At 41.0% G+C, this 109,796-nt stretch overlaps 1 protein-coding gene and 1 pseudogene across 7 annotated transcripts; both read right to left on the reverse strand.

Moving 5' to 3' along the window:
* Positions 1-11,963: 11,963 nt before the first annotated feature.
* On the reverse strand, positions 11,964-63,630 carry SAMD13 (sterile alpha motif domain containing 13). 6 transcript variants are annotated; one of them, XM_082410720.1, is made up of 4 exons: positions 63,557-63,630; positions 58,708-58,792; positions 33,014-33,125; positions 11,964-16,839 (listed from the first exon to the last, which is right to left on the reverse strand). In XM_082410720.1, exons 1-4 carry the CDS (start codon positions 63,564-63,566, stop codon positions 16,696-16,698), a joined length of 351 nt encoding a protein of 116 aa, XP_082266846.1. In that variant the 5' UTR covers positions 63,567-63,630; the 3' UTR covers positions 11,964-16,695. The 6 variants fall into 6 exon arrangements, with proteins under 6 accessions (XP_082266846.1, XP_082266848.1, XP_082266849.1 ...); XM_082410722.1 differs by lacking the exon at positions 63,557-63,630 and adding an exon at positions 60,204-63,546; XM_082410723.1 differs by lacking the exon at positions 63,557-63,630 and adding an exon at positions 59,299-60,197.
* An 18,000-nt stretch (positions 63,631-81,630) lies between these two features.
* LOC309636939 (large ribosomal subunit protein uL6 pseudogene) lies at positions 81,631-96,709 on the reverse strand (annotated as a pseudogene). Its single transcript has one exon. The product of its transcript is annotated as a large ribosomal subunit protein uL6 pseudogene (transcript).
* Positions 96,710-109,796: the final 13,087 nt, after the last annotated feature.

Below are 109,796 nucleotides of genomic sequence, written 5' to 3' on the forward strand. Positions count from 1 at the left end.
GAGGAATTTAGAATCTAACATGATTTTTCCTAACAAAAAAACAAAAAAACTTAATTAGGCCCTTTTTATTCGATATTTTTAGGTCATATAAATTTTAGAAACACTGTATTTGTTTCAGAGAAGAAGAGCAGAATTCTTAGAAATTGTGGCTTATTTTATACATATATGCATTTTGCTTCTCCTGAGTTCTTAAAACGTTTATTGTAATGAGTTGCAAATGAGCTATTGGAAATTATATCCTAGGTGTGTGGCAGGAAAGCCTGTAGTCTGTGAAAATTTCAAGGACCAGGTTACTGTTTTGTGAAGGATGTTGTATGGTCAGGCCACTCAAGATGGCTGTTCTCTTGCTCTCTGTGCATCCCCTGCTCTACCAGTCCCTGCTTCACTCACATGACTATCCAATCCTCTGAATCATAGGGCTTAATCAGTAACTGCCTATGTGCTTGCCCCCTGCCCCAGCTGCTGGTTTCCCTGGTAACTGATGAGCCAACCTGACGTCAATTCCCCCTATAAATGGTAGCCTTCTCCTCCCCCAAGTAGTGAGGATTGCTGCCATGTTCTGTCTGCCATCTGCCAGACACGGTAGGGTGCTGCTCCAGGACCCTTTGTTTTGGACGTGTAAGATCTCCTGTCCAATAAGCCATTGATGTCTCTGTCTCTGTCGCTGGGCTCTTTCTTTGGTCTCAAGCCTGGGCAACTACAAGGCTTGCAGTCCTGCTGGTGCAGCCCAACAATTGGCGAGTCAGCCAAGAGGCCAAGGACACTCCTGTGAGCACCAAGATGTCAGGAACTAAGGACTGGGAATGGAAAGTTGAGGGGGTAACCCGGAGGTGGCCGTCCACTAGCATGTGGGGTCCTGTGGCAGCTGAGCACCATGTCTTTCTCTCCGATTATATTGATGATATTCCATTAACCTTAGAGTCTTTTTCCAGTTTAAAAGTAGCAGCCCTGTGTCTGTGGCTCATCTGACTGCATGGGGGTGGCTGGTGAATACAGACAAAACACAAGCACCTGGATTATCTGTCAAATACTTGGGTGTTATCTGGTCGGGTAAGACAAACATAGCCCCAGCCCACCACCCCGAAATAATAAGCCATTGACACAGGCTTTAGGGTTATTAACTCAGGGACAGGCTTGTGAAATGGACGTGGCCAGTTACCTGGAAGGGTTTGGTTGGGGCTTGTGGCAATGGCAAAATAATAGGTGCCCTTGGACTTCTGGCCCCAGCTCTGGAAGGGGGCAGAGCCAGGATACAGTGTGATGGAACAGCAGCCATGTGCGGCTTACAGTGCCTTACAACAGGTGGGAGACATTACAAAAGGCCTACCCGAGTCATCAACAAGGAAAACCACATCTTGTGGTCTAGAACAGCTATGCACGCTATGCAGGATGCCCATGGACATTGAGAGTGACCAAGGAACCCACTTTACTGGCCATGAAGTTCAGAAATGGGCTGATAAAAACACCATACACTGGCGTTTCCACCTGCCTTAAGACCCCACCGCTGCCGGGCTGATCAAAAGGAGGAATGGGCGACTTTAACAACAATTGAGGCTCCCAACACATGGACACACCCCAGGAGCAATCGTCCCAGTGCCTACACCACGTCAACCCGGAGGCAACTAGCCCACATCGTCCAAGTTCAACTGTTGACCATGGAAGGACCACCGGCAGCTATTGGTCTGGACAGCAACTCGCTTCTGCCCTGGCCACAGGATCTATGCCCAGGGGAACCCACTACGGAAAGACCCTGGCACTGGCAGGTAAGCCCCCGGTGGTTTGAGTTTGCTGCCCTGTGGGCAACAGGATTAGGAAGGGACTTGCAGGTTTCACCTGTCTTCTGCCTGGCCCCAGCCAAGACTACTGAGGTGTCTAATCCAGGCCCTACTGAGAAAGGCACCACTGTGTTAACCCTGTGGTCTGTTGTTACGCCGCCTCTCCCGGCCTCGGCACCGGCTGTGGGCGCTGAGGGCGGACAGGCGGGATGGTGCTGCCGGCCAGGACAAGACCACAGGCAGGGGTGGTGTTATCTAGAAAGCTGTTACTCCTTGTAGTTCGCTGAACGGCCATGATCTTCCCGGTATTGTGCCTGTTAAACATCTCACATTTCGTCCCTAGTCTGAGCGGAGGGGGGGATCTGTTCCTACTGGGCAGCAGTGGTGGCCTCACTGAAAACGAGTCTGACTGCTGGGTCGACAGTGAGATGCTGTCGTCGTCCCCCTCTGGACTTCATGGACACCCGACATAAGCGCCGGGCTTCCTGCGGATACTCCTTAGCTGCTGGTGTGTGTGCTGCATTTGCGGCATCGGGTTGCAGTGCCCCTCTACACACCTGGCCCCAGGGGCACTGCGGAAGAGGGGCAGACCCAGATGGTTAGGGCCGTGCAGGGTGCGTGGGGATGGCGTGTGGTCAGCCCCTCCAGATGGCTCTTCTCTTGCTCTCTGTGCGTCCCCTGCTCAGCCAGTCGCTGCATCACTCCCGTGACCATCCAATCCTATGAATCATAGGGCTTGATCAGTAACTGCCTACATGCTTGCCCCCTGCCCCAGCTGTTGGTTTCCCAGGTAACTGATGAGCCAACCTGAAGTCAATTCCCCCTATAAATGGTAGCCTCCTTCTCCCCCAAGAAGCGAAGATTGCTGCCATGTCCTGCCTGCCGTCTGCCGGACGCGGTGGACCCTTTGTTTTGGACGTGTAAGACCCCCTATCCAATAAGCCACTGACGCCTCTGTCACTGTCTCCGGGCTCTTTCCTCAGTCTCAAGGCCCGGCAATTACAAGGCTTGCAGGCCTGCAGGGTGCAGCCCGATAGATGTCTTCTTGTGGTTAGAATTGTACATTATATGCAGAAAACCAGGCTTCCTGTTTCACCTCCTCTCAGCACTGGGAGGGGAGCAGGCTGTCCTGAACTGCAAACACCTGGGAGGTAATTTGTATCAAAACACTTTGTAATTTCGTGATGGAAGGTCACATGGCTGCTATTCCAATTTTCTGGGAATCAGAGCTGCTCTCACAGCACTTTTCCCTCTCATCTCCCCATGTTTAGCCCAACACCTCAAGTCCTTTCATAGAGGAATAAAGCAGGCGATTCTAGCCCATTCACTACCTGGGAGGCAGTCTGCACAGTACACGGTGGAGCAGCTGTCACATGGGGCTTGGGGTTTTGGCAGCCAAGATTCTGGCTAAGACTTATTCCAAATCCTCTAAATCTCATCTCACAGGTTTTCATAGAGACAGGCTCAGAAAATGTCCCTTCCCTTCCTTTTTACAGTTAGACTTAAGTTCATACCATTCTTTACTCTTAGTAACCTGCTTTTTCTCCCTTTTCCCCCCCAATATAATAGAAATAACTCTTGAGACAACACTTTACTTTGTCATTGAAACGGAATATACCCTTTTCAATCACCTGCTAGATTCAACTACAGAAATCTGAATTTCTCTAACCTCCTAACCCTCTATTCAGAGAAAGCACTCTCTTTCCTTTGGACTTGGGGCTGTCTGGACTTCTCGTTTTGTAGTCTCCTTTATAAAACCTTTGTAACTCCTGCTTCCTCACCTGCATGTATGAGGAAACCAAAGCTTAATTCTAAAGACATGGATTTCCAGTCTTCCAACCAGACACACTGGGTTATTCCTGCTTCCAAATACTGGAATCTTCATCTTTTATTTTTTATAGTCTTTGTTCTTGCTTCTCCCAGAGCTCAGGTGCCTCTCATTCTTCCATTTGCCCAACTCTTTCTCAGAAATTCTTAACGTTCCTTGGATCCTATGGAGACCCTATTGTAAATATAATGGCTATGGACCTTCTTCTCAGCAAAACATTCATTCACATCTCTACAGATGCTCAACATCTGCTAAGGAAAAAGTTTACACTCTGTCTTTAAAGTATAAAGGATTCCATTGGAAATTTACCACATAAGGAATATATTCAACCAAATGTAGAAGAAAGGCATACTGATTACCTTTATATGAGAAAGGATATAAGTGTGTTTAGAATAAAAGAATGGTTGCAGATGTATTAATTTACTGAGGCTACTGTAACAAAGTAACACAAACTTGGTGGTGTGCATAACAATAGAAATTTATTCCCTTATTGTTCAGGAGGCCTGAAGTCCAAAATCAAGGTGTTGGCAGGGTTGTGCTATCTAAAGGTGCTAAGAGGAGATGGTCCTTACCCTTTTAGCTTTGGGTACCTTTAGGGATTCCTTGGTTGAGGCTGCATCACTGCAAGCTCTGCCTTCATAATCACATCACCTCTTCTGTCAGTCTCCACTGTTTGACCTTTATAAGGACACTTGTCATTGGATTTAGGGCCCACACAGACAACCCAACGTGTTCTCATCATCTCAAGATCCTTAACTTAAAGACCACTACAAAGACCTTTTTTCCACATAGGATCACACTTATAGGTTCCGGCAATTAGGATGTAGACATAGGATTTTGGAGCCACCACTCAGGGAACAGTAAGCTTCCTGAGGGCAGCTCTTCTGGTAAATATTGAATCTTTAGCTACACACAGGCTACTGTTCCTTTCAGATCTGGGGATGTCACATCCCCTTCCCAGTTTGATCACATAGATGTTTTTAAAATGCAAAAGAGCATGGACTTTGGATTTAGATAGTGTGACGTTTTAGACTAGGCTCCACCAATTTCTAAGCTGTATGACCTTGGAGAAGTTACCCTAACTTTAATTCTCTAATTTTGAAATGGGAGTAATAATACCTACTTCAGAATAACTGAGGATTATCTGAGATAATGCATGCACAGGTTAGAATGTTTTTGGTTGCCAGCAACTGAATACCTTACAGTGTCTTAAACAGAAAGGCCTTCTTATTAAGTTTAGAGATAAGCTATCCAGGATTGATTTGGCAACTCGGGCTCATGCCATCTTTTGCTCTGCTGTCTCCAGTGTGTGGTAATGGTTCCCCCATGGACACAAAATGGTTGATAAAGCTCCTATTAAAGATGCTGTGGTATATTACCCACCGAGGTCTCCCTTGGGACAAAAGCACTCAGATGGCAGAAGTGTTGGTCTCTGATGGCCTATAGTTGGCTCCCTCTGCAGGAATTGCCCTTGGCTGAAGGAGGTTGTCTCACCCAAGTTTACAGCCACTCCCCGGGAGCAGCTCATATCCAGTGCTGGTCAATGTGGGAGATACAAAATCTTGATCCTCTTCACTCAATTGGGACAACCCATCAGGGGCATTCCAGCTCCATAGCTCCTGATTGGCTGAGGCTTCAGCAACTGCATCATAGTTCAAATTCTCCCTCTACCCAATCCTGCTTCCCTGTCTGCTCACAGGCATTGTTCTGGAGAGCACTCCTCACTAAACATCCTGCATGAAAATCTCAGGGTCTCACTATGTGTTTCATGGGCAAGACTATCTGTGATACCAGGGTATAGGAAGGGGTCTGTAAAATGGAATTTTAGGAGCTGGGCCACCCATTGGCCAGCTGGCAATGAGCCCCTGGAATGTTGTAGTCATGCCATTGTTACAACTTTTACCAGAGTTGAACTGGGATGTGATACTAGAGGCCAGGAATATACTGACAGGGGCAATATCTCAGATGTTGCTGATACAGCCAGATGGAAGAAAAAGGTAGGATTGGGCCCAGGACTTAACTAAGAAAAGCAGAGCTCCAAGAAAGATTGAGTTTTCAACCCTGACAGGTCTGCCACCCCAAGGTTAGGGTCCTGACTGATGCATCTGAAATCTTGAATCCTTAGATCTCCCTCAACTCTCTGGACCTGCAGAAGTGACCTAATCCTCCCTGTTAAAAGCTAGCACTGCACTCCTTGCCTGAAGACAATGCAGAAGCTTCTGCCTGGCAAGGAAACACGTGCCCCCTTGAGATGTATCCCCACCTCCCCTCCTGGCTACCAGACCTATAAATAGGATCAATTCACATCATACACTACCCAGAGACATGCTGGGCCTGCTACAGGAGGAAAGGGACTATAGGCCAAAAGAGTGGCAAAGACTCAATCAGTATATACAGGAGCTGGAGGATTATACATGGGACTTGATACTGAGGGTGCTGATGGGATAAAACCTATGAGACTCAATCAAGGACGAAAAGAAGTGGTTTCCATTTGCATGGGATGGATCATTGTATACATTTATGGCTTTGCCCTAGGACTACGTGAACTCTCTTGCTATTTGTATATGTGACCTGGACCATCTGGACATTCCTCAGAACATCACATTGGTCCATTGTATCCATAATATCATGTTAATTGGACTGGAAGAGCAAAAGTGACATTTGTTCTCTGGAGAATGGTAGAGAAACCCATCACAGGCCTACCATATTAGTGAAGTTTTTAGGAGTCCAGTGGTCTAGGGCAAATCTGTCCCACTACCTATTTTTGTAAGTTTTAACTGGAACACAGTCATGCCCATTTGCTTATATATTGTCGTGGTGGCTTTTGTGCTACAATGGCAGAGTTGGGTAGTTATAACAGGCTGTTTGGCCCACAAAGTCTGAAATATTTACTCTGGCCCTATATAGAAAATGTTTTTGATCCCTAGTCTTGGGCATTCCAGAACATCCCTTCCAAAATAAAGGACACATTACTGCATTTCAAATTTTCTACCACGAAGAAGAAAACACTGTGCTTAGTAGTCTCTTCAGGTTTCAGAGGCATCATGTTCCACTGGGATATCCCAATGGGAATATTCATCCAACCCATTTACTGAGTGACAAAGAGGGCTTCCAGTTTTGTGTGGGCCCAGAGCAGTAACATGCTCTGCAGCAGGTCCAGGCTGGGTACAAATATTCCTGCTACTTGGGCCATATGAATCAGCAGAGCCTATGCTGTTAAAGGTGTCTCTGATTGTGGAAGATATGGGATTTATGGTAAGTCCCAGCAGGAAAATTACAAGATACACTCCTAGGATTCTAGAGGAAGTCTATATTGTCTGTAGCAGAGAATTATTGACCATTTGAAAAATAGCTCCCAGTGTGTTATTGGGTCTTGGTAAAGACAAATGTCTGACTAAGGGAAAGCAAGGGATTCTGTGGTGGAGCTGGTTTCTATCAAACCTATCAAGTATTACAGTCTGGCGGCCTAGCAGCAATCCATTGTAAGAATGAGGTGATAGATCCAGGATTAGGCACAAGTAGGGCTACAGGACACAAGAAAGGCATATGGCCCCAACCTCCATGTCATACACCACTGCTTCAGCACTTCTCATGGCTGTAAGACCCACACTCTTCTTATGACAGTGGTGATGGGAAATCCTTCTAACGAATAAAGCTTCAGGAAATGCCCCAAAGGTTCATCTACTTTGGGGGGAAAAAGTGGTTTTAGATAATATATATAAACTCATGGGCAGTGGCAAATGCCCTGATTGGTTGGTAAGGATTCTGAAATGAGAAAGACTGGAAGACTGGGGAGAAAAAAAGAGGCTTGTGAATGGATCTGTGTATATTAATCATGTTTTTAATTTTCTGTATTTTTTTTTTTTTTTTTTTGGCTGTGTTGGGTCTTCGTTTCTGTGCGAGGGCTTTCTCTAGCTGCGGCGAGCAGGGGCCACTCTTCAGCGCGGTGCGCAGGCCTCTCACTGTCGCGGCCTCTCTTGTTGCAGAGCACAGGCTCCAGACGCGCAGGCTCAGTGGTTGTGGCTCATGGGCTTAGTCGCTCCGCGGCATGTGGGATCCTCCCAGACCAGGGCTCAAACCCGTGTCACCTGCATTGGCAGGCAGATTCTTAACCACTGTGCCACCAGGGGAGCCCAATTTTCTGTATTTTATGTTTTGACATCTTGGGGGCCTTAAAGACCCAGGGAGAGATTGCTCCTCCCACAGATAGCTAGTACCTAAAGAGAGAAAACAACTTACTTGACAGCATGCCTCTCATATGCAAGTCAACCACCTCCTTATTGAACAATCAAACACCAAACCAATACTTCCCTTGCCCTATGCCAACCCAAGGCCAGGAACCAGAGAGCTAGAGATAGCCCCTATGCCCCCAAAGCCTGCTGCAATTATTCAAACCATCCAACCTTAAACTATTTACTCTGCCCTGCCTTGTCTTTCCAGCGGTTACCCCAACAAAACCTAGGCTTTCCCCTAGCTTCTGCTTCTGCCTCCTAACCAAAACCTGATGTTTCCATTGTGGCCCTGCATGGCATGGCATGACCCCTTTTCTCAGGAAATGTAGGTAATAAATTCTCTTTTAAGTTAAAACCTGGGCACAAGTCTCTGTGGGAGTGGTCATTAAATGTGAATATTTTTGTATTACATAATATCTACCAAAGGGCATCAACCATGGAAGAGGCACTGGCCAATCAAGTAGACAGAATGACTTGGCCAGTTGATGTCAGTCGGCCTCTGTCATTGGCAATCCCAGTGCTGGCACAATGAGCTCATGAATAGAGTAGTCATGGTGGCAGGGACGGGGGCTATGCATGGACCCAAAAGCATGGAATCCTGCTTTCCATTACTGATCATAACTGTTGCTAACAAATATCCAACTTTCTAGTGGTAGAGACCAATATCAAGTGAGATCTTTATGGCACAAATCCTTGAGAAGACTAATCAGCTACTTGGCAGCAAATTGAATACATAGATTCTTTTCACTCTGAAAGGAGCAGTGACTCATCTTAACTAGAATTGATATATATTTTGGATATAAGTTTCCCTTTCCTGCCAATGGGGACTCAGCCAGCAGCACTGTCCAAGGGCTTACACATTAATCTTGCATAACATTACTCAGACTAAGGGACCAAAATGCCTATTTTAAAGGAGATGTGGCAGTTTTTAAATGACAATATGATCCACTTGTCCTAGCACATACTGCACCATCCAGAAGCTGCTGGCCTGATAGTGATGGAGTGGTTTTTTAAAGGCATAACTGGGGCTCCAGGTTGGGGATGATACTATGTGATGATGGGGTATCATCCCCCAGGATGTAGTACATTCCCTAAACACTTGATTCTTATATGGTGCTATGCCTCCCAAAAGTAGAACACGTGGATCTTGTAAACAAAGTGTAAAAATAGAAATGGCCCCACTTACCATCATCCTAGTGACCCACTTGGGAAGTTTGTGCTTTCCCATCCCCTCAACTCTAGACTCTGTTTGTGTAGAGGTCCTATTCATAGAGAGGAGATACTTCCAGCATGGGTTTAAAGTGAGAGTAGTTTAAACTGAAAGCTATGGGGTTGTACAATAAGCAAATTTGACAATTCTCAAGAAAGGCAGCTGTTTCCAGCCCACTACACAGCCAAGAGAGAATCATAATCAGACTGAAACCATAGGACATTTACAAAGGGGAAATGACATTGTAAAACGTGACAATGCTGTGAGTTTTAATTGAATGATGGAAGAAAAGCAGTGACACATATAAGTCAAATAATTGGATTCTTAGAAAATCAAAGACATTGAGTGCTGAAATAAACTTCTAGTTGAACCTTTTATTTTACTTGGGAGGCAGTTGAAGCAAGAGAGGTTAAGAGGCTTGTACAAGGTCTTATATAGATAAGTCGGCAGTGGATCCAGGACTAGAACACAGGTCTCCTGACCCCTAGTCCAGTGTTCCCTTCCTCTTCTGTGGATTCAAAGCTCCAGTTTTCCCTTTTAACTACGTGTGGATTAGGCCAATGTTAACTTACTCTGCATTGTACATGCACACCATACAGAAGGCTGATGAATAGCCTACAGACAATCTGGTGGCTGGGAGAAGTCACGTTAGCATTAAAAATTCATTATAAAATCAGCCCAAATAGACAATTAGACAAACTGATGTCAACCTAATTGGCTCAAATTAATGCAGATCTACTGAGATTTTTTTAAATTTTATTAAAAAAATTTTTTTGCTGTTTATTATTGACCCACATGCCTTCATTAAAATCACAAAGGTATCAGAGGTCTCGCTTTCCTTTGTCTCACAAAACCATTTTGAATGTCATCGAATGTTCATTTTGGATTAGGAAGAGGATGTATTTAGAATGCATCAAATGCCTCAAACTAACTTCTCTACATCTTTGGGGACCAATAAAAGCTTATATACATTTTGCTGAGCACATTTCCCTTAACTCAGCATAACAATTTTTCATGGAGCTTAAATTATACAAGTTTTTTCCTTTTATGTGCCTTTATGAAGATAAAGCATCTAGAACCACCCAATATCCAAGGACCTAAGAAAGTAATTATTTTATATTTCAGTAACATTAGGGTGCATCAGATGAACAGTATTGGAGTTTAGCATGTGTTTGTTAATTCTGGGACTGGGCTGGGTTTAAAATATAGTGAGATCATAGTAATAAAACTACACTTTAAAGCACTTGTCATGTAATACTAATGACTGTACAATGTACTCTCAATCAGTCCTCCATCAACCTTATGAGAATCTGGTACTATGGAAGGATTGCTAGCTTCCCCCTAGTATCCATCCTCCTGTCCTTGTTTAGCTGAATACTTGGCTGCCTGAAAGAAAGACTAGATTTCCCAGCCTTCCTGGCAGCTAGGTATGGCCAAATGACTAAGTTCTGGTTAAAGAGATGCAAGTGGAAATGCTGTATGCAACTTCTCATAACAGATATCTTTCTCTCCTCCTCCTCCTCCTTCTTGGCTAGGATACAATTGTGATACTGAAGCTTAAGCAGCCATCATGGACCACATAGGAAGCTATGTGTTGAGGATGGTAGAGCAAAATTCTAGAAGACTGGGACCCAACGATTATGGAGTAGCCATACCAACACTTATCTGCTTACCTTGAGACCTCATATATACTGTAGAGAAATTCTGTCTTGTCTAAGTCACTGTTATTTGGGTTGTCAACTGAAACTAATCCTAACTGATACACTGGAGCTGTCTGTCCTGAAATGTACTGTAATTATAAAATACACAGTGGATTTTGAAGACCTGAAGAAACGATTGTAAGGTACATCATTAATAATTTTTATATTGATTACATATGGAAAATGGTAATATTTTGGATATACTGGGTTAAATATATTCTCCTGTTTCCTTTCACTTTTTAAAATGTGACTACTAGGAAATTTAAAATTGCATATGTGGCTCATGTTTATATTTTTATTGGACAGTGCCAGGCTAGTGCTGCTTTGTTCTCTGTATCTGCACTAGAGAATAGATGAGGTACCTGAGGCTAAGAGGAGCCGTACAACTTACCCAAGTTCCCATGTCAAGTCAATGATGGGGCTGGATTCATGCTCAGAATTATCTGGAGCAGCCCCAGTGCTTCCACCATTGTACCACAGTGCTTTTCAATTGGTGTCGCTGGGTTCTGGCACAGCAGAGAGGATACTGGCCCAAACATTCATTTTTTAAAAAAATAAATTTATTTATTTTTGGCTGTGTTGGGTTTTCATTGCTGCATGCGGGGTTTCTCTAGTTGCTGCGAGTGCGGGCTACTCTTCATTGCAGTGTGCGGGCTTCTCATTGCGGTGGCTTCTCTTGTTGCGGAGCACGGGCTCTAGGCACGCGGGCTCAGTAGTTGTGGCTTGCGGGCTCTACAGCACAGGCTCAGTAGTTGTAGTGCACGGGGCTTAGTTGCTCCGCGGCATGTGGGAATCTTCCCAGACCAGGGATCGAACCCGTGTCCCCTGCATTGGCAGGCGGATTCTCAACCACTGCAGCACCAAACATTCTGAAGCCCCAAACATTCATTCTTTTTTTTTCTGTGTTTTGTTTTTTCTTTTTAATTTAATTTATTTATTTATTTATTTTTGGCTGTGTTGGGTCTTCGTTTCTGTGCGAGGGCTTTCCCCAGCCGCGGCAAGCGGGGGCCACTCTTCATCGCAGTGCGCGGGCCTCTCACTATCGCGGCCTCTCTTAGTTGCGGAGCACAGGCTCCAGACACGCAGGCTCAGTAGCTGTGGCTCACGGGCCCAGTCGCTCCGCGGCATGTGGGATCCTCCCAGACCAGGGCTCGAACCCGTGTCCCCTGCATTAGCAGGCAGATTCCCAACCACTGCGCCACCAGGGAAGCCCCCCAAACATTCATTCTTAAAGGCAGGAACTGCTGGTTGCTTGAAGAGTTTTACTGCGCTTTCCTCAAAATACATTTATAGTGTGATAAATTTTATAGTCTTATTTTCAAATTGTCTATTTCCCAGTATATAAAAATAGAGTATAATCCACTTTACTTATTCTGTGGAAGAAGGACATATTTTTTATTTGGAGATTGCCTGGCATCCCCAGCTTTTGTGATTTCTCCCTAAAGACAACTGTAAACAGGAACACCCGGTCCAACTAAGGTAAAGAGACATCAACCCAGCTACCTATTGTGGGTAGCCAAAAACTGCTCTTGCTTTACTCACAGGGTCCTCCATTATTCTGCCCCTGTGTTAGACTAGACACTATTTTCTTGAGGTTCACAAAGACACGGCAGCCACAGTCACCAAATGAGCCTGGATGTGATCATTTTAATCTCTTTCTCTCTGTATAGAACTGCCTGTACTGGCCAGAAATGGTACACAAAATACTTAATTGCCTACAGAGCTACAGCATGAAGCTAACAAGCTGCTCATTAATGCACCCATGGCACGCTCTCTCCTTCCTGTAGATTCTGTTCCTGGTTTAGAAGCAGAATTAACAAGTTTTTTTCTAAGAGGCATATCAGTCCTATAGCAGTCAGGTATTTGAACATTTAACTTCATCTTGCAAATCATTACAGAAAACACTTAATGGCTCTGTGCCCAGACCTGACCCCTGCAGATCCCATTTGTAATGACCGTCAAAGACAGATGGATCACCATCAGCAAGGACTTTTTGCATTCGGCTTCTAAATATGGGAGCGGTTGGGCAACTCTAAGGTCATTAGACTTTTTCAAATTAAATTCCTTCAAAGATATATTTCACTAATGCAATAGAAGGACATTGTGTGCCTCTGACAGTGGATGCTAAGCTCAGAGGGACAAACTCCTGCTCACATAAGATATTTGTCGAGGACAAAATGAAGAGACTGCTACCAACTGGTCTCTTTTTCATTGTCATCCTGTCCAATAGGTATCAAAAAATGATGCTTAAGCCTGCTGCACATTCCAACGCAATATGCCGGCATGTTTTCTTTTCAGCTAAATCTACATGCAATTTCTAGTTCCTGAATTAACTTACTCTAAGGAGGCTCTTTGTGTGTGTTCTTTGTTTTAGATCAGAGTCCAGTTAGTGTAAAAGGGCGCAGCTGCTGGTTGCAAGATATTAGGGAAGTAAAGAGACTGTAATAAATTGGAGCTTTAGGCCTCACCTAGAAGAACACAGATGTAGTTGTAAAAACATACACATACTGCACTGGCCAAAGGAAAACACGTCAGCTTAGATTCTACTGAAAAGCAACCAGTTTGTGACCTTGCCTATAAATCAATTCATTAAATGTCCCTTGTAGAGTCTGGATCTGAGGTTCAAATGTGGGGAGGGGAGGTGGAGTGGCAATTACTTTTTAAAATCCCTCGTGATTCCGATATCCTGTCTGCCCCTCTGGTTGAGAATAATCAAATTCATCATTAAACAGTTTTCACATAAAATATATTGGCATCAAGGCAAGCTCATTCCCACTTATACTCATGAATTGCTTCCTTATGTAGCATGCGTTTTTGCTGTTTGTTGCAGACCCAGATCACATTAATAGAAATCCAGTGTGATCTGAAAAGAAATCAGACATCTCTGGTTTTACAGCTGTCTGGAGACAAAGGCTGACTACCTGCTGAATTTCAAGTACTTCCAGCCTCTCTCTATGGCCTATTTTGATCACACTGCTTTTCCCTGGATGGGGTGGGGGAAGGAGGGAGGGAGGAAAGCACCTTCAGATATTGCCAAGGCACTCAGGCCTGCCTGTCAGAGGCCTTTATTCTCGGTATAAGAAAGGCAGACTATCTTTAATTTGCTAATTTTGCCTGAAAGCTGTCAACAGAGACTGAGGAATGATTTGATTTTTTTTCAGTTTGCTTTTCAATTAAGATAAATTCCTCTCCTTTTTTTTTTTTTCTGACAAGCATTTATAGAGTAGTCCAGGTCTAAAGCTTAGTTGAGTTAGGTTGGGGGTAGTGAACAAGGCTTCTAACAGCTGTGAAAGGTGACTGTGATAAAAAATATCCAGAGACTGAAGGGAATGTGAGCCCAAGTTCAAATCTAGAGAAAAATACAATACATAGAGAAGATACATAGAGAAAAATACACACTTTCAGTGTCATTTTCTCCAAGTGTTCAACAGCCAGCTGACAGTGGTAACAGGAAGTTGTCCCCTAATACCCCTTTTTCTTTGTCTACAGAATAATGGGACTTCTGAATTTTAGTTGGGCCCATCGGTTCTAAGAAACAAGCCTCCCTTGCAGCTTAGATATGGGAATGTGACTGAATTTTGGATAGCAAAAGATAAGAGGAAGTAATACTACTTCTTACTACAATTCCTTGGAAGTGTTCTTAAAGGAAGGAGGTATGTTCCTTTTCTCTTTTCTTCTCCCCACTAGTTGGAATTCAAGTGGTGATGGTGAGAGCTGAAGCAGCCATCTTGGGCTGTGAAATGATTCTCGGAATGAATAGCTGCATGATGGAGCAAAAAGATAGGAGGAACTTATTTCCCTAACATCATGGAGGGCCTTACCATCCTTAGCCCCTCTACCTGGACATTTACATAAAGAAAAGCAAGCTTCTGTTTTGTTTACATTACCTGGTGGGGTAGTGAGGGAGGCAATTTTTTTTTTATCATTCACAGCCAAATCTTTTCCAAACGAATACAGAAGGAATCAGGGAGATGCACAGAAGCAGGGCTTGGACATCCCTCATGCTATCCTTTTGAAGTAGCGAGGGCTCAAACATTGTCACTATTTCACTTGTGGAAAACTCCTTCAGAGAGCTTAAGTTCTTCCTTCCATCTTCTTTCTGTATGATCTTCTGTCCCTTCTTTCCAACCCAGGTCTCCAGCAGGTGTAGTCCTCATGTTTTACCACTATCACACCTCGCAGTACTTTACTATATTCTGCCTTTTGGTCTTATGTGTTGTGTAGACTGTGAAAACTTGGGGATGGAGAATGTCTCTTTTGTAAATCCTTCTCCCACTTATGCAAAACAAAGCATTACTTAAGTTTCAGGGAATTCCCTGGCAGTCCAATGGTTAGGACGCCGCACTTTCACTGCCGGGATCAATCCCTAGTTGGGGAAAAATGTGAATTAATTTGGAATACGTTTCTGAACCCCGCTCACTACACCATTTCCTCTGTTTCTTTTCACTCTCATCTTTTTAGACTTTCTTTTCTTTAGAGAAAATATCTCCACAGGGGACTAAATTATAACACTCTCTAAAATAAGGACTATTAACTTGAGGAGGGGAAAGAGGGAACTCTGGGGAGTCCATCAACTCTGCAAAGTTTTGTATGTGGGAATATGAGCTTTCATCTGGAGGGAGGGTCCAAAGCTTTCATCAGAATTTCAAAAAAACTCCACAACACCCCTTCCCCCACTGGGCTACAGCAAAAAAAAAAAAACAACTTTGGTTAAAATTACACCTAAACTTTGTTGTTGGATGGGGGTAAGGAATAAGGCCTAATAGACAATTCAGTTCATAAAGAAGATAAATCTACATATAGATCTATATGTTTTCGATATCTAACGTTTATTTTTTAAAGAAGGCTTAACTTTCTCTCCATGGTTTCAAGGAGTTACCTTAATCCTTAAGCCCAACAGAAGAAGCAACCAAACTGAAAAGATCAAAAATAAATACACTGGGAATAAACTGAAGCAATGCTTTATTGTGACCACAAAGCACCAATTCAACAAGGCATTGACACACAGAGATTGAACAAATGTCTCTTTGAACAGAGATGTAGCAAGCCCACTTTTTCAAGTTCTTAAAAAGAAGTACTCAAATTGGAAATCAAACAAAGCATCAGAGCAATTAAAAAAATATTACACCATCATGAAGGAATATATATATAAAAATATTCTGTACTAGTAACAAGGCTTTTCAATCTATAACTCTTGGCAAATTTCTTCAGAAACAAATTATTATAAATACAAACCATAAAGTGAAAAAAAAAATGCTTTCTTCAGAAACAAAGAACCAATTTAAAAGCAGATCTATGCAGAAAATACCATTACCCCCATGAAAGCTAGCTGAAGATGGATGGATGTCCCCAAAATACAACAGAGTTTTCTCTTTTCAGAGCTACAGTCTGCTCCTGAAGGGGCCATGATGCATGTCCGTTTCAAACATCGCAGCATATCCCAGTGAAACCTTAATAAGGTCAAGTGGAGGACCCTCTACAAAAAAGGGTGTCGGCAATTCCATCCAAACAACACAAGCTCTAAGGAGCAGAGGAATTCAAGGGAGGCACAATCCCTTTCTCTTTTCTCCCCCTCCCCAAGTTCTTGCTTTTGACCTCCCCACATCTGTAACTGAAAGATGCTCATACCATTCAATTCTTTTTTCAGGAATTTGGGAAAGCAAACTATGAAGAAAATCCTCTTTGTGGGGAGGGCTGTCTAATCTCATCAAAAATCATTCTATTTGACAAACTCCATAAGGTAAACCATCCTGTCAACATGTCCTTGCTCCTCCTGGCTGAGTTCAGGTCAGCCGATGGATTGCCTAGTCTATCCAATAGGATAACGTTTCATTTGATTGAAATTCTTTACATATACACATGTATGTATTCTGTTTACAAAGTTTCATCACATGAAACTAAATTATGTCATTATGTATTTTTTGAGGTCCAAGACCCCAATTTGACTATACTATGAAGAGTTGTTCTTTAAATGCTTTGTCTGCAGAGGCTTTACATGATACTCATAGATTTTCAGAGCAGGCCCCAATTTTAACTGAAGTCCTGTCAACACATCATCTCTTGTCATCAGTAGCAGGGATTTTCCATCAATTTCCTATAATGGAAGCAGAGGGTAAAGCTCAAGGATAATGAAGAAAAAAAGGAAGGTCAAAGGAAGAAGTCATATTGCTTGTCTCCACGGTAAAAACATTATTTTTTAAATAGTGCCAAAAATGGAATCTTCTACTTTTATCTTCCATCTTTTACATTTATTTTGGAGTTAAATATAATCTATAGCTGATCTTGTTTTCAAGATCACATCACAAATGTCGCATCTTAAGAAACTGACAGCAAGCTTGGAGTATGTACCCTGAAGGATCAAAGATGTTCCTTCTGAAAGGAATAATGACACTTTCCACTTGTAAAATCTATTGAAGTTTATGCAGAATTTTTGTCTAATTCCAAAACAAACCCTATAAATTAGGACAGACAGGGACTGCCATCTTAATTTTATAGGCAAACCAAGGATCAAGGCAAGAAGTTAGCCTGCCCAAGAATTTAGGAAAGGGTGGCACAGAATTTGAACTCCCATCTGCCTACAGCCAAAGCCGATGTTCTTTTCATAACTCACTTCTGTTTCTCTTGACACTTAGAAGTAAATATGTGCTGTCTAGATGCACCAATGGGGACCAGAGCCTTGGGTTTTCTGAAACCTTTTCAATCATAACAATGGGCACTGGAAAAATGACTTACTCTCTGTGAACTTCTTTCCTGTCCTTTAAAAGGAGAACCATCCTGCCTCAACCTGAATATCAACTTTCATGCTACCCCACTTCCTCTCGGTGGAGCCTCAAGATTCCAAAGAAGGTAGCGAGGGGCACAGCTGTGCCCACCACAAATTTCCCCCCCCTCATTCTCCTCTCAGTCCACTCCCCACTCCTCTCAAGTACCCAACCAGGTAGACTTCACTCCAGGTACCCTGGAGACTACAAACCTTTGGAATGAAATAAAAATGGGCTTCTCGTGAAAGAGATGAGGACCCCAAATATAGAAAGTCTATAGTTTGAAAACCTTTGGAAAGGATGCACTGAGAAGAGTGCCAAATACCACCTTCTTTTTGTTATTGTTTGCTGTGGGGAAAATCTGAGCTGGTTCTTAGGAAACCTGGGTTCAAGTGATGGGCCAGCTGAGCATGCTCAGTAAGCCTCGACACAGCTGTTCATGATTTTACCCACCTCCCCCATTGATGGACAGACAAGGAGACACTGTGTGCAACTGCAGCTACATAAAACTGTGACTCCCTCCTACACTGTCCCCAAGAGGGCCATTCCTCCAAAGTCTCTCATGTATTTTGCCAGGCTGTGAGGAAGATGTGCTCTGAATGTCTGAGTATGTGGGAGATACAGCGCCGGGCTAGGGGCTGAAGAAACACCCACTTTGTGACCTTAGGCAAGTCCCCTCCTCCTCTGTCTCCTTGGTTTATAATATGGGATATTGGGTTATGACAGGATTTCATGAGATACCACCCTTGCAAGTGCTCCCTGACCTTTGTGTTACGCAATCACACGTCAGTATTCCTGGACAGACCGCAGCCCTCATTTTACAATTATTTAAGGACAAAGGAATTGACTTTTCAATCCTAAAGTATCTTTTTCTATGTAGGCAGCTAGTAATCCCAAAGACTGTCCATCAGTAAAACCTGCAAGTATGAGAGTTGGAGAGGAGCCCTGACACCTGGAAACCACCGCAGCAGCTCTGAAGGCATCGTGAGGTCACAGGAATCTGAATCGCAGGTTACATCAAAGCTCATGCTCTATCTTACACGCTGAGATGAATAGTGATTCACTCAGGCTGCTTCAAAAAACAGCAAAGCCCTTCCTGCTCTCCATCTTTCCTTTGCTGTTGTTTGCTCATATTTAACTTACCACATATTTTAAACGGGGACCAGGAGGAGATGCCACTGCTTTCATTTCTGTACAAGAAAACTTCCTTGACTAACTGCAAATGAATTTTTTTTACATCTTTGTTGGCAAAAAGTCCTTCTACAACTCAGCATTTCTGTCAAAAGCCAAGTACGTCTGCGAAAAATGCTGAAATTTGGATTTTATTTAAGACAAAATGGAAAATCATGTTTCATGCTCCAATTTGATTTTCCTTTGTTTGGTAGCTACACTGCCGTTCACCTCAGATGAGGGTTGGTAAAAGAAAGCTCCATCTGGAATTCCTCATTTAAAAATTTTTGAAATGAATATAATTCATATATACAACAAAACTTTCCTCTTAAACCATGACTATGGCAGCTCAGATGAATGGGAGTGGAGATGGCATAATGGAAATGGGAGCTTCCAGGTCAAACAAACTGCAGTCTGAACCCTGTCTCCACAACTTATTGTGTGGCTCTGGGTAAGGGACTTAACTTCCCTGAGCCTCAGTTTCCAAACTTGTATAATGGAAATAACCCCCTGAAGAATTTTGGAGGTTAAAAATGATTAATTCATATCAGGCACCTAGCACCGTGTCTGACATATAGAACGTTCTCAATGACTACTAAGTGGAAATGTGTAGGCTTTGAAAGAACTGGGATGTGTTCCAATTCCAAATCCATCTTCTGTTTCTTTTCTGGAAGTATGTCCCCTGCCTGAAAGCTACCCTTTGCCAGAGGGATGCAGGAATATTCTTGTTCAAGTTCAGAAAATTCACTGAGATTAAAAAAAGTTCAAAGACTACATAAAAATGTGTTTCATAAAAATCGCAAACATAGGAAAGTTCCTTGATTAAGAAAGCTAATCATTTGTTATGTAATTTCTAGAAAAGCTTGCAAGGCAAATGAAATCCAACTTTTGCCAGTCAGCATGGTATACTAGGATGCGTGTGAGACTGGAAATTGGAAGACAGAGGTTTTAATGCAGACTCCATCAGTAACTTTCCACAAGGAACCACTCCTCTGGAGCCTAGTCTGTGTATAAATGAAGGAGTTGGAGTGTGACCAGATCCAGTTAAACAAACAAACGAAAAAATCCCATGATTTTTCATTAACAATCCAAAATTCAAAACAAAAATATAATTCACATCTTGGGATTTTGTTTACATTTCTGTGTTAAGGGATAATTGTTTGTTAGTTTCAGTGAAACTTTTTACATTGCTTCTGTCTTCTGTCTTCATGTTAGAATAACCAAGTGCCTGCTGGGCAATAATACTCAAAATGCTTGCCTACTTAAGTTCCCGAAAGTACTCATGCATGGAAGTAAGGTTTAGAGATGACAGGTGTAAATTTCCAAAGAGGCCAAGACCCTAGATCTAAAAATAAATGAGTAGAATCCATAGATGTTATAGCTCAGTAGATAAGCATGTGTTTCAGAGTAAGACACTATCTTATTGCTTATTAGGTGGGGCCTGGGGCTAGTTACTTAATCTCTCTAAGCCTCATTTCCTTATCTATATGGGGGGGGGGGCGGGAAGTAGCTACTGTATCTCACTGCTGAAAAGATCATTGAGATAACACATGAAGTAGAATTCCTGACTTCTACTGAGCGGTCGATAAATCCTAGCTATTTTTTAAAGTATATTTAAAAAATTTTAACCCATTTACTTTTCACTCTTTCTCTGACAACTTTACATAGGTGTAAAGTTGTCACAATACATAGGTGACTCTTTCAATTAAGCTTAATTATGATATGGTCCATTGGAAATGGGGAGAAAGAAGAGGTGGGAAGAGAAGAAGCAAAGAGAAAGAGGCTAGGAAGAGAAAAAGAGGGCCATCAAGAAAGAGGCAATGGATAATAACAAGGTAGGGCAGGAAAAAGAAGTCAGGAAGAGGAGTCAGTGGGATTTATAATGGTAGGGCCCTGCAAATGTCTCAGAAGGCCATATCTGTGGTGGCCTCTACTGTCCCAAATAGAGTACAGGAGAAAAGAAGGCTCAATTTAGAATCAGAAGACTTGGGCTGGAAGCCAAACTCTGCTGCTTCCTAGTTCCTGTGGAGCATCCGGCCCACTATTCCCTCCCTCTGTGAAATGAGAAATTTGTACTAAGCTGACCCCTGTCCATTCCAGTTCAACACACTCTCAGATTCCAGTTCTGTCTTTGATAAGCATCAGACTCACCAGCCTCACAGCAAAGTCTCCCCGTGGAAGAACACGGCAGCAACTCCTTACCAGTGGCGTGGAGGAATCCGATGAAACAGGCGTTCTTTTCCCACTTCAGTCTTCTGCCTCACATTTTCTAGAACTTTCTTTATAACAACTTCCTTGCCATTCACTGTCTGGCTACAAGTGGTGACCAGGTTGAAGTTTCCCATTCCACTGCTTACAAAAGGTACAAATGTCGCAGAGGAAGGGGAATTTGGTCCAGAGCCCAGGGATACAAAAGTGGAAAATCCTGTGTCCAGTATGGGGGTCACATAAAAGAAGGAGGAGTGGAACCTCCTGGCCCTACCCACACGGCCACTGGGAAAAGAGTCTCCTGAGAAGGGCTCTTTATCTTCAAAGACATTTTGAAAGCCACAGTGTGGCCTCTTGAACCACAGTTCCCCCTTCAAGTAGTCCTTGTTCCCACCATCTCCTCTGTTTTCCCTTTTGATGCAATTCCTTCTGGACTTGTCATAGTTGTGTTTCTCGGCACCAGACAAGACTGCATAGGCCTCTGCTACTTGATTGAACTTCTCCTCAGCTGCCTCCCGGTTTTCTGGGTTCTTGTCTGGGTGGACCCGAAGAGCTAACTGGTGATAAGCCTTCTTAATATCAGAGGAGGAAGCATTTTGTGGCATCCCCAGTACTTTGTAGTAATTCACCATGTTTCTTTAAAGGACTTTTCCTCACCGAGACACAGAGTTTAGTTTCCGAAGAATTTCCATGTAACTTCGGAAAGGAAGATGTTGGACTACTCAAGTCTACAGCAAGACCTTTTGAATCGTATCACATGATTCTTGGGACAAAGGCTCTTCTGGGGGAGAAATTCCTATTTGGGTCTGGTATCCTCTACAATGCCCCCACCCCTTCCCTGACCTCTGCAGCTCGTTGTGGGTGGAGTGACTATGAGCTCAACACTATCAGCCAATGACTATCAGCTGATGCTGTGCTTGCCTTGCAATCCTATTGGTGGAAAATTTGGGGTGGATAATATACATCTTGGAGGGATTTCACCTAGTTTAAAAACCAACACTGAGCAGCTTGTTAACAGAAACTATCTGTGTGGCTCAAAAAGTCTTTACCTCATTTGTTAAAGTAACAATCGGAAGCAACATGGGTCTTGCATTTATATCAGACACAAAATCCATTTCGGCTTATTATGCGGGCTCATGCCTTCAGTAATGTAATGGGTATCTCCCTGTGGATATCTGCTGAGGGCACGAAATGGGTGATAAAGGGGCTCTATTCCAACAAAATCACGTACACATTTCTGATGAAGGAAAGAGATTGAAACTCATGTCATCAAATGAGGAAACTAGGTTACAGAGAATTCTGCCTAGATAAGAAAGAAAGAATAGATTGAAGAAACAGAATTAGAAGTGAAGGCTTCCCATGTATGGTCAGATAAGGCTTCTTCACTTCAGTTGATCTCTTAAAGTTAGTCTTTTTAAAATTTATCTCTGGACTTAAAGATAGAACTAAGTAGCAGTGTCGCATCAGCCAATGCTTTAAAGAATGGCTTTAAAGCTCAAGTGTAGCAAGAGCTGCTCTTTATCCAGGACACACAACTACACATTTCCCAGACTTCCTTGCAATTCAGTGTGGCCGTGTGACCACATTCTGGCCAACGACATGAGAAGGGATGACGTGCACCTCTCTCCAGCCTGGCCCATAAAACCACCCACGTGTGCTCCTTCTTGTGCTTTATCCTTACACCAACTGGATGTCAGTGCCCAAGTGATCTTTGAAAGCATCCAGCTGAAGATGACAGAGCTCCCATCAGACTGGGACCTTGAATTACAGTGAAGCAGAACACCTCCACCAACCACCTTGGACTATTTATATTGAGAAACTTCTACTATAGTTAAGCCATTATATCTATTTTCATCTACTTGTGACAGCAGTTGATGTCTACTCTGATACACCAACCATTTCTACAACTTCACCTTCCCTATTAGAACCTAATCTTATAATGTCATCAACCAGAAGAGTCCCACCACTGCCACACTGAAAGTCCAATATCCTAGTCTATCTCTCACTCCTCCCTCCCATTATACCCACTTTTCCATTTCAACTCCTCTTTCTCCAGGGTAATGAGTCCCCTGCAGACTCCTCTTTTGTATCAAATCTGCACCCCCTGGTTGGCCCTTGGAACCATTCTTTTACATGCCCTCTTGAATCACCCTCTTAGGCTATTAGCCCTCCACTGTGCCCGTGCCATAAACACTCCATCCAGGAGCAGTCTAGCAATCAATCCAACTTCTCTGATTCCTACACCTGGTGCAGTGGGGGAAAAAAATCAAGAAACCAAGAAGATGAACACTAAACATGTGCAGTGTACCAGTCTCGACTGGGTCAGGAGAATACATCAACAGTTCTTTTATTTACCGTTGCTCAGCTCTCCCTCCCATTCCCCTAGGTGGCCATTCTTAACCTTCACTGCTCTCCTCTAGTTCCTTATTAAACTTCTACTCATCCTGTCCACTCCAAGCAGAGGAGCTTGCCTCTTGGTTAGCAAAGAAAATAGAAACTGTCAGGAACTCCCTGAATGTCCCTTAGGACAAGGGCCATCTCAGCTGTATCTGCACACACCCTTACCTATGCTCCCAGAGCACAGGAAGGACAGAGGAAGATGTCCCTGTCTTGCTCAGAATTAATCCCCAATATATTTTTTTATATTGACCAAATTGAATCTTCATGTATATTACCTGACATTACATTCTATTGCAGTAAAATATATATAACATAAAATAGGCCATTATAACTATTTGTGAGTGTGCAATTCAGTGGCATTAGTGATATTCACAATGTTGTACAATTATTGCCACTGTTTTTTAAACTCTTCCATCACCAAACAGAAACCCCATGAAGCCATAACTCCCTCCTCTCCACTAGCCCTTGATAACCTCTAATCTGCTTTGTGTCTCTATGAATTTGCCTATTTTAGATATCTCATATAAAAGGAATCATATACTATTTGACTGGCTTATTTCACTGAGCATAATCTTTTCAAGGTTCATCTATCTTATAGCTTGTATCAGAACTTCATTCCTTCTTATGGCTGAATAACATTCCATTGCATGTTAGGTACCACATTTTATTTATCCATTCATCTGTTCATGGATACTTGGGTTGTTTCCACCTTTCTGTTATTGTGAATAATGCTACAATTAACACTTGTGTACAAGTATCTGTTTGAGTCCCTCTTTTCAATTCTTTTGTGTGGAATTGCTGGGTCATATGGTCATTTTATGCTTAACCTTTTGAAGAACTGCCAAACAGTTTTCTGTACCGGCCACACCATTTTATATCCCTACCAGCAGCGTATGAGGGTTCAAATTTCTCCATATCCTTGCCCCTCCACACTCTTTTGATCTCATCCCTTTCCTTGTCCTCAGGGATTTTGCTTCACTGAACTGTTCTCAATTTCATTCACTTTTAACTTGTCCAATTCTTCTGGCTACTTTCCTGCATGTAAACAAGTTTGAGCATCTCCTCTCTTAGGAAAGAGCTCTCACGTCTTCACGACCCTCCTGCTGCTGGTGCCCCCTCCGCTTGCCTCCCACTCACTCCTCAACTTGGAGGAAAGACTCCTCCACTTTCCAGTCCTCCGCCCTGCCCCAGCTCCCGTGAAACTCCACTGTCATTGCCAGACCCCACTGGGCTTCACCTTTTTGAGGTATTTGACCTTGTTAATCATTTCACTTTTTTTGAAACTCTTCCCCTCATTGGTTTCTAGACAACCTTTCGCACTGAGTATTTCTCAGATGCTTTTGCCAGTTCCCTTTCTTCTCCTAACAATTGAAACCTGGGTGCTCCCTAGGGTGCTGTCCTTGGCCTTTTTCTTTTCCCCTTTTAAATGCCTCTCTCATCCCCACCCCTTCCTATGACCGCTGATGACTCTCATGTCTCTCTTTCTAGGCCTCGCCCTTCCCCTGAGCTGTCTTCTAGATATATCCACTAGATGCCTACATGCTCTCAAACTGAACGTGCCCCAAACTGTACTCATTCCATCTGTCTTAAAACTGACCTCTCACTAAAGTCCTGGTTAATGACACTTCTTTGCAACTAACAAATCCAGACATCTAGCAGTCGTCACCCAAGCCTCCTCCCTCTCCCACCCTGAGCAGTGAGCTCAGTCCTGGGGCTAATGCAGAGAACTGAGACAGGACAAATCTTCACCCTCCATTGCCAATGATCCACTAAATTCTCTTGACCATCTTCCCCAGACTTTCTAATCCATCTCTTCCTTTCCATCCCCAATGGGATGATTATATCAGCTTTCCTGCCTTCTGTCTCCTTGTCTTCCAAACCACTCTCCACATTGTCACCAGACTGATCTTTCAGAAACACAAATCTCGTCCTGGCACTCCCCACTCAATATCCTTCAGTGGTTTCCTAGTCTCTCTCACCCAAACAGACTATCTGTTATCTGGACCCCTGTTTATCTTTCAGTCTTATCCTTAGGCATTCCCTGCTCCACACCTCTTACGCCAAGGTACTGGGAGTTCTCAAGATAAATCATGTTTTTTCATGCCCCCATGCCTTTGTATCTAATCTCCCTTCTGCCCAGAATCTTCCGTGCTTCCTTCAATTCTCATACCTACAATAGTTTCAGGTGGCCTTATTAAAGTAAAATAATACTTGTAATAATGACCATTATTTTACTTTAATAGTTTTATTTATTTATTTTATTTTTGGCTGCATTGGGTCTTTGTTGCTGCACACGGACTTTTCTCTAGTTGCGGCCAGCAGGGGTTACTCTTCGTTGCGGTGCACGGGTTTCTCACTGCAGTGGCTTCTCTTATTGCAGAGCACAGCCTCTAGGCGCGCAGGCTCAGTAGTTGTGGCGCACGGGCTTAGTTGCTCCACCGCATGTGGGATCTTTCCGGACCAGGGCCCGAACCCATGTCCCCTGCATTGGCAAGTGGACTCCTAACCACTGTGCCACCAGGGAAGCCCCAACTTTAATAGTTTTATATTTATTTTCATAAGTGTTAGAAAAAGCTGTAACAGCTATGGAAACAATTGAACAAGTGAATAAGCCAAAGAAGCACCACATACCTGGCTATCTTATAATGTCTTATAACTTCTCATTTCAAATGAATGATTTAAACAACAATTTGGGGGTTTGGTCTGTAGAAATCTATCTATTTCAATCAAAAAATTCAAAAGCTTCTTTCCTTATCAGTTTTGCTTCCATTCTCTTCGCTGTTTTCTTATTGCTAGCATTACCCATTTGTTTTTTAACTCTTTTCTAAATTTTTGTGGGCTGAAAGGACACATCAGCAGAGTCTGAGTTGCCACTTCCCCTGTTCATTATGCCACAAAATATTTTAAGCATTTCAGAAGCCTTCGACTGTTAAGAAATATCAGGTGTCAAAGCACCTCGTATATTTCCAGTACTTGGTATTATAATATGCTGAAAAGGTAATAAAAGTTATGGTCAATTTGTGGGATTTTAACTGGTCTAATTCAGAGCTGGGTTTATTTATTTATTTGTTTGTTTGTCCTTTATTTATTTATTTTTGGCTGCATTGGGTCTTCGTTGCTGTGCGTGGGCTTTCTCTAGTTGCGGCGAGCAGGCTTCTCATTGTGGTGGCTTCTCTTGTTGCGGAGCACGGGCTCTAGGTGCGCAGGCTTCAGTAGTTGTAGCTGTGGCACGTGAGCTCAGTAGTTGTGCCTCGCGGGCTCTAGAGCACAGGCTCAGTAGTTGTGGCTCATGGGCTTAGTTGCTCCACGGCACTTGGGATCTTCCCAGACCAGGGCTCGAACCTGTGTCCCCTGTATTGGCAGGCGGATTCTTAACCACTGCGCCACCAAGGAAGTCCCAGAGCTGGATTTACCATGAAGTTAATGAAGCTTAATTTTTGCCTTAGCAATTCTGTATCATGATTTTGTACTTTTATTCCAAAGGAAGGCTCTTAGAATTGTATGATTTTAATCTCCCTCTCTCCCCCAACCTCTGCAAACCTGGATTTGTCCCGGGTCTAATTAGAACTATCCATCTAGAATCACTACAGTTGAAGTCCATCCAACCACAACTTAGGATACATGCTCATGGTTGCTCTGACCGGCCTTCCCACTTTACTACTCCATTTGAGGAGGTTAGTGTTACTTGGCAATTTGTAACAATAAAATATTTTATTTATAGTTATTAAGTCAGTGGCCTCAGAAACATATCAAAAGTTAGCAATAAGCCATCTGAAAAGAAATGTCAGTCTTGGAATTTCAGGCAAACAGCTTAAACAACCAGCTGGACATTTCAGAGTACAATACTTTTCTTATTCATGTGGTTTAGGGGAAGTGAGGCGATATGGAGTAAAATTTATTTGTCACCATGAGTTGCATATTATTTTGTCATGATACTCTGAGAAAAAAGTTCTCAGTGATTCATATTGTTCTAGAAACAGATGCACTGATGTCACTCACTTGTGAGTTTGAGGATCTGAACAATATGAATTATGTGACCTTGATTGAATGGCCCCTCTCCATGTCCATCTTCTTCACATACATTCTGAGTGAATGAGTCAGATAGTGAAGAAATGAAGTGACTACCCTACAACGGGCACACTGTCTTTGCGACCTGCAGTTAGGGTCCAGTTGGAGTGGTGAAGTTGCCGTGATGGACTTAACTGGCAACTAAAAGCCTTGTCAATAGAGATGGCTTTTCAGTTAACCTTCAGAGTTTAACAAAATAAACCTTATCCTAAATGTTCTGTTCGAGGAAGGTGGAGATGCTTTTGACGAGTTAGTCAAAAGGTTCTTTCTTAAAAACTAAACTCTTAGGAAAGTAAAATCCTGAGGTACCTTTGACTCTTGAAAACCTGGCGACCCACATCATCCCTGGGCAAGTGCCAATTTTTTATCATCTAGTTGTGAAAATTCAACAGTGTATATACAGCATCTCAAGGGGTTTTGTGCCCTCTGTTGTGCATTGAAAGCTAACTTCATGAGGGCCAGTTGCAAGGTAACACTTGACTCTTAAAGCAGGAACTTGAGCAATATTCTGCTTGTTTAACTCAACATTCATCATAGAAATCTGAGTCCTAGAAAGGCAAACTCTGCAGGGTCATCTAATGACCATGAGTCAATCAGGAGAAATGAAACCAGGAGTCATGATTCTCACTCATGCCCTTCACTGAAGCCTAAGAGGTCTGTCTGCTGGAAGATACTTGGGAAAATAGCCACCATGGTGTCTGTGGGAGAGAGAGATAGTACTGACAATGCTGGAATCACTGCCTTCTCTAGGAAGAGATCCCACTGCCTCCTGCTCTTATGGGCCAGTGAGTCCTCTGGGGCACTATGTTAATGAGGCCAGTGGGCCAAGGGACAGCGTCGCCACTAGCCACGACAGAATGGCCAGAGCAGGAATACAACCCCAGACACACACATTGTTGACACTGGATCATTGGTGCAGGGGTGGGGAGGGAGCTGGGCAGGGGCCTAGGTCTTCCCTCTTTTTTATACATTTTTTAATTTTATTTATTTATTTTTGGCTGAGTTGGGTGTTTGTTGCTGCACGCGGGCTTTCTCTAGTTGTGGTGAGTGGGGGCTACTCTTCATTGTGGTTCATGGACTTCTCATTGAAGTGGCTTCTCTTGTTGAGAAGCATGGGCTCTGGGTGCGTGGGCTTCAGTACTTGTGGCGTGTGGGCTCAGTAGTTGTGGCACCCGGGCTCTAGAGCGCAGGCTCAGTACCTGTGGCTTATGGGCTTAGTTGTTCTGTGGCATGTGGGATCTTCCTGGACCAGGGCTCGAACCCATGTCCCCTGCATTGGCAGGTGGATTCTTGACCACTGCACCACCAGGGAAGCCCCTGGGCCTTCCCTCTTGATAAGTCTTTTGGTTTGTACCTGTGGGTCACACAGAGGCTCAAAAGAGGTTGGTCAGAAGAAAACCTGATGGAGATAATTGCACTAGTGGGAAACTTAATGGAGATAATTGTTAGGTGTCAGTGTGCCTGCATAGAGAAAAGGAGGTTATACAAAGATCACCCAGTTAATTCAGTTGCCCCTCCACACCACAGGAACATGGGACACTCCTGCACTTTGGACAAACCTCGCTCAGTGGCCTGACATCTTCCAAGGGAACGCGTTGCTAGAAATCCACCTCTGAGTCTGGTTGCTACGACAAGAGAATATCCAGTAATGTACTGTGAGACCATACCAAGAAGACAGACACTCTCCTGAAAGTTGGCACATGGGATGGTTGACACGTCCGGCGTCAGTGTTAGTGTCTCAGTCAGCTTAGGCTGCTATAACAAGACACCATGGAATAGGTGGCTTAAACAACAGAAATTTATTACTCACAGTCTGGAGGCTGGAAGTCCAAGATCACAGTGCCAACATGTGGCTCTTGGTAGGGCCCTCTTCCTACCATGTAGATGGCTGCCCTTGTGCTATATCCTCACATGGCACAGAGGGAAAGAGAAGCTCTCTGGTCACTTCTTTTCAGGGCACTAATCCCATCGTGAGGGTTCCAGCCTCATGACATCATCTATCCCCCAAAGGCCCCAAACACCATCACATTGGGAGTTCGGGCTTTAACTTTAACGTGAATTTTGGGGGGACACAAACATTCCATCCATAACAGCCAAGAAATTAAGCTCTCACATCAACTGAGACATGTTACCCTTGGCAACGCTTTCTGAACCTGCCCTTTTCTAAGGTGGTTTAGGGGATGTTCACATCCCTGCCCTGCTTCCATCAGATGGCAAGGCAAAGCCTCCCCTAAGGAGATTTCAGGATGTGACCATTCTTATTGTTTCTCAGCTGCTGTGACCCAGAAGATGTGCCTAAAAGGGTCATGTGTTTGGCCTGGGGGTGGCCTGCAGTCTTCCCAGCTGGGATGATTGGTGAGTGACAGCTGACTGCTTGAGGTTCATTGCCGGAAAGATACTTGGAGGTGAAACACTGAAGGCCTCTGAATCATAAAATGGAAGAGGGAGGTTAACATAATAGAGGATCCTGATCCTCAGTCCTCATGAAAATCACAGCAGCTGCTTGTCATATCAGCCTGAGCCTGGCCAGTGGTCCCCTCCTTGCCCTCTACCTCCTTTAATGAGAAGAGGAAAGACAATGAGAATTTCAAAGCAGGAGGAAGATTTGAATCACTTCCAGAGAATAATTCAAGGCGAACTCTTTTCCCCACCCAATTACCTTTCCACAAGAATGAATAACTTGAGCTTGTAGACGATGCTTGCAAAATTCCAGTCCCCTGGGAATTCATTTCTCAGGCTCCAGAGTTGGAGAAGCAAGATGGTGCTCCTTTCCTCCCTTGAAGGACTTCTGAATGAGACGCTTTGGGAAACTGTGTTCCCTTTTGCCTCCCACTGTCACTGGTGCCAGAGTGATGTCATCATTGGGAGAAAGGGCCTGCTCCTGGGCCGAGCTCAGAGCTGGCTGGTTCCATTCCAGAAATCAGGAAGGCCCAAAGAACATCCCCAACCCCAATCTGGGACATCTGCCCCAGAGGAGTCTGAGCAAAAGCTCATTCTGAAAAATGCTTTGGACAGCAGGGAATCTGGCCAAGAGACCTTTTAGCTAAGTCCCTTTTTTGTTAACCTTTCACAATATTCTTTAAATTTAATTTTAGAAGTGAGTTAACTCAACTACAATGACACAAATGGACACTATATCATTAAACCAAAATAAAATACGTTCCAGCTGATCAGCCTTCCACTTTCCAACCTGAGCTACTTCCCCCAACAATGTTATTACAAAAATTTTCAAACATAAAGTCGTAAGAATATTGTAGAGAACACCCATACTCCCACCACCTAGATTCTACAATGAACATTTTCCATACTTACTTTATCATATGTCTGTCCAACTACTCATCCCTTTAGCCAACTATCAATCCATATTTTGATGCATTTCCAAGTAAGTTGCAAAATCAGTATACTTCTCCCCTGAGTACTTCAGTTTGCATATCATTAATTGTTTTATTTTTTTACAGTTCTTTTCTTTTTGAAGAAAAATTTATTGCCTATGTAATACACAAATCTGAATCGTTTGCATATACCTGTGCATATGTGGTGACCAATGCATATACCCATAACACAAACCCTTATCAAGACACAAAACGCTACCATCACTCAGAATGTTCCCTCATGCTCCTTCCCGGTCATTCCCCTCTCCCACCTATCCAGAGGCAACCACTGTCTGATTTTTTTCTACCATTAGTGCATTTTCCTGTTCTCATCCTTTATCTAAATGGAACTGCTATGGTCTATTTGTGTCCCCCCAAAATTCGTATGTTGAAACCTAACCCCCAATGGGTCTTAGGGATATTAGTAATGGTATTAAGAGGTGGGCCCTTTGGGAGGCAATTAGGTCATGAGGGCAGAGGCCTCATGAATATTTGTGCCTTTATAAAAGCAGTCCCAGAGACCTCTCTCATCCCTTCCTCCATGTGAGGACACAGTGAAATGACAGCTGTCTCGGAAGCGGGCCCTCACCAGATACCCAATCTGATAGTGCCTTGATCTTAGATTCCCTACCTGCAAAATCATGAGAAATAAATGTTTGTTGTTTATAAGCCACACAGTTTATGGTATTTTTGTTATAGCAGCCAGCATGGACTAAGACAGAAACCATTCAGAATGAGCTCTTTTATGTAAGGCTTTTTTCACTTAGCATAATGTTTTGAGACTCATCCAAACTGTTGTATATATCAGTACTTCATTTTTCTTTATTCCATTGTATGACTAGACCAGAGTTTGTATATTCACTCTCCTATTGATGGACACTTAGGCTTCCGGTTTTGGACTATTACAAATAAAGCTATTTGAACAATGTTGTACCAATCTTTGGTGGACATATGCTTTCATTTCCCTTGGGTAAATACTCAGGAACGAAGTTGTTGATCATGGGGTAGATGTATGAGTGTTTATTTACACTCCCACCAACAATGTAGGAGAGTGCGGTTGCTCTACATCCTCACGAACATTTGCAATCAGTCTTTCTAATTTTAGCTATCCTGGTGGGTGTGAAGTGATTTAAGCTGTTATTTTGGAAAATTTTCCAAATTAACAAAAGACACATATGCATAGGGATCAGGTTGAAGGAAATACTGATTGAAGGAAATCTAGAGATTGGAATATATGATATTAGAAAAGTGCACTTATCCAAACCCAGCTTGAGAGAGTAAGAAATGGCTAAAGGGATGTGCAAGAAGCAGCCAAACACATTGCTCGCTTTATAATTCTCTCAATTATATTACAACATTAGAGAAGTAAACGTAATGCTTAGAAGACTGCAGACTTCATTGATAGGGAGATGGGAACTCTGTGTTTTCCTACAGAGTTGGTCTGGTGTGGACCACGTGTACCCCGATTTGCTTCCTCATGGTCAAAGCCCTTTGAGCACCATCTCTACAAAGCTGGCCCAGCCTGGAAAATGGAATCGGGACTCACCCAGACAATTGGGAAGGACCCCCTGCTCCTCCTTCCCTCTCTCCAGTACCAACCCTGGACCTGACGAGGGAATTAACTTTTGGGGGCATCAACGTTGGGCCAGCACCTATCCTAGGTGCTGTGCATTCGCTGTCCCTTAATCCTCACGGCACCACCCTACCAAGTTAGGCATTGAGAGCCTCCTCTTACAGATGTGAAACCAAGACTCAGAGAGTCATAGTAACTTGTCTGGGGTCACATAGAGTTATAAGAACCAGGATCTGAGTCTAAATCCTGTCCTCTTTCCACTAGACTTTGCTCAGCACCCAGCAAGCAAACTGGAGGAGACTTGATTAACAGCTCAGGTGGTGCCAAGCCCAGGAGCAGACGAGGCTGCATGCCTCTCAGCCAGATTGGTCCCTCCTTTTTCTCTCTTTTCTGCTTTCTAGTGTGTTTGTGTGGAAGGTAGGGCTGTGCCGTCTTTCAGAAGATGCAGATGTTGAGGAGACTTAGCCCTCCTCTCTGCAGCTGCGACCGTGTCTCCTCTTCTTTCGGGGCTTGGGTTTTTCTCTTGCAGGAAGGAATCATTAGCTTGTCATTTCTGCCCTCCCCTCCCCCACCCCCTCAGTTTCTCAGGGGCTGGGATGATCGGGAGCTGCACTCATCCTTCACCGCTCTCTACTCCTCTTCCTCCTCACTCCCTTCTGCCCGCTGTGGGAGAGGGAGGTGATCATGTTCATCATGTGTTTCTCTAGACCGAGTTACCTGTTCCTGAAACGCACTAGCTTGCTCCTCAAATCCTGCGGTTCGGAAATAATTGACGACATCCATCACGGCCCAGTCTGCAGGATCCGGTGGCCTCCCGTTCTCCATGGAACTGCAAAATAACAATCAAGATGGCTGTCAGGGCAGAACATGCAAGCGTGTGTGGCTAGGCTCTCCACTCAGCCTCCCAGGGGCAGGCCTGGGCCAGCTCACTGCAACCAGAGGCCCAGATCCCAGTGTATCTGCCTCAGGACCAGAATCACTCGTGCGTTTCTTGGGCTCAGAAGATCACTGCTCTCACTGGCTCAGTCACTCCTTTCTCTATGAAACTTTAATATAAAGTATTTCCTCATGTATTGTTTTTTAATCCAGAGATATTAGGAGTGGTCCAGTGATTTCTGGCGGCCCACAATATGATATTCATACCCCTGAGCTAAGAATACCAGGCCTCTTACAATGTGGCCCCAACATGTCATCACTTTCCCCATCCCCAACCCCACACATCCAGGGCTAAAGCCATTCCCCAACACACCATGCCCTTCACATGGTGTCCCAGCCACTGAATACCCCCTCATTTACCTCCGACAAAATCCTACCCTTCCTACCAGTTCAAATGCCACCATCTCTGTGAGGCATTTTCTGGCTGCACCCAGGTAAGTGTTTCAGTTATAACATCCTCTGAGTTCGAGACCTCCATTCTAACTCCCACTGCAGCACTTTTCCCACTGGATTATACTCTGCTTATTAGACAGTCTCTAGAATTTCTACGGAGATGTGGGCTGAAGAGGTACATTTGGACCTGGACCATTTCTCACTTTATTATCCTTTGTGTCAAGTACGTAGTTAGGAATTCAATCAATGTTCAGACGACTGGATGTTGATCAAGCATTAGTTTGAGAGGGTCTCTGGGTAAGCTCCTCAATGGATTTAGAGAGGAGGGGAGGAAAGGTGGAAGAGAGAAAGAGTGGCAAGCACCTACAGTTACTGTGACTCTTATTTCTGTGTTCAAGAGTATTTGTCTAGATTTCTCTATGCCTCGTCCCCGGGGATTCTTCCAGAGTGTACATCCCATCACACTGTTCCCCTGCTTCCAATCCTTCAAAGACTTCTTCCCATTGCCCTTTGGATAAATTCCAAATAGTTTCACTTGGCTCAGGAGGTCCTTCAGGACAAAGCCCCCTCTTAGCCCTCCAGCTGGGAATGTATTGGTGAGTAAAACAGAAGGGTCATTACTCTTGTGAATATACGGCACTGTTGGGGTAGACACTGATCGGTAATCATATGACTAAATGTATAGCCACACAATGTAGCCGAAGGATAGGCACTCTGTACTATGGCAGTTTGAGGGGCTAGGAGAGGCTTTCTTGTGGAAGTTTCTTTTGAGGTAAGGTCTAGAGAGCAGCCAGAAGGTTAACCGTATAAAGAAGTCAGCTGAAGATTATTCCAGGCTCTGTAGCAGGAATATACAGCCCAGGGAACCATGCTAGTCTTGGAGACCACATCAAGCATTCTGGGTTTTTGTCTATGAGCAATGGGACTTGTTAAATGGTCTGATGTAATGGGTGTGACCTGATCTGACTCACATTTCTAAAAAGAGGGTATTGGAGAGGAGCCAGAGGAGAAGAAGGGACCAAGCAAGAGATCATGGTGACTGAGACTATGGTGGGAAAGGAGAGAAGCATGTGGATTTCAAAAATATTTAGCCAATAGAATCAGCATGACATAGTGGTGGACTAGACATGAGAACAAAGGAGATCGAAGCGTCCTGGAACTGGATGGATGGTGGTAACTGCACTTAGACTGCATCCCCAGGTTTGGCTGGACACACTGAATGTGGGGTACCATCTATATCGAAGTTAAGATTTAATGTGGAACATGGGTCTGGAGCTCAAAGTAGACGGGTGGGCTAGAGGTACACAATGGGGAGCCAGAAGCGTTTAGATGGCATGTGAAACCTTGGGAGGGGATGAGAAGAGAACTGGGCCTAGAATCAAGGTTGGGAAGGTTCAGCATTTAGTGCAAGTTGAAAAGATTCATGTTACTTTTAATGGAAATGAAATTGCCCAGACTTTGGGGATTCCTGAAAGTCTTCAAACATCCAAAAGTCAAGGGTTGACCTGTACCTCTGCCTTGTTCCCAGGATAATGTTTTGCTCATAGTAGGAACTTAAAATATTTGACTAAAAAAACAAACTTCTCTCCTAGTTAAAGGGAGTCACTAATCAATGGCACATGTGATCAACTACTTATCAACCTAGCACTTAATTTAAAAACATTTTGAGTCAATGCTTGCTAGTTATAAGTATTTTCCCTTTTGGGCATAGAGATTGTGAATCTATAAATACTGCCCATGTACATACACACTCATGTACATGCTCACTCACACACGGCATGTGCCCCCCCGCCACCTTCTTACCATTTAACAGGCAATATACATGGGGAAAAACTATTTTTTACTCTAACATTGTTAAACATTAACATGTACTTTCAAATCAAAGCTAAATGTGTTTTTAAAAAATTATCCACATGCTGGGATTTTCCATTATCTCTTTAACATAAGCAATCATGAGCTGACACAGGGGACTCTCTTTTAGGTACCATTTTCCTTCCCTCTCTTGCTTAAGTTGGGCTTGAAAAATGTTTGGAAAGGATTCATTGTTTTGACAAATCTTTTAAGTTTTCTAGTCAGCTCGCTTCTAGCAGTGAGCACAGCGTCCCATCGGATGCACTTTTAAGTGCCCCAGAAAACATCTGAATTCACTCTCCCTGTGGCTGACTTCAATTAGCTGTCTTTCTTCATAAAGAATTGTCATCTAATTATGATAAAAAAAAAAAGTATGCTACATTGTAATTTTAGGATGGGAGGCTTTCCTGATTCTTATTCTGCTGGGATATGACATCATCACTTCCTCAGTTCTGAAATATTCTTGAGTACTAGCATTGCAGCAGAGAACAAAGGCTTTGCAAAACTGCTGGCAGCGTACCATGAAGAGCACCAGTAATGAGGAACGTCTCATACTTAGGGTGAGGGGATACACAGAAGAAGCCAGTGTTAGACCACTCACATCCTGAGAGCAGAAACTATCTGTCTCCATCTCTGCATCTCTACAGCTCCCAGCATAGGTTGGACTGGTGTGTACCATTGATACATGGCAAAGATCTGTTACATCAATGGAATAACAAACAGAGAGCATTTAGAGTCTACAATATGCTTTTCACACATAATCTATTATCAGCCTCCCAGCTCCTCGTGAACTGGCTACTATAACCTGTTTTTAGGAAACTAAGTCTCAGAAAGGTTAAGAACTCATCCCAAATCACATAGTGTATAAAGCCAGGATTGGATTCCATATATGCTTGCCTCCAAATCTATGCTTCTTTTCACTCCATACTCATTGACACAACAGATATTTACTAAAAGCCTACTGTCTTCTCAGTACTGTGCTAGAGGCAGGGTTACCAGGATAGGAATGCATATCCTTCAAGGAGCTGGCACTCTGGTGAGGGGAAGCAGCATACTCTAAGTATTAGAATTGGGGGGGTGAACTGGTGCTATTGGCAATGCACGCACTGGAGGGCCCGGATAATTCTGCCTGACTAGGACACTTGAAGATTTTTAATGCAATTCTGAAAGGCATCAATTGCTTCAAACATGCACTAAGTTCTGCCCTGAGAGGGGATGGCTTGCAGAAGCAGAAATATGCAGGCACACACTGTCACTTCTAGGTTATGTTAAAGAATGATGGATGATTTTGCTGGGCCCGTCCAGTGGTTTCAGCAACAGTTTAAAGAAGAAACCTGGAGATTATCCAAGGCCACATGATGGTGGGTGTTGGGGAGGCCAGAGTGCCAAAGCCAGATAAAACTATGAGGACATTTCAGAGGATGGATTTAAGCGTCACCTTTCCCCACTGGGAAAGCCATTATGTCTCCTCAAGGACTGTTATTTGTGGCCAAACTGAGATGCTTTTTCCCTTTTAAAGGGACCATTCTCTCCAAATCTTTTCTTATAACTCATACATGTCAAATTCCAGGAGGAATTTAAATGGTGCTGTTTAAAACACCTCCCAGATGGTGGTTCCCACTGTGGCTGCTAATTTTGCACTGATGAAATGAGATGGCAGATATAAACGTTCCATTATCATTTGATACTTATTATTCATTATTGTCATAGCAAAATATTTCCTAGAATATAATGTATAAAGATGATAAATTCATGAATATTTTTCCAAGCATGGAGGCTTTAAAAATATATATGTATGTCACCTTATTACAAAAAACTAGCAAGAAGTGAAGGGCAGAATTTGTCTCCAATCCCATCACTTAATCAAATCAATGTTTCCATTTAACATAGTCACCTTTCAGTCCCTGTGCATATGGTTGAGTACATCATGTATGGATAAAAATTACATAATGTGTGAATAATTCACACTAGGAACTGATTATCCCTTAATTAAACAATCACCTCACTTTTAAAGAGAGCTAAAGAGACACAATCATGAGGACAGAAATGCAATAAATAACAAATTTGGCAGATACATGCAGATCGAGACCTTATGATGAACGTTTTCATGTTGGCACATGATAATTTTAAGTGCTAGTGGCAAAAGTCTCCGTTTCCCCTTTATATATTAGTGGAGGCAGATGAAAAATAGTTGAAACCCTTTCTCAGAATTTAGCGTGTGTATCTTTTATGGTATTTATGATATTATAGATTCTGAGGGTTGATCAGACCAAAAGGAAACTCTGGATAAATACAGCCCATATGTGATTTCAAAACCCCATTATACTTATTAATTGCATTTCTGCTTTAAAGTTCAGAGCAAAAGTTACCTCCTACTAGTTAATTATGGTGATATATTTATTTATCATGCTACTCTTATGAAGCTAATTCTCAATGTTACTTGTGTTTCCACTCAGAAATGCACTCTAACTTTGTACTGCCTTGATCTTTATAACTTATTTTCAAAATTAAATTAACCTGCTCTTTGCCCATATCTTAAATCAGCCTTTGGCTAAAAAAAAAATGTAATTCTGATTGTAATAAATTAACATTGATCTCTCGGCCTATGACATAGCTAAGAATGAAGCGACCAAATGAGCTTTAGTTTTATCTCCATTTTTTTCTCCCTCTCCCTTCATCCTAACAAGCAGGGATCTGGCTGAAAGACAGCCGGAAAAAGAGAAATGATGATTCAAAGTTTCTTGACAGGACATTTTTCATTTTTTAATATCCAGCTAAATAAGAGTTGACTGCATTTAGCTGCAGCATACCCAAGCAACGAAAGTATTGAGAAAGCAAATAACTCTTCTGTATATTTCAAATTCTTTAGCTTGGCATTCAGGGATTTAATTCAAACATAATTTTCCAGGCTTCTTTCCAATTCCAAGTTTGTACTGAAATCCAACCAGTCAACATCCTGGACTTTCCCATATCCACAGCTTTGGTTATGCTACTCAAAGCCCTGTCTGTTCAACTGCCAAGGATTAGAACCCTACTCATTTTTAAAAGATACTGGTTAAATGTCACCTTCCTAATAACCCCAATCAATCTTCCATTCCAATCACTAATTAATTTTAACCTGCCCACAATGAGCCGGGTACTTGATAAGCCTTGGGAACTAATCTAGTGAAAAGGAAAATCTCAAGTCAACTGCATGATGAAGATGGTCATATGTGTTCCCTGCCTTCATCCAAAAAGCAAGTAAAGAACAGGAGGACTAGCTAGATGGAGGAAGGAGGGCAGTATGAGTCAGGCTGTGCTAGGTGTGTGGAGCCCCGAATCAGCAGCAACACCATGATCAGGTTCCAAGAACAGACGAGCCATCTTCCTGCATCATTTCTTTCCTCTGTAACAGGCATCTTGCCTCAGGCTCATGGCTTTCCTCTGAAATCACATGGCACTCTGTCCTTGGCATATCTCTGCTGGGAATGTCTTCTGAACCTCCCACCCCATCTTTCTGAAAACAAAGCTGCCTCTTTCCTCACCTGCTCTCAGCTTTCTAGTATAAAGACCTCTGAACTAGTGTGAATAAGGACACTCCTCTCAAGAGGACTCATGAATTTCTGTTTTTCATTCACTATCAGATGCAATTCATGCCCACACTTATACTAAACAAAAACATATGCACATTTCATATCCCGATCATTAATACTAAAGACAACTGCATACAGATTGCCGGAAGAACTTTCCTTCCCTGCTCTGAGCCATGGCACAATGGTCACTATTCCAAAGAACTTAGTGTGGCTTTAATGCTGAGACAAACTCGGGTTTCCTTCAGTAGGGATATCAGTCGCACACCAGAATCTATGTAGAAAACAGCAACCCTTCAGAACTTCTAATGTATAGAAGATACATAATACATGTTTGTGAATTCTGCTGGCATCGATTGGAACTCCTGTTATTTTCACACTTAAAATATGATGATATGATATGCTTAGCTGACTCTATAGTTTTACTCATTTTACTCTTCTGAAATGTACACTTCCTTAAGGCAGTTATTTACAATGGACAAAATTGTACAAGTCAAAAAAGTGAACAGACTCAATTCATAACCCAAGTCGTCATTTAATTTAAGGGAATAACCAAACATAACCAAACTTTTAGCATAAGATCATATGATAAGACTGAATTGTGTCCCCTCCACCCCCAAAATTCATATGTTGAAGCCCTAACCCTCAGTGTGATTCTATTTGGGACTAGGGCTTTTAGGGCATAGGGCAATTAAGGTTAAATGAGGTCATAAGGGTGGGGTTCTAATCCAATAGGATTGGTAGCCTTATAAGATCTGTATGCATGCAGTGAGGCAAGTCTATGTGAGGACATAGTGAGAAGGCAACCATCTACAAGCCAGGAAGAGAGCTCTATCCAGGTAATGAATCAGCCAGCATCTTGATCTTGGGCTTCCCAGCCTCCAGAATTGTGAGAAATATGTTTATGATGTTTAAGCCACCCAGTCTATGGCATTTTGCTAGGGCAGTTGAGTAGACTAATACACCATATATCAGAATGAGCAGACAGCCGTAAAATACTAAGGAATTAATTTTAGCTTCACTAAGAAAAATAAAAATGCACCAATTAAAAGTATCACTATTCACTACCATATATTCTCTGTATTCAAGAATCCATACATATGGCACTCTGACTTAGCCCACCAAACATATCTGCAGAAGGGTTATGACATCAGATCCTGATTAGAAAGGTCATTTTTCAGGTTTGAATTTGTGGCTCAGTTTACTCCCCTCCTTTCCTCTCCTTTTCTCTCCCTCTCTCTCTTTTCTTCCTCCTCACTTTCTTTTTTCCTTCCTTCCTCCCTTCCTCCCTTCCTTCCTTCCTCCCTTCCTTCCTCCCTTCCTCCCTCCCTCCCTTCCTTCTTTTCTTCCTAACAAACTATCTGTTAAGACGTATTTGGTATTTAGCCACTTATACTGTCTTGGGAGTTCTATTGTTCCATGCTTTTACTATAGTGGTATCTTACATCATGATCACTCCCTGTTCCAGATTGCTGTTCCCTGGAAAGAACAGCATCCCAGGAACCATCACTCACTGTGTTCAGGTAGAATTGGGCAGTGTGGTTGTGGGGTTTGGGAAAGGTGGATGAAACAGAACACTCAGGAACTACCTAGCAAGCTGGTTACAATCTCCTCATTGCTTTCAAAGAACATACATCTAAGGACTGCTGATCATTTTCTTGAAAACACAAAAGGACAGGAATATGAGTAAATGAACAAAAGCTGAAGCCAGTGATTAGACACACAATTACTTCTAAAAGTTTCCTCTTCCTCCTTCCCTAAGGAGCCTGGCAAGACTTCCAGGCAAATAAATAAATATCCTGTGAAGTTATTTATTTAACCCTAGATGTGACCACTTCCCTTAGAGTTAGACCCCTGGCTGATGTGTGGGTTGCTGTATGTGTAAACACTGTTGGATTCTTTTTTATGCGGTAGTAATAGTAGCCATTGTTATTTTTGTTATATAAGAAGTCTCTTTGATAATTCTACAGTGAAGTCAGAGTTTTGAAATTCTAGCAATACAAATAATAATTTCTAACTCTACCCTAATATTTTACTTCTATCATTCACCTCCTAATCCTCTAATTCACATGGGCAAAAATGACAACTTCTTTAAATTAATAATTACCTTAATATTTAATAGTTAACAGCCTTCAGAGAGGGCTATTCCAAAAGTTAGTGTTAATGCATATATGGCCAATTAATTTATGACAAATGAGCCAAGAATATACAATGGGGAAAGGACAGTGTCTTCAATAAATGGTGCTGGAAAAACAAGAGAGCCACGTGCAAGAGAATGCAACTGGACCACTATCTTACACCATACACAAAAATTAACTCAAAGTGGATCAAAGATTTGAAGTTAAGACCGTAAGACCTGAAACCATAAAACTTGTAGAAGAAAACATAAGTGGTAAGCTCTTTGACGTCAGCTTGGCAATGATTGTTTTTTGGACCTGACTCCAAAAGCAAAGGCAACAAAAGCAAAAACAAACAAGTGGGACTGCATCAGACTAAAAGTCTTCAGCACAGCAAAGGAAATCATCAACAAAATGAAAAGGCAAGACACTGAATAGGAGAAAATATTTGCAAATCCAAAATATGTAAAGAACACATATAACTCAACAGCAAAAAATAAACAAATAAACAATCTAATTAAAAAATGGGCAGAGGATTTGAATAGACATTTTTTCCAAAGATATTCAGATGGCCAACAGGTATATGAAAAGATGCTCTACACCATTAATCATCAGGTAAATACAAACTAAAACCACAAGGAGATATCACCTCATGCCCTTTAGAATGGCTATTATCAAAAAAAACAAGAAGGGGCTTCCCTGGTGGCGCAGTGGTTGAGAATCTGCCTGCCAAGGCAGGGGACACGGGTTCGAGCCCTGGTCTGGGAAGATCCCACATGCCACGGAGCAACTGGGCCCGCGAGCCACAATTACTGAGCCTGCGCGTCTGGAGCCTGTGCTCCGCAACAAGAGAGGCCGCGATGGTGAGAGGCCCGCGCACCGCGATGAAGAGTGGTCCCCACTTGCCGCAACTAGAGAAAGCCCTCGCACAGAAACGAAGACTCAACACAGTCATAAATAAATAAATAAATAAATAAATAAATAAAAGAACGTGAATTTCTTAAAAAAATAAAAATAAAACAAGAAATAACAAGTGTTGGCAAGGATGTGGAGAAAAGGGAACACTTGTGCACTGTTGGTAGGAGTGTAAATTGGTGCAGTCAGTGTGGAAAACAGTAGGGAGATTCCTGAAAAAAATTAAAAGTAGAACTACCATACAATCTAGCAATTCCACTTCTGGGTATCTATCTGAAGGAAAAAACCACTAAATCAAAAAGATACATGAACCGCCCCCCCCTACATTCATTACAGCATTACTTACAATAACCAAGACATGAAAGCAACCTGAGTGACCATCAATGGATAAATGGATAAAGAAAATGTGGTATATATACACAATGGAATAGTATTCAGCCATAAAAAGGAAGGAAGTCTTACCATTTTTGACAACATGAATGGATCTTGAGGGCATTATGCAGGTGAAATAAGTCAGAGAAAGACAAAAATATATAATCTCACTTATATGTGGAATCTAAAAACAAAAAATTAAAAAAAAATTTTAAACCCCAAATCATAAATACAGAGAACAGATTGGTGGTTGCCAGAGGTAGGGATTGGGGGTGCACAAAATGGGTGAAAGTGGTGAAAATGTACAAACTTCCAGTTATAAAATAAAAGTCATGGGGATGTGACATACAGCAAGGTGACTATAATTAATAATACCGCATTGTATATTTGAAAGTTGTTAAGGGTAGTAGATCTTAAAAATTCTCATCACAAGGAAAAAAATTTGTAACTCTGTATGGTGATGGATGTTAACTACACTTATCAAGGTGAACGTTTCACAGTATACAGAAATAATGAATCATTATGTTGTACATCTGAAACTAATATGCTATATGTCAACTGTATCTCAGTATTTAAAGTTAGTATTTTAATATTAAAGTGAGCTTAAAACTTTCCAACATTCATTACTAAGAAAAGTATCACTTGACTGATTTTAAAAGAAATGTTATTTCCAAAATTAAAAGAGTCTTTGCTTCATAATAAAACAACAAATTGAACACAATGGCAGAGGAAGATGGTGAGATACACATGCAAGAAAAGGCGTGGTTTTAATAAGAAATAGCTTCTTTTGAAAGTTGCTAAACTTCGTTGCTGTGAACTTTCTCTTGCAGTAGAGCTTCTCCACTGAGGGGTGAGGGGCATGGTAGTGGTGGGGAGATAAACCACTTGTTGTTGAGAAGCTGCTAACTTACTATTAGCATCTATTGTGTGGGAACATTTGTTCCTCCTCCATCCTAGGAGAAAAGGGAAGAAGGGAGAAAAGACCAACTGATGAAAAAGGGAGTAAGACTAAGTGAATGGGAAAAAAAATTCACATTGTATACTTGTAAGTTGTACAGATATGAACATACATGTGAAACTCCTAGAATTTTTTTTAGTGTTTATTGAAAATTCTAACATGGATCTAACATGGTTAAACATAGATCAATGGTAAGAGTGTCATGTACAAAGGTTTTGATTAATCCAAAAATCTGTGTATCTGAAATCCACAAAAAGAGAACACTATGATCCCATTTGTTCAGTAAAGGTTTCTGTGTACTTTATATACATATACATATGGATACAGAGAGTATTTGTACAGAAACTGTCTAGAAGGACACATTCCAAACTATTAAGATGGCTCCCTCTTAGTTATTTAGTTATTTTTAAATTTAATAAACACCATGAATCCACCAGGCAAAATAAAAACTATAATCTTGACAATAATTATATCTATCCCACCCCTGTGTCCCCCACCTGAGGTAATCATCCTCAACCTTATATTCATTTAACCTTTCTCCCTGTGCACATGTGCAAGAGCTTGTCTTGGCTATATACCTGTGCAATACGGTAGCCTCTAATCACATGTGGCTGTTGAGCGTTAAAAATTTGACTAAGAAACTGAGTTTGTTTGTTTTTTTATACAGTCTTAATTTTATTTATTTTTTAAAATGTATTTTATTTTTTTGGCTGTGTTGGATCTTTGTTTCTGTGCGAGGGCTTTCTCTAGTTGCGGCGAGCGGGGACCACTCTTCATCGCGGTGCATGGGCCTCTCACTATCGTGGCCTCTCTTGTTGCGGAGCACAGGCTCCAGACGCGCAGGCTCAGTAGTTATGGCTCACGGGCCCAGCTGCTCCGCGACATGTGGGATCTTCCCAGACCAGGGCTCGAACCTGTGTCCCCTGCATTGGCAGGCAGATTCTCAACCACTGCGCCACCGGGGAAGCCCTAGTCTTACTATTTTAATTGTAATATAATTAAATATTTTTTAGTTAAAAATATGTATAAATTTTAAAATTTAAAAAGGAGGCATAGGAGGAGTCAAGATGGCAGAATAGGAGGATGCAGAATTTGTCTCTCCTCACAAGTACATCAAGAATACATCTGCAAATGGAACGATTCTCACAGAGCACCTGCTGAACATTAGCAGAAGACTTTGGACACCTGAAAGGACAAGATATAAATCCCCTCACAACTGGGTAGGAAGAAAGAAGGAAAAACAGAAAAGAGGAATCAAAAAAGGGACCTACAACCCTGGGGCATTTGTGGGAACTGGGAGGGGCACCCATCTGAGCAGGCTTGCCCGCCCCTCAAGCCAAGGTCTCCTTGACCCACATAGGCTCCAGGGTCCTGAGCGCCGCCCATTCCAAAGCCTCCTTGGGAAACAGCCCTGGGCACCCCCGCCTGAGACAGGAATCCACCAGTGCTGGTGGGGGTTGAGTGTTAAAGTGCGGGGTTAAGAGAGCAGATCCAGGGAGAGGGCTGCTGTTGGCTGTGCAGATACAACAGAGGGGATGGGAGTAAGGGGCTCTGTGGCTGGGAATGCCCCTAGAGGAAGCATGGTCTGCCTAGGAAATGAGGTGTCATCGTTGAGTGGCATGCAATGGGTGGGGCCACCACCAGCCTCACATGCCAGCCCTTGCCTCCGTGGGCACTGGGAAGGACTCCACCAGAGCGAGCGTGCCCCAGTCTGTTACAACTGCCTGCTGGTCTCTGCCACCACAGGCACTTGGTGCATACCCCAGTTGTGGCTGCCATACCCCTCCCTGGCCTGAGTAAGTGTGCCCCAATCAGCCACTGTTTTTGCTCCCTCTCGTCTGGGTGGGGAACAGCCGCCTGAGGGTGGTGCACATGGAGAGGTGGGGCCAAAACAAAAGCTGAGCTCCAGGGGCGGTGCGACTACACAGGCCGTGGATTAAATCTCCATGATCAGCTTGGTAAATCCTGTGTCTGGGAACATATGAATAGACAATGAGTGTTCCCACAACTGAGACCCGTCTAGCTTTAGAAGCAGTGGACTCTGGGGAGAAGTACATGCGGTAGTTTGGTCAGGTGAGACTCTGAGTGCCCCACAGGGCCCACAGCAGGTCCAGAGACCTACCTAGAGGTACTGGAGGGCCTCCTGGGGAGGCAGGGGTTGGCTGTGGCTCACTGTGGGAGCAAGGATGCTGACAGAGGAGGCGCCAGGAAAATATTCTTATTACTATTATTCCTTTTTTGTTCGCTTCATTTTGTTCAGTTGTTGGTGTTATTGTTTTCATTACTTATTTTTATTTTTTAATATTTTTTATTTTTCTATTTTTACTTTTTTGGGTTTTTTTTCCTGTTTTTGATTTTTTTGGGATCATTTTTATGTGTTGGTTTTATGTTATCTTTGCCTTTTAAAAAATATTAGTTTGCTTTCAGTTTTTGTTTTGTTTTTCATTTTTTGTTTTCATTAGTGTAGTCCTTATTGATTGTTCTCATTTTTGAATTCTTTGTTCTCTTGTTTTTTGTTTTCCATGTTTTGTTTTTGTTTTTTCTGTCTGCTTCTTTGTTTCTTTCTGGTTGTTTGGTTTTGTTTTTACCATTTGTCTTGGGCTTGGTTTATCTGTTTGTTTTCTTCTTTTTTTGTGTGTGTGTGGGTTGTTGTTGCCATTTGTTTGTTTTTGTTTTTGCTACTTGTCTTGGGTTTTTTTTGCCTGTTTGTTTTATTTTCCTTTTTTTCTTTCTTTCTTTTTTCTCTGGTCATGCTATGTAGTTTGCAGGCTCTTGGTTCCCTGGCCAGGGGTTGGACCTGGGCTTCCGGGGTTGGAGCACCAAGTCCAGGATGCTGGCCCACCAGAGAATTCCTTAGCCCAGGGAATATTAATTGGTGTGAGCTCTCCTGGAGGTATCCATCTCCACACCAAGACCTGGCTCCACCCAACTGCCTGCAGGCTCCAGTGCTGGAAACCTCATGCCAAACAACCAGCAAGAAAGGAACACAGCCCCACCCATCAGCAGACAGGATACCTAAAGTCATACTACGCTCACAGACACCTCAAAACACACCACCTGATGTGGCCCTGCCCATCAGAGGGAAAAGACTCAGCTCCACCCACCAGAGCACAGGCACCAGTCCCTCCCACCAGGAAGCCTACACAAGCCCCTGGACCAAACTCACCCACCAGGGGGAAGACAACAGAAACAATGGGAACTATGACACTGCAGCCTGCAAAAAGGAGACCATAAACACAGTAAATTCGACAAAACGAGATGACAGAGAAATAAGTTGCAGATGAAGGAGCAAGGTAAAAACCCACAAGACCAAATAAATGAAGAGGAAATAGGCAATCTACCTGAAAAAGAATTCAGAGTAATGATAGTAAAGATGATCCAAAATCTCAGAAATACAATGGAGGCACAGATTGAGAAGATACAAGAAATGTTTAACAAGGACCTAGAAGAACTAAAGAACAAACAACCAGTGATGAACAACACAATAACTGAAATGAAAAATACACTAGAAGGAATCAATAGCAGAATAACTGAGGCAGAAGAATGGTTAAGTGAGCTGGAAGATAAAATGGTGGAAATAACTGCCAGGGAGCAGCATAAAGAAAAAAGAATGAAAAGAATTGAGGACAGTCTCAGAGACCACTGGGACAACATTAAACACACCAACATTCGAATTATAGGGGTCCTAGAAAAAGAAGAGAAAGAGAAAGGGTTCCAGAAAATATTTGAAGTGATTATAGTTGAAAACTTCTCTAACATGGGAAAGGAAACAGTCACCAAAGTCCAGGAAGTGCAGAGAGTCCCATACAGGGTAAACCCAAGGAGAAACATGCCCAGACACATGTTAATCAAACCAATAAAAACTAAATACAAAGAAAATATTTTAAAAGCAGCAGGGAAAAGTAACAAATAACATAAAAGGGAATCCCTGTAAGGTTATCAGCTGATGTTTCAGCAGAAACTCTGCAGGCCAGAAGGGAGTGTCAGGATATATTTAAAGTGATGAAAGTGAAAAACCTACAACCAAGATTACTCTACCCAGCAAGGATCTCATTCAGATTTGACAGAGAAATCAAAAGTTTTACAGACAAGCAAAAGCTAAGAGAATTCAGAACCACCAAACCAGCTTTAAAACAAATGCTAAAGGAACTTCTCTAGGTGGGAAACACAAGAGAAGAAAAAGACCTACAAAAACAAACCCAAAACAATTAAGGGAATAGTAATAGGAACATACATATCGATAATTACCTTAAATGTAAATGGATTAAATGCTCCAACCAAAAGACACAGACTGGCTGAATGGATACAAAAAGACCCATATATATGCTGCCTATAAGAGACCCACTTCAGACCTAGGGACACATACAGACTAAAAGTGAGGGGATGGAAAAAGATATTCCGTGCAAATGGAAATCAAAAGAAAGCTGGAGTAGCAATACTCACATCAGACAAAATAGACTTTAAAATAAAGACTATTACAAGAGACAAAGAAGGACACTACATAATGATCAAGTGATCAATCCAAGAAGAAGATATAACAATTGTAAATATTTATGCACCCAACATAGGAGCACCTCAATATGTAAGGCAAATGTTAACAGCCATAAAAGGGGAAATCGACAGTAACACAATAATAGTTGGGTGCTTTAACACACCACTTACACCAATGGAAGGATCATCCAGACAGAAAATTAATAAGGAAATGCAAGCCTTAAATGAGACATTAGACCAGATAGACTTAATTGATATTTATAAGACATTCCATTTGAAAGCAGCAAAATACACTTTCTTCTCAGAACATTCTCCAGGATAGATCACATCTTGGGTCACAAATCAAGCCTCAGTAAACTTAAGAAAATTGAAATTGTATCAAGCATCTTTTCTGACCACAGTGCTATGAGATTAGAAATCAATTAAAGGAAAAAAACTGTAAAAAACGCAAACACATGGAGGCTAAACACTATGCTACTAAATAACTAAGAGATCACTGAAGAAATCAAAGAGGAAATCAAAAAATACATACAAACAAATGACAATGAAAACACGATGACCGAAAACCTATGGAAGGCAGCAAAAGCAGTTCTAAGAGGCAAGTTTATAGCAGTAAAATCCTGCCTCAAGAAACAAGAAAAATCTCAAATAAACAACCTAAACTTACACCTAAAGCAACTAGAGAAACAAGAACAAAAAAAACCCTAAAGTTAGTAGAAGAAAAGAAATCATAAAGATCAGAGCAGAAATAAATGAAATAGAAATGAAGAAAACAATAGCAAAGATTAATGAAACTAAAAGCTGGTTCTGGTTCTTTGAGAAGATAAACAAAATCGATAAATCTTTAGCCATAATCATCAAGAAAAAAAGGGAGAGGACTCAAATCAATAAAATTAGAAATGAAAAAGGACAGATTACAACTGATACTGCAGAAATACAAAGGATCATGAGAGACTACTACAAGCAACTCTATGCCAATAAAATGGCAACCTGGAAGAAATGGACAAATTCTTAGAAAAGCACAACCTTCCAAGACTGAACTGGGAAGAAATAGAAAATATGAACAGACCAATCACAAATAATAAAATTGAACTGTGATTAAAAATCTTCCAACAAACAAAAGTCCAGGACCAGATGGCTTCACAGGTGAATTTTATCAAACATTTAGAGAAAAGCTAACAGCTATCCTTCTCAAACTCTTCCAAAATATTGCAGAGGGAGGAACACTCCCAAGCTCATTCTACGAGGCCACCATCACCCTGATACCAAAACCAGACAAAGACATCACAGAAAAAGAAAATTACAGGTCAATATCACGGATGAACATAGATGCAAAATCCTCAACAAAATATTAGCAAACCGAAACCAACAACACATTAAAAGGATCATACACCATGATCAAGTGGGATTTATCCCAGGGATGCAAGGATTCTTCAATATACGCAAATCAATCAATGTGATACACCATATTAACAAACTGAAGAATAAAAACCATATGGTCATCTGAGTAGATGCAGAAAAATCTTTTGACAAAATTTAACACCCATTTATGATAAAAACTCTCCAGAAAGTGGGCATAGAGGGAACCTACCTCAACATAATAAAGGCCATATATGAAAAACCCACAGCCAACATCGTTCTCAATAGTGAAAAACTGAAACCATTTCCTCTAAGATCAGGAACAAGCCAAGGTTGCCCACTCTCACCACTATTATTCAACATAGTTTTGGAAGTTTTAGCCATGGCAATCAGAGAAGAAAAAGAAATAAAAGGAATCCAAATCGGAAAAGAAGGAAAACTGTCACTGTTTGCAGATGACATGATACTATACATAGAGAATCCTAAAGACGCTGCCAGAAAACTACTAGAGCTAATCAATGAATTTAGTAAAGTTGCAGGATACAAAATAAATGCACAGAAATCTCTTGCATTCCTATACACTAACTATGCAAGATCAGAAAGAGAAATGAAGGAAACAATCCCATTTACCATCACATTCAAAAGAATAAAAAACCTAGGAATAAACCTACCTAAGGAGGCAGAAGACCTGTATGCTGAAAACTATAAGATACTGATGAAAGAAATCAAGGACGACACAAACAGATAGAGAGATATACCATGTTCTTGGATTGGAAGAATCAATATTGTGCCCTATCAAATTACCAATGACATTTTTCACAGAACTAGAACAAAATATTTTACAATTTGTATAGAAACACAAAAGACTCCGAATGGCCAAAGCAGCCTTGAGAAAGAAAAATGAAGCTGGGGGAATCAGGCTCCCAGATTTCAGACTATACTACAAAGCTACAGTAATCAAGACAGTATGGTACTGGCACAAAAACAGAAATAGAGATCAAAGGAACAGGATGGAAAGACCAGAGATAAACCCACGTACCTATGGTCAACTAATCTATGACAAAGGAGACAAGAGTATACAGTGGAGAAAAGACAGTCTCTTTAATAAGTGGTGCTGGGAAAACTGGACAGCTACATGTAAAAGAATGAAATTAGAACACTCCCTAACACCATACAGAAAAATAAAGCTCAAAATGGATTGAAGACCTAAATGTAAGGCCAGACACTATGAAACTCTGAGAGGAAAACATAGGCAGAACATTCTTTGACATAAATTGCAGCAAGATCGTTTTTGACTCACCTCATAGAGTAATGAAAATAAAAACAAAAATAACAAATGGGTCCTAATGGAACTTAAAAGCTTTTGCACAGCAAAGGAAACCATAAACAAGACGAAAAGACAACCCTCAGATTGGGAGGAAATATTTGCAAATGACACAACTGACAAAGGATTCATCTCCAAAATATACAAACAGCCCATGCAGCTCAATATCAAAAAAACAAACAACCCAATCCGAAAATGGGCAGAAGACCTAAACAGACATTTCTCCAAAGAAGACATACAGATGGCCAACAAACACATGAAAAGATGCTCAATATCACTAATTATTAGAGAAATGCAAATCAAAACTACAATAAGGTATCAACCCACACCAGTCAGAATGGCCATCATTAAAACATCTACAAACAATAAATGCTGGAGAGGGTGTGGAGAAAATGGAGCCGTCTTACACTGTTGGTGGGAATGTAAATTGACAAAACCACTATGGAGAACAGTATGGACATTCTTAAAAAACTAAAAATAGAACTACTATATGATCCAGCAATCCCACTACTGGGCATATATCCAGAGAAAACCATAATTCAAAAAGACACATACACCCAAATGTTCATTGCAGCACTATTTACAATAGCCAGGACATGGAAGCAACCCAGGTGTCCATCAACAGAGGAACGGTTAAAGAAGATGTGGTACATATATAGAATGGAATATTACTCAGTCATAAAAAGGAACGAAATTGTGTTATTTCCAGAGACCTGGGTGGACCTAGAGACTGTCATTCAGAGTGAGGTCAGAAAGAGAAAAACAAGTATAGTATATTCATGCATATATGTGGAATCTAGAAAAATGGTTTAGATGATCTTATTTGCAAAGGAGAAATAAAGACACAGTTGTAGAGAACGAGTGTATGGAATACCAAGAGGGAAGGGGATGGTGGGATGAATTGGCACACTGGGATTGACATATATACCCCACTAAGTATAAAATAGGTAACTAATGAGAACCTACTGCATAGAATAGGGAACTCTACTAAGTGTCTTGTGGTGACCTAAATGGCAAGGAAATCCAAAAAAGAGGGGATATATGTATACGTATGGCTGATTCACTTTGCTGTATAGCAGAAACTAACACAGCAGTGTAAAGCAACTATACTCCAATAAAAATAAAACAAAATAAAATAGTGAAAAGGAGGCATACTACTGATGCAGAATCAAAAGGAGATGCAGAAACTGGCAGTAGAACCAGAACAGTAAAGAAAAAGGAGCCTGGCTGAAAGTATGTTGGAAATTTCATGATAAACAGCAATTGCAATTTGTTGGAGCAGAGCAAAAGGAAAAAAGCTATTTGTTTGCTGTGTAAAAAATGGACAATATTAAGAGACATTTTTAGCAAAGACATAGGGAACTTGATAACTTGCTTCTCAACAGTCAAAAAGAATTGATGACATTAGTCACCTGTAATCAAAATTAAATGTACAGTGAAACATCTTGAAGTGATTTTAAACAGAATCTGAGCTGATTCTGTATCTGTATGATACACATGTTCAGTCTTCTAAAGCAGATTCCTGAAAAGTGTCATGGATACCATTGTTAAATCATTCAGTAAATATTTGCAAATGCTATGGATCAATGCCAGACAATGGAACTCTTAAAAGAAATAGAACACAATACATTTAATATCTGTGTTCTTTGCCTGTACTTGTTGGTTAAGTCATGGAAGAAATATACAAAGATTTATTGTATTGTTAAGTCCAATTCAAGATTTCATTAAAACAAAAAAATGCTTTTCAAATATTCAATAATTAAAGACAAAAAAATACTTAAAGACAAAAAAATGGCAGAGTAATTTATATTTTCTCATTGATATCAGACTACATGTAAATGAGCTTAATTTGAAGCTCCTAAAAAAAAAGGAAATGCTGATTTGTAACCTAGCTAACCTAGCTAAACAGGCACAAAATTTCGTGTTAAAACTGAAACTTTTCAGAGTACAATACAATGAAATTAATTTTACACATTTTCTAACATAAATCAATTTTAAGAAAAATTTGAAGAATGCTTTGCTGACATTGATAAATTTATAGTTGCTTATAAATTTATGCAATACCTTTTTGAATTTAATGTTAAAAATATGACTTAAGTATCAGTAAATTTATTTAACTTGGACAGAGATAGTTTTGAAACTGATATGTTATTGCTTCAAAGTCAAATCAAATCTTCTAAAAAAAAGAACCAGTTGTGTTAATGTACATGCATATATTAAGAGAAAATAATTTTTTGGTACGTGATTAATGTATTGGGACTTTTAGGAATGTTTGGAATTATTAGGGTATGTGATTCTGCTTTTTCGATTGCAAATTTTATGAAATCTAATAGAGATCAAGCATTTCTGATAAAAATTTGGCATCCAAATTGAGACATACTCTAAGTATAAAATACATAGTGGATTTATAAAATTTAGCACCAAAAATGTAAACTATCTCATTCATAATATGCTATATTGATTACAGTTCAAAATGATAACATCTTTGGTATTTTCAGTCAAATATAAAATGTACTAAAATTAATTTCATCTGTTTAAATATGACCACTAGAAAATTTTAAATTACATACATGGCTCAAATATCATTTCTACTGAGCAGCACTTGTATATATCCAGAAACGGAATTGCTGAGTTATAAAATATTTTATGGTTCTACACTTGAAAATAATGCCAAATTGTTTTCCAGAGTCTCTGGATTATCAGCATCAACATCACCAGAGAACATGTTAAAAGGCAAATTCCCAGGCTGAATCAGAAACTCTGGAGATGTGGCCCAGCAATCTGTATTTCCAAGTGACACAAACTCAAGTTTGAGAAATCACTGGCCTAGTACTTAGAACAGACTTTAAAATACTCTGTACTTAGAAGAAATATGCCATTTTGGAAAGGAAGTCTTGTCTTTGTTATGGTCATATTTTTGAATGTTTGCAACATCTACAAATCTTGGAGACAAAAATAGGCTTCTATAGCCTCCTGGTAGTGAGAGCCATGCCTTTGGTGAAAGTGACTGAAAGCCACCTTTAAACAACCTAGTCACCCTAGTGCAGAAGAAAGGACTCAGGCTTCAGAACCTGAATACCAACACCAGCACTTCTTAGCTGTGAACTCTTAAAAGGTCTTTTACCTCCTGGAGCTTTGGTATTCTCCACTATAAAGTGGGAATTATAGCACATACCTCAAAATATGGTTGTGAGGATTAACAAGGCTCACACAAAGTGCTAGACACAGAAAAGGGACACCATAAATAGTAGCCTTATAAAACTAAAGCTCTGATCAGGAGCATGTGGCCAGTGAATAAGAGCCATTATCCTAGGCTTCTTTGGAAATGACCCTTTGTGAAGTACATTCCCTAGTAAAGCAACTATATTTTCCATACCTGGAAAACAAAATGGAAGCAACTGTGAGCCCCAATTTGGGCAGATCTCAGAAAGAGCCTTAAGACTCTTATGTTTTAGGAATTCTGTATTATAATCGAACTCTACCCTGCCCAACAGGTTAGCCGATAGCCACTTGGCTATATAAATTAACTGGAACTTCTATTTCTGATCAAGATGGAGTAACAGGGCCCAGATTTACCCTTCTGCCTAAAACAACTAAAAAAATAGACAAGATATGTGAGAATGGCACTCAAGGCATTGGACATAGGCAATAAAGAACAGTGATCCCTGAGGGATGGGAAACAAGCAAGGTAAGCCGTATCCACTTACTGCCTGAAGAGATATTTTAGGCTGTGCCCGGGAAAGAGTTCTAGAGAGGAGAGAGCTACACAGAGAGAACTCTGGAGAGGTGTAGAGGCTTCCCGTCAAGTGCTCGGCAGAGTACTGATTATCACATACACATGAGGAAAGAGGCTGGGGAAAGAACCACGGAAAAGAGACAACAATCCTTAGAGATCACACAGAGATGGGAATGGTGCCTGTTTCCATCTGCCAGAGAGGAAAATCTCATCATTCAGGAGCATTGGTTAGAGTACAAAGATGGGTCTTACTTCAATAAAAGGCGAAAAATACCCTTAGATTAAACACAGCTCTGGTCCTGCACAACAATGCTTAAAAGAATCAAATTGTTTGTTTCCAAGTAATTTAGGCACATCCCAGGACAAAGATCAGGAATATTTATAGGAATACAAAAATATCCAACACCCAACAAAGTAAAATTCACAATGCCTGACTTACAATAAAAAATTACCAGGCATGCAAAGAAGCAGAAAAATATGACCCATAATGAAGAGAAAAGCCAATCAACTGAAACTGACTGAGAAATGATAGAATTAGTAGACAAGGACGTTGAAACAATTATTATGACTATATTTCATATGTTCAGAAGCTAGAGGGAAGAACATGTTAAGTGAAGACATGGAAGATATAAAAAAAAGACCAAGTTGAACTTCTAGAGATGAAAACTACATAGTCTGAAATGAAAAATGCATTGGGTGGGATTAACAAGAGATTATATATTTCAGAAGAAAAGATTAGTGAACTTGAAGGGGAGGCAGTAGAAACCATCCAAAATGAAACACAGAAAAAGGACTGGAAAAAAATTAACAGGGCATCAACGAATTGTGGGGCAATATCAAGCGATTAAATAAACCTATAACTGGAGTCCCCAAAGGAGAAGTGGAGGGGGACTAAAAAAAATTTGAAAAATAATGGTTGAAAACTTCTAAACTTGACGAAAACTAAGTCCACAAATCCAAAACACAAAACAAACTTCAAACACAAGAAAGATGAAGAAAACTACATGGAGTCTCATAATCAAATTGCTCAAAAATAAACGATAAAGAGAAAATTTTAAAAGCAGACAGAAAAGAAAGACACATTTATACAGAAGAACAAAGACAAGAAAAAGAGTAAATGTTTTCTCTTAACATCAGGAACAAAATTAGGATGTCTAATCTCACCACTTCTATTCAGCTTTTTACTGGAGGTCCTATTCAGTGCAATAAGGTAGGAAAAAGAAATGAAAGGCATCCACACTGGGAAGGAAAAAGTAAAACTGTCTTTACTCACAAGACATAACTGTCTATGTTAAATATCTGATAGAATCTATGAAAAAGCCACTAGAAGTAATAAGTGAGTTTAGCAAGGTTGTAGGATACGAGGTCAATATAAAAAACAAATCAATTGTATTTCTATATACTACAACAAACAACTGGAAATTTAAATTTAAAAACACTACCATTAATAATAGCATAAAAATATGAAACATGTAGGGATATAGACAAAAGATGTGTAAGATCTGCACACTGAAAACTATAAAACATTGCTGAGAGAAATTAAAGAAGACCTAAGTTAACAGACAAAAATGCTATGTTAATGAGTTGGAAAACATGATATTGCTAAGATGTCAATTCTCCTTAAATTGATCTATAATTCAATGCAATGTCAATCAAATCACCAGCAGGCATCTTTCTGGTAGAAATTGACAAGCTGATTCTAAAATTTATATGGAAATTCAGAGGACTAGGAGTGCCAAAACTAGCTCCAAAAAGAACAAGTTGGATGGCTAATACTACCTGATTTCAAGATTTATTATAAAGCTATAGTTATCCAAACAGTGTTGTATTGGCATAAATATATACAAAAATATCATTTGAATAAAATAGAGTCCAGAAATAGATCTACACATATATGATCAATTATTTTTCAACCAAGTTGCAGAGACAATTCAACAAATGGTGCTGGAACAACTGGATATCCACAGGCAAAAAACACAACCACCATGACCACCACCAAAAGAAAGACTTTAATCCTTATCCCACACCATGCACAAAAATTAACTCAAAAATCATAGTCGCAAATCTAAGAAAACATAAGAGAAAATCTTTGTGACCTTGGGTGAGGCAAATATTTCTTAGATATGACACCAAAAGCACTATCCATAAAATAAAAAATTTATAAACTGGACTTCATCAAAATTTAAAACTTCTGCTCTTTGAAAGGCACTGTAGAGAGAATGAAAAAAAAATAAACAAATCACACACCACAAGAAAATATTTTCAAATCATGTATGTGATAAAGGACTTGTATCCAGAATACATAAAAACTCTGCACAATAATATATTAAAAAACCAGCCCAATAAGAAATGGGCAAAATATTTGAACAGTACTTAAGAAGATCTATGGATAAAATAAGCACATGAAAAAATGCTCAATATCATCTATCATTAGGGAAATGAAAATTAAAACCACACCAAGTGAAATAAAGAGCAGTGATCACACCAAGTTCCTGAGCATATAGAACAACCGGAATGCTCACACTGCTGGTGGGAATGTAAAATGGGACAACTAGTTTGGAAAACAGTTTGGCAATTTCTTACAAAGTTTAACATACACCTACCACACAGCCCAGCCACTTCATTCCCAGAGATTTATCCAAGAGAAATGAGTATGGCCACACATAGACCTGTACACAAGTGACCAAAGCGGTTTTAATTGTAATCCCTAAAAAAATGGAAACGACCCAAATGTCCAGCGACAAGTGGGTGGATAAACAGTGAACAAAGTATTGTATATCCATACAATAAAATACTATTCAGTAATAAAAAGCAACAAACTATTGATACACACTATAACATGAATAAATCCCAAATTAATTATTCTGGGTGAAAGAAATCAGACCCATTCCCTCCCCCCAAAAAAGTACATTATGAATAATTCCATTTATATAAAAATCTAGAAAAAGTAAACTAATCTACAGTGATAGCTTATCAGTGGTTGCCTGGGGATATGAGGGAAGGGAAGGGCAGGAAGGAGAAATTACAAAGGTTTATGAGGAACCTTTGTGGGTGACAGATATGTTTATGCTAATTTTGGTAATGGTTTCATGGCTGTATACAAATGTCAAAACTTATCAAATTTCATACTTTAAACACATGCAGTTTATTATATGTCAGTTATATTTCAATGAAGCTGTTAACTTTTAAAGTTGATTTAAACTGAGTAAAATTAAAAGTTCAGTTCATGGCTATCATTGTGGACAGTACAAGTGTAGGACATTTTCATCACCGCTCAGAGTACTATTCGAAGCAGCTTATCTAACTAACACATTAAAAAACATCTGTTTCTTTCATTCTTCCTCCATCTACTTACCCCAAACTTCAGAACTGGGAATAAGCATGGTAGCATGGCACTGATATATAAATTACGGGAGAAGTTTTAAAAGCAGATTTTATTAAGTTTAATGTAAGTTTAATGTAAAATACACCTTCTATTCATAAACATATATAGCACACTATTTCCTCACTTAGGTATCACAGTTTCTATGGATTACATTTAATTAGTTTCCTCCAAAGCTCAAGTTGAAGGCAATTTTAAACTAACTGACATGGGAAAAATGAAACAGACAGCACTGTCTTGGAACATACTTTTTCCTTGTAAGCAAAGTGGTTATAGCTAAAATGTAACTCCTAAAAGAGAATATACATTTTTTTCATATACTTACAGATATTTTATGAGTTAGTCTGAAATACGTAGCGTGTTTCAGAATACGCTACATAATGCAACTAAATTTTCTTATTTAAAAGAATCAAGCATATAACTCACAATAAATATAAACACAAGTTTCAACTATAAGAACAGATGTAAAAAGAGAAGACTATGGTATATATGGAAATGTTTCACATTCAAGTTCATAAAATTAGGACAGAGAAGTCGTTAAACTTAGTATTCTTACTGACACTTTTTTCCTTCTCTCCCTATAGCTTTCAGTTTTGAGAGGGGTGATTTTATTAAAAAAGACTCAAGCTCTCTTTTCTGTTTCCTCCTACCACCACCCCACCCCTCCGTGTAGCCTGTGGACTTGGGAGGCAGAGTCTATGTTTGCTCTGTGTTTTTGTTTCAGTATACAGAACTCAGGGCTGGAATCTTCAACCTGCCCTGTTCCAAAGGCTGATACACTAAACCTTGATGCACAGTTTGATGTCTGAGTCATCTCTGTCTTAGAAATGGATACAGAAAAAGGCAGTTGGGGCTGGAGGGAGAGGGGAGGCTGGTGGCCAGTGTAGACCAATCAACCAAGACAACCCCCAAACAGTGTATTGTAGTCGATAAGCAAGAAGTATAAAAATAGAACCCAAGTCCCTCTGTTGTTTGTAGAAGCAGAACTCACAAGCCAGTTTCACTTACTTTTTTACACCGACAGAGCCATTTTCCTTGTTTTCCATGTCAACAGATAGCATGGGGAGGCTGCAGGGTTCCTTTACTTCAGCAACTAATCAATAAGGGAGAAAAGCTTGTGTTTAATTCTTAGAAAGTAAGAGAAGAATATATATTCTGAATCGGAAACATAATGGTCCCTTTTACAGCCTCACACCAGTTCACGTATGTTTGCTTACATCTCTAGTTCCCTCAGAGACTGGAGAGACGTGATTAAACCTAAAGAACTGGAGGAGACGTATTGGGGTGCTTTCATCTGTACTGGCACTCCCTGCCTTGACAATAAGCATTTGCAAATGAAATTGAATCCTCATTCAAAACAAGTGCTGTGTGAACTGGCACAGCTTCCTCCGGGTGCCAAGCTCTCACTTAAGACATTGCAACTTATAAATGAGTCAAAGTCAAGAAAAACAATCCCCCTTTTCCTCCCCTTCCCACCACGGGCTATGATTTCTTCTTTTCTTACTGTATTTGTTTTTCTGTCCACTCCCACTGCTCCTCTATTTTTTCATTGCGATGCAAAAGAGCACTTAAAGCTTTCGTCAGCAAGTATTCCCCTACCTCACATATTCTCAATGAAAACCTCAGAAACCTGTCTGTGAGATGGCCACGCTGTGGTGAATCTGGAAGCTCACAAAAATGTCAGATAGCCCTTAGCACAGAAAGGTGGTGCTGGGGTGTGTGTGTGTGTGTGTGTGTGTGTGTGTGTGTGTGTGTGTGTGTAAGAGAGGGTAGGCAACTCGTTAGATTTATATAAAAATCATCAAAACATTCAAGGAGATATAGTAGCATCCATCACTTTGTCTTTTTGTTTAGTAGGAAGAGGACTGAAAAAATAAAATCCCTCCACAATTAATATGCAATTAGCAAGATGAAAAATCTATGAACAAAACTGCTGGAAAAAAAAAAACTAGTTCTGAAACATGCTTGTTCTTCTGCAGCTGAAGCCATAAATTAAATACATTTCCTCTCAAATCACTTTATACTTCGGCACTCCTTCCCCTAGGGATTACTCTGACATGACAAGTGCATCATTTAGTATATTCACAAGATTTTATCACTCTTAGAGAAGTAGATGATTAACAAATAATACTGTAAGTGTGGGATTATCTTCACTGCTGATACATACACGCGCACACGCACACACACACACACACACACACACAAACTTCCAGTCGCTAAACCACTTAGATCATCCATAGAGAAATCCAACATTTAAGATACATATAGATATTAACATACATCCACACACCGTTACAGAGTAGACAGAAGATAGTGCTGCTTGCTCCATGCCAAAAGAATGATTTCACTTCAGTTGGAAATTGTTACACATTCACCATTTTCTAAGCATCTCAGAAACAAAACAAAACAAAACACTCACAATGATACTCTGCAACACCACACTACATTGTCTTATTATTATTATTATTTTCTTTTTTTTGTGGAAGAGTAAAAAGAAAACCTACCTAGAAGCAACTAAAACATGTCATTTTTTATAGGCTTATCAAGAACAGCCAAAGAAACCCCAATGTTTTCTTTCACAAAGTAGGCTGGCAAAGGAATTCAATAAGGAGGTACAATTTGACACAGTGAAATAAAACCAGGCTGGCTCTCAGCCAACATGACGTTAGGAATCACACACAAGCTGCACCAACTGCCTTCTGGTTCATGGCTGACTTTTTAAAGCTACAGTGTGCCTGTTCACTTTTGCTAACTACCTTCAGCACAATTAGTGGAAGTGAATGAATCATGAGTCTCCAAACTGCAGAATTCTCCCTGCACCTGTCTTGTTCAAAGAAAAACAAGCTATATCAAGAGCCTCTTATTTTCTCCCTCCCCTTCATTGTTTCTGCATCATATGTCTTTGCTGCTGTTCTGAGCATGAATGCCATGTGTCAAACTATTTCTTTTTCTTTCCTGTAGGAGAAAAGAGAAAATAAGAGAAAGCCTGGTGCTTATGCGCTATACCCAGTGAACACCCAGAAGCTGCAGTCCTGTTACCCTTTCTTCCTAGTTGAGAATCGCCAACAAAGTTTCCAGGGCTGGCTTTTAAGTAATCTCTTTGTGTGAATAAGGCAAGCACTGCCCAGCTGAAAATCCTTTTATTTCATTATGCAGGAAGTAACATATTTCAGAGAGGATGCAAAGTAGATGACCAGATCTCCTGAGAACGCCCACATTCTTTAATTTTGGCGTTCATCCTACCAGATGAAGTCAGCAAAAAATTCAAAATAAAACAAACCTTATTCTACAAAACAAAAACAATTAGTCTGGGAGGTTTCATTTTAACTGTTTATCCCAGTTGCGTAAAAAGCATAATTCAACAGATTCAACACTTATTTTCTATGAGCACCTGGTACTATATTAGTTACATATGAAAAAGAACATCTTATGCCAGCCCCCAAATTCGTAGTATCTTCCACCACCATCCTAGGTCCCAGTTCTGGTAAGTGGGAGATGGAGTAGGGGCTGGGCATGATCTTTCCATTAAGTTACCCTGGTCAACCTCACAGTTCTCTTGCTTGCTTGGCTGGGAACTAGTGCTCAAGGGAAATATTCCCATTCCACAAATGTGCTGTACATACACTAGAAACATAAATGGTTGTCAGTGAAATAAACACCAATCAATATTTGCACACTTTTAGGTCAAGATGTCAACAAAACCTCTCAAGGTAGGGCAGAGAATTACAGGTTCTCAAGAAGGATCCTAGAAAAAGTCATCTGCTGCTGTAATAGTGTGTAGACTTCAGGCAGAATTGAGGAGAAAGCTGCTGGCCTCCCTTTTCTTTAGTACTTTTTAAGGGTACTAGAAGATCAGCAACTATAATCCAAATTTGCAACCTGAATTTCAAAGTCAATTTTTTCCCCTTACTTATTGCAGAAATTATATTAGAAATTTTCAACTTCTTGAAAGATCATTGCTGAGAAAAATTTCAAGGGCTCTCTCTGCCCATCTTTGCCATTGCCCCCTTGAAAGAGCAAATAATAATAATTTAGGAAAGAATTCTAAATGTTCTTATATTTTTGAGTACCATTTTTTGAGCATGGCTCAAACAGGTGGGGTTTTTTTTGTTTGTTTTACCACCACTGATCAAAATGATGAACTCTTCTGGAGACAGAGCACTCTTTCACCAACAGATTCCATAATGCTTTTGGGCTTGATCTGAAATTTCTCAACTGTTTTCCAACTAAATTCAAATGGAAGGGCGCTGGGCTGTGAGTCCGGAGGGCAAGGGATAGAGAAGAGGGTGTCCTGACAGCACTGTCATGCCACTGCTCAGAAAAAAATCAGGTTCAGCACGCCACTCTTGAAAGGAAAGAGGCAAAGAAAATGTAGTTATACTGACTCTTCCTTAGACACACTCACAGGAGAAAGGATTCTGTGAAGTTTCTCCAGGAATTTCTTCCTACATATAGAAAAGGACATCCCTTCCTGTCTTGCCTGCTGTGATCAAAAGTTTGCCTGTTACACAAGGGTGTGGGTTTCAGGAGGTGTTGTGAAAAATCAATCCCATTTTATACAAAATGAGCCACAAATTCTGACAACAGGAGGTTTCACTCATCAGCTAGTTTCTAACTTTGGAATAAACTGACATTTGTGGGTATAAGTATATATACTAGTACTCAACCACTTCCTCTTCACTCCCTCCACCAAACTGATATTAACCCTCTTCTCTGCTAATAAAAATTATGTGTATTTGTGTGTAGTGTGGTGTCTGGCTGTGTGTGGTGCATAGCATAAAGGCAGTGTGTGTGATGAGTGTTATGTGTACGCTGTGTAATATGTGCGTGTTTGTGGTGTGTGTAGTGTGTGGTATTTGTGTGTTGGCAGAATGTGTAGTGTGCACAGTGTTTGTGTGTATGTGTGTGTGTGTAGTGTGTAAGCGTAGGGTGAGAGATACACATGCAAACCGACAAGACCTTCTGATCCAGGATATCATGGGATGTGCTAAAATAACTTCGGAGATCCTCGTGCTAGGATTCTGGAGCAGAATTTTCGGGGACACTTGGGAATGGGCTCAGATAGCAGGGGAGATGGGTCAGAAAGTACGGGAAACTGGCGCCTCGATCTGCTGCTTTTATTGATCCGCACTCATCCCCCAGAGGCCCAGTGCCCTCCCCCAGGACCCTCCCGCCGGCCTTGTCTCCAGGAGTGGGCCCGCAGGCGCATCCAGCCCGCGACGCAGAGCGCAGACCTGGGTGCACAGGGCTGCAGAAGTAATCTCGAGAAGCCGCCCGAGGGCACGGCCGAGCTCAACGGGTCCCCAAGGGCATCTCAAGGAAAACTAAGGAGGGCCTGGAGAGGGGGCGGTGGGGGCAGAACAGAGGGCAGCAGAGGAGATGCCAGAGAGCCTCTTGGACCAGCCGGTCCCGTCCGATAGCCAAACGACTCGCTTGTGGCACTGGTGACAGAGGGGAAAGTTTCTGGCTAAGACTTTCAAGAAGAAACCGTTCGTCCTTGAGACTGGGGGCTCCCCGGGGGAGCTCGTCTTTGGAAAGGGAGTAGGGGGGTGTGGCGCTCGCTGTGCGCCCAGCCGAGCCGTGCCACCTCCCGGTCCCATCCTGCGAGCTCTGCCCCGCAGCCCCCGGTGAGCCGCAGCTCTCCGCGGAGCCGGGCACGCTTCTGCCCCCAGTTCCACTCCAGGGTGACAGATTCCACGCTCGGGGGTGCAACAAGCTGCAGGAGCACCGGACACACAGCAGAGACGAGGGAGGGCAGGGCGGTTTTTATTGTGGCTTTCTTCGTTTCCTTCCATCCTGGAGAGGGGGGAAGACGGGCGCGTTCCCAGCGCGCTCGCAGCACGAGCGGATCACTTACCTCCCCGCATGGCCGGCGCCGGGAGGCTTTACCCCGCACAGAGCTCGCCGGCCGCCACGCGCCCAGCCCCAGTGCAGCCGGCCGGGCGCGCGGGGCACGCCGGGACTTGTAGTCTCCGCGGGCGGGGTAGGGGTCCAAGGGCTGGGGCGGCTCGGAAGCCGAGAGGCCCGGAAGGGAAGGGACGAGGCCGGGGCGTTGAGACGGTAAGGGAGGACATTTGCAAGAACTTAAAACTTCCTGGGAGCTGGAGGTGGGAAACACTCCTAGAGAGACTTTTAAATTGGGGGTCTTCAGGCTAATACCATTTTTTCTTCCCGTCTGACTCGCACGTGGCAACTCTGATGAAGTTTTTAGCTGGGTTTTGGCAGTTATGACAAGTAGAGATTTCCCAGCCGAGCCCATATTGTTTAGGGCCTTACTCTGCCTTCACCCCGAACACACACGTGGCATTCTCTGCTTGGAACACCTATTCTGTGGCTCACTCAGTTGAAGCCCTGGGCATGCAAAGGGAGAGTGAATAATTGCACCTTACGTTTGTAGAGCACTCTGCAGTTTACAAAGCACTTTTTATGTACTTGGTTCATTATATTAGAACCATAGGATTTTAAAACCCAGGGATTTTACCAGAGTGATTTTGCTTGTCCCAGTGATTTCGGATGGGGAACTACTGGAATGTAATTGGTAGGGCCAAAGACACTAGACATCTTGCAATGCCCAGGGCAGTCCTGCCCAGCAAAGAATTGTCCCACATCCTGTGTGACTTGACTGTCCCACTGCTCATTCACGTGGATGAAAAACCTGTTTATATTTACCTGAGCCTAGAATCTATTTTATATATAAACATAAACTTTTTCACACAGTGAAATGGCAATGCCGTTCCTGGAATTTGAGTCACCAATACAGTCCATTTTGTGCTGCCCATTTCATGGTGATGCTACAGATTGGATGCAAGCGTCTGACTACTTCATGGTGTCTTTTAGTTTAGGGGTGCCTGAGCAGTTCCATGTTGAATCATATGTTTACTTTTTCCTTTATATTACAGTGAAGGCATTGCTTTGAATTTTAAAAAAATTACATGTGTAGGTAGCTTATGACTTTCCCTTCACAAAGGTAAAGAGGTTATTGACTCATTTGTTGTTCAAAGGGGCATTAGGTTTGTCAAGGCTGCGGACCATTTATTCAGTCAACAAATATCTTTTGAGTACCTACTACGTACTAGGCACCATTCTAGATACTTGAGATACATCAATAAATAAAACAGAAAAATTTACTGCACTTGTGGAGCTTGCATTCTAATGTGAGTGTGGGAGAGGCAGAAAATAAATAGTAAATATAAACTAAATAAGTAAATTCTATATATTAGAAAGTGGCAAATGTTATGAAAAAATAAAGCAGATAAAAGAGATTATGAGTGCAGGAGAGAGTGCTAAATATAGTAAATTTTATTGAGAAGGTGACATTCAAGGAAAAGAACAGGAGTTGGTAAAAGAGTGGCCTTGTGGATTTCTGAGGGAAGAATATTCTAGGGAGAGAGAAGAGTTAGGCATAGGCCACAAGGTGAGTATGTGCTTGGAGTTTTCAGGGAACAGCAAGGATGCCAGTGTGGCTGGTTTAGAGAGAGTTGGGGGTGAGAAGCAGGATGACTGAGGATGACCACTGGGTTGGAACAGGGGATGTAGGGCTTGGAGGACATTACAACAACTTTGCCTTTCATGATGAATTAAATGGGAAGCTACTGGAGAGTTTTGAGCAGAGCAATAACATTCAGTCATATTTTTGAAGGATTATTCTGGCTGATCTCTCTGGGATAGATCACAGATAGCAGTGGTGGAAGCCAAATAGGCCAGAAGCTATTGCAGTAATAGAGGCAAGAAATAATAGTGGGTTGAACCAGAGGGGTAGTGATGAAAAGTGATGTGGGAGAGGACCCATGAATTCCAGAGGGCACTGTGGGAGAGTTTCAGGGATTGGGGAAGCTGGAAGATGGAGACAGATTAGGGGATGTTTGGAGCCTTGTGGTAATGAGACTTCAGGTGGGACCTGGGAGTCTGGGACTTCTTGTGGTGATTGACATAGACAGGGATAAAGGGGATATTGTAATCAGTCCCAGAGGAGTCAAAAAATAAAATGGTGGGAAGGCTGTGAGTATAGGGAGTAGGAATGAGTGTTTGGGCTCCCTGACTCTGTGGATGGAGGCGAAAGGTCTGAGAATCAGGTGGATTCTTGATCCATTTTGGTGGAATGTTGAAGGCCTGTGGAGGGGAGGACTCACTCCTGGTGCAGTGCTCATTCCTGGCTCCTGCCAGGAGAGACACTGACTTCTTATATTCATAGGGCATAGTCTCCTCCCCCTCTGCCCTTGATCTTTTTGATGGAGTTAACCCTTTTGATGGAGTTGAGGATTTGGGGGCAAGTTGGTAATTACTCTAAGCACAAAGCCTCGTAAACAATATTGATTCAGTAGAAACTGAATGTCTAGAAGAGGTGGATTTGTAATTGCAGAAATGGAGGATGCAGTAGAGAATTTCGGGAAAGATGGCCAGGAGGAATCTGGGCTCTTAATGTGAAGGGATGCTCTAGGCTTGGGGACAGGAGACAGCTGTTTGTAGGATGAAGTGAAGAAGCCATTAGAGGCAGAAACGTGGAAGTTCAGAGCAGAGGGGATAATTGATGGACTGACATTCCAGAGAAGATGGAACTATGAGACGTTTATCCTTGGAAGGGAGGTGAGACAGTTCTTCCCATAAGAAAGGAAAGAAAGACAATGGAATTATTCAGGAGTATTCTAAAGAGGAGAAGAAACATTTTAAAATTTTATTTATTTATTATGAAAGCAAACTATGTGGTAAAAATTAAAACAATCAGAAATTAATAATATAAAGTAAAAATTCCCAATAAATCCATTCCTAGAATAATTCCTATTAAATATTTGGTATATATTGTCTACATTTTTTCTTCTGTGCATATGATTTCGCTTTGTAAATGTTACATGGGTATCTAAAATATTTGCACTTTTTTCTTTCCTGCTATTGACAGTAATATGTGCTATGTAACAGATGCTCAATAAATACTTATATAAAATATAAATTAAGTATTTATTGAGCATCTGTTATGTAGCATATATTACCATCAATCTTTTTGATCATGTTATTCACATCCTCAATATCCATACATATTTTTTTCTTGATTTTTCAATAGTTTCAAAAAATTCACTGAAATCACCTAACATTTAATTTTTTCTCTTATTTCTTGAAGTTTTGCTTTATGTATTTAAGGTTATAGTATTTGGTACATGAAGATTCATGCTAGCAGTAACTATTGTGAGCTGTATCCTTTGCCATTTTAAAGTGACTCTCTTTGTCCCATTTAATCATTTTTTGGAATAGTTTATTCTACTTGAAATTATTTTAGTTAGGCATGTTTAATCTTATCTGTTATGTTTGGTTCCATTTTGAATCTTTATTGTTCCTTTGTTTTCTCTTTTGCTTTATGAACTGTGTTTTCTTTGTTTTTGTTTTGTTTTGGTTTTATTTTTATCTTCCTCTGTGTATTAGTTATCTATTGCTGTGTAAAAAACTACCCCAAAACTTAGCAGCTTAAGACAACACATTTTCTTTTTTTTTTTTTTTTGGCTGTGTTGGGTCTTCATTTCTGTGCGAGGGCTTTCTCTAGTTGCGGCGCGCGGGGGCCACTGTTCATCGTGGTGCACAGGCCTCTCACTATCACGGCCTCTCTTGTTGCGGAGCACAAGCTCCAGACACGCAGGCTCAGTAGTTGTGGCTCACAGGCCCAGTTGCTCCACAGCATGTGGGATCTTCCCAGACCAGGGCTCGAACCCGTGTCCCCTGCATTGGCAGGCAGATTCTCAACCACTGCGCCACCAGGGAAGCCCCAACACATATTTTTTAGCTCATACTTTCTGTGGGTCAAGAATCTTGGCATGGCTTTAGCAGAGTCCCCTGCTTCAGGGTTTTCACTGCTCCAGTTTTCACAGATGTTGAACTGGGCTTCATTCTCAGCTGAAGGCTTGACTTGGGCTGGATCTGCTTTCAAGCTCACCCCTGTGGTTGTTGTCACGATTTAGTTCCTCATGGGCTCCTGAGAGCCTCAGTTTCCTGCCCCTTGGACTTCTCCATAGGGCAATTCACAACATGGTAGCTGGCTTTATGAAAGAAGTGTGCGAGAAGAGTCAGAGAAGGATTGTAAGCAAGACAGAAGTCACAGTCTTTAATAGCCTAATTTCAGAATCACTTCTGAATGAATTCATCATTTTGCCACATTTTCTTTGTTACAGGCATGTCATTATGTTCAGCCTACACATAAGGGCATGGATACCAGGAGGTGGGGACCACTGGGAGCCCCTTTAGAAGGTCACCTACCAGACTGGCAATTTGGAAGTTGTAAAGTGTATTAAATAGTATGCTTACATTTGTATTTCTCAATTTACCTTAGAAATGAAATGATGAAAGACAATGAAACTAATCTACTTAGACTGTCTTCTTCTCTCCCCGTTTTCTATTAGTTTGGAGAGCAAATATGATTCTTGTTTCAGTCTATTATCGAAATATTATTCTTTACATTATGTAATTTTTCTTTTAGCCATTATAACAATTATATTTAATTTTTATGACATAGAATACTGGGTTATTTAAATATAATTTATGTATAAATAGATTCAAAGCTCATCGCCAAACCGTTTGTACCCCATGACTTTCTCATTCATGAATTCATTATTGTTACTCATCTATTCATTGTCTTGAACTTTTTTCCTAATAAATTTTTCAGAAGTGCATAAATGTTATGTTTCTTGAGTTCTTGTATATTTGAGAATTTCTTTCTCTTACCATTACACATGGAAGGTGGTTAGACCAGGTATAGAATTTTTTCTGCTTCAATATTCATTAACCACTGTTCCATTTTCTTCTAGCATCTAACATTGCTTGGAATATGTCTAATTTCTTTGTTTTTGAAGATGACCTTTCTCTCTCTGCCTAGATGACTGTAGGATTTTTTTTTCCAATCCTTGAAGTTCTAGAAAAAAGCTTTTATTAAATTTTCTTGGATTGTGATGAGCCCTTTCAAAGTGTAATTTTAAGATCCTCTTTATTTCAGAAAATTCTTCTATTATGTAAATTTTTACAGTTCCATTTACTCATTCACATCTTCAAAGACAACAGTCGTTCATATGTCAGTTCTCCATTGTCTGTTGTTCATATCTTTCGTCTTCTCTGTGATCACCTGTATTCTATTCACCTATATTCATGTTCTGCTAAATTCTATGTGATTTTTTTTCAATAGCTTGCCCTCCATGTTCAGTTTTCTTCAGTTTAAGTTCTACTGCTTGGTGCTTTTAGTGTGATTTTTCAATGATTTATTTTCTTTTCCTTGTTTATTTCCTCTGCTTTTTCAGATTTCTTTTACCTTTCACTGTTGCATGGGTCCTGTGCTATTTTTATTTGGGCTTTTTTTTTCTTTAATCTTTGAAGGAAGTCAGTGAGATCAAATTTATTGCTCAAGAATAAAGTGAGTCATTTTCTTTCCTCCCTCTCCCTGTTTACCTGTGTACTGTTTGAATCATCCACTTAAAATGTAAACTGGAATATAGAATGTTCCAGTTATAGATGGCTCATAATCTTCGATCAGTCATTCAGTGATGGATCAGCTGGAACGATAGGAAAATCTGCTGTGAATGACAAGGAGAGAGAAAGAAAGAAAGAGAGAGACAGAGGGAGAGAAAGGGAGATTTACTTCTTTTCTTTTCTACCTATTACGTACATTTTTTAACAAAGTATTCAAGTGACTTGTAATAATATCAATACAAGAAGCAATTTTAAAAAATTATTTAACATCCAAATGAAAATAAAATATCAACACCAGAGGAGAAATAAAAATACACATATGTAGCTGCAGCATCCTCAAAGTTGTTAATATTAAGTTATGGCTGAAGTTTTAAGCTTCCTGAAGTTAGTAATATTAAGTTATGGATGAAGTTTCAAGCTTCCTAGTAACCAAAGCAAGAAAAAAATCCACATAATTAGATATATGATTCCCACTGACTCTAAAAGAAAACCTGCAAGTTAGTCAAAGGGAAAATTTTTGTAACACTGAGTTCTGAAAAAAAAAAAATCAAATGGGGCAGGGTTCTTAATGAATTTGATTAGTAAGTACAATTGTGGCACTCTTTTAAGCTATTTCTTATAGCATTGCTTAATGAAAAGTGAAAACCTGGCATCCAAAATAGTCCAGAGAAAGCAAATTCCTGGGGTTCTAAGACAGTGTGATTCAAGCCTCTTTGGAAGGTAAAATGTTTTCTTTGGAGGAATAAATACTGTTATCAGGCTGAATTGTGTCCCTGCAAAAGGTATGTTGAAGTCCTAACCTCCAGCACCTTAGAATGTGACTTATTTGGAAATAAAGTAATTGCAGGTGTAATTAGTTAAGATGAGGTCCTCCTGGAGTAGGAGGAGGGCCCTAGTCCTATAAGATTGGTGTCCTAGTAAGAAGAAGTAAGACATAGAGAGGGAGAGGCTATGTGAAGACACAGAGACACACAGAGGGAAGAGGGGGGGTGAAGATGGGAGTTGTGCTGCCTCAAGCCAAGGAACATCTGAGGCTACAAGAAGCTGGAAGAGGCAAGAAAGGAACCTCTACCAGAGGGTACTTGACTCTGCCAACACTTGATATATGAGAGAATACATTTCTCTTGTTTTAATAAAGTTTGTGGTACTTTATTATGTCAGCCTTAAGAAACTAATACAGATAAACTGCATTTCTTTCAACAATTTTTAAAATTTATTTAATTTATTTTATTGAAGTATAGTTGATTTACAGTGTTGTGTTAATTTCTGCTGTACAGCAAAGTGATTCAGTTATACATATATATACTTTTTTTCATATTCCTTTCCATTATGGTTTATTATAGGATATTGAATATAGTTCCCTGTGCTATACAGTAGGACCTTGTTGTTTATCCATCCTATATGTAATAGTTTGTATCTGCTAATCCCAACTCCCAATCCACCCCTCCCCACACTCCCACCCTTGGCAACCACAAATCTGTTCTTTATATCTGTGAATCTGTTTCTGTTTCATAGATAAGTTCATTCAACAATGTTTTATAAATATTTGTTCTCTCAATCAAGATTTGATATGTGATGTTGTATGGTCAGGCCACCCGAGATGGCTGTTCTCTTGCTCTCTGTACATCCCCTGCTCAACCGGTTCCTGCTTCACCTACACCCTACTCCCAAGACTGACCTTCCCTCTCAATCATAGGGCCTAATCAGTAAATACCTGTGTACTTGCTCCCGGCCCCAGCTGGCAATTGTTCTAATCTTTAGATCAGAACTATCTCCACTTTGATAGTCTATCAAAGGGGTATTGAGGGGCGTGTTCCTCTGCTGGTTTCCCTGGTAACCAGTGAGCCAACCTGACGTCAGTTCCCCCTATAACTGGTAACTTCCCTCCCCCTGCCACTTTAGACATGTATGATCCCCTATCCATAAAACCACTGATGTTTCTGACTCCAGGCTCTTTCTTTGGTCTTGAGGCTGGGCAAGTACAGGACTTGCAGGCCTGCGGGGTGCAGCGCAACAGTTGGACAGTAGAAGGTTTGATAAGGGACTAATGTAGCTTTTATGTGCTGATACTGAGGATAGATCCATATACTTTACATGAAAAACCTGTAAATACTAGTAAGCTAAACATTCCTTGTGAACATTGCCATACCTAAGATTCACACCTGTATTGCTGGCCATCACACCTGTAGGAAGTGCCAAGAGTATACTTGAGAACAAGTCCAGGATTTTTGTTTTTGTTTTTAACAGTGTGAGATCTGTTTTGCCACATGAAATAAATGAACATTGCTGATATTATTTAGTCTAGAAAGTTTACAAAAGAGGTGATACCTGTCCCTGACTGCAAGAATTGGACTGACACATGATAACAAACCATAAATCAGTTAGAAAATGCAGGTTAATTTTAGTATAGTTGGTAAGCCAGGATTTATAACAATGAGTAGATAGCAGTTCTGCTGTCTGTTGAAACTACCCACAATCATGGAAACTCATCATTGGAATACAGGATACCTGCCCTCACATTCTCTATAGTGGGAAGGACATACATACAGATTTTCCAAAAATTGTCTTCCTTCCTTCCTCTCTTTATTTCTTCCCATCCAGAGATGTTTATTCCCAGGCAGATGGTATTAAGAAACAAAAGTTTGTACAATCTCATCTCCTTAACCAAAGGTCAAACTTCTGGACTTTCTCCAAAACACGGCAGTTGTCTAGAGATATGAAAAGGAGGAAGTAGGTCTCTGAGAGAAATAGTCATAGATCCCTGAATTAAAATCATGAAGTTTGCAATAGAACTAGGGCTAACTGGAGACAGACTCAGCAACAGGAGAAAGACCTGAACAGCAGACATAGGATGATACTGGTTTACCTACAATAATGGATGTTGTATAGTGAGAGCTGGGCCCATAGTGATAACTGAACCCAGAACCAGACATCTAGGGGCAGGGAAGGATCCAGTGGTAATGTAAGTTTGTTATATCCTAAGGCATAAGCAATTAGAAATAATAAAAATATTAAGTTAAAATATATAGAGGACTTCTCTTACTCTGAAGCACTTAACATGAGTGATAAAATATATCATCGTTTAAATACATGGATAAATGTAAAAGTAAATGAGTGTGTTTAATATGGAAATGGCATTGCAGATAAGTGTAATTGGCATTGTGACAATTGGTTACCCACGTGGGCGGAAAATATAATACACTTGGATCTTTGCCTTACATCATATCAAAAAACATCTACTTCAGGCAGATTAAAGACATCAATATGAAAGGAAAAACCTTAAAAAATTTGACCGAAAATATGGGAGACTTTATGCCAACAGGATAAGAAAGAATTTTCTTAAAAAAGACGCAAAAATGTAATTTATAGAGAAAATATTGAAGAGATTTGAGCACAATAAAATTAGAAACTTTGGTACATCAGAACATACCACAAATACTTGTAGCACATTTAACTGACAAAATACTAATATCCAGAAGAAGAAAGGATCTACAAATTTCAAGAAAAAAGCTCACAACCAAATGGATAAACAGACATTTCACAGAAGAGGAAACCCATATGGCCAAAAAAATATTGATATTCAATCTCAAAATTAGGAAAATAGAAATTCAAATCCTGAGATGCAGTTTTACACCCAACAGATTGGCAAAATTTTAATAGTTTGAGGAGATGTGTTGTGAGGTGTGGGACAGTCAGAACTCTAATTTTTCTGGAGTGTAAATTAGTGTGATTATTTTGGAAGATAATTTGACATTATCATGTAAAGTTGAAGATCCATATACTCTATTACTCAGCAATTCCACACCTAGGTAGACAGAATAACACCCTCTACCCCAGGATATCTGTCCACATCCTAATCCCCAGAACCTGTGAATATGTTAGGTTACATGGCAAAGGAGAATGAAGTTTGCAGATACAATTAAGATTGCCAAATCAGTTAATCTTAAAATAAGGAGATTATCCTAGATTATACAGGTGGGCCCAATAATCACAAGGAACCTTAACAGTGGAAGATGGAGGCAGGAGAGTCAAAACTAGAGAGATGACACCTAAGAAAGACTTGACCAGCCACTCTTGGCTTTGAAGATTGAAGGGGCTACAAGCCAAGGAATGTGGGCAGTCTCTAGAGGCTAGAAAAGTCTAGAGCTTCCAGAAAGAAATGCAGCTCTGCCGCCACCTCGATTTTATCCTAGTGAGACCCATTTCAGATTTCTGACCTCCAGATCATTAAGGTAATAAATTTCTGTTGTTCTAAGCCACTGAACATCTACATTTGAGGTAATTTGTTACAACAGCAATAGGAAACTAATACAAGACTAGCTTAGTCGTTCAGGCTGCTATAACAAACTACCATAAATTGGGTAGCTTATAAACAATGTACATTTATTTCTCACAGTTCTGGAGACTGGAAGTCCAGGATCAATATGCTGGCAGAGTTGGTGTCTGGTGAGGGCTCATTCCTGGTTCTTTTCATTATGTCCTCACATGGCAGAGGGACAGGCCCTCTCTGAAACCTCCTTATAAGTACCTTAATCCCTTTCAAGAGGGTTCCACCCTCATGACCTAATCATCTCCCAAAGGTCCTACCTCCGAAATAGCATTACTTTGGGGGTTAGGACATACGAATTTGGGGGACCATAGCAGGCACATAGGGATACTCAGTGCAATGCTCCAGAACAGTGATTTCACTGGGTTTGTCGTGATGCTTTGTAACATACATATTACATATATTATTTTGTAAGCACTGAATATTTCATATATTAAGAAATAGATGGGAGTAGAAAGAAAAAAAAAAAAAACCCCAAGTATGACAGTGTAGATTTGTTCTGTGCTGCTTGAAATAATTAACTGAGCTGTTTTAAGCATTATAATTTACTTGATGCTCGAGTGAGTATTAAAAATGCAATTTTTACATAAAATGAGTAACTGGGAGTTACTGTCACGCATGTGGCTTAACTGACAGCTAATCCGTGTCCATAGAGTCAGAGCCAAGAAGTCAATGAAGGTGACCGTCTCATGGAGAGTCAGTGACTTGGAGGCCAAAGAGCCTGCCTCGCACCACCTCCACCCCTAACTACTGGTCAACACTAACGAGTGCTTGCTCTGTCCAGCACTGTTCTAACCACATACAATCCTCACAGCTGCTGTTTGAGGCAGGTACTATTATTATTCCTGTTTTACAGATGGGCAAAACGAGATCCACAAATACCTTGCTCAAGATCACACAGCTAGGAAGTGGCAGAGACTTGTTTCAAACACGGTTTGAGTCCAGAGCCTATACTCTTATCCATCACTGGATACTGCATCTCAATTGTTCCCCAAATTTATTGTCGATAAGATTTACACTGAGGCACTAAATTAAAATGCCAGTTCTTATGACATTGTAGGTCTGAAATACATGTCTCTAAATGAGCCCTGGATTTTACATCGTCAGCTGGCACTTAAGCATTTGCCACTAGTTTGACTTCTGTCCAATTTACCCCTTCCACAAATATGATCATACTTCTATACTTAAAACTCTTCCATGTCTCTCCCCAGCATCAAGACTCAAGTTCAACCCTCTTAGCTTAGCACACGGCCCTTTGTGCTTTGACCCCTGACCATCCTCTTTGGGTCACAGCCACCCCCTTAGCCCTTTCTTTACTTCCATGGACCTTCTTCCAAAACTGTGCATAATGGCATTTCACGCCTCTGTGTCTTAGTACACGCTGCCTTCCCTGCCCAGAAACACTCTGCCTACCTCTTTACCTAGCTAACTCCTACCCATCCATCAAAATTCTGAAACTTCACTTTACAGCTTTGCCCAGTATTGATTTAGAAGCCTCCCCTCTGCTCTCTGAAATATCATATAAATATATCATGGTGCAAAATAGCACTACATTGTAAACTTCAGTGTACTCAGGTGTCTCCTCCTTTAACAGTCTGTAATACTAGTAATAAATGCCACTTATGGAGCAGTTGTAGGCAATTTACATATTATTTCTAATTCCCCATCCAACTCTATCTTCAGCTGCATTTTAAGGTTGAGGACATTGAGGCTTAGAGAGTGAGGTAGCAAGTTCATGGTCAGACCATTATAATGACAGTACCACGCTCACATCTGGTCCCACAATGTCTTTGACTCTTTATCCCCAGTACCTGGCACTAGTGCTGACACCTTCCCGGGTAGATGAATGTGGATGGATGGTTGGCCTGGGTTTCCACAGATCCAGGTTTACAAGAAAGACAAACAAAGCCAAACTTGAAGTCAGAGTGTGAAGGTTCTTGCTTGGGTTCTGCCTCTGCCTCTACCTAGCTGCTATGATAGGAGAGTTCCCGAATGCTGAGCACGTCCAGTAATGGCAAGCAAGCGTTCTCTGGCTGGGAAAGAACTTAGCACTAGAGGCTGCAGATCAATGGGGAGGGCAGAAAGAGTCTTAACCCAGAGGCAGAGTGCCCACTGGTGCAAGTTTTCTTTGTGGAAGAACTATATTGTCATGCAGTCTTTATCTTAGTTCCTCAGATGGGAAAGAGCGATTTGCTATCTCTGTGCACAGCTGTGACCAGAGCTTGATGTGGGCTTGTTCTCAGGGCCAGTGCCTGCATACTGCCTGCCTTTTGGTTTGTGTCCAAGGCTGCTGTTTTCTGAAAATAGAAGCTGATACTGCCTCTGACTCAGTCCCTTTCACCTCGTGCTCTTTCTGGTACATTTTCCTAAAAGTATTGACCCATCTCTGATTCCTTGCTACATGCCAGGTTTGCAAAATTTGCGAGTTAGTATTGAGAGATTTTTCACTTTCTTTTATTAATTCCTGGAAGCTGGTGTCTTGTGAATCAGAGGAAATATATATCTTTTTTATGTTACCTCTCTAATAATATACAAGGTCATGGGGCCTCCTTTATGCTGAGTCCTTTGAATAAGGTAACAGAGTTTTTTTAAAGCCACTCTCTTGGGGTCTATCCCACCTCCGTTAGTGGGGAGTGAGGTTCTGCCTCTGGATTAGCCTTCTTAACTTGCTGTGACTTGCTGACCCCCTTCTTAACTCCCTCTCCAAGGCTCCTCTCCACCCTGTCTCCTTTAATGTCTTCCCCATGTGACTAATGCTCAAGTTCTCAGCACCTGCACAGGCTCCCTCTGTGATCTAGCCAGTGGGCCCCCCTCTCCATTCTGTACGTCTGCAGAGAAGCCCCGGGTAGGATTCTGCTTCCCTATCCCACCCCCCCCCACCTTCCTCCCCAACAAACTGTGAGACTGAAGCAGAGATGACTGCTTTCAGCTCTTTTTGTATTTTCATCAACTGGTTAGACTCTAAACATTTAATTCCCTATGATGCAAACTCGCTTAGCTGTATGTAACTAAGTCTATTTCTCCCTGACACTTTCAGTCTTACATCATCCCAGATCTACCATCTACTGGTTGGGTAACCCTGAGCCCATTACTTTGCCTTTCTAAACTGCAGCTCTGTCCTGTACATGGATGCCCTTGGGCTTGCTCTCCTCAGCCTCTCCCTGTGGCCCCCAGACTCATGCCCGGTGTGGAAGATGGAAGTACAGGAAGCAATGATTCCCACCGCTCTGATGCAGGTCCCTGAAGATGCAGAGAGCGGTACTCCTCCTGGGCGACGAACATGACCACATCCTTGGAGGCCACCTGAAGGCAGCATCTTGGAGTCCATCTTCTTTTACCTGGGCCTGGTCTTAGGGAGCCGATGCTGAGCTTTCATTTAATTGGATGCACTTTTGAGGGTAGGGAAAGAGCTACCCAGACTATAAATCATTGATCAAGTGTCTCTCTCAACAACGAGCAGCTCAGGAACTCTCCCACCCCATTTCTGGGACTGAGGCTGCTCTTCCTTCCAGAAATTCTCAGAGTTATGCATCATTATTTCAAAATTATGCTTCAGAAACCCTAACACACTGGTGTCCACAGGTGGAGTTTTCTTAAAGATTCCTGGGCCCTACCACTGAGACTGAATCAGTAGATCTGGGGAAAGGCCCAGGAACCTATACATTTTAAAGCAACGCACCTGATTTTACAATCAAACAGATTTGGGAAGGACAAACATATAACTCTTCCTGCATAATTTTCGTTGTTTAACTTTACCTTTCCAAAGGGTGGCAGCTGGGTGGGTGTCAGCTCCTTTCCTGCAGCATAAATGACCAGCCCTCCCCAGCTATGCTTAACAGACAAGTGTGTCCAAGTCCCTCCCCGACTTTTACCCAAGTCAGTTATTTTTATTCCTAAGAGAGGCCTACGATGGAATGTTCTTCCTAAGTAGGGGGAGATCTAGGTTTTGTTGGTCCCAAAGATTATACAATTTGGAGAATCCTTCTTTAAGGAAAGGAAGATCAAAGTACGAATACAAAATTAAAGACAGAGCCTTGGAAGAGACCTATGCACGTGAAAAACCCAAAAGCTTAAACTTCATCACCTACATAGCAGTTCTGCCTCTGAACTGCTTTCTCCTTCTGGAGCAAATCAAAAGAACACTGTTGCTCAAATTGTCTACACCTTCCATATGTATTAGATGACCTGTATTTATGGAAATGAAAAGGGGAAAAAAAAAACCCCACAGAAATAGATCATTTTGGCCTAGAAGAGTCTGGAGCTGAGTATTTAACCACAACATAGCGACCTAGGCTTGGTTGGTGAGTTTACTTATTATTCCCTATATTCCCTGAAGTTGGAGAAAGAGCAGCATGGTTCCTGAACACCCACCTCCCATTACCTTCTGACCACATCTCCTACTACTTTCCTCCTTGCTTCTCCTCTTCAACTACATTGGTCATCCCGGAGCAGACCAGGCTCGCTATTGCCTTTGGACCCCCTCTGCATTGGGGGTCCTCTTTCTGAAATGGTGTCTCCATGTTACAGGGAAGACACAGGGGCTCAGAAAAGCTCAATGCTTTGACCAAGGGATTAAAACCCATGAAAACATCCATAATGTTTTCCCAACAGTCTCATTTTTTTTTTAATTGAAGTATAGTTGATTTACAATATTATATTAGTTTCAGGTGTACAACTTAGTGATTCAATATTTTTATAGATTATACTCCATTTAAAGTTATTATAAAATATTGGCTATATTCCCTCTGCTGTACAATGTATCCTTATAGCTTATTTATTTTATACATAGTAGTTTGTACCATTTAATCCCTACCCCTGTCTTGCCCCTCCCCACTTCCCTCTCTCCACTGGTAACCACCAGTTGGTTCTCTATATCTGTGAATCTGTTTCTATTTTGTTATATTCATTTGTTTGTTTCTTTTTTTAGATTCCACATGTGAGTGATAACATAGAGTATTTGTCTTTCTCTTTCTGACTTATTTCACTAGCATAATACCCTGTAGGTCCATCCATGTTGTTGCAAATGGCAGCAATTTGTTGCAAATGGCAGAATTTCATTCTTTTATATGGCTGAGTAATATTCCATTGTCACATTCTATATATATCACACATCTTCTTTATCCATTCATCTGTTGATAGCTTGCTTCCATATCTTTGCTATTGTAATAATGCTGCTGCGAACATTGGGGTGCATGCATTATATATTGAAATTATAATATTTTGAATATATTTGATATATAAAATACATTATTAAAAATAATTTCACAAGTTTCTTTTTACTTTTTTCGTGTGGCTAAGAGAAAACTTAAAATGACATATGTAGCTCACATTTCTGGCTTGAATTATATTTATTATTTATATCAGTCAGCACTAGTCCACATTATCTGGTCCCTCCCTAAAACCTTTCCTCATCTTGTCTCCTGCTCACTCCAGTTCTCGCTCACTGCAATCCAGCCACACTGGCTTCCTTGCTAGTCTTCGAACATAGAAACATACCATGCACCCTCCTGCCTCAGGGCCTTTGTACTTGCTGTTTTTACTCCTAGAAAGCTTTCCCTCCAATTATTTGGATGATTTGTTCTTTAACTTTCTCTGGACTTTATTCAAACTTCACCTTTCCAATGAAGCTTTCTCTGACCACCCTGCTGAAATTAAATTCCTCATCCACCTCCACTCCTGTATTCACTGAGCCCCTTCCCTAATTTATTTTCTTCCATAGAATCCATGAGGGCAGGGAATCTTGTTTAAATCTGTGCTCCTAGCATTGAGAACTATGCTTGGAACATAGTAGGTGCTCAACAAATATTTGTTAAATGAAATACTGAATGAGTTTTAATTAACCACTTAATTATACAAGTGAAGACACTGAGAATAAGTGGCTTTTTCAGGGTCTCATGGAGAGTTAAGGGCAGAGTAGAGGCACTCTCTGTATATCAAATGCTAATGACCAGAAATGCAGATGCCACCACCCAGATCTCAGCCCTTTACTTACGTTTGTGTTACTCCATTGGGCTCTGCCCACAATTTCATGCCTCTTTTAGGACTCACACTTAAGAAGAAAAGGATCTACTCCAGAAATATATTCTATCTCAGTCATTACACCCAGGAGATGACCTCTGACATTCTTTTGGAGCAAAAGAATAAGAGAGTTTTGAGATTTTTTTTCTAGACAGGAATTATATTTCTATCTGGATCTATGAAAACCAGTGACATTTTTCCAGGAAAAAAAAAATTGCTTGAAGGAAGTCATTACCTTTGATTATATAGTTGGTCCTCTGTATCTGCAGATGAGGAACCCGTGGATACAGAGGGCGACTATACTGCACCATTTTATATAAGGGACTTGAGGATCTGAGGATTTTGGTATCTGTGAGGGTCCTGCAACCAATCCCCCGCAGATACTGAGGGGCCACTGTATAGTGAAATATTCAAGTTGTAACCTGAAGAGTTTAGACTAGTTCATTTATTTGACTAGCCAACACATATTTATTGATATGTGCCAGACATTATTTTAGGTCCTGGGGACAGATAAATGTGACACGATCTTCAAGCAGTTAACAGTCTACTGTGTATGGGGCAGGGGGGCGGAGGGCAGGATAAATAAAGAAATACAGGATGTGTTAGTTTTCTATAGCTGCTGTAACAAATGACCACAAATTTAGTGGCTTAAAATAATACGCATTTCTTCTGTTACTGTTCTGGAGATCACAAATCCAAAATGGATCTTATTTGGCTAAACTCAGGTGCCAGGAGGCCACATCCTTCTGGAAGCTCTAGAGAAGTATCTGCCTTCTTGCCTTTTCTAGGTTTTAGTGGCTGCCTGTCTTCCTGGCCTGTGGCCCCTTCCGCCATCTTCAGAGCACATCACTGTCTGCTTCCATGGTCACGTCACCTTTTCCCCTCACTCTGACCCCTCTTGGGTCCCTCTTATATGGGTCTCTATGATGATATCCAGGTAACCCAGGAAATCCAGATAATCCAGGAAAACTCCCCATCTCAAGATCCTTAACTTAATCACATGTGCAAAGTCCCTCTTGCCATATAAGGTAACATTTATAGGTGCTGGGGATTAAGACATTGACATCATGGGGGGACTATTATTCAGTCCATCACAGAGGACAATGTGACAAGGGTCACAGTGGAGTTAAGTACCAGATGCTGTGTAAACACAAATGACAGTGCAGACAGGGTGTGGAGGAGGAGTGGGACAGCTTTATAGAGTGAGCGACTTTTTAGCTGAGGCTTGCATGGTGGCAATGGATGGATGGTATATATCATGTATAAAGGAATGTACAAGAGAAAGGAGGTTTAAATGAAGATGATTTTTGTATTAATTATCTATTGCTGAATAACAAATTACTCTGAAACTTAGCAGCTTACAATAGTAAGTATCTGAGATCTCACATAGTTTCTGAGGGTCATGAATCTGGGAGAGTCTTAACTGGATGGTCCTGCCTTATGGTGTGTCATGAGGTTGCTCTCAAGTGTTGGCTGGGACTGCGGTCATCTGAAGGGGCTGGAGAAGCAGTCTCCAAGCTCACTCACGTGACTCAGCAGGAGGTTTCAGTTCCTCACCATGGCCTCTCTATAGTGTTACTCACATGACATGGCAACTGGCTTTCCATAGGGCAAGTAATCCAAGAGAAAGACAGTCCAAGATAGAAGCCTTTGTCATTATAACCTAATCTCAGGAGTGATTAGGTTATTATCATTCTGCCATTCTGTTGGTCACCCAGACCAACTCTGGTACAAAGTGGGAGAAGACTACACAAGGTCGTGAACACCAGGAGGTGGGGATCATTGGGGACCATCTCGGAGTCTGGATCCTACAATATTCTTGAGATTATAAGAGTTTCTCACTGTTGGAATGTTCGACAATCATGAAAGATTGGCAGGGATGAGGTTGGCATGAGAAGGGAGGGTTAGAGCATGGAGGACCTGTACACTTGGCCAGGGGTTTGGAGATAATCCTTTTATTGGTAGGGAGCTATTGCAGGGGCTTAGTCAGAGAAGTGACACCGATCAAATTGCTTTTTAGAATGATCACGTGTGTGGTAAGGATGTATGGAGGGTGGAGCAGAGAACAAAGAGATTAGAGAGTAGGAGCAGCTAAGAGGTTATTGCAGTAGTGCAGGAGAGAGGGGTTGAGGCTTCGAATTAGGCAGTGATGATATGGAAGGTCCGAGAATGATGGATTCAGGGCATATTCAGGAGGTGAAAGATTAGGGAGGCAGAGGGTTGGGGAAGGTCTCAGGGTGACTCTCAGGCTGCTGGTTTGCAGGATGCATAGGTAACATTAAAATACTACAGAAAGAAGGACATGATTGACATGAGAGTCAAAAAGAGTTAAGATGCCTAAATTTAAATACATTGAATCTGAGCTGCTTGTGGGACATACAGGTATAAAGACAACTGATGGGTAGTTAGAGCGGAATAAACTTAGTTTAGCCTAACTACAGCAAGGCCTTTTAGGCATTTTGCAAGAGAAACTGCACTCTGGCCGGAGGAGAGCTCTTCTCACTCGGTGTTGGTGTGTCCTGACCTAAACTGCGGGTCATTTTCTCAGTGCCATCCTCTCATTGTCATCATCCTTGTAAATATCATTTTTTGAAAGCCTGCTGTATACCACACGCCATGCTATGCACCTTGTGTCCTCTATTTCATCTTCACACTAACCCAGGGAGATACGTAATGTTATTATTTCCGTTTAATAGATGAGGAAACTGAAGTAAGTACTATTATTATCCCGTTTTTCAGATGAGGAATCAGGCTTCGCTAGTGTAAATAACATCACTCGAAGTTATATAGTGAGTACGTGATGGACACAGGTCCCAGATGGAGATCTTTTGACTGCAGACCATGTGCCTTTAATTGAACAGTCACCTACAGTGTGCTTTCTAGAGTCAGAGACACTTTCCAGCAGGGCTGGGGTTCGGCGGAGTGATGATTTACCACCTGCCGTACAAGAGACAGCAAGTAAGAAATGCAGGGGCAAGGTCAGAAATTCACATACGCAGTGGTGTGGAGAAAAGGTCAAACACCCTCTTCCTGTTAAATATGAAGAGACTTTGGCCTATTGGCAATGTTTGCTAACTCTTTTCTAGGATTCTCTTCCAGTTTCTTGCTATATCTGAAAAAATGTGAGGAATTACTTTCGTTCACTTAAAAAAAAATGTTCATTTTCTTGTCACAAGAAAGTACAGTGTCCTGCGTTAGCCAGATGGCCTTTGGAGCCTAAGATTGATGCAGAGGGAGTTTCACCACAGCACATTTTTCATTAGGAAAGAGAAAGGGGAGTGGGTGGATGAAGGATGTCAGACAGATTATGTCTTTTCCTTAAAGAGGGTTCCCATAACAGCAGATAAATTGGTCTGGAAATAGCTTCCAAGCTATTTCTTTATGTAAAACTCAAATTTTTTAAAAAAAAAAAAAGAAAGAAAAAAAGGTTCCATATCTAAGTTTGTACTGTGGAACTTAAGAGGAGATAAAGGGACTGGCGGTCATGCCCAGCTTCGTAAATGGCTCCTAGACTAATCCCTGTCGTAGAGAAGAGCCGACCTCTGGACCTGCTTCCTGCAGATCAGAGTGTGAGAGCACAAGGTCCCACCAACTGGCAAGAGAAGCTTCATAGCTTCTCTGCAACCGTCTGGAATTTCCCCGAGAAAGCAAAAGACAAGGCTGAATATAGGCTTTCACCTTGAAATACCATAAAGGTAATAAAACAGGGCATGGTGGGTTATGACAGGTTGCTTTGCAATGCTCCCACTTCACATTTTATGTGAGTTCCCAAGCAACAAGCTTATTGAAAGTAGGGAAGTGGGGTAGTGCGTGATGAATTCAGAGAACTCAGCCATGGAAGTGCCTAGACAACTTTGGACATAAGAGAACTGCTTTTCCCGTCTCCCTAACCTGACCCCTTCCTCACCCCAGTACACCCAGAACCTGGTGAAATCCTAGCACACAATAGCTGTTCAATTAGGACTCATGCCCTTGCCTTTATTGATACCTGACCGTATGTCAGACCTTTCTGTATTTATCTAGCAATCATCAATGTTAGCAGGAAAACAGGTTCCATCCTATTTTCTTTTGATATTTGTTAGTTAGGTAAATAAAGCAGCTCAGTATTTGGGGGAGCCCTAAGTCATTATTCAACTTCTGGGACACAACTCTCCCCATTGTGTATAGCCCATACGCCTTAACAGAATTTCTGGTTCTAGTTTTGGGTTTCAAAATATTAGCACTTAAGTAAAATTAATTTAATTAAAACTTAACTGAGTTTTCTTTCTAACTAATTTAACACGTAATGCTTTTTCCTTCTAACTTTTATTTTCTGTACAATGAAATGTATATTAAATAAAAGAAATAAAATTATGTAACTTCTCCGGTCTGGGTTAACAATTAATATGGCGCTTAGGTGCCTATCCATACACTTCTTTGTACGAACATAGTAAAAAGGCACAGCTTCGCACAAATGGGCTAAGGAAAGCAAAAACTATGTAAAGGCTGCCTAACAGGAAATGAATCCACACCCCAGGAGGCCCACAATAATAAAGTCAGTGCTGAATATATGAAGATTTATATGACATGTTAACACATTATTACCACAAATTATATTACTAAGTCAGTCATGGGAAATCGGTTCAAGGCCAGGAGGATGTCAGTCCGTGGACAAATTAAGCCTTTAGTTTGAAACTCTTCCATCTGCCATGATCACAGAAACCTGACAATCCAGTGCCTACTGGACATAAGATCAGGACGTTAGCAAATACTGACTGTGTAAGCCCTTAGTAACAATTTTCTGTTTGCACAACTGTCAGAGTTTTCTATAATTGTCTTTCTAATTCTACTCTTATAAACTGTGCCTGTTGAAGAAGTCATTTTATGATACTACTGAAATGGACATTGTCTGAGAGGTTTCCAGAGAACTGAAATTCCATAAATGTATTTCTGGTGGCATCCGATATGTTTGGTATTCTCCCCCTTCTCAGGGACACATGTAGCTGTCTCTAGGGAGAGGAAGTACCCCATACCCATATGTGACAGGAGTACTCAGGCTGGGGCTCTGTGCTTCTGAGGTACAAATGGAACCAGCCATAGAAGCCCCGGCACCTCACTCTGACTCTAATTTAACTCTTATCTTTTCCCCCCAATTTGTCATCTTGTTAGTTCTTCCAATTTAGTGGTTCTATTCCAACTGATGGGCTTCCTTCTTCTTCCTTCTTCCATATCCTCTGTCTGTTTTCTCAGATCTGTTCTTTGATCTGGTGCTTGTTTCAAACACCATCTTGGTACCTCTCCTACTCAGTCCAGGGTCACTCCCACAATATGGCCCCAGGGGGCGCTGCTGCAGTGGGCTGCTGGGCCCGTCACTGTGAGGCCCACCTCAGTGTATCAGGGAGACCTCAGCCAGCTCCTGGGTTTCTTTAAAGACTATTTTTTTTAGAGTAGTTTTGGGTTCATAGCAAAATTGAGAGGGAGGTACAGAGATTTTCCATATACCTTCCTTCCCCCACACATGCATAGCCTCCCTACATCATCAACATCTCCCACCAGAGGGCTACATTTGTTGAAATTGGTAAATCTGCATTGACACATCATAATCACTCAAAGTCCATAGTTTCCATTAGGGTTCCCTCTTGGTGTTGTACGGTCTACAGGTTCAGACAAATGTATAATGGCATGTATCATACAGTGTTTTCACTGCCCTAAAGATCATCTGTGATCCACCTATTAATCCCTCTCTTTTCACTAACCCCTGGCAAGTACCATATCCATAGTTTTTCTATTCCAGAATGTCATATATTTGGAATCATAGAGTATGTATCCTTCTCAGATTGGCGTCTTTTACTTAGTGATATGCGTTTAAGTTTCCTCTGTGTCTTTTCATGGCTTGATAGCTCATTTCTTTTCAGTGCTGAATAATATTCCATTGTCTGGATGTACTTCAGTTTATTTATCCATTCACCTACCGAAACAACATCTTGGTTGTTTCCAAGTTTGGACAGTTACGAGAAAAGCTGCCATAAACATCCATATGCAGGGTTTTGTGTGGACATAAGTTTTCAGTTTCTTTGGGTAAATACCAAGGAGCACAACTGCTGGATCATGTGGACAATGCACAATCGCTGGACATCTTAAAACTTATTCAGCAGCCTGCTGAGCTGTTCCTTTTTCAGAGACATAGATACTACCCAGAAATTTTCTGATATCCTTGTTTTTAACTGTTGTGGCTTGCTGAAACAAAGCAGCTAAATTTGATTTAAGTTCACTGCTGTTTCCTTCAAGAATTATTGCATCCTTCTGGGCTTGAGATACGGAGCAAGCAACTCCTGGCCTCATCCAAACTTTGTGGATCTATTTTTCACCCAAGAAATTTTGGATTTCAACAAGAGACTCATTCTCCTGAATAACGGCATTGACAGGGAAGTGAGCATACACAGCCTCATCTTGTGATGAAAGCCCAGGGTGACACTCTTGGTCATGCACTGTACGTGACTACAGATAGTGCTAGAGGTACCAGTCCCTTTCTATTTCCCCAACATTTGTCAGCCTGGAGCCTCTTCTTTTCTTTCGAAGGAAACAGTTCTACTTTGATGTGACTGAAATCCTTCTGCAGGATTCCTCTGGGGCCCTTCATAATAACTGTGTGTTCTTTCAGAGTAATGTCAATATTTTCTAGAATGTGGACAGCCTGATTGCTGAGAATGGTCTTCATTCTTGCAGTAGACGTGACAAAGACTTCATATGTTTATTTGCCATCTGTATATCTTATTTGGTGAGTCTCGTTAGGTCTTTGGCCCATTTTTTATTGGTTTGTTCATTTCCTTATTGTAGGGTTTTAAGAGTTCTTTGTATATTTTGGATAACATACTTTATCAGATGTGTCTTTTGCAAGACATGCTCCCAGTCTCTGGGTTGTCTTCTCATTCTCTTGACATTGTCTTTTTTTGTTGTTTTGTTTTTAAACATCTTTATTGGAGTATAACTGCTTCACAGTATTGAGTTATTTTCTGCTGTATAACAAAGTGAATCAGCTATATGCATACGTATATCCCCATATCCCCTCCCTCTTGCGTCTCCCTCCCACCCTCCTTATCCCACCCCTCTAGGTGGTCACAAAGCACTGACCTGATCTCCCTCTGCTATGTAGCTGCTTCCCACTAGCTATCTATTTTACATTTGGTAGTGTACATATGTCAATGCTACTCTTTCACTTCGTCCCAGCTTACCATTCCCCCTCCCCGTGTCCTCAAGTCCATTCTCTTTGTCTATGTCTTTATTTCCTGTCCTGCCCCTAGGTTCATCAGAACCATTTTTTTTTTTTAGATTCCGTATATATGTGTTAGCATACAGTATTTGTTTTTCTCTTTCTGACTTACTTCACTCTGTATGACAGACTCTAGGTCCATCCACCTCACTACATATAACTCAATTTCATTTCTTTTTATGGCTGAGTAATATTCCATTGTATATATGTGCCACATCTTTATCGATTCAACCGTCGATGGACATTTAGGTTGCTTCCATGTCGTGGCTATTGTAAATAGAGCTGCAATGAACATTGTGGTGCATGAATCTTTTTTTTTTTTTAATTTATTTACTTATGGCTGTGTTGGGTCTTCGCTTCTGGGTGAGGGCCCTCTCTAGTTGTGGCAAGCGGGGGCCACTCTTCATCGTGGTGCGCGGGTCTCTCACCATCGCGGCCTCTCCCGTTGCGGAGCACAGGCTCCAGACGCGCAGGCTCAGTAATTGTGGCTCACGAGCCCAGTTGCTCCGCGGCATGTGGAATCCTCCCAGACCAGGGCTCGAACCCGTGTCCCCTGCACCGGCAGGCAGACTCTCAACCACTGCACCACCAGGGAAGCCCCATGAATCTTTTTGAATTATGGTTTTCTCAGAGTATGTGCCCAGTAGTGGGATTGCTAGGTCTTATGGTAGTTCTATTTTTAGTTTTTCAAGGAACCTCCATACTGTTCTCCATAGTGGCTATACCAATTTACATTCCCACCAACAGTGCAAGAGGGTTCCTTTTTCTCCACACCCTCTCCAGCATTTATTGTTTGTAGATTTTTTGATGATGGCCATTCTGACTGGTGTGAGGTGATACCTCATTGTAGTTTTGATTTGCATTTCTCTAATGATTAGTGATGTTGAGCATCCTTTCATGTGTTTGTTGGTAATCTGTGTATCTTCTTTGGAGAAACGTCATTTAGGTCTTCTGCCCATTTTTGGATTGGGTTGTTTGTTTTTTTGATATTGAGCTGCATGAGCTGCTTGTATATTCTGGAGATTAATCCTTTGTCAGTTCCTTCATTTGCAAATATTTTCTCCCATTCTGAGGGTTGTCTTTTCATCTTTTTTACGGTTTCCTTTGCTGTGCAAAAGGTTTTAAGTTTCATTAGGTCCCATTTGTTTATTTTTGTTTTTATTTCCATTTCTCTAGGAGGTGGGTCAAAAAAGATCTTGCTGTGATTTATGTCATAGAGTGTTCTGCCTATGTTTTCCTCTAAGAGTTTGATAGTGTCTGGCCTTATTAGGTCTTTAATCCATTTTGAGTTTATATTTGTGTATGGTGTTAGGGAGTGTTCTAATTGCATTCTTTTAGATGTAGCTGTCCAGTTTTCCTAGTACCACTTATTGATGAGGCTGTCTTTTCTCCATTATATACTCTTGCCTCCTTTATCAAAGATAAGGTGACCATAGGTGTGTGGGTTTATCTCTGAGCTTTCTATCCTGTTCCATTGATCTATATTTCTGTTTTTGTGCCAGTACCGTACTGTCTTCATTACTGTAGCTTTGTAGTATAGTCTGAAGTCAGGGAGCCTGATTCCTCCAGCTCCGTTTTTCTTTCTCAAGATTGCTTTTGCTATTTGGGGTCTTTTGTGTTTCCATACAAATTGTGAAATTTTTTTGTTCTAGTTCTGTGAAAAATGCCATTGGTAGTTTGATAGGGATTGCATTGAATCAGTAGATTGCTTTGGGTAGTATAGTCATTTTCACAATATTGATTCTTCCCATCCAAGAACATAGTATATCTCTCCATCTGTTTGTATCATCTTTAATTTCTTTCATCAGTGTCTTACAGTTTTCTGCATACAGGTCTTTTGTCTCCTTAGGTAGGTTTATTCCTAGGTATTTTATTCTTTTTTGTTGCAGTGGTAAGTGGGATTGTTTCCTTAATTTCTCTTTCAGATTTTTCATCATTAGTGTATAGGAATGCAAGAGATTTCTGTGCATTAATTTTGTATCATCCTACTCTACCAAATTCATTGATTAGCTCTAGTAGTTTACTGGTAGCATCTTTAGGATTCTCTATGTACAGTATCATATCTTCTGCAAACAGTGACAGTTTTACTTCTTCTTTTCCGATTTGGATTCCTTTTATTTCTTTTTCTTCTCTGATTGCCATGGCTAAAACTTCCAAAACTATGTTGAATAGTAGTGGTGAGAGTGGGCAACCTTGTCTTGTTCCTGATCTTAGAGGAAATGGTTTCAGTTTTTCACTCTTGAGAACGATATTGGCTGTGGGTTTTTCATATATGACCTTTATTATGTTGAGGTTGGTTCCCTCTATGCCCATTTTCTGGAGAGTTTTTATCATAAATGGGTGTTGAATTTTGTCAAAAGCTTTTTCTGCATCTATTGAGATGATCATATGGTTTTAATCCTTCAGTTTGTTAATATGGTGTATCACATTGTTTGATTTGCATATATTGAAGAATCCTTGAATTCCTGGGATGAACCCCATTTGGTCATGGTATATGATCCTTTTAATGTGCTGTTTGATTCTGTTTGCTGGTATTTTATTGAGGATTTTTGCATCTATGTTCATCTGTGATATTGGCCTGTAGTTTTCTTTTTTGTGACATCTTTGTCTGGTTTTGGTATCAGGGTGATGGTGGCCTCGTAGAATGAGCTTGGGAGTGTTCCTCCCTCTGCAATATTTTGGAAGAGTTTGAGAAGGATAGGTGTTAGCTCTTCTCTAAATATTTGATAGAATTCGCCTGTGAAGACATCTGGTCCTGGGCTTTTGTTTGTTGGAAGAGTTTTAATCACAGTTTCAATTTCAGTACTTGTGATTGGTCTGTTTATATTTTCTATTTCTTCCTGGTTCAGTCTTGGAAGGTTGTGCTTTTCTAAGAATTTGTCCATTTCTTCCAGGTTGTCCATTTTATTGGCATATAGTTGCTTGTAGTAATCTCTCATGATCCTTTGTATTTCTGCAGTGTCAGTTGTTACTTCTTTTTTATTTCTAATTCTGTTGATTTGAGTCTTCTCCCTTTTTTTCTTGGTGAGTCTGGCTAGTGGTTTATCAATTTTGTGTATTTCTCAAAGAACCAGCTTTTAGTTTTATTGATCTTTGCTATTGTTTCTTTCATTTGTTTTTCATTTATTTCTGATCTGATCTTTATGATTTCTTTCCTTCTGCTAACTTTGTTGTTTTTTTCTTCTTCTTTCTCTAATTGCTTTAAGTGTAAGGTTAGGTTGTTTATTTGAGATGTTTCTTGCTTCTTGAGGTAGGATTGTATTGCTATAAACTTCCCTCTTCAAACTGCTTTTGCTTAATCCCATAGGTTTTGGGTCATCGTGTTTTTCTTTGTCATTTGTTTCTAGGTATTTTTTGATTTCTTCAGTGATCTCTTGGTTATTTAGTAACATATTGTTTAGCCTCCATGTGTTTGTATTTTTTACATTTTTTTCCCTGTGATTGATATCTAGTCTCATAGTGTTGTGTTCAGAAAGGATACTTGATATAATTTCTATTTTCTTAAATTTACCAAAGCTTGATTTGTGATCCAAGATATGATCTATCCTGGAGAATGTTCCATGAGCACTTGAGAAGAAAGTGTATTCTGTTGTTTTTGGATGGAATGTCCTATAAATATTAATTAAGTTCATCTTGTTTACTGTGTCATTTAAAGCTTGTGTTTCCTTATTTATTTTCATTTTGGATGATCTGTCCATTGGTGAAAGTGGGGTGTTAAAGTGCCCTACTATTATTGTGTTACTGTCGATTTCCCCTTTTTTGGCTGTTAGCATTTGCCTTATGTATTGAGGTGCTCCTATGTTGGGTGCATAAATATTTATAATTGTTATATCTTCCTCTTGGATTGATCACTTGATCCTTATGTAGTGTCCTTGTTTGTCTCTTGTAATAGTCTTTATTTTAAAGTCTATTTTGTCTGATAAGAGAATTGCTACTCCAGCTTTCTTTTGATTTCCATTTGCATGGAATATCTTTTTCCATCCCCTCACTTTCAGTTTGTATGTGTCCCTAGGTCTGAAGTGGGTCTCTTATAGACAGTATATATATGGGTCTTGTTTTTGTACCCATTCAGCCAGTCTATGTCTTTTGGTTGGAGCATTTAATCCATTTACATTTAAGGTAATTATCCATATGTATGTTCCTATTACCATTTTCTTAATCATTTTGGGTTTGTTATGCAGGTCTTTTCCTTCTCTTGTGTTTCCTGCCTAGAGAAGTTCCTTTAGCATTTGTTGTAAGCTGGTTTGGTGGTGCTGAATTCTCTTAACTTTTGCTTATCTATAAAGGTTTTAATTTCTCTGTCAAATCTGAATGACATCCTTGCTGGTTAGAGTAATCTTGGTTCTAGGTTTTTCCCTTTCATCACTTTAAATATGTCCTGCCACTCCCTTCTGGCTTGCAGAGTTTCTGCTGAAAGATCAACTGTTAACCTTATGGGGATTCCCTTGTATGTTAAGTGTTGCTCTTCCTTTGCTGCTTTTAATATTTTTTCTTTGTATTTAATTGTTGATAGTTTGACTAATATGTGTTGGCATGTTTCTCTTTGGGTTTATCCTGTATGGTACTCTTTGTGCTTCCTGGTCTTGACTGACTATTTTCTTTCCCATATTAGGGAAGTTTTTGACTATAATCTCTTCAAGTATTTTGTCAGACCCTTTCTCTTTCTCTTCCTTTTCTGGGACCTCTATAATTTGAATGTTGGTGCATTTAATGTTGTCCCAGAGGTCTCTGAGACTGTCCTCAATTCTTTTCATTCTTTGTTCTTTATTCTGCTTTCTGGTAGTTATTTCCACCATTTTATCTTCCAGCTCACCTATCCGTTCTTCTTCCTCAGTTATTCTGTTATTTATTCCTTTTAGAATATTTTTAATTTCAGTAATTGTGTTATTCATCACTGTTTGTTTGCTCTTTAATTCTTCTAGATCCTTGTTAAAGTTTCTCGTGTTTTCTCCATTCTGTTCCCGAGATTTTGGATCATCTTTAGTATCATTACTCTGAATTCTTTTTCAGGTAGGTTGCTTGTTTCATTCTTCATTTATTTGGTCTTGTAGGTTTTGACATTGCTCCTTTGTCTGTAACAAATGTTTTTGTTGTTCCTTTTTTTTTTTTTTGCTGGGTGGTGTTGTATTCCTTTCTTACTTGTTGTTTGGCCTGAGATGTCCATCACTGGAGTTGCAGGCCGTTGGATAGAGGTGGGTCTTGGTGCTGAGATGAGGACCTCCAGGAGGCCTCACTCTGATTGATATTCCCTGGGGTCTGAGGTTCTCTGTTAGTCCTGCGGTTTGGACTCAGAGCTCCCACCACAGGGGCTCGGGCCTGACCTCTAGCCTGGGAACCAAGATCCCGCAAGCCGGTTGCTGGGGGTTCCTCCCGTCCCCTTAGGGGTCCGTGGCCCCCCACAGGTGCCTGGTAGGTACCCTAGTTGTGAGGAGACACAAATTCCATGTCCTCCTAGTACGCCATGTTGACTCCGCCCCCTCTTGACATTGTCTTTTGCAGAACAAAGGTTTTAATTTTAATGAAGTCCAGCTTACTAATTATTTCTTTCATGGATGATGCTTTTGATTTGTATCTAAAAGTCATCACTTTACCCAAGGTCATCTAGATTTTCTTCTGTGATATCTTCTAGGAGTTTTATAGCTTTGCGTTTTACATTTAAGTCTATGATGTATTTTTAGTTAATTCTCACAAACGGTGTAAAGTCTGGGTCTATATTAATTCCTGGTTTGTGCAAGTACCTTATAATAACAAAATAATCCTGATTTCTCCCTCCCTTTTCTTGTGTCATTTCTGTTGTTCATTTTACTTATATATAAACATACATAAGCATATATATACACACACGCACATATTAAAGATATATACATAAGCATACCTAATCACATACATCGTTGCTTTTGTTATTTTGAACAAACATCTGTCAAAAGAATTAAGAAAATCCAAAACAAATTTTACCTTCACTATTCCTTCTTTGATGCACTTCCTTTCTTTATGTAGATCCGAGTTCCTGACCCATATCATTTTTCTTCTCTCTAAAGAACTTTTTTTTAACATTTCTTGCAAGTCAGGTCTACTAACAACACATTCCTTCAATTTTTGTTTGCCTGAGAAAATCTTTATTCCTGCTTCAGTTTTGAAGGACAATTTTGCAGGGTACAGAATTCTAATGTGGTAGGTTTTTTCTTTCAACATCTTCACTATTTCATCCCACTCTCTTCTTTCTTTCATGATTTCTGAGAAGTTGAATATAATTCTAATCTTTGTTTCTCTATAAGTACGTTTTTCCCCCCACCCCTCCCCACCCCCAGCTTCTTTCAGGATTATTTCTTTGATTTTCTGTTGTTTGAAAATGATATGCCTAGGTGGAGGGGTTTTTTTTGTTTGTTTTTATTTTAGTTTTTGTTTTTGTTTTCATTTATCCTGCTTGGTGTTCTCTGAGTTTCCTGGATATGTGGTTTGGTGTCTGACATTAACTTGGGAAATTCTTAGTAATTATTGTTTCAATTAGTTCTTCTGTTTCTTTCTTAGTTTCTTCTTCTGGTATTACTATTGCACATATGTTACCCCTTCTGTAGTTGTCCCACAGTCCTTGGATATTCACTTCTGTTTTTTTTTTATTTGTTCTTTTTAACTTTTGGAAGTTTCTATTGCTGTATCAAGCACAGAGATTCTTTATTCAGCTGTATCCAATCTACTAACAAGCCCATCAAAGGCATTCTCCATTTCTGTTTTACTGTTTTTGACCTCAAGCTTTTCATTTTGGTTTTTTTCTAAGGATTTCCATCTCTGTTTACATTGCCCATTTGTTCTTGCATGCTGTCTACTTTATCCACTAGATCCCTTAGCATATTAATCATAGTTGTTTTAAATTCCTGGTGTGATAATTCCAACACCAGCAATGTTAGCAGAAAAACAGGTTCCATCCTAATTTCTTTTGATATTTGTTAGGTAAATAAAGCAGCTCAGTATTTTGGGGAGCCCTAAGACATTATTCAACTTCTGGGACACATGTCTGGTTCTGATGTGTGATCTGTCTCTTAAAAAACGTGAGGGTTTTTTTTTTCTTCTATGTAGTATACCTTGTAATTTTTTCTTGGTAACTGGACATGATGTACCTGGTAAAAGAAACTTCTGTATATAGGCCTTTAGTAATGTGGCAGTGAGGTGTGGGAAGGGATGGAGAGTTCTATAGTCCTGTTTTTAGGACTCAGTCTCTTGGTGAGCCTATGCCTCTGGACTTTGAAATTCACATGTATTTTTCTCCCCGCTTAGGTGGGACAGGATGGGATGGAGTTGGGTATTTCCCTTTCAGGCCAGTTAGGCTCTGATAATACCTCAGCAGATTACCTCTGGTTAACTAGTTTCCCCTGGGGGCAGGCCTTATTAAGAACAGCTGTGTGTTGATGCTCTGACCTATTTCAAAATGGTTCCTTTTCCCCCTCCCCTGCTGGAAGCCTGAGGGGATTTTTCTTAGATATTTGCTGTGAGAAACTGGTCAAGTTCTTGGAGGTAAAACTAACAAAAGTTTGGGACTCTCCCTAAGACTGGGTCCCCTGTAGTTTTTAACTCTTAGACTTGTCCACATTGAGCCTTCTTTAATTGATTAATTATAGTTCAGGTTTTCCTACCCTGGCACTGGTTCCCACAGTAGTTTCTGCTCAAGAATCTCTGCTCAGGTAAGCTGTGACTTCCTGCATTTGCCTGTCTGTCTCTCCAATATTAGGGGCAGTGGTTTGCCCTGTGTAAAGGGAGCTCTCTTATGAATCCAAGAAGCAATGCTTGTTTTTCAGTCTGTTCAGCTTTTTACTTGTTAGCACTGCGTAGTGATTTCCAAGATTCTTACATGTGGAACTGAAAACGGTGTTCCTGGGTTTTTTGCCCTGGCTGGAGGGATTTGTAAATCTCCAAGCTACCTGGGTCCCAGCTGAGACATACTGTGTGCTATAAGTGGTCTTCCACCTGACCAACCAGGCCCAGGAAAAACACTCACATGCAGAAGAGTCTTCCCTGCTCAGAAAATATGATGGGGTCCTGCCTGAGATGAGACCTATATATATACAGTGGTCCCTGGTATCTGTGAGGGATTGGTTCTAAGACCCCCTGCAGATGCCAAAATCTGAGGATACTCAAATCCCTTATATAAAGTAGCATAGTATTTGCATATAGCCTACACAATCCTCTTGTATACTTTAAATCAACTCTAAATTACTTATAATACCTAATACAATGCAAATGCTGTGTAAGTAGTTGTAAATACAATATAAATGCTATGGAAGGCAGTTACGCTAACCACGATACCACCAACGCCTCTGTAAATGCTATGTAAATAGTTGCTAGAGTGTTGCAAATTCAAGTTTCACCTTCTGAAACTTTCTGGAATTAAAAAAATACGTATTGTTTCCATGGTTGAATTTGTGGATGTGGAACCTGGGGATACAGAGATCTGACAGTACAATGTGATCCAGACAATGAATGCTTACCTGGGCAGTCACCAATCCTGTGAGCCTTGAGAAAGAAACTCACATTCCCAGAAATAACACCTGGAGTCCCCAAGGTTTGTCATTTATATCCTCTTTGACTGCATCGGTCCTTTTAATCTTAATCCTTTTGAAATTTCACTGTAGGTTTCTTGGCTGGCATAGTAATCTACTGTTTGGATGTGGGCTCACATGAGCCCCTGTTCAGATGCTTCCTTTATTGTCACGAATATGCTGACCGAGAGGATGTGGGCCCAATATCACTGCCTATTCTTATTCTATTTTTTTTCAGGAAAAAATGTTATTATTGTGGTAAAGTATGTATAACATAAAAGGTAGGTACCACTGTGACCATTTAAGTTCAGTGGCATTAAGTACACTCACATTATTGTGCAATCGTCACCACTGTACATCTTTAGAAATTTTTCATCTTCCCAAATGGAAACTCCATACCCATTAAACACTAACTCCTCATTCCTCCCACCCCCAGACCCTGGCAACCACCATTCTACTTTCTGCCTCTGTGAATTCACTGCTATAGATAACTCATATGGGTGGAGTCATAACATATTTGTCATTTTGTGACTGGCTTATTTCTCTTAATATAATGTCTTCAAGTTTCATCCATGTTGTAGCATGTGTTAGAATTTCCTTCCTTTTAAAGGCTGAATACTATCATAGCATAAATATACCATATTTCGTTAAACCATTCATCCCTCATTGGACATTTGGGTTGCATCTGCCTTTTAACTATTGTAAATAAAACTCTATGAACATGGGTGTACAAATATCTGTTCAAGTCTTTGTTTTCAGTTTTCTTCAGTATATACCCAGAATTGGAATTGCTGGATTGTATGGTAATTTTATTTTAATTTTTTTTTTGAGGAATTGCTATGCTATTTTCCTCAATGGCTATCCCATTTTACATTCCCCCCAGCAATGCACAAGGGTTCAATTTCTCCACATCCTACAAATACTTGTTATCTTCCTTCCTTCCTCCCTCCCTACCTCCCTCTCTCCCTTTCTTCCTTCCTTCTTTTTTTCTTTCTTAATGGTAATAGCCATCCTAATGGTTGTAAAGTGGTATCTCACTGTGGTTTTGATTTGCATTTCCCTCATGATTAGTTATATTGTTCATCTTTTCATGTGCTTATTGACCATTTGTATATCTTTGGAGAAATGTCTATTCAAGTCTTTTGTCCATTTTCTAATCAGCTTGTTGGTTTTTGAGTTGGGTCAGAAATCTGATTTTTTTTAATGGTCTTCACCAAATGTTAAATAGTAGTTACCAGATAAACATTTTTTAAAATACTGTGAAAAAACTATGGAGGTCAAATCCCATCAGCCAGGTGGCTCTGGCCTGAGTACTGCCAGTTCACCGCCTCTGCTAGACAGGTATGGACGGTTCTGAGGGGCGTAGTCCAGAAAACAAAGCATGGTGAGAAGGACCAAATGAAGGGCATTCACTGTTTAACACATAGTGCTTTCCAAAGTCCCATTTCTTCCTTTTTTTTTTTTTTTTTTAAATTTTTATTTATTATGTTTATTTTTGGCTGTGTTGGGTCTTCGTTTCTGTGTGAGGGCTTTCTCCAGTTGCGGCGAGTGGGGGCCACTCTTCATCGCGGTGCGCGGGCCTGTCACTATCGCGGCCTCTCTTGCTGCGGAGCAGAGGCTCCAGACGCTCAGGCTCAGTAGTTGTGGCTCACGGGCCCAGTTGCTCTGCGGCATGTGGGATCCTCCCAGACCAGGGCTCGAACCCGTGTCCCCTGCATTGGCAGGCGGATTCTCAACCACTGCGCCACCAGGGAAGCCCCCATTTCTTCCTTTGTATTACCAAAGCCAAAATCCATATGCCTTACCTGTGCTCACCATGGCAATGAAAGCAAATGGCATATTTGACTTTATTTAAGGGAGGACCTCACTTGGTGGGTAGTCAGAGAAAACTTCTCATCAACTGAACGTGAAGTATTAAAGACCTTTGTCCCATTTTACAACTTTCCACCAAAGAATATTCCTTTGTAAAACATCTGTTGATTCACTGACTGTTTACAGGAAGAGAAAATGGCACATTGATATGAAAGTATATTAACTAGATAGCTCGAGACAGCAACTGACCTCCATGCTGATCTCTTCTGGCACTGTCGGGAAAGGTGCTTCAAGTGGGCTCAGTGGAACCGACCTGGATTTGGAAGGTCCTGGGACTGATTTCTGCCCCACTACTATCTTGCTGTGTGACCTGCCGTACTGACTTCTCTTTCTTCCCCTATAAGATGGGCTTAATAGCACCTCCTTGGAGGGGCTTTTGGAAGGAGTAAAAGATTTTTTTTTTAAGTGGAAGTGCTTTTTAGATGTAATGTTCTATGCAGTGCTAACCTTTGAACTGTCCTTTTTCCAAGTCCCCCTAGTCCTGGCAACAAGCATGGGAGTGGGTGACACTTGCCCTGAGTACAGTCTGGGCCTCCTTGAGTGTTAAAACTGAGCACCTTGCCCCCTGAAGGTCAGTCAAGTATTTTTCTGCTGTAAGCATTACTGTCCTTGACATTTTCCATTTGGCAGCTTGCATGCCTCCACCTGACTTGCTGGGAAGCCACAGCCATCCTCTCTAACACATCCCTGGCAAAGACACTGCTGTGGTCAGCCAGGGTGGCCCCGGTGTTTTGCGACCCACACCAGGACAAGCTTAGTACTTGCCCCTCAAGCTCCTGCCCAACCCGCTCAGGACTCAGAAGTACCTCCCCACAAGCGAGCACAGTTCTCCAGGCCAAAGTCTCTGAAACTCAAGCAAAGTACAGGCTCTTTAAAGACAGAAAACATTCTCACAGATCCTGAGAATACATTTGAGGACCTCTAGGAATCTTTGGGTCCCAGTGGAGGAAGCAGTGTTCTTGGATACCCAGTGATGGAAAACAGGAAGTCATGTGACTGAAAAAGACATGGCCTTTCCACACCCCAGACCCTCTCCTGGCTGTGCTAGGAGAGAGCTGCCGGTTGTTTCACCTTGGGCAAGTTTATCAGCATCTTGAGCTTCAATATACTCTTCTGTAAAATTAGAGTGATAATATCTATCTTATCAGTATGATGAGAGGGCTAAATAGGCTATCAAACTAAAAGTGCCTGGTATTCGGGGGGAGCTTAAAAAGCTAATTCTTCAACAGCTTAGAGGTAGAGAAGAGTACCAGGGGTGGGGCTGAGAAGTGTTTGCCAGGTACCAGCCAGAGGAGCAGCCTGCACATTCTTCATCTCCAAGGAGCCAGGGTCTAAGTACTGGGTATTCTCATGCCACCTAGTGAGTTCCCTGTCCTTGGTGGCTGGTTTCCTGAGGTGTGGGAAGGTTGTAGCACCAAAAGTCAGTGTCCTACAGGCCCATCCTCTGTCCTTCTTCACCACTTCTCCCGGGGGGCTTAGGAGCCCTGGTATGAATACAGCTCCTGGGTGTCTGCCTGATGGCCAAATTGTCCCAGAATGGGTAGGAAGATTGGGCTCCTCGCTGTGCATTTCTCCACAGATGACCACGGCTATCATTACTCAGGGCTGAGCCTGTGGAGAAAATCGTGTAACTGTGCAGATTAGGGCCATGACAAATTCATGGTTTTCAAAATCTGCTAACCATTAGCGATCCTTTTGTCACGGAACAGCGCCTCCTCCTGTTTCCCTCAGCTGCGCTTCCAAACCTTAACCCTTGTCTACAAGTCTCCTAACTTACCTCTACCCCCACCCTCTCTGAACATGCACTGGCCTCCACTTTTCCAGGAAAACCAGTGTGCTAGGTACCGACCTTCCCATTCTCACCCTGTATCTTCAAAGTTGTCCACTTGGCAGCAATCCTTCCCTCTTCCCCTCAAGCCTGAAGAGATGGGAGGCCTTTTCTTCTATTTAAGGGCACTCCTTCTGTAGTGAACTCTTGTTCTTTTTGCCTCAACCACGTCCCTTCTTCTGTCTAAGAAGCCCAATTGCCTTTTTGGAATGATCCTTTTCCTTTCTTAATCCATGTGGTTGAGTTGGCGTTGACCCTACCCCAACTCCTGCTCCAGAGAGGACATGTGACCAGTTTTGGGCCAATCAAAACACACCAACTTTCTGGCCACAGAAATAGGTCAGAATGAGCACATAACTGAAACCTGAGCCCCTCAGAGTCAGTCCAGAGACTCTTGGCAGAGCCATTGAGATGTAGTTTATTTTACTGAAACCATTGGCCTCATGAGCCACGTAATGATGGAGATGAGGGCACCATATTTGCTACTACATGGGTCCAGACTGCTTGAGAAAATTGGAACTGGGAGGGAGAGAGAGGGAGAGGGAGATGCTCGGCAACATTTTATTGAGTCTTTGGAGGCAGCCATGCCTGGATTTTTTTCAGTTACATAAATTAGTCAGTTCTCTTTTTCTCTTAAGCAGGTTGGGTTACTGGCACTTCCAACTAAAGAGGCCTGAAAGAAAACACCCTTTCTTCTAAACCCTAATGTCACTAGGAAAGGACTATATCTGTGTCTGTGTTCACTCTAGCACTTACGACAGTGCCTGGCACATAGTAAGTGCTCAATAAATATCTATTAACTAACACTACCTGTAACTAGTGTTGATGGTCCCATCTCTTTACCTCACATCCATCTTTGTTCCTTTATCATTTTCCTTCCTGTGTTTTAAGCCTCTCCCTTCCTCAGACATTGTATATGTTCAAGTCCCCTTAATCCTAAAAATAGAGCCAAGCACATAACAACAGAACAAAAATCTTCCTTCCTTATGGCATTTCTTTCTAGCACCCTGACCTACTTTTCCATCTCATCTGAGCTTTTCAAAAACATATTCTTAGCTCACTGCAACCTGGCTTCTGTCCCAACTATTTCAACGATGTCACACTCATCAGTGACATGAAAGCACGTAGTCAGACTCTCCACCAGCAACTCATTACTGTCTGCACAGCTGACTGATCCCCCTTCTTCCTGGGAGGCAGGATGTCCCTCAGAATCCCAGCCCCCACCCACTGAATCTCAGCTCACGGCTCTTCCCTTTGCCTGAAAGTTATGCTTGAACTCTAGCCTTCCTTTAGCAGGGCATCTGGAATTCTGTTCTTGCATTGGAACTGCTGCAGCACAAGCTCTTTCTCCTTGGCCTTTGTATTTTGCCCCAGGTGTCAAAGTAGGTCAGGCCTCTGTCATCCAGGGTGTCCGGGGCCTACGCTGATGTCACATTTTGACCTTTGGACTTACACCAAGTGGAGGCTGGTCATTGTGGCTCAGCCATCCCCCATGGCTGGCACTCTCGGCCCAATCATTTTCAGAGGCCAGTCTTCTAGGTCAGCCCTTTAGGTGTTGAACTGGGAATATTTGTGCCACCTCTAGGATTAAGTTAGGGATAGATTTCTTTTTATTTGGGTTATTGTACTATTACCAAAGGCCATTTCAGGAAAGAGACAATGAAAGAAAGTGCCTTGTCATACTGATCCAGGGACCCCTATGAAGGTTAATCCTGGCTTGTTCTGATGACCTAACAATAGTGGAGGATTCTAGGCATCTAAGTCGAAAATTATGACTTCATCCATATAACAAGTGAACGTGCACAAATGAATAATTTATAGAGGCTTTAGAGGTAAATGCTCTCTGTTCATCCTGCTAGCTTTGGAAGACAACAGAGTCCTACAGTGGCTCCATCTCTTTCATTTATCCATTTAGCAAACACTTGGCAATCATCTACCGCCTGCAAGGAGTTTATTATCCACATAGGGACAAAAATCATGCAGATAAATAGCTTTAATAAAATATAACATTAAATTTCAAACAGGTTTCCTTCTGTTAAAGGCCACATGGAGCCTTAAGAGTAAGAATTAAGTCAACAAGTATGAAATACTCATTTAATCTGGTAAAACACCAGCTCATCTCATTCCGTGATGACTAAACTTGGCCTAACATCAGAGTCTAGACCAGTGGCCTGGGGTGGACCCTAGGAACTAGGATTTCTAACAATGCCCCTGAGTGATTCTGATGTGCCCCTAAATTTGGACATCATGTATCTATTTTACCCTTTGCCTTCAGAACTGGACTTGACATCTCGGTGTCATTTGATGGTATCTCCTTCTTGAAAATGGGCCATTTCTTGATTCTCTAACTGCACTCCCTCTGGTTCTCTCCTATCCCTTTTTCTCAGCCTCTTTGCCTGCTACTTCTTTTCTATCAGCCACTTCTTAGTTTTCTATGACTGTCGAAACCTCAAACTTAGTGTCTTGAAATAACACAAATTTATTATTTTACAGTTCTGTAGGTTAGAAGTCCAACGTGGGTCTCAGCAGGGCTGCATTTCTTTCTGGAGACTCTAGGGAAGGATCCATTTCCTTGCCTTTTCCAGCTTCTAGTGGCTCATGGCCCTTCTCTGTCTTCGAAGCCAGTAATGGCTGGTGGAGTCTTTCTCACATTTCATTGCTCTGACCATGTGTCTGTAGTCACATCTCTTTCTCTGACTCTCCTCCTTCCTTCCTCTTCCACTTTTAGGGGCTCTTCCCTTCCTGCATCTTCAAAGCCAGCGGCATGAGGCTGGGTCCTTCTCACACTGCATCACTCTGACCTCTTCTGTCTCCTGCTTCCACTTTTAAAGATTTTTGTGATTATATTGGGCCCACTTGAGTAGTCAGTAATAGTCTCCCTATTTTAAGGTCTGCTGGTGTGCAACCTCCCAGGGATTTGGATGTGGATGTCTTTGGGGGAGGGCATCATTCTGCTGCTGCAGGGCCCTTTGTTGTTGCTGTTGTCTAGCCCTCTCTTTGCAAACTCAGGCTTTCTTGGGGCCCAACAGGCCATATAAGTAAGTGAATCAGGACAGAGAGACAGTGGTGAACTGGATGCCCCTTTTAAATGGGCAGCGGCTGATCCACTATGGCCATTTTTTGCTATGTGAGAATGTGGTCCCAGTGTTGCCAGATCTGATTTTTAAAAAAAGCCAGAATTTTAGATTTCCTTTCTTTGTTATATCCCCCAACGTTTAAATGTTGCTAATAAATTTATCTATTTAAAAGTATTACACAAGCCAAACCAAAAACATCTACTGGTATACTTGGCCTTGAGCTATCCATCTGTAACTTCTGCCCTGCACATTACCCCTGAAACAATCACATTATGCCTAAGAATTCAACCACCCCCAAGCTGTGCTGGATGACTCCCAAACCTATGAGTCCATCTAGACCTCTCTGATGAGCTGAGAACATCTCTGATTACATTCCCCATGGCCACACCCACTTGTGATCTCCCTGCACAAATCTGCTTCTCAAGCCTGAAACATGGGGGTCCTTTACTTTCTGATCCAATGGTCACCAAGTGCCACAATTCATCCCCTCCTTTGCACTTTATGGGGGACCTTGATTGCCCCCTTTACTGGATTATTGTAACACTCTTTATACTCATCCCTTAGGATCTAGTCTTCATCCTTACCTGATTCCAGCCTAAGCTCTAAAATGCATCATAGGGCACATCATCTTTCTCTTCTACTTAACATCCTTCAGTGGTTTTCAGGAACCCACAGGATAAGGTCCAAAGTTCTCAATATGGCCTTCCATGCCTCTCATGATGGCAGCCTGCATTACCTCTCCAACCTCGTTTCTTAGCACTTTCCCACTTTTTTAAAATAAATTTATTTATTTTATTGGCTGCATTGGGTCTTCATTGCTGCGTGCGGGCTTTCTCTAGTTGTGGCGAGCAGGGGCTGCTCTTCGTTGAGGTGCATGGGCTTCTCATTGCGGTGGCTTCTCTTGTTGTGGAGCACGGGCTCTAGGTGCTTGGAATTCAGTAGTTGTGGCATGCAGGCTCAGTAGTTGTGGTGCACGGGCTTAGTTGCTCCGTGGCATGTGGGATCCTCCTGGACCAGGGATCAAACCCATGTCCCCTGCATTGGCAGGCGGATTCTTAACCACTGCGCCACCAGGAAAGTCCCATCACTTTCCCATTGCTGTCTGGGATGCCAGTATTACAGAACAGTAATTGCAGCGCCCTGTGTACATGATGTGGTTTAACACCTGCTCTTCCCTTTGCCTGGAATGCCCTTCCCCTCTGATATCCCAGGAGACCTTCTCATCCTTAAAGCAAAGCTCAGGTCTTACTCTGTGAGACGTTCCCTGACTCCTTCCCCTCTGCCTTTCCACAGTGCTTCCTCCCAGGTCTCACTGCTTTACTTATGCATTTTTTATTGAACCTGTCTCACGTGATTTTAAGTATTTGTTCACATATATGTCTCCCATCTTTGTGTCTTATCATCTTTGTGTCATGAGTACTTAACACAGGGCCTCACAACAGACACGCCTAATAATATTTCTGAATGAACAAATAAATGAATGAAGGAACCATGCTAGACAGATAGCATCTGTCCTATTTATAATCAAAATTACCCCAAGGAGTTGTAATTCTTTGATGAGTTTCTCATTCCTCCCTTCAAATAAGTTTCTATCTTCCACCAGCTGCAGAAGCTTTTTGAATGATTTGAAATGCAGAATTCAAAATTGGCTGCCAAGAAATGCCACTTCCTTTCCTTTCTAGAATAACGTGATTTTCCCCATGACCCAGACAAAACAACAACCTTTGACTAATGTTTCATATAAAGGGGATTTTTCAGGGGAAAGGAGGGTTAACCAGAGTGGATTTTAGCTTTTCTCATTTCCCCAGTATTCCCTAAGTGTTCCTTCCAGGTGTGAAGACTCTCTTCTGTCTAGATGCACAGGAGAAAGCCACTCCAGGTCAGGAGTTTAATCCCATGGTAATGCCACCTCAGGAAGTGCCAGGACCCTGTGAACCTTGCAGGCTCCTGCAACACAGTCATAGATCTGGGGAAGGATGACAATTTACAAGGAGTTTCTCTCTCAGACAGAGAGCAGATTAGCCATCTTTCTAAAAATGGGAGGAACAGGCACAAAGCGGCACTTGTCTTCTCGGGGAGCCTGGCCAGCAAAGCTTGTAGACCGACTGGAAGAGCTGATCTCACAGTCTCACAGTCACTTACAATTGGCCCAAGTGTAGTAGGGCAGATGCCAGGGGCAAAAAAGAAAATCCAGTTCCTGGACCCACACTGCTTTTCAGTTAGTTACCAGACAGCAATCACCTTTTTGATGTCCGAGGTTTTTCTCTTCTCCTTTGTCCCTGGTATATCAGCTCCCCCTGCTCCTTGAGGGAAAGGGACAAGGGGGAAAAGAGTGTACGTCCACTGTACACCTAATGTGAACCAGGAAATGCGTTAGATGCTTTAGAGGCTTTCCTTTTTTAATATTTTAATTTCATTTGCATTCTTAAATCTCCATTTTATAAGTGAGGAGACAGGACCAGTGAGGCCAAGTAACTTGCTCGATTCTACACAACCAGGAAACGGTAGGCCTGAGATATTATTCCAGGTAGATGTTATTTTAAAGCCCATGCTTGTTCCACTTATGATGCTGCTGATATAGGAAAATAGTTGTAAAATCTAATTTTTGTGCTTGTGTACCAAAATTGACAGCTTATGTTAGCTCATCCAGTTTATAGTCTTATTGGGCTAATGTGTCCAGAGTATTCTCAGGCCAACATTCAGGCAATCAATCAACATACATTCTGTGAAGGGGCTACCAGATTGATCCAAAGAGATGCAAGACTTGGCCCTGACCGGCCAGGACTTACAGGCTGTCTGACAAGATGAAGAAAGTAAGGAGTAACACAAGAGTACTGTGATAGCATAGGAGCTGTAACAAGTAAGCATGTCAGCAACTCTGGACATGTCTACCGTGACACCCATGATGGTGATGATCTCATGTGTGACACACTCCCCTGGGTGTTTGTGGGGTCATAGCTGTCACGTCTCCTCTTTTGCCCACTTAAAGTGTGTTAGACTGCAAGTAATTGAGAGGACGTTGTCAAAGAGATTACTTGAATCAAAAAGGATCTTTGGTATTTTAATTGTTAATAACTAAATATCACTTGCCATCTTACAGTAGGTGACAGTACATCCATGTGATTCTAATGTGCCTGAGAATCACTGCAGGGGGGCAGCTGAATATCTCCTGTGGACAAAACATGCTGTGAGCTGAGAGAAGGGGGACCTTGATGGGGCCGGAGCAGACTGGGGTGTCTTCCAGGAATGAGCAGATGATGTAGACTCAAGCCTAGCATTATGCCTGGCATGTGGAGGAGATTCATGAATGAACTGAACTGAAAAACTCAGGGCACACAATGCCAAAGACCTACAGATGCTGGCCAGTCACCAGGTCCAGCACGAGGCAGGACTGCCTTCCTCCAATGCAATGAAGACACAAAGGCAAGCCCTCCCGCTCCCTCCCTGCAGCTACAGTATCTCAGGTAGAGAATCAGGCAGACTGAATTTCCTGAAGGAACTGCATGATTTATCAGACTGGATTATGTTTTAAATTGAATAACATGAAAACTGTTTCCTGCCTTAGCCAGAGAGCAGGGGCTAGAAGTGGGGTGGGGTGGCGGGAGATCAGATTAAGAAGGGATAAAATAAAGGGGCGACCCTAAGTGGAGTGTGAAATAAATTTTGTGACTCTATCACATTTATATTGCTACTTGCTGGTTTTTCAACTTTAGATATTCTCTTATGCCACTCCATGGTGTTTTCTCCCTTTTCATCTTAATTTTTTTTTTTAATTATTATTATTATTATTTTTAATGCTATTCTTGTCTGCTTACATTCTTTTTATTTATGTATGTATGTATGTATGTATGGCTGTGTTGGGTCTTCGTTTCTATGTGAGGGCTTTCTCTAGTTGTGGCAAGTGGGGGCCACTCTTCATAGCGGTGCGGGGGCCACTCTTCATCGCGGTGCGCGGGCCTCTCACTGTCGCGGCCTCTCGTTGCCGAGCACAGGCTCCAGACGCGCAGGCTCAGTAATTGTGGCTCACGGGCCGAGTTGCTCCACGGCATGTGGGATCTTCCCAGACCAGGGCTTGAACCCGCGTCCCCTGCATTGGCAGGCAGATTCTCAACCACTGCGCCACCAGGGAAGCCCTCATCTTAATTTTTGATAGTTAACAACACTGTCTTTAGCTCTTCTACTGGTACCTTTGTATAACTTCAAATTATATACTTAAATCTCCCTTTCTTGTCCCATGAACTTTCAGGGATGTCCCCAAATTCCCATCATGTAAGATAAGGGCACTTTTCTATCCATTAAACCTTTCGCCTTCTAATTTCTGTCATTTGGATAATTAACGTTTATCTTCTGTAACTATACTCAAGTCTTATTTTACATTATACGTAGGTTGATTCGAAATGGTTGAGAATCAAAAATAAAGTTGTTCCTTTGAGCATGAAATACTTTTCCCTGCAGGGCCACATGTCAATACCATGATGCCGGCACCTCCAGGAGCAGAGCTGCTGTTGTAACAAATTTCTCTAAGCTGAGCACAACATAACACAGTTGCTTAATGGCATACTAAAACAACACACATCTATAGTTTTGGGAGTCAGAAGTCCTCCAGGAGTCTCACTGGGTTAAAATCAAGGTATCAGCAAGGCTGGTTTCTTCTGGAGGCTCTAGGGGAGAAAATCTGTTTCCCTGCCTTTTCCAGCTACTAAAGGTCACCTACATTCCCTGGCTCGTGGCGCCTTCCTCCATTTTCAAAGCAGGTAACATTGCATTTCTCTGGTCTTCTTCCCTCATCACATTTCTTTCTGACCATAGCCCATAAAAGTTGTCTGTTATTAAGGACTCATATGATCTGATTGGGCCTACCTGGATAATCCAGGATAATCTGCCCATCTCAGATTCCATAATCTTAATCACATTGCAAAGTCCCTTTTGCTATGTAAGGTAACATGTGCACAGGTTCCAAGGATTAGGGCATGGACGTTGTTGAGGAGTCATTCTACCTACCACACAAAAATGAAATGTTCCTGGTGTTGAGAAAAAATGGATTCTACTTCTCATGCTCCATCAGTTGCTCAAAATCCACACCACACATTAATGTGCTTCATTTTTAGACTACAATTTTCTTATTTAGGTTTTTTTATTGTTTTTAGTAGAGCCTTTGTTTTTCTTTCTTTCTTAAAAGAAGTGTATTTTCTCTTCACCAAATCCTTAATACCTACCTGCTTTTCTCTTCCAACCTATGCATTATTAATATCACCTAATTCTTCTTCTCTTTTTTTTTTTTTCTTTAAACTGAGGTAAAGTTGAGTCTTCTTTTTTTTTTTAAACCGGTGTTTCTGGAGCTCACCCAATTCTTGTTCTAGTTGGGAGCAGTTGTTCTCTAGGTCCACTGTTCTGTCTTTGCTTTGGGTTTCTTGTCCTTGAACTCTTGGTATGAGCCCATCATTTCATATATTCTACATCTTCATATTTGTTGTTTTTCCTCCAGTCCCCAAGCAACTTCTCATGAAACAATACATGGAAAATAACCTCTCTGAGTTCTTACGTGTGAAAAATGACCTCTCCCAGTCTTCTGCATTGCTTCGTTGTCTTGTATTCATTTCTATTACTTTGATTCTGATTCCAAATATGATTTGGCTTTCTAAAAAAAATTGTCATTTATATTTTTTCTGTGAATTATTCATTTTCTTTTTCCAAAATTTTAGTTGGATTATCTTCTGCTAGAACTATATTTATATATAGTGAAGATTAATCCTTTGTAATACATATTGCAAAATTTTCTTCCAGAATAATGTTTATTAAAAATTTTTATGGAGCTTTTTGTTTCATATATTTTAAAGTTATGGTTTAAATTTATAGTGTTCAGTCTTTTCCTTCATGGCTTCAGGGTTTGGGTTTTGTTTAGGAAGACTTACGTATTCCAAGTTATACAAATGTTATTCTGATTTTTTCTAATAAATGTGTACTTCTTTGTTTATATTTTATTTTTAATCCATCTGTAATTTGATTCTATGTTTGTTATAATTTGTTAAAATTTTCAAACAAATCAACACCATTTAGATATTTATTCTATCTTTTCCCCCACTGTTTGAAATACAATCTGCATTAGATTATAAACTTTTATATTCTTGGGACTAATTCTGAACTATTGTTTTGTATTGATCTATTTGTCTGGCCCTTCAGCAGTACTTTGTTGTTTTAATTACAAAAGTTTTACAAAGTCTTAAGATATCCAGGACAACTTACCTCTCCTTGTTATCTTACTGAATCATCTTATAGAATTTTATATATGTATATGAAATCTTGAGAATAAGGTTGATAAACTCCATAAAAATTCTCTAGGATTTTGATTGGATAGCATTGAATTTATAGATTAACTTGAAGAGACTTTACAATATTGACTCTTGTTAAAGAAAAAATTATTTTGACACTTGTTAAAATGGTGATGAAGACTTTATTCAGGACTATTGCAATAGGTGTCAAGACTATCACAATGGGGGAGAGAGATCAGGTTCAACTCCGAATACAACAAAGACAAGTGGAGATTTATAGCCAATAAGCAGAGTGAGGGATGTCTGTGGATGAAAAATTATTAAGAAGAGACATAAAGGGGAAGGGGGTTCTTGTAAACCAACTTAACAGGATTCTTGCTAAGGAAGGCAATAGTGATAAGATATCAAATATGGGGGGATTCTCACCAAACTGACTTTGCAAGATTCTTCTAAAACTGGGCTAAGCAGGCCGAAGACAGGTCCCAAGGATGAGGCTGGGTGAAAAAGAGGGCTCAGAGGAGCCTGTCTACAGTTTGGTGAAAGAGGGAGTTTTTGTTCTTCTTTCCATCCAGAAACATAATCATTCTCTATATTATTCAAATTATATACTATATACTTCTAAAAAGATTCACAGTTTTCTTTAATCAGAACTTACTCATTTTTTGTTACATTTATTCTTTAGTATGATATAGTTTTTGTTGATATTGTGAGTGAGGCTTTAAAAATTACATTTCCAATTTTTTAGTTTGAGTCATATGGGAAAACTTGATTTTTGTAGGTTGATTCTGTGTTTAGCCATCTTACTCTTCTGTCTTACTAAGTTCAGTCATTTTTCAATTCATTGTCTTAGATTTTAAATGTAGACATGTTTTTCCCCTTTAGTGCCAATATTTAAACCTCTGTTTATTTTTCTGATATTATTGTGTTAAGGTCTCAAGAAAAGTTTGAATAATAATGGTGTCTTATTCTTCACTTAAATGTGAGTGCTTCTACTATTTCACTGTGAACTAAATGTTTTGTGATAGGTTTCTTGTAGTTAATACTATCACGTTACTAAAGCGTCCTTCTGTTCATAATTTACTAAGATATTTTTAAATTTTAAAATTAGGAGTGGATGTTACTGTAGTAAATTATAATAGAATAATTGATCTACTAAGGTTGAACCTCCTTTGAATTATTGGAGAAAAACCTATTTGAGTGTTTTTCAAAGTGTAGTTAGAAATGGCTTGTGGCTTCAAAGGGAAGATCGATATGAAATAATCTCATTCATATTCATTTCACAAATTTTCCTTTTGTCTATTTATGCTTATTAAGGTATTTGCTAATTTCTTTTCTCATTATTGCTTCTTGTATCCACTCCTTCTCCTGGGCTTACTTTCTTTCTTACCAGAGTACATTTAAAAAATATTTCTGTCAGGGAGGGCCTGAGTGGTTAATTCTGACTTTGAAAATGTCTTCCCTGCCCTTCTTCTCTTGAAGGACAGCTTAGC

This window comes from Balaenoptera physalus, assembly GCF_965194825.1.
Source record: "Balaenoptera physalus genome assembly, chromosome: 1".
Lineage (NCBI taxonomy): Eukaryota > Metazoa > Chordata > Mammalia > Artiodactyla > Balaenopteridae > Balaenoptera > Balaenoptera physalus.

Bases quoted from the DNA above. Each gene is read 5' to 3' on its own strand.
- SAMD13 (XM_082410719.1), bottom strand. From the start codon at position 21,516: ATGGTGAATTACTACAAAGTACTGGGGATGCCACAAAATGCTTCCTCC.